This window comes from Xiphophorus couchianus, chromosome 5 (genome assembly GCF_001444195.1).
Source record: "Xiphophorus couchianus chromosome 5, X_couchianus-1.0, whole genome shotgun sequence".
Classification (NCBI taxonomy): Eukaryota; Metazoa; Chordata; class Actinopteri; order Cyprinodontiformes; family Poeciliidae; genus Xiphophorus; species Xiphophorus couchianus.
The window spans coordinates 30724930-30837728 of NC_040232.1; the positions used below are offsets into that span (position 1 = coordinate 30724930).

Genomic DNA, 112799 nt, shown 5'->3' on the forward strand with positions numbered 1-112799 from the left:
GGAAAAAAATCCTGACATAAAGCATCATAATTCCTGCATGAAAGGGTTAACATATAAATCAATTAACTGCAAAAGAGTCCTTAGTTTTAGTTTGTCTCTCTAACAGACAAACACTATAAAAAGGCACTATATAAAGTGCCTTTTTATTAGTGATCATTACTTGCTTCACCATTTGAAAAATTACAAAAGTCCCACTGCGTAAGCTGATTAGCTGTCTTTCAATTGGACAAAGTAAAAGAGGCAGGAAGAGGATGCTGCTGCCTGGAGATAAAAGACAGGCTCGCCAGCGATCCGAAGCCACAGCAGAGATGGGATCAATGATGGGAATCTCTGCTCTCCAGCTCCTGCTGGTGGCTTTTTCTTGTTTGACTTCTCAGTCGAGTGCATTTCCTTTGTAAGTATATCTGGAAAACTTTTTCTTTTCTTTTTTTTTTTTTTAATTGACACTTGTTCCAAGTTGCTTTTAGATTGAATGAGCCAACGTCTCTTTCTCATTCAACTCTTGATTTGATTCTTTGCTGCAGTTAACAATGCATTAATTGTCTCAGAACCTGTTTATTTTAGAATTTGTTTATTTTAGAAACTAATTTTGCTTTTAGTTCATGGAAAAACATAGTTGATGTGTGCTTTTACCAAATGCAATGTCTTATCCCAACAGTGTTACGTCTGCATAATTTTTATTGTATTGTCATTGCGATTGCATTGAAACAAACATGCTTTAAAAACAGCAAAATTGAAACATTTCCTACAGTTACCAGATAAAAACTTTACATAAAACAGAAAAGGTGATTTGTAATTATTTAATATTAAAAGTACTGCTTAAACTTTGATTCCATCGTCGTGTCACTCAGATCAAAGTACTGTTTGCGCTAAAATGCCAGTAAATTATCTGCCTATCTCAGGCTTTATTTAAAGCAAATAAAGCAACGAACTAAGTCCAGAACTATGATGAAACTTTTTATCGTTCTACCACTAGATGTAAGTCCAGATGATGTTCATCCCTGAAGTGTTGAAGGTTAAACATTTCACTCTGTTATTTTACCTTTCATTTGGAGTAAAACTCAATTTAGATTTGGTTTTAGCCTCTTATGCTTTCTTCTAAATTGTAAAATAGCTGCTGGATCTGTTCAACAGGAATGAAAGAATTGATATACATATTTTAAAAAGTTGTTCTTTACATGTAGTTTATTGGACAACTTCTACCTTTTTTTTTTCCTCAACAGGAAAGTTTTGTCCGCCCCCAACTTGTTGCGAGTCGGCGCGACAGAAAACATATTTGTGGAAATTCAAGACTGCGAATCCGAAGGAGAGGTTCCTGTTGAAATTGCTGCGTGGAGTTTCCCAACAAAAGCAAAAAAATTAGCATCGACACCTGTGAGGCTTACAAAAAAAGGAAACTTCCAGGGTCTGGGAAGAATAACGGTAAAATTATGTCAAGACCCATTACTAATGCTTAATCTAATATAAAATTTTAAGTACTTTTTTGTTACATAATTGTTACAAAGTGTTTCACGGCTAACATTCATGTTAGTGTAAAAAATAGTTACATCTATTTTCTTTTTATATATACTAATGTATATATTTCAGAATTTTGCACTACTCGTATTATACTTGCCCTGTGTAAAGTGTAACATTTTAAACAACGTAATCTCAGAAACACACTGTAGATTGAAATGAGCTGATTTTTTAAAATGATCTAACTTTTAATTAACCGGGTTACTGTTCCTCAGATCCCTGCCGATGAGTTTGAAATTGACTCGAAAAGAAAGCAGTACGTTTACCTTCAAGCAGACTTTGGCGACCATTTGCTGGAGAGAGTTGTGTTGGTTTCTTTTGAGCCTGGCTATATTTTTATCCAGACTGACAAAACTATCTACACCCCTAATAGCAATGGTAAGTATGACTTGTGCGTTATGTCTTTTATCCGCATCCTTCCAGAAATGATCATATATTACCGGTTGAGTTCTTTAAAACAAGAATGACGTAATAGGTCCATGTCTCTGTCTCTATTCTCCATGTGCATCACTCTTGCAAGGAACAAATATAGCGCTGTTTGGAGTGGTTGTTTTGTTGTTGTTTTTTGGGGGGGTTTTATCGTTCTGTGTTAGAGCGTCACTGGTTAGCACAGCATTCATCGTTTTCAGTGTCGCTGCATCCTGTAGTGTGAACAGGACGCAGGACTTAATGTTGCCTAGCATGCAAATGAAGGCGTGTAATATTATGATATTGCCAAGAAAACTACAAACTATCACACACAAGGGAAGTTAAAAAGACTTGCGTTCAAAAACCAGTTATTATTGTTAGAAATAAAGACAGTTATTCTCACAGGGAAATGCTTTTTGCTTTTTCAGCAAACTGAAACGTTGTGTAATTGTGATGAGACATATAAACAAGTGTCTGCCCTCTGCTTGTTTGACAGTCAACTACAGATTGTTTGCAATCAGGCCTGGCATGGAACCGGTGGAGAGAGCGTCCCAATCCGAAGCTGATGCTTTAATTAACATTCAGATTGTGGTATTGTACTATATGCAAAACTAAATATATGAAACCATATCAAAGTTTAAGAAATTTAACATAATACGTATACATACTAATTTTGCAAGAAGTACTTCTGTCACATATTTAACTGGAAGAGCATTTTAGTTTTAAGTACAAGTCAGACATATAATCCTACCCATTGAACTACAATATTATTTAAAAAATGTCATTTGTTTCAGTAATTTAATTCACCGAGTGAAACACATGATGCATATGAATTATACAGACTGACATTTAAGTCTTTATTACTGTTAATAATGATGTCTTTCTCCTAACATCTACTAAAACCTCAACATTTAGAATTAGAATGTTACATTAGGTTATTAAAAAAGTTTTTATACAGAAATTTGGCCTGTTGAAAAGCATGTTTAATACCTGCTTGAAGGTTATTTGTTTCAAGAAGCACTTTTAATTTGATAAATTACGTTTATCATAACTCATATTCTAGCTTATTGAATGGCTTTATTGTGTAACAGTAATGGATAAAATAACAGTTTCCTTCAGAAATGCTTCTGAAGGAAAGAGTTTTTTACACTGATGGTTCCTACAAAGGATTACTAATGCTTATTTAATGTTTCTGTTTAGACCCCTGATGGCGCCACTTTACAGTCTAACTTTTTTGTTATGAATTCACAAATACACTCTGGAATGTACCAACTTGGTGAACTTGTAAGGTAAGTTACATTACGATGCAAGATGAAAATAATCTACTCTGCCTATTGATGTGCATCTTCTCCTAAAGCCCAGGAATTTGGAAGGTAATTGCAAAGTTCAGCACCAGCACACAGAGCTTTGTGTCAGAGTTTGAGGTTAAAGAATATGGTAAGTGTAGGATTGCTACACTTGTGGCCATCAAATGGAGAAGATGATCAAATGTGCAACGATCATTTCACAGTGCTTCCAAGTTTTGAGGTGGAAGTGAATCCTTTGCAGCCCTGCTTCTATGTGGACAGCAAAGAACTCAAATTCAACATTGAAGCTACGTATGAAAAATTGATTGATGCACAAAAGGAACTTCTTACTCTGTAACTGAAAATAAGTTGTTTAATTCACGGTTTCAGGTACACATTTGGTAAAAAAGTGGATGGGTCAGCCTATGTTGTTTTTGGAGTTATGCATGAAAATCAGAAAAAAAGCATTTCTGATTCTCTCCAGAGAATTCCGGTAAGTTGTTTTAGACTTTTCTGGACAAATATTAATTAGGATACAATTCAAATGTTGCTGTGATTTTTTAACAGTTAGTGGTTTTCCAACATGGTTTATTATTTGGTATTATGTTTTATGGTAAAATATGTTTCATTCCATTTTAGATTACTGAAGGCCATGGAGAGGCCAAAATAACAAAGGAGAACATCAACACAATCAAAGATGTGAACAGCCTGGTTGGGGAAACTATATTTATAAAAGCCAGTGTACTGACAGAGAATGGTAAGCATGACAAGAGGAAATGAAAGCTTTTTTAAAATAATTTTTGCTATGCATGATCAATATTTGGAGGTATAAGTGATTCACTAATAATGAAACATTAAAAATAGGTGGTGAATTGGTGGAAGTTGAGTTGGGAGGCATCAAGATTGTCACATCGCCTTACACCATCAGCTTTAAGAAAACGTCCAAATATTTCAAACCAGGAGTATCGTTTGATGTAACAGTAAGTAAAATCTTTATGTCTCATCAGAAAAATGTGTAGCCCCTCCTCCCCCATGACAAAAAAACAACTTTGTTGGTTTTACTTAATCAGTGGAAGCATTTCTGACACAATAGTAGTAATACCAGTGATAAGCTTGGCCTAAAGGGTTTGCAGGACTGTAAAAGGATTTTTGCATGTTACTTAGAGAGTTGGACTGTGTTGAACATTAAAAAAAACATAATTGTAAAAGTTAAAACAATGCTTTCAAGCATTTGTTTTCTTTAACAGATCGAAGTTTTAAATCCTGATGAGAGTCCAGCGAAAGGTGTGGATGTGGTAGTTGATCCTGGGTCAGTTCATGGTTTAACTGGAGCCAGTGGATTAGCGAGGCTTACCATCAATACAGTGGCAAGCTCCGATCCCCTACTTATTACAGTAAGTCATTTGGACCCTTCATGTCTAATAGCTCTTCTGTAGTGTAAAGGTGAAATTGACCTACTTGGCTTTTGGCTTTTTTTGTGAAATAATTTCCTGATTTCCGTGTATTTTTCCTTTTTTTTAAACAAATTCTTAGTCAACTCTTTCATGTATTTTTAACTACTTGAAAAAATACAACCAAACTTCTTCTCTTTTTTTGTTTTTAAGACAGCAGCTGCTGTGAAGTCTTTTCAGAATCTATAGGTGAATGCTAAAAAATGTTGTTCTTTTAGGACATGATGTTACTCCTATCGAGTTTAATCGAGGCTTAACGCAGTTCTTGGTTTCAACAGCCATTTATTGTGGACACGTCTTACAAAGTCCCCAAAAATGCCATCAGAACTAAAAACAAAAGGTAACACAAACCCAAATCAGTTCACAATAAATGGAGTATTTACATAAATAAAAGATACAAATAAACAAAACCGTACATCATTAGCCGCATTGACTCCAGAGGAATAAAGTTTAATTTGCTTCTTGAGCTTGAATGCCCCATGTGGCTCTAAGTGCGCCAGCCAATGCTTCCCCGGGCAACACATGGTCCGTGGAACAAAATAAAAGTTCCCCCCACATTTGAATGTACACTTAACCAAACTTAATGAGCATCAACACAAATTTACTAAAACTACCACACATATTAAACTTAATACTGTCTAATATTAACTTTAACTACTGCCACCTTAAACCAAACATCAAAAAACAATAAACCAGATGCAGTTGTCTTGACAGGTGCTACACATGAGCCAACTGAAGGTATGCCAGTGACTTAAAGTGCATTGATGTGGTGATAGTTGCTTTAAATTCCTCCATGACCCGAAGCAGTAGGACAGACACGGGCTATTTCTGCCTTGCTGCATTTGGGTCCATGGTCACTACTTCATCATGATAGTCACGCATTTATTTTATATTTTTGTGGGACAAAAGCTGCAATAAATGTAGTTTTCTCTTTGGTTTTTTTTTTTTTTTTTTTTTTTTTTTCTGCGGGTGAGAGGGGTGCCAGGTTTGGGGTATTAGGTGTAAATGAGGAAGGATGCAACAGAATCAAATGTAAATCCTGTCTATGAACAATCAATATCAATTGACTCAACTAGAGTCAACTAGAGAGAGCTGAGATGAGTGCACATTCAAATTTTCATGTGCATAAATGGAGGGTTTTTGGCTGGTCAAACACCCCTCACTTAAGACGTAAAAGACTTGTAGTAAATCAATCAATCAATCAATCAATCAATCAATCAAATTTTATTTGTATAGCACATTTCAGCAGCAAGGCATTTTAATGTGCTTTACATCATATCAAACACAGAAACACAATGCAACATAGAATCAACAATCAAAACACATTAAGTCAAGTTCCATCAATAAATTTGTAATTGATTACATTTCAAGTACAATCCTATACAGGTGGGTTTTTAGTCGAGGTTTAAAAGAAGTCAGTGTTTCAGCTGTTTTACAGTTTTCTGGAAGTTTGTTCCAAATTTGTGGTGCATAGATGCTGAAAGCTGCTTCTCCTCGTTTCTGCTCTGCATCCCCAGAACCAGAACCAGAAGACCTGAGAGGTCTGGAAGGTTGATACAACAACAGCAGATCTTTAATGTATTGTGGTGCTAAGCCGTTCAGTGATTTGTAAACTAACAACAGTATTTTAAAGTCTATTCTTTGAGCTACAGGGAGCCAGTGTAGGGACTTTAAAACTGGTGTTATGTGCTCTATCTTCTTGGTTTTAGTGAGAACGCGAGCAGCAGCGTTCTGGATCAGCTGCAGCTGTTTGATTGATTTGTTGGACAGACCTGTGAAGAAGCTGTTGCAATAATCAATACGACTGAAGATGAACTTATGGATGAGTTTTTCTAGATCTGGCTGAGACATTAGTCCTTTAATCCTGGAAATGTTCTTCAGGTGATAGCAGGCCGACTTTTTGTAAAGACAGCGAAACAAGTATATAACAAGCATAACTGTGCCCATATTCACAGAAACCAGTTTCTTCTGCCCTATTTCATAATATCACAGATTTAGTCTGTCAATTACTTTTTTTTTTTCCTTTCTTTAAATGCTTGTCTGATTTTAGGCAAGGACAAATGTTCCTCAAATCCCTTATGAAAGACAAGCATCAGTCAACATGACAGCCTACCCATATCAACATGAAAGCAGCAATTACATCCACATAGGTAAGTGATTTCTAGACATATTTTAATAAACTCTGACCATGGTAATATCAGTAACATACAAAATACATGGGTTTCTACTTCTGTTGATTGTCCCACTTTAACAGCTGAAATCTATGACTACAGGTCTGGACACGACACTCCTGAAATTGGGGACAAACATGAAGATTAATCTTTATTTTAAAGGCCAGGATAAACATTGTGACATCACATGCCTCGTGAGAAACACTCTTTAAATTTACGTCTTGTTAATGGGCATCCTTTCAGAGTCTGATTTCCTTTGTTGCATAGTTAAACTAACCCTTCCCACAGGTCTTCAGCAGAGGCCAGTTGGTCCAGTATAAACGATACAGGAGAGAAAGTCAGTCACTGATCACCATGATACTTCCAATTACCAAAGAAATGCTGCCATCCTTTCGCCTCGTTGCCTACTACCATCCAACTCCCCAGGAAGTGGTATCTGACTCTGTTTGGGTCGACGTGGAAGACACCTGCATGGGATCGGTGAGAGAAATGTTACATTGCAAGTAAAGTCCAGGATTTAATGAATCACAGCTCTAATGGGGTTTTTTTCTCTTACTTTTTTAGTTGACGTTAAGCTCAAACAAGAAATCATACTTGCCTCGAGAAAAAGGCATGCTTGAGCTTAAAGTCACAGGAGATCCAGGGGCAAAAGTGGGTCTGGTTGCAGTCGACAAAGGGGTCTATATTCTAAACAATAAGTACCGTCTGACACAGAAAAAGGCAATTTTTAATTTTTTTTTCTTCTCCATGTTTAACATGTTAGATTTCTGTCCTATGCTTTGAAAAAAAAAAGAAAATGACATTCAATGTGATTCTATAAGTTTGTATAGACACAGTATTTCCCAACCCTGGTCCTCAAGGCACACTGCCCTGCATGTTTTAGACGTTTCCCTCCTTTAATGCACCTGATTCAGATCATTGCAGCTCAGCAAACGTCATCAATTGAAATCAGCCGGGCTGAAGCAAGGACACGCATAAAACATGCAGGACCATGTGTTTTCAGGACCATAGTTGGGAAACACTTATTATCACAATACCATTCAAATTTGAAAACTTACCACAAACGGTTTCAAATCCATAGCAATTTCCCACATTGAAATACATCTGTTCCACGTGATGATCATGTAGAGATGATTAATTTTTAACTTCACATGGAAAAAAAAAACAAGCAAAAAAAATGTATATATACAGTATATATACTGTATATATGAGTAGTTATATATAACTACTCACAAAAAGATATGGATATTTAACTTTCAAATGGAATTTATGGAAAATGTAAAGTTCATGTTGCAATGATATATTATGAAAGTAGAAGCGTGGAATACAGATTTTTCTCTGCTGAAAATGATAGGCCAACTCATCTCCCATGCAACACATTTATTTTTGCAAACACTGCAAAAAACTGCCACAAAAAAACAACACATTACAGAAGCTACTCAGTGTGTTTTCTGTACATTGCTCCATAAAGTACTGACCAGGTTCTTCCGTTTTACAATGATAATAACACAACACACTTGTACTGTAAAACCCAGTAATGAAACAGTTGAGCTTAAATCAGTTCCTATTATAACCAATTACCGTACATACTTTTAAAGAAGACAATCCAAAATGTTCGACTTCACAACAAATCAACTGCTTTGTGATGTAAAACAGGGTCACAACTTAGTGTTCCCACAAAACATTGATCCTGAACACACTTTAAAATGTTTTTTTCAAAATTTATAGAAGAAGCTGGCTTGTTTAAGAAAAGGGCATCATCACTAGACTAACAGCCAAACATGTTGTGAAATCATTAAGTGTAAATATTTGAATAACCTCTCCTTTGCTCAGATTTGGGATGTGGTTGAGCAGTATGACACAGGCTGCAGTCCAGGTGGTGGGAACAATAGCAGGAATGTGTTCAATGATGCTGGGCTGTTATTTAAGACCAACACAGCTTTTGAGACACCCTACAGAACAGGTAAGTCCTGATCCTAAGGTGTTAGAGTACAAACTAAAAACCTAACCTGGCAACTTATTAGACTTATTTTGTTCCTCAGTCTATATGTACTCATGTTTTTATTTTTTACTACAGACTCAGACTTTATATAACTGTTTCTCTCATAGATGAAGCACTTAAAGGAGCTTCGAACAACATAACATCTGAAAAAAACATTTATTTTTTAAAAGCAGTGTTTCAACTGTTAAAATGAGAAAGTAGATTTTTTAAAACAATGTACTGAAAATAATTTACAAGCAACTTGTTTAAAACAACTGTGCTTAGACATAAGTTAGATAAATCAGACACAGAGCAAGATGTAGTTTTAAAGATGCCTTATTACTAACTCCTTATTTAAAATATATTCATACACTATGGAGAATAGTTTTGTCCTTTGTTTGTTTAACAGCAAATTTTTTCTTGCAATTACAGATTTAAAATGTGAGTCTCATCACCGGCAGAAACGAGCTGCCGCCATTTCAGAAGTCATAACCAAATTGGGTAAGTTGTAGCTATTATTCCCTCCTCATTTTAGGTCAGTTGAAATTATGCTCTGCAGATGTTGCTTTTGGTTTAAAACAACAGACAAACAGAAGAAAAAAGTATAAAATGTTGAAACTACACAGATAATGGCAACAAGTTCCTCATCAAATGTGTAGACTTGAAGACTTGAGGACAGGATTGTGCATGGTGCTTCTGCCATGCCTGTAAGGTCCATTCTCCCATCAAGACCATACCGATGTGTGGTGATGTTAGGCAAGAGAGAGTGGGAGGCCCAATGGGGGCAGCTCCACAACTGGTCCCCTCTTGTCCAGGAACAAGGGACTCACAACAGAGTGGCTGCCGCGCTGGGTGAGGGTAGCAGTCCTTCTGACAAAAGCTTAAGGCACAGAGACTTGCGGAACCAGCCAGGATTGTAGGCACCATGCGAGCCCCAGCAGAGCAGCCAATCTCCAAACCCCAAACCTCCCATGTCTACCTGGGCAAAATCTAAGTTCCTCAACCCAATCACATCCATACATACCTACTTACCTACCCACCTATCTAACTGTCTGCCTATCGAAAGATGAATCGATCGCTTAAAATTTCAAGTAATCTTTTGCTCATTTTATTCTCCATCTACATCTTTTGTAAATGGAGTGTGTTCAGGATCAATGTTTTGTAGGAACACTAAGATGTAAGGATTGTGTGTTATTGCGTAATAGCCAGCCCCGCCCATTCCTCACAACTCTCCTGGGCTGACTACCGACCAGTTCTCTGTCTAACAGGTCCGGAAAAATCTCTAAGACCCGGGTATTACCCTATTAGCGATCTATAAGAGATAATCTATTCAAACTGGTGGCGAAAGCGATTCGTCTAGCTCTAACTACCTCCAATCCAGAAGCTACGACCCTTTTCAGTTAAGAAACAATCAGCTGAGTAGCCCTCGCAGCTGCATAATTCCAATAACCACTTCTGTTAACGGTAGCTCGCCTTCTAAAATATAACTCGCTCTTGGATCAACTTTAGTAACTTGGATATAAGTCCCAAGGTCATTATTTACTCTCACCAAAGGAAATTATGAAGCCACCTATTCACTAGAATCATGTACATTAATTTTACCTAAATTAAAAGAACTGGAAATTAATTAAAGGACACAATTAATTCCCAATGTCCACCAACCTCATTAGAATTTTATAACATAAATTTATTGAGCAAGCTTAAGCAGGGATATGTGACATACAAATCAATAATTAATTGTATATAATTCCAGAGCAGTATAATAAAATCAACATGTATAATCATACTATCCTGTCTCTTTTCCCTAACCTATGTCGCAAGTACTGTGATGAACGTTTAGCGAGCAGACTCAACTCACGCCCAGTTGATGGTGGATCTTGGCAACAGAAAAATCCCGAATCCTTGGTCAGAGTTTTTGTCCTTTTACGGAAAAATCCTCCTTAGAATAGATGCAAAGCAGAACGGGTCCAAAGCCTTTGAAAACCCAGCTCTTTATCCCTCGGGGACCTTTGTCTTTCCTCCAAGTCTGCTGCAGAGTTAGAGATCGTTGGGTTGAGGCAGGGCCGTCGGTCGGATCAGGAACCAGGGCTGGGGCGGTAGGATCTTGTCCCTTCTATGCGGCGCGAAGTCTCGTCTTTCCCGTGGCTCCGAAGTGCGGTCCGCTGCTGTTTCCTCAATCTGCTGCTCCGTGTTGAATCTTCTCCGACGCCGCGGACTAAAGAACGACTGCTTCCTCATTTCAGTCCCTTTTTATACTTTTTTCCACCATGTGTGTGTATGGAGAGCTTGGTCTACGTGACTTCCTGAACATCTGCTGATTCTGGTGGAAAACCCCAACGGCCCCCACCCTGTTTGCTGAGGTTTATGGAAAGTCCCGTCCTTCCCCAACTTGCGACATATCCTGTCAGCAGGGCCTTTACTCATCATGCATACTCTAACATTATAACTTCCTCTCTTTTCTATAACTCTCTATTTTATCTGTTACAAATCATCAACCATTGTATTAAAATCATGTTGAACCACTTTTAAATCATCACATCTTTCTCGTACTATAAATCATCAAGCATAATCATTACATTGACTATAAATCATCAACCATACTCATTACATTATTGTTGCCATTACAGATCATTCTTCAGAAATCCTGAAAGTTATTTAGTGATTACTGTTACACATATTACCAATTGTATTCATACATATTCAACTTAATTATTATTTTAAATCATTTTAATCAAACCACAAGATTGCTTTATTTTTCCCAGGCCTTCATGCACCTTTTCTGCATGTACCTGGAAAGATCTCACAACCCCATGTCAGATTTCTTGACAGGATACCTTTTAAAAGATATCTGTCCCTTTTCTTCAATAAACAAACTTCTTGTTTGAATTAAAACTATTACAATTTTAAACTTGCCAATGGTTTGAATAGTTTTGGATTTCACTTTACGCAATATCTTATCTATGATGATATAATGCATTAGAGTGTCTGATTTAGTTTCTATTTGGGATGATGGATCAGATGATTAACTAGTAGAAGAAATGAGAGTCAAAAATGAGAGTCAATGAGTCAGTTTTTTGTCTCATTTGTGAACATCCGGTTAAAGTTTGATCTGAAGAACAGTCTATATTTTAAATGATGGTGCCCATCAGGTTGATCATGACACAGAGATTGTCCTGGGATCATGAAAGACACAAAGCATTCTTTGTGTATTGTTGTGTTTCATTGTTTCGTTTTGGAAATTTTATTATGTTTTCTCCATATTTTCTTCTCATTAAATCTCACTTTCCCAACAGCAAACACATATAATGCAACTGAAAAGTTGAAAAGAGAGTGCTGTCTGGATGGTATGAAGGACATCCCTGTTGCATACACATGTGAGAGGCGGAGCAATTACATTTCGGACGGCCCAGATTGTGTTACAGCTTTCTTGCACTGTTGTAATGAGATGCAAAAAGAGCAAGCTAAGCGAAGAGAAGAAATACTTCATTTGGCCCGTAGTAAGTGGGAAAGGGTTTAGGTGGTTTTGTTTTAGTCATAACATTGTTATGTCATCCCCACAGCTGCTCAATAAAAGTTTTACCAGTGCTTATTTTTGTGTTTAGGTGAGGTGGATGATTATCACATGAGCAACATAATAACAACACGAAGCAAATTCCCTGAAAGCTGGCTTTGGTATGATATCACATTACCTGGATGCCCTCGGGACGATCCAGACTGGTGAGAGTAGCACCAAAGAAATGTACGCAAGAACAGAAAGTTCCACATTTATTAAAGGGATTTATGGTTTCTTTATGCCAGTGTCAGCACAACCTTTCGGAAAAAATATGCATTGCCTGACTCTATCACCACATGGCAACTGACTGGAATTAGTTTGTCAAACACTCATGGTGAGTACTTAAGCTGTGTGTTGTTTTTTTTATCAATATATATATTTCTCCCTTTTGCTTTCTTTTTTCACAACCTTAGTTCATTTAAATATTTATTTATATGACTGAACTGCCTTTTATCTATTTCAGTACCTTGTTTGTTTCATCCAGGTTCATTATCAACAAAACAAGCCAAATTCTAGATGTTTTATTCTTGTCACTGGATGCTGTAAATCTCCACGTTTAATTTTTCCTTGCTTTACTTGGCTTTGGATCAGTTTGAATATTTTAATACTAATTTCAGTGTGCATGTTGGTCTGTGGAATAATTCTGTGGTCAGTATAGAACCAAATTCAGGTTTGAGCCTTAAAAAGTTTAGTTACAAATTTGTTTTCCAAGGAATGATAAAATCCTCCACATGTTCGGCACTTGAGGCTTAGAAAAAACCTTTTTGAATTATAATGACACAAAAAAGGGATAGAAAAAAAAAACATGTAGGCAATGCTAATACATTAACACACATAGCTGGAATCTACTAAAGCTTTAAAAGTTGTTAAGGTTTACCACTTAAAGCAATAGTATGTAACTTTTGTTACATACTATTGCATTTTTATATGTTTCACTATGTTGTGACAGTAAAGTATGAGACAGAAAATCTGAAAAAAATGCACTCCTCTGCCAAGTTATGTCAGAAACAGCTAATTAGTGCCATGAGGAGGGTCTTACTGCTGTCAATCACTCTAGTAACCCTCCCCCTTGCTCTCTGATATGCTACAGCTGGCTCACCTCAACAGAGCCTGACTGGTCAGGCTAGTTAGCATGGCCACTGATGACGGCGGATAAACAGTTTTCCTGTAATTACAAGTTGTTTCTTCACCATTGGCACATTAAGCAGTAAATACGCAATCCTGATTGAAAGCTCTAAGAGACTCCTCCTGGCTTCTGGTTGTTTCTGACCAGGAGCAGGGCATTTCTGCAGATGGCTGTAGGATCATTGGGAGGCAGAGAAGCTTGATTTTTATTTTTTATTATTCACAGATTATCTGTCTCATACTATACTGTCACGACATTAGGAGATATGTAATAAATATGAAAAAAACATAGTCGTTATTAAAGTTACATAATGAAGCTTTAACTAAATATTTTTTTCACGTGCTACATTAATTCTTCAATATACAGGTTGCTGTACAATTTTCCATTCATATATTGTTTTTATCATGTTTTCCAAATTTGTCCTCCCTTCTGTTTTTAAGGTATCTGTGTGGCAGAGCCATTAGAGGTCATTGTTAAAAAAACTTTCTTCATTGACCTCAGGCTACCGTACTCTGCTGTCCATGGAGAACAACTTGAAATTAAAGCAATTTTACATAACTACAATGACGACCCCGTCAGTGTGAGTCTGTCTTGAACTTTACAGCCTGAACACCTCTATTTTAGTCAGTGCTACAAGGGACACAGTGAAAAGATGTACGAACTGAACATCAAATATGTCATCAGAATATCTATTTGACAGGATAATTTTAGTGTATTTCAACAATTATTTGCAGTATATGAGCAACAAAACCATTGCAAATGCAATATACTGGACTGAAAACAGCATTACATTTTTGTTAATTTTGTTAATAACCTATTTGCTGATGCCTCTCACTTATCATTGGCTTCTTGTTGTCTCGTTTAAGGTACGTGTGGACCTCCTTGAAGAAAAAGATGTGTGTAGCGCAGCCTTTAAGCGGCGAAGGTTTCAGCAGATGGTTAGAGTCGGGGCCCAAACTACACGTGCTGTACCATTCATTATTATTCCAATGAAGGAAGGGGAAGTCAAAATTACGGTTAAAGCAGCTATTACAGATTCAGAGACTGGCCTCTCAGATGGAATTGAGAGAAAATTACGGGTTGTGGTAAGTGGGAAAGACTAATGTGGTTTCTGAGTTTAGGATGCCATATTAGAACTGTTTTTTTCAAATCTTGAAGATGTTCTGTCTCTTAATAGTTTTGCTTTTTATTAATGTTGTTGTTTGGACTACTTTACTGTTTTTGCAGCCTAGAGGTGTATTGAAAAAATCCATTAGAAATGTACTACTTGCCCCTGCTGAAAAAGGTGTTAGTAAGTGTGCCCTCAAAATGAAAGCCATTTAAGAAATCTACCAATTTCCTCTAATTGAATACATTTTTCTTTTGTTAGGTGGTAGACAAGACGAAACTATAAATAGTGAGATTCCTCAAACAGAGTTTGCTCCAAACACACCTTTGAATACACAAATCTTTGTCACAGGTAAGACGCAGTAAACAGGGAAAAAATACAAAGAAAGTTACACAGTATTTGAAATCAATATTTAAGCACAAAGTGATCCACATGGGATGACAACAGTATTTTTACAATGAAATATTAGCAAAACATTTTTATTAGTGGTTTACCTGCAAAGCTCATGCTCCACCTTTGTCTGAGCCACCTGCAGTGGGTGCTTAAAGCTTTTAGGAGGTCTGGTCAGATTAATTTTGTTTTATTTCTAAATAATCTAAGAATGTTTGTGTACCTCTCCTGCTCACAAAGGACGGGAACAGATGAGTTCACTATTGGAGAATGCTATTAGTGGAAAATCCATGGGAACACTGATCAGAGCACCGGGAGGCTGTGGAGAGCAGAACATGATCTCCATGACCCTGCCGGTCATTGCTACATTATATCTGGACAGAACCAACCAATGGGAAGATGTGGGCTTTCAGAAACGAGCGGAAGCTCTCCAACACATCAACACCGGTACGCTCATGCTAATTATTTATTTCTGAAAACATCAGAATGAAGAAATATACAGACATTTACAGAGCCTTCACTTACCCACTAAGAGTGACTTTGTATTACTTATCCTTTGTTAGATTTATGAAGATTTAATACCTGCCATCAAATGTTGAACATTTTTGTTTCATGCAGGTTACAAAAATGAATTTGCTTACCGTAAAAATGATGGCGGATTTGCTGTATTTCCTGATCGCCCAAGTGGCACTTGGTAAGGAACCTGTTTTTATAACTCTCAAATGTTTGCACACCACTAAGTTTCGCAATTATTGGTTTTGAACATAAAAGAAACCTGCTGTGTTCTTGGCCCTATTTAGGTTGACTGCCTATGTTGCCAAGGTCTTTGCTATTGCCCATGGGCTTGTGAAAGTGGACAGCAATGTCATCTGCAAGGCTATTCAATTTCTTATTCTCAAAGCAAAGAACCCTGCTGGAATGTATAAGGAGGTTGGAGATATGATCCATTTTGAAATGATTGTAAGTTTTTTGATTTAGTTAAAGTAGTCCTTAAATCTTTTTTGAAGCAAAAACCTGAGAAATCAACCAAAGTAATGCATATCTATATTATGCCTGTACACACATCTGTAGGGTGATGTGGCTGGTAGAGATTCAGATGTCTCCATGACGGCTTTTTGCCTGATTGCCATGCAAGAGTCACGATCAATATGTTCTGACATTCCAGTAGGTACCTCACCACAATTATTTATAGCACAATATGTGGTATAGTAATCAAGAAACTAAGGCTAAAAGTACAACAACACATTTTTTTCTGTCTTTTTTGCAGCATCTGAATTACACTATTTACCAATCAGTAACTTACCTGCAAAGTCGTCTTCCCCAACTAACCAACCCCTATGCTGTTGCTATAACGTCATATGCTTTGGCGAATGAAAATAAGCTGAACAAAGATATTCTCTACCAGTTTGCTGCTCCAGGTAGTGCTGACTAAGCATCTGTTTATTTTATGATCATTATTTATCAAGTATGGTGTAATGACAAAACTTTGGCTTTTTTGGGGTATTTCTTTCATAGACAAATCCCACTGGCCTTCATCCACAACCCATGAAAACACATTGGAAGCGACTGCGTATGCTCTTCTTGCCCTTGTCAACAACAGGGTGAGCACATCTTTAGAAAGTGTCATGTTCTGTGTTTTCTGTGTGTTAATTTCGAGTTTTCGGTGTCTCTGTGTCTCCGTGTTGTCCTGTTCTCCCCTCGATTACTCCCAGGTGTTTCTCGTTCCCTAATTACCCTGTGTGTATTTAGTGTCACCTGTGTCTCTGCGTCTCTGTCGGGTCCTTGTCTAATGTGCGTTCTGTCTTTCGTGTTCCAGTCGTGTTTACGGTTGCTACCGGCATCGAGCCCTGGCTTCCGCTCGGCCGTGCTGCCCGTTGCTGGACTGTGTTGTTTTATTATTAAAATCTACTATTCATCTTACCTGGGTCTGCTGCGTCTGCCTCACCACCTCTCACCACCGCATTTCATGACAGAAAGACATACGCCAGAGTGTTTGCAGAAAAGTTATGACCGACGTGACTCGTGAGAAAACTCTCAGGAGAGGGGTTTATGAAACAGGAAACAGTGAAGATGTCTTGGTCCAGCAGGTTTCTTTATTAGGGAGTGGAATAACTGCAAGGGAATAGCGAAAGGGGAGCAAAGTCAATTATATTAATGAATATTGCAGATTAGTGGATGATATTGCTGGCTGAAGATTAGTGTTTTAAGCCAGGGAAGAGTGTGCAGGGTGTTGCTCCATGCGGTGTTGCATATGGGAGAGCGATGGAGGCTGAACAGATTAAGTTGAAGGATTTGAGGAAGTGATGAGCCTTGAAGGTGCCAGTTGTGGAGGAAGTAGTAGTGGTAGAGGTTACTGCACAAGGAGGCTTGAATAGTGAATCATGGAGAGGTCACAGAAGATTGAAACCGGGAGTGAACTCTGGAGTTGTAACGCTTGGTTTGTGTTGAATGGAGAAGAGGAGGCGGCAGACTCTTTAGGACAGTCAAAAACTCACAACCACACTGGTACACTAGATTACAGTGTTTGTCCTTTAGTCAACACACTCTTCACCAACGTTACAACGCCCGGTTGAACGGCTGATATATTATCAAACATGAAAATAAGCAGAGTATACATAGAACATACATAGAATATAAAAGAATGAATATAAAAAATATATATAAATACATTATAAATACATTATATTATATACATAAAATATAAAAGAAACGTAGAATCCATAACAAAATTAAAGCTAAAAGGTGACTTTACTGCCCTTATTTCTATAAAGGTGGACAATTGAAGTTTTTTATTTATCGGTTAGTAATTTTGTGTGTGGGGCCTGGGGGTGATAAACTTGAGTTGCTAATACTATTTGCTTATCATGTTCCTGTGTGACCCTAGAGCTTTAGTTTGTTTATTACTGAGGCCGCTGCTCATTCGGTTATGTAGTGGTTGTTATATGCAATACAGTAAAATAGAGTTATTTTAAGGTAAGCTGTCAAAAGACACAGATTTTGTTTTCCATTTTTAAAAACATTAATGGCTTTTGTCTTTTATTCAAAGTCCTTTACACAGGCAAAACCTATCGTAAGATGGCTCAGCCAACAGCAAAAGTCTGAAGGAGGCTATGGATCAACGCAGGTAACACTGAAGTTTTCTACATTCAACATAAAAATCTGGTTTGTTAGCATGGTGGTCATCTGTTGGTAACATGGTCCTGGTTCTTCATGTCACTGTCTCCAGGCTACCATTATGGTATACCAGGCTGTAGCAGAGTACTGGGCAAACGCTGAAGAATCTAAATATGATCTGAATGTGGACATTTCCTTACCAGGCAGGTCAAATCTTCTTAAGTATCATTTCCTCAAGGAAAGTCACTATTCAACAAAATCCGACAAGGTAGGAATATATTCATATTTTCAAGTTTATGTTTGTGTATCACAGCTGGGGAGAAATCTTGGCCCATTCCTTTTGACAACATTGTTTCAGTTCATTTTGTTTTACAAACATATGTTTATGCACAACTGATTTGCTCCCTTTCTATGAGATTATGTCCCTTCTATGATTTTTAGAATCTCTAACAGTGTTTGGATTTCTTGGTGTTTAGTAAATGAACGGTTTATGTATCACCTGAAAATGGCCCCTTGACTCAATTCATTTGCTTGTTACATGGAATAAGCAAGAAGTGCAGCAGTAAACAGTCACTCAATTAATTGTGCTTCAGCAGCTAAAACCAAATCTCCAATTATGACATGTATTTCAGTCTAAAGCTGTTACTTTCTAAATGTGTTAATGCTTATGTTGCACCCTTAAAAAGAACTAAAAAAACTCAAAGGTTTTCGCTTTTGTACAACTTTATTAAACAAAATCCACGGTTCGAGCATACAGCGTGTGTAGTTTTCTCTCTTTTTTGTATATATCCACAGGTCATGAAGTTTTTACTCCCATCATGCATTGTGTCTTTCTTAAAGGGGTATTATCATAACAGAAATCTATGAAATAAAAAATAATAAAGTAGTTTGAGCACATATTTAGTCATAAACCAAATGAATTGTTCTAATTAAATACTAAATCAAATGAATGCTTGCCCAATAAGATAATTATACCTATTAATTTAACATTATCACGTTCTTAACATATTTCCAGGGCTCTACACCTACCAGCATTGTAATTGGATGTATTTAATGTTAACTATTATTTACCCATTTTACAGTTTACAGGCGTTAACAAGGATGTAAACATTACAGCCACCGGAACAGGGGAAGCTACTTTGAAGGTAAACATGAAGTTGGTCCAGTTTTATTTTTAATTATTCAAAAGTTTTGCTGAATGCGTAGACAGCATGAGAGGGTGTTTTAAGAGGAAAACAGATCTGACCTTCTAATGGTGTCTGGGATATTTTCTTTGCACACTTTTTGCCCCTTAATCAAATAATAGCTCTTGCTGACCATGCACAATCCTTTTTGGTCACAGAATACATATCTCCTGATGGCTGTACTTTCTTGAACAAGAAAATGGGTTCACTCTTTCTCAGCAGGCTCTCCAGTTCTTAATTCAACAGAGCACATTAAGGGATGTGGGATGGAAATCAGCAGCAAATGCATGATTAGTTTCAACGCAAACCAAAATACCTGAGTGATACTTCTGAAACGTTGTTGAATTTATGTCAGGAGGAACTGGGGCAGTTCTGAAGACAAAAAGAAGTCTAACTCTGCATGAGAACGTTGTAACTCAGAAAGTTATCAGTGAGTGTCCCGAGTTATGTTATATAAAGTTTAATTATTTGGATTAAAGTAGTGAAAAATAACATCTTCGGTGATACTCTATTTTTAACATTTCTATTGAGATACAACTGTATTCACATCTAAGGGAATATGTAAACAATTTTTGCTTGAAGGCTTTGAAATGCCATCACATCTTATTCAATAGCTTTTCTAAACACAGGCACCCACGCATCAGTCGACCAGTTTTACAGTGCCCGAGATAAAACATAGCACCAAACGGGATATTGTTGTTGCTGAATCAAAACCATGGAGGAATTCACCAACTTGGACTCATTCGAATAATAAAACATTTATATTGTTCTGCTTTTAAAGAGCTTTTTGAGTTGTGAAGCTTATGATACATTACATATCTACAGTATGTAACAATATAACAATATGTCAAGAAAACAGACATTACCTCATGACAAATATTTATCATTTACCTAAACCTATTTTTAAAATAATTTGTCCTATAGATGGTATCATTCTATTACGCAATCCCTAAAGAAGAGGCAAATGACTGCACAATGTTCAACCTGACTGTGGAGCTTGCAGCAGGTAAATTATTTACGTTTGATTTTCTGGTTTTGGGGTGAGAGGCGTTTTGTTGAGTAGTCTATCTTGTTTTGAGAGCAAACAAATATTTACTCCACATTTACTCTTTCAGAAGTGAACAATGATGAGCAGAGCACATACAAGCTGACGCTAAAATTTCTGTGAGTAGAACCTGAGACCGCTGCTAACCAGGGTTAAAATCATGCTTATGTCATAAACACTGAAGTTGCGATTATTCGTTGTCTCTTTTCCCTAAAAGCACTTTGTTTCAATGTCTCTGGATGGATATTTTACAAGAGTAGTGAACACTGTTTGATTTCTAGAATCATGTTCATTTCAGGATGATATCCAGAGACCTAGATGTTATTAGACCCCTGAGTTTAAAATAGTATGAAGATTTTCATTATTTCCTCCCTTCAAATTTTCAGAAAAAAAGTTTAAAGTGGTAACTTTTTTTTTTTTTTCATTTATGCAGTTTTAAGAGCAGAGAACGCAATGCAACAATGTCCATTTTGGATATCGGTTTGCCAACTGGGTTCAGTTTTGATAAAGAAGACCTGGACAAAGTATGAGCTTTATGGCATACAAACATAGAAACAGTATTTTACAGTTCATTTTTCTTTTCGTGGTGTAATCTTTGGTGATTCTTTGTGTGTAGATGTCAAAAGGACCCTCACGCCTTTTTTCAAAGTATGAGTTTGACAAACTTCTGTCAGATAAAGGCTCACTCATCATCTACCTGGATAGGGTAAGTTGAACTTTTGTCTTTTACTTTGTGCAAGAGAGTGGATAAACTAAATGTTGAAGCTCAAACTAGAACACTAATTAGTTGTCTATAATCTCACCTAACTTATCACATACAAGCAAATAATGAAGTGACTTTTCTGTTAGAAACTCATGCTGGATCCAGTTAAACTTTAACAAGTTTTTGGCTGGATTTTTTTTGTGTAATCATGTAAAGAGTGTTGACCTTCCTGAGATCTGTGAAAATATTTCTGATTTGATTTCTGATTTGGGTTCACTTGAATAAAAATATCCATGCTAAGACTCCAGGTGCTGTCACACACTTTCTTATGGTTTCCTGAATCTTGACATGCCAAAGAAAACACATTTTATCTGGGCATAAACTTGAGGAAGAGAATAACATTTTCAGAAGGCATCAAGTCTTGTCACATCTGACATATTTGTTTCTACAGCTACGATTCACCCTTGTTTTGCTTTGTTCATGTGTTGTTGGGAAAGAAGGGGGTATAATTAACAGAATTGCACTGCATCAGGACAGAAAGAGTCACTATTGTGGATTTTTTTCTTCTGTAATTTCTGTCTGATCATTAGGGGATGATAGTTGACAATGCTTTATACTTAATCTATGAGTACCAGCAAGTGGTCAAAAAACATATATAAATTGTACAGACTAATAGCCACTAAAGGGAACTGGGATGGGTGAATCTAACTGGATAAAACATCTGCATATCACAGCATTGCATAAAAGTGATATTATTATTATTCAATTCAAATGTGTAGTACTGTATCTCCAATCCTTATTGTTTGTGACATGGAACGTTTTAGCATGCAACCAAAAATGTGAAGCTGTCTGCCTTATTTAACTATTTCAATCTGGAGAGACTCACACAGAGAAGAAAATAGCAGTTAAAAAGATTTAATGGTACAATTTCTTTGGCGCTCGGACCCGGCAGAAGACCGTGAGCCGAGGATCGCCGTGAGCAGGCGGTCTGCTCGGCGAGCTCGGGATAGTCTTCCCCCCCGGGACCGAAACTGGTGGTGGAGCGGAGCTTGGAGAGGAAGAGCACAAGGGATCCTGGAGGACGACCCTCATGGTGAAGGTGGAGATGGGGAGGAGGTGGGTCGAAGCACGGCTGACGAGCAGGAAGACCCCAGGGTAGCTTGGACTTTTGAAGGTGTCTTTGGACGACGATTGGCTGGAGCGGCGTGAAGCTCCGGTCCGGATTGGCTGCGGTCGGGCGTAGTGATTAGATGATGTGGTGAAGCTGGTCGAGTCTCCCAGTTTGAATTTTCGCCAAGGCTCCATTATTACCTACGCTTTCCAGTTTGGCAAATGTAGCTCAAAGGTTTTTTCTAACATTGTTATCTATTTTACAGAGCTTTTAATAAAGATGCCTGCACAGAGTTTAAGATGTTTGCAGTGGAGTCTGTTGAAAGTAGTTCTGAAAGAGACTTAGTCATTCACATTAAGGAAAAATTTTCAGCAAAACTTTAATTCCCCAAAATGGGATTCTTGTTGGACAAAAGGGCAAATTCTACATGATTTTATTAATTCCTCTTGCACTTACCATGAATCTAACTCTACAGCTTTACCTTTGTTGGCTAATCCTCCACAGGTTTCTAACAACCAGCCGGAGATGATCTCTTTCAGGATCCATCAGGAGATCAAAGTGGGTGTGTTGCAGCCAGCCGCTGTGTCGCTCTATGAATACTATGACAGTGAGTCCCCGAGACATAAAGACATATGTAGGCACTCATGTCTGTGTGCCTTTTTTTAACAGCAGTTCAATGGTGTTTCAGTATCATAATAAATTAGCTAAGTTTCTCTTTGCCATTGCTAATCCAACAATAGAGCCTGCATCTGTTATGTTAACTTTTCTTTATATAATTTTTATTTATTTATTTATTTCATTTTTTTTCTCTAGCACCCACTATGGAAATGATCTTTGTATAACAATTTGTTCTTTAGTTTTAACGGAAGGTAAGACAGGTTCAGTGTGAAGCTTCTGTCATTCAGACAAAAAATTATTCATTATTGTGCAACATGTTTTCTTTTTTCTTTAAAACCTGAAAAGTGAATTTAAGAAAAATGGGTATTTTTGATAGAAAAATAAATCCCGGTCATACAGGTAAACTTTAACTTCAACATGGCCTCTCCAAAGATATTAATTTGCTCACAGAACCAGAGGAATATTCAACTCAGAAATATTTTTGTTATCCCAAATTAAAATTAAATGTAACTCATCCCATCCAAATGTTCTCAAAGAGTTGTTGTGGACAGGAAGGATCTCAATTACCAGTCAGTCTTGCAAAGAATCTGAAGAGATTCCTTGCAAGACTCTCTTGCAAGGAATCTATAGACTGTCCTATAGTCTAATAGTCATTAATCCAGTGGTTCCCAAAGTGTGGGGCGCGCCCCCTAGGGGCGGCGCAGTGCCATTGCAGGGGAGGCGCGGGAAGAGGTGTGGATGAATGAAAAATAAAAAGCCAGTTACACAAAAGTGTTTCACTGTAAAGATGGTTTGTAGTTTGTTTTGTTGCAACCTGAAGTGTGAAATAAACTTCAACGGCGTTTGAAAACAAAATATGTGTTTAGGTTTATGTCTGGTTGAATGATGTGTTTGTCCAGTTGATTTTTTTTTTTTCTTTTTTGGGGGCGATTTTATTGTAATCCATAGTGGGGCCAGAAAATCTTTGGGAACCACTGATTTAGACTACTAGTTTGAAGTCTAATGACTATAGTCTAATAATCATTAGACTACAGGACAGTCTAATTATTGTCTTGACATGCTGACAACTCAATGTGTGTGTGTTTGATATTTTTTTATAATTGTTTTTTTAGGGAAACCTTGTAAGAAATTCTACCGTCCTGGGAGAGAAAGTGGAGAGCTCCTGAGGCTTTGTCAGGGTCATGTGTGTACATGCGCTGAAGGTAACCAAGCTACAAGTTGAAAGATTCTTCTGTGTTTCTTTACTTTGAGACAGAAAAGCAACATTAACACAGACAGACAGACAGACAGAAATCACAAACACAGAAATCTAAATATAATTCTCCATTTAATTGAAGGGTGTTAGGGTTGATGATAAACTTCTCTTTAAACATCTTTTATGGGGGCTAAATTTCAACAAGATTGCACTTTATAAATGGAAAAAACAAGAAAATCAATATTGATGAAATACATACTGTAGTTTTTAATTTCCTATACTGTCTCTCTTGTGCGTAAAAGAAAAAACAATCCTTTTAGTTTTTTCTGATTGTCTTTCTTCAAAGTAAAGGTGCAGTATATTAGGAACTGCACTTCCATAAAAAATAACCACTTTCTACTTTTTATTCACTATATTTTCCATTGTGTCGAAAATAAAGAAAGATGCTTATTTATGTCCTTTTCTTCCATGGCAGGTAATTGTTTATGAGTTTGTTTTAAACCATAAAAAACAACACCTTCTTAAAAATAAAAAAATAAAACATAGAGTTTCCTAGCCCAAAATAGAAGTATATGTTTTTTTATGCATTATATTTAAAGAGTTGATATAGATATATATATATATATATATATATATATATATATATATATATATATATACATACTTATACTGTATGTATATATATTGTATATGTGACTGGCAATGGCAAAACCAGGATAACTGTTACCTTCAAGTGTTGTGAAAATGTTTTATATAACTAATACAACTTAAATGAAACTTGACTTCGTATCATAGCCTAATCTGGTTACTTGCAAAATGTAAAGCTAAACAAGGAAGGTTTCTGCGCCACACACTTTAAAGAACTACTAGTTTAAACCACGAAAGCCCTCTGGCTTTTAAATAGGAAGATCTTAATCATTTCAGACTAGCTAAAGCTTTTTCAAAAGTGTCAAATATACAGTGCGTAATGAAAAGAAAGCATCAAGAATAACAGATACTCAAATACCTATGCAATACTGAAGGGTTTTTATTATTCAAGATGTGTGATCATTTTAGGTTCTCTTCCCACACAGAGAACTGCAGCATGCAGAGAAAGGAGAAAATCAACAATCATGAGCGTACTGCAAAGGCTTGTGAAGTTTCATCAACCCACAAAATAGACTTTGGTAAGAGTTTGATGTTTGAGTGAGATAAGAGAGAGCGAGAAAACAAGATAAGTTAACAGTTTTCCCAATTTTTCCCCAGTGTATAAAGCAAGAGTGGAAGGCTTTAATGATTCTTGGTCCACTGACATTTTTACTGTACGAATAGTGGAAGTAATCAAGCAAGGTAGGTGAATGAAGCTGATCTTTGTGTGGCCATTTTTATTATATTTAGAATCTCATTAAACATGTATTGTACGTAGTTTCTTCTTCACATTGTTGGCCACTCAAAGTCCTTTCATAAGCACAGCAATAACACTTCTAATTTATACTTTCCTTTCTTTGTTGATTAAAGTGTCTTTTTGAATAAGTAGTCCATGACTATTCAGTGTTTTCCCACGGTTTACATTTGGAAGAAGGACCCCTTTCTCTTGGCAACTCTAGGAAACATAACATTCAGTAAGCCAGATACGTTTTCATCTTAACTGAAAAAATAGCTGCAAAAAAAACAGAAAATCATCTAAACTTTTGCATATGTACAGTCAGAGTAATAAATCACTGATTGATTTCTTACTCAGAAATCAATTTGAAATCTTTACAAATTGTAAATTCTTACAATTTGTAACAGTTCAAATTGTAACAATTTGAACTGTTACAAGTTTACCAAAGTTTAGCTCATTCCTACATCCTGAGCAGAGCTAAACCAGAGATGGTGAAAGTGTCTAAATACTCAGAATAAAGTACAATATCCATGGATTTTGGACTGTAATATTAAAAGATTTAAAAAGAACAGTTTGCAGGCCATTTTGACAACAAAATTAATGATGATCGATTTTTTTTTTTTTTAAATACAATCTCGGACTTGTTGACACGATCCAGGCGCTGATGAACGCAGGGACTGAGCTGTGAATACAGAACAGGTGTTTATTAAGGGGTCGGCTTTTTCACAGTCAGACAGGCCAGGGTCAGAGCCAGGGAATCCAAATCCAGGTCAGGCGGTTCCAGATCTCAGGGTCAGACAGATGGAGGGTCAAAAGCCAGGAGGTCCAAATCCAGTGGAGTAGGTCAGGATTGGGGACAGGAAGGGCAACTGGACAGAAGGGAGGAGACAGACAGGTTAGTAACTGGGCAAATCGCTCAAGTAGCTACAGCAAGCCTGAAGGTGTTACCGCTGAGGGTTTCACAAATATGGCAGCAGCTGGAGATCAGGGAGATGATGATTCCAGCACATCACGGGATTAAGGGTAATGGCAGACAGGATGGCTAAGGAAAGTGCCAATCAGGCAAGGATAGATATTAATGTTATAACAGAAAAAAAGGGCATAATTAAACAAAAAACAAGAGAGAGGTGGCAACAGTTATGTGTAGAAGAAAAGAAAGGAAGGTGGTTTTATAAAATCCAAAAGAGAATTGGACAAATGAGAAGAACAGAAAGAAACAGGAGAGAAGAAATAATTATTTCACAACTTAGAATCGGACACACTGGAGTAAATAGATCACTATTTTTGATAGGGAAACATCAGACAGGGAAATGTGACTGCGGGGAAGATGAGACAGTGGAACATGTTATTTTGAGTTGTAGGAGTTATCTGATTCAGAGAAACAAGTTTATTAGGAACCTTAGTATTATGAAAATGAAATTTGATATTGTTGGTTTACTGCAAAAGGACTCGGGAAGCAGAGGATATCAGGCTACATTTGATTTTTTGAAACAGAGTAAGTTGTACAATAGGATATACAGTAGTTTGTTAGTTTTTTGTCATGTGGTCTACACTCCTTACCAGTTGGTGGCGGTAATGCTCACCTAACGTTTTTTGCCAACCACCAATAAATTTCAAGAAGAAGAAGAAGTGAGATGATCAGGTGTCAGTGGTAAGGCAAATAGGAGAATGCAGGTGTTGAGAATCAATCATCGGAATGAGAATAATCTTGTATTTTAACAAGTTCTTCATTTTATCATTATCCTTTTAATATCCATTGTCATCTTGGACAATATTTTTTTTTTCCTGCAGGAACAGATAAGAAGTCAGAAGGTGAGCTTCGTCAGTTCCTCAGCTATCATCACTGCAGAGAAGCTCTTGATCTGATTGTAGGCCAAACCTACCTGATCATGGGCTCATCCAGAGACATTCACATCGATGACCAAAACCAGCAGTGAGTTTGTTCTCTTGCATATCTCTGTGAACCTGGGCCATGCAAATTTAAAGATAAATTTCAGATTTACTTCACTTCCAGTCCATTTACTCAGTAAATGTCAGCGTTGTGTTTAAATCTATTCATCCTGAAATTCTGTTTTTGCACCAATCAATATCGTTTAAAAATCTGTCTCACTGCATTTGCTGAGTTACTTTAATAAACCTTTCTTCTAATAATGGCAGTGTAATTTTGGCTTTGCTCTGCTCAGGTTTCAGTATGTGCTTGGTGAGAACACCTGGATTGAGTACTGGCCCAGTGCAGAAGAGTGCCAGATGGAGAAATACCAGTCTACCTGCTCGGGTTTAAACACACTGGTTCAGCAACTTCAAACATCTAGATGTAGGATGAAATGATACAGTTTAAAAAAATTATCATTTCATACTGCTGTGATTTTTTTTTCTTTTTTTAAAGTGAGTGAGGGTATGACTACAATACAATTTCATGATATTTTGCTTTATGAGAAAGTTGATTTCAGCTACTGCATTTCATATAAAATGCCATGAGGAGGAGGCTTCTTAATTTCTGGTTTTGTGTCAAACCCATGATTCCCATGTCACTCTGCTACCCTTTCCTGTGCCAAACATGAAAATGTATTTTAAGATATTTGTCTTATAACTTTGCAAAGCATCATTTCTCTGGTGTTAAATTAAATATATTGAATATATTTGACAATTAACTGCTGTAAATCAAATTAGTGGCTGAGTGTGCTTTAAAAATGGGATTTACTGTATCTACAAACAGACATTGACCATTGATAGGCAGAATGAGCCTTAGTAAATGTTTCTGAATAAATAAATGAATACATCAGTAAATTATTTTTTTTTAAAAGCTGCATTTTGAAACATGCTTTTATCTGAAATTGAAATGGCTTACATCACCCATTTGTACACATGTTTTGAAAGAAAAAGAATGATTTGGAATGCCGTTGAACTATCCGATGCACATTGCTTGACAAAGAAAGCTGGAATAAATGACCAACTAAAAGATGCGTGTCTGTCAAGATGATTGAAAAGTGTGAACCAGCTGCTGTGGGAGTGTTTGTGAATGGACACACAGCACAACAAATTAGCCACACAGTCACAGTGATAAGGCCTCAATCTTTGTTGTATTCTTAACTTCCTTATGACATCTTTGGTATTCACCATGGAGGCATATGTTGCAGTAAAACCTGTAGAAAATTCAGTTGTATGACCTTCAAATATTTGTAAAACGGGTGCACAGGTGGGTGTGTGTGTGTGAGTGTGGAGAGGTAAGTCTGTTTGTGTTGAGTGGGTGGATGTGTGTGGCAGTTTGTCACCAGGTCCTTGTTTCAGACAGCAGGATTAACAAACTGAGTAAAACGCCTATACTCTGAGTAGACCTACTCGGCTCTCTGATACTCAGATTTTTTCTTTTCAGAACACATCAGAGATTAAAAAGCCTGACACAGGTTTATATATAATTAAAAGATTATTCTTATTTCATAATTTAACTATTTTTAAGATTATCCAAACTAAAACTATCACCAAATATGACACAAAAGGCATAAATACTATGAGATGCCACAAATTTAGCAATGTTTTTTCTGTTATTGGAGCATCAATAGCTCTGCAGTAACTTTTCGTATTGAGCGATCAGCTACTGTGAGCCCATCCTACTTCCTAATCATTTAGACTCGCGTGATCATCCTGCTGCAAACTGCCTGCAGCCAGAGCAGAGACGAGACCGATTCCTCCCCGGGCCCAGATTTCAAATTGGAAAAAAAAAAAACATGATTGATTTATACAGCTTATCATCTGTGAAAAAAGTGGATGTGTGGTATAGTTATTCTTTAAGTAGCTGCCACGTGGACATTTTGAATGTTTTGTTTTTTTTATTCGTGCCTTTAAAGTAGTTTTGTTGTTGATGAGGTTCTTTGCCAGGAATTGACTGAGTAAAGAATCTTTCCTAAAAGTAAATCAGCACATGAGTCTGAATCACAATCATGTGAAAAATTAGGGTGGAAAGTGATAGAAATATGACCAGATGTAATGTCAGAAATGTCAAATATATATTATTATTGTTTTTAAGGAATTTTGAGACAAAAGATTTACATGAAAGTTGGTAATGAGAGAGGGAGAAGACATGGAGGGAGAATGTCAACGGACTGGGACTCGAACCTGTGACTGACTACAGGACTGAGGCCTCTGTACCTCTGCGCCGCCGCCGTGCCCTTAATTGCTTTTTTTTATATATCTTAAAAATTTAGTTGGCATTAATCCCATTTTTTTTCTCACACTAAGTTTCCAGCCAGAACCTTCCTATTTCTGTATCGCTGATATATATAAAATGTGTTTACAGTCATGATTTTAAACTGTGGCAGGAAAGTTCTTACTAAAACTTTGTATGTCTAAGAGGCTTGAGAGCATTTTGTCCTTACAGAGAGTCTGATGATGAATCTTGTTTCTAAAGCTGTGACAAAACAATCAACAATGACAATCTATTAGCATTTGTATATCAAGTTCAACATATCTACAGGAGTACGCAGTTGTTTCCTCAGTTAAATTTACTTGCTAGATTCATAGTTTTGTGCTATTTTAATAAAATATTATAGCCTTTATCTACCCATATTCTTTCATACATCAACATAAGTAGAAAGCTCCATTACAATGCCCATAAAAGCAACAAGCATTTGGCCAGTAACTTAAACATAAACTGACTTTATAGTAAAAATATATTGATCAGATCCAGGTAAGAGAGTAAACTCCTTGGATGTACTGGTTTGAAAAGGGTTTAGCAGGTTAGTTTTTAGATTATAATGTATTTTAAGGAAAAAATAAAAATAAAAAAAGATTAGTCCATGATTGAGACATGTGACAGGTGAAATGAAAGTCCACAGAGAGGGAAGCAGCTGCATGACAGAAACCTGCAGTTCAATGCTGCACCAACAGTGAATATGGGATCGGGGTGCAGGATGAAGAGGACACAGCCGTGGTGGTTGTTTACCTCAGTGGCTTTTATTTCTGTGATTTCTAGGACAGCAGCATCTCCAATGTAAGTCTGATTTTCCTCTGTCCTCTAGTTTTCTAGAACATCAAGATCCACTGCATGCCTGCCTGTCTTCAGTCCTGTGTTAGAGAATCTTGTCATTTTCATCCAGTTGCTGTTGTAGATAATCCCAAGTCAAAGAAAGTGAATGAATAGAAAAAGAAAAAATGCTTCTATTCCCAGGCTGGTAGCCAAATGTAATGTTTTGAGGAGAAATTATTTGTAAGATGTATTAAATCACATTAATAAATTTAGTAAAAAATAAAGTTTTGGATGTGCATGTTAATTTTCATTTTGAAAGAGTAAATTAGCATTTGAAGCCTTGGAGTCAAGCTCTGATATTGTGTATAAGAAGACAACTGAAAAGAGATCAATGAATATAGTATTCACGCACTGGACTGATACTGGACAAAAACTAAAGACTAGAACAAAATATTTAAAACCTTTTGGTTTTAAAGTCCCACGACTGCTGGACAGGTTTAATGTGTCCGTAAATCAAGGAGAGAAAAAAAATTCTATAAATCACAAATTGAACATCTGGGAAATGTTTTTGGACATGCAGGGTAAACAGAAACTTTAATAGACTCAAACAAATGTTGTGAAACGAAAAAGTAAATGATTTGTCTGCGATAAGATGTCACTGACCTGTATTTGGGTCCAGTCTGGCCAGACAAAACTTTGAGTTGAGCTTTTCCTCCTGTCCTATTCTGCTCTGTAGGAAGGTGATGTCTGCCCCCAATCTGCTGCGGCTGGGAAGACCACAAAACATCTTTGTGGAGTGCCAAGATTGCCCCAGTGAGAACAACTTCTCTGTCAGCATCAGTGTGATGAACTGGCCAACCAAATCTAAGAGGCTTGCACACGCCTCTGTGAACCTCAACCCTGCAAACAGATTTCAAGCCTTTGCGGAAGTTGAGGTGATGTTTAAACTGGGTTTTACCTCAAACATTTGCAGATTTAATTCATGAAAATTTGCAAATGAAACCTTTTCAGCCATCTTCAAATGTCCTATTGAAACATTGCTCACTCATTACAAACATTTCTTTTAAATACGCATTCCTTCACATCTTTGACAGATTCCTGCTGACGACTTCATTCGCAGTCCAAACTTAAAGCACTATGTGTATCTGCAAGCTCAGTTCCCAGATGTAAAGCTGGAGAAAGTCGTCCTTTTGTCATTGCATGCCGGCTACATCTTTATCCAGACGGACAAAGCGCTCTACACACCCAACAGCAAAGGTGAGTCCGACAGCTCCACACTGCTCAAACACACCTTTCCTGTTAGGTTGTTTAAATGAGACGACATTAACATCAGTGACAGTCATCAAATCAGTCAGGAAGTTCAAATTACAAATGAAGATTGGCTTGATTTATTCCACTTCAGCAGCTCAGATTGATTTCTGAGACAGATTGTGTGACTTTGCACATCACTCTTCCAACTCTTTTTCCTCATCCAGTTGAATTTCAAGGTATAAAAGGTTCTTTCAAAGAAGACCATAGAAAAAACAGACACAAAGGGATATAAGGGGGCAAATATTTTTTAGTCTTGTGGTATTTACCAAAGTGTAGGTCCTAGCCAGAACATATCAAATCAAAAAGATAATTGGATGTGTATTATTTCTGCTTGCTATCATCTTTGTTGCAGTTCATTACAGGATATTTGCGATGACGCCTGACATGAAGCCTGTAGAGAGGAATAACATGACCCAGATGGACGCTTCTGTTGCCATTGAGTTTGTGGTAATTTATTTAATATTGAATATCACTGTTGTATGTTATGTTATTAAAAAAAAACGTAGATGGTAATTCCATGTTCACCAAACATTTGTAGAAGTGATTTCTCACAATATGTGTCAATATGTGCAGCTTATGTGCCGTATTTAAACAAATTGACTGATATTTATTAATGCAGATATAGCCTTTCAGTTTAACATCACATCTGAAGAGGGACGCTTATCATAGAACCAGAGGCCTTTGGGAGATTTTCAATTTTCTAGGAAAAATTGGAAAAAAGCACACAGTGTTTATGATGTTCGATTAATTGGGGAGCAAAACAACACCACTGGTCAGTTCTATGAAAATGTTTTGATGGGAAAGAAATAATAAAGCGATTAAGTACAGCACAAGCACAAATCATCAAAAAAAATGGATTTTAAATAACATTTGATTCATCATGAACCTCCCAGAAGAGATGTGCCTGGCAGAAAAGCTCCCAAACTAAAGTAAATATTCAACTAAAAACTGGAACTGGTAGCCACATGTGTAATTACATTGACCTCTAAATTCAAAATTTGGATCAGAGAATGGCAATTTTTCATTTAAGGATTTACTAAAGGCATTTTAGTTACCAGTTTTAATAATAATAATAATACATATTGATTTCAATCCTTTAGACCCCTGAAGGTGTCATTCTACCACTGGATCCAGTCGCTCTGAGGTCAGGAATTCATTCTGGAGATTTTCAACTTGCTGAAGTTGTCAGGTGAATATATGGCACTTTAATATGGTCTGGAAAAAAAATTAAGAGTTCACTTAAAATGATCAGTTTCTCTGATTTTACTCTTTGTAGATATATGTTTGAGTAAAACAAACGTTGTTCTTTTTTTCTACAAACTACTGACAACATGTCTCTGAAATTCCAAGCAAAAATTTAGTATTTATTTGCAGAAAATGAGAAATGGTGAAAATAACGAAAAAGATGCAGCGCTTTCGGACCTCAAATAATGCCAAGAAAACAAGTTTATATTCATTTAGGATGAACGATACTAATGTTTTAACTCGTAATTTTTAAACACATAATTTTATTGCTACAGTTTTACTGGCTACAGTAAAGGATGGTGAAGAAATTTGTCAATTTGTGTCATATTAACTTGAGCTATCAGTAAACTGGTACATTATGGTCACAGCCTAAGGAATTCAGGACAGCAATATAACAAACATAGCTACCTATTCACTCTATCTTAACTTTCTTACTAACTAGCAGCTATTGAATGGATATGACAGTCAAAGATGGAGGATTGTTTAAACAGGCCATACATCCTGATGCTCTTCCTGTGTGCTTTGTGTCAAGTGTTGGACTTTGGAAAATTGTGGCAAGGTTTCCAAGTATACCACAGATGAGCTACTCTGCAGAGTTTGAAATCAAAGAATATGGTGAGTTGCATCAGAGTTTTCCTGATGTGCTGGTTATGATTGCTCTGATGTCAGGGCTCACTCACATCTTAACCTTTCAGTGCTGCCCAGTTTTGACGTTAAACTGATACGCCGAAATTCGTTCTTCTTTTCGGACAGCAAAGAACTCCACGTAGACGTCAAAGCCACGTACGTTACGTTTTTCTTTGTTGGAGAAAAGTATTTATTACCAGATTGATCTAGGTTTTCTGAAGTACTTTGATCTACAGCAGTAGAAACTAGTGTTAACAATAAATAAAAGTGTCTTCCTGCTGATTTCAGGTACATGTTTGGTGAAGATGTTCAAGGTTCCGCATATGGAGCTTTTGGAGTTGTGCTTCAAAATCAAAAGAAGAGTTTTCCCAGCTCACTTCAGAGAGTGCCGGTAGACATTTACCTTCAGTTATTTTTCTGTTTAGTTTGCCTTCACGTCTGTCTCGAACATTGACCTCCACATGCATAAGAAACGGTTTGAAGCCCTGACAGAAGGGTGAGATTCTACCAGTACAAGCATAATACGGAAAATCATCATGAAAATGCTTTTTCTAATCAAACCCACAGATACTAACCTGTAACTAAATATCAAATGTAGGTTTTGAAAGAGCTCATTAGGAGGCAGTGTTTGTCGTTTAAACTTTTGGCCATCTTCAGGCAGACGAATAATGTTGTTAGCAATGCTGACCATTAGGCGTGAGCGATATGGATTTAAAGTTTTATATCACAATTCTGGGGTACGATTCTGATAATGGTAAAAGTGACAATAAAAGGTATTTATTGTTGCTTTTTTTAGGTAACTGTATTTCTGCAGAGCAGAGCAATCATCCCCCCACAAACACAAATGCTGCTTCTGAAAATCATTCCCGTTTGCAATCCGCTTCTTTAGGACATCACTTGCATAGAAAAATGTTATTTGTTTTACTAAACTGCACACAGTAAATGCACTTAATCATATTTACAAATTTGTTGATATTTATTAGGACTATTATTGTACAAACAGTGGACAATCCAAACAAATTGGACAGTTTTGGGGGATTTCAAAACATTATTTATTGGAATTTATTGTGACAACAATAACTGTAATTCTTATCATGAAAGAAATAATAACCACAATAAACAATGTGATAAATGCCCACCCCTACTAACAATGTTTTTTTTTATGCAAATATTGATTGAATAGTCATTGATCCCAACGTAGATACCAAACACAGTGTGCTGCTGCTATGTGATTAGGAACATCACTATTTTTGTTAAAAGTCTGTAGAAAAGGTGAACCTGGTCGAGTCGCCTGTGAGTGTAAATGATATGTAAATGTGTGACAACACCAAACTCTTCAGATAACTTGCATTGTGTGACATTAGATTGAGAAAGGAGAAGGAGTGGTGACCCTGAAGAGAGAACACATCACTCAGGCCTTTGAAAACTTCACAGATCTTATGGGGAGCTCCATATTTGTGGCGGTCAGCGTGCTGACAAGCGACGGTAAGAGACGCAGGGGTTGGTGGGGATCAGTGTCACTACTCCAGGAAAAACTGTGGTAGTCTATATACAGTTTGTCAGGGTGTATATCCTAATGAAATGGGTAATCTTGATTTTTGTTATAGCTTTTATATGAAATGTGTTACGTTGGAGTCCTGAAAGTGCAACAATGCGATTAATAACTAAACTCGTACAACATGATGTTTCTAAACTGCTAAAATCTTGAACAGAATGTAAATTAGTATGTTATAGAACATGTATATAAATGTGTCCTTTGTCCTTCAGTATTCAGTTTAACATTTTTTCATTTATGTCATGTCGTTTGTTTTTTGTTTGAAATATTTAGAAATTTCCATTGATCAAATACTGAAAAGCAATTGTTCCATATGATTTTTTTTTTTTTTTTTAAGCCTCAGCTTTATTTGGTTTATCAATCTTTTTGGATGAAATTATGACTGATGTGCCATATGATTTGACTTTAAAACCCATTGAGGATTATATCATGTCACCATCTTTTCAAGTTACATTCAACAGTTTTAAAATGTTAGAAGTACCGAAATATTCTTCCTACATAAATTACTATATTGGAAAATGTTCAGACTGATCACTTTGTGTAAAAAGAGCTGACATTATCCTGAAGTGCATAGTTTCAGCGTTAGAGACTGGTTTCAGAGTTATTCCCTGAAGGAACTGGACTCACTGCTTCCAACAATGGAAGCCTTAAAGGACATTTTTATTATTATTATTATGACTACACAACATTTTATCTGTAAAGTGGTGTACTGTGACATCCAGAGCTTGTGAAACAACAAACTGAAAGCCTGACACTTTATTCTTATCTGCACAGGTAGTGAGATGGTGGAGGCAGAGCTGAGAGATATTTATATTGTCATATCACCGTATATCGTCCAGTTCACCAAAACACCCAAATATTTCAAACCAGGATTATCTTTTGATTTTGCGGTAAGATTTATTTTTGTCTTGTTTTGATTCACATGCAGACTTTTCTTGCCTCATGGCAGGGGGCGCTCATGATCCCAGACATTGTGACTCCACAGCTGCAGAGTAAGAGACAGTAACAGCGAGCTAGCCATGGAGCTAGCCATGGAGCTAGCCATGGAGCTAGCCATGGAGCTAGCCATGGAGCTAGCCATGGAGCTAGCCATGGAGCTAGCCAGCCATGGAGCTAGCCATGGAGCTAGCTAGCCATGGAGCTAGCCATACAGTCCAGTGCAGCGATATATTTATGGTTTTCTCCTCTGACCACAACAATCACTTATTAATAAACGCAAAATAAACATTAAGCCTAAAGCCATACTGCTGCAACAGACTGAATGTTCTGCTCTATCTGTGGGAAATATCTGAGTGGTTTTTTTTGTTTTGTTGTTGTCAGTTGCTATGGGAACGAGTCTGCGCGTAGCTGCGCTGATACAGAGAGAAAGACGTGGTTTTTAGTTGTACTTTAACGGTTTTTCTCTTTGTTGTGGAGAACAGCACGAAATTAATAATATCTACATGTCCAAGTTTGATTGAGTTAACGGAATTATTCTACGGCGGCAGCGCGGCTTTGCATGGCATGTTAAAAAACAGTCTTTTTGCTCTCCAGCGTTGTCCGCATGCGCGAAATTTCCTTACGTAAACAATAACATGCAGGGGGTTTATATTTGTAAATATGATTATGATTAAGTCAGTGCAACTAGGGCAGATAAGATCTCAGTTTCTGTGAAGCAGAGTGAGTTATAAAAATGTTTAAAGTACCGAAATATTCTTCCTACATAAAATACTATATTCTGTGTTATTTTATGGATAATTATATTTTTTTAAAAACTGCACGACTTGAATAAATACAACAATTACATCAAAGGAAACGTGTTTACTGAACCAGCAACCTCCTCCACATGGTCTGTTTTCATTTACTGATGCTGGCAATAAGTTGCACTGAATGTACAGTAGCTATTTTAATAAATTGTTGGTCCAAAGATCAGACTTTCAGGTTCTTCAAACATCCTCTTTCTTCTCTTTTCCATGCGAATGTATGACTATGTCCATTTCTGTCAGATATGATTGACCTTTGTCTGATTGTTTCTTGAAAGGTTGAGGTTCTGAATCCCGACGGCACTTCAGCACAAGGAGTTCCTGTTGCGATCGATGAAGCTGAGGTTGAAGGCGTTACTTCCGCCAACGGCATGGCGAGACTTTCAATCAATACCTTGGAAAACGCTGGACCACTAAAAATCACAGTAAGTCCTGAGAATTGATAGAAATCTGCTGTTTCACATTTTTATCTAGACGCCTATTCAGCATGCTGATCTCATGTTTAAAGTAAGCATCGAAGCCTGCATGAACGCTCTTGTACGTTTCTCACATTTCTGACAATAGTGTGATTCAAAAACACGAGGTATCAAATAACATTTTCTTCCTCTAAAAAATAACATTTAATTGTACTTACGGTAGTCATACCTGTAAGAGCTCTATAGCTGCATTTACTAATTGCAGAGTGCATCTCTGTTGGTCAAGCATATTTCTTTATTTTAATATTTATATTTTTGCTTAACTGTGTAGGTAAGGACCAAAAATCCTCGAATTTCAGCTGAACGACAAGCATCGGCAAGCATGACTGCTCTCCCTTATCGCTCAACAAGCAAAAACTATGTCCACATTGGTAAATACTAAATTTATGTCCATCAGTTTTCTACGCATAAGTACACTTTTTGGTAAATGACTGAAACCGTCTCTGCAGGAGTGACAACAGCAGAAGTAAAACCGGGAGATAACCTGAAAGTGAACATCAACCTCAACAAACAGGACAATCCAGAAAATGACGTGACATACTTGGTGCGAGAGCAAATATTTTTTGTTTGTTTCTAAAAACGTTTGAAGCAGAGCTTTGTGTGCAGTCATTTTCTCTTTCTTCCTGTTTTCAGATCCAGAGCAGAAGTCAGTTAATAAAGCATGGACGCTTTAGAGTGAAAGGTCAAGTGATGGTATCCATGACCCTCACTGTTACCAAGGAGATGCTGCCATCATTCCGCATCCTGGCCTTCTACCATCCAAATGACAACGAGGTGGTGTCAGACTCAGTCTGGGTGGATGTGAAGGACTCCTGCCTCGGCTCGGTGAGGCGCGATGCAGCAGCAGGGTTCAAGGGTGAAAATTAAACAAATCCACCGCTCTATTTTGTTTTTTATTTATTTAATTAACATTTTATTTTTGACCAATAGAATTCTTTTTTTTTTTTTTTTTACATTTAAGCAGCTTCTAAATTTAGATTTTTGGATTGCTCTAATATTTTTTTTTTATTATAAGTTTCAGTTCAGACATTTCTTAAAGACCTTCTGGCATCTTATGGATTTACATCCACCAAGATATCGAGATAGGAAAATTGAAAATTAAATCCAACTTCTAACTGAATCTCTGTTTAGCTGTTCGGTATTATTGATCATGGTAAATAATTTGGACACGCTTTGAAACATAAAGGTCCACAAATGGATTTTTGTGTCGAAACCATATTGACATGTAAAGGAAAACCCCTTTCAAAGATATGAACATGAAGAAATCAAGTCGAAATTGTGATATAATGGGTCGGTAACTTATAATACGACTTCAGTTTAATATTGTGTGTATTGAGATGAATGGAGTAAAATGGCTCATGTATATAGACAGTGTCATGAAACTCTGGTGTGAGGTGGTGAGGCTGATGCAGAAGACCCAGGTTGAAGTGAATAAAATCACCATTAAACCATATTTAATGGTTTAATGGTGAAATGCAATTCCAAAATCCAGGCAGCACAGATAAGCATACACTAAACGTTCAGAGCTGGTAGCAACTGGCAGCAACTATAACCGAACGACAGACTGGACAGCTTGACAAGACAGATTAGACAGAAACGACAAGGAGCCGACAAAGACACAGAAACACAGGTGACATCAAATACACAGAGGGTAATTAGAGGACAGCGACACACCTGGGAACAATCAAGGGGAAGACAGGACAACACGGAGACTCGAAAGACACAGAAACCTAAAACGAACACACAGAAAAACTCAAATCACTACAGACAGTTTAAATTCTGCTTTAAGTGATCTGCTTTTTTGTTTTTGATGATAATGTTTGTGTCTCCCAGCACTCGCGTTCTCTAAGCATCATCCTCATCTCTTTGTCGACGCGCCTTCCACTATTATTCACAGTTCTTACACTTTTGATCGTATTATGCATGGAAATAAGGAACGGTCTCATCTATTTTCAACAGTTGAAACTAGAGCCACTGAAACTCTCCGCCTCCTATGAGCCTCGGAAGAAGTTTAACCTGAAAATCACAGGAGATCCTGAGGCCACAGTGGGGCTGGTGGCTGTGGACAAAGGCGTCATCGCTCTCAACAAGAAGTACCGTCTGACACAGAAAAAGGTGATCTTCTTTCCTGATCATGTTCTGCACTTAAAGCCAAAGCGTCTTTGCATGTCAAAGGCTCATCTTAGAGTTGCTTTTTTTTTTTACACATTTTATCTTGAGGAGCTCTTTTGGTTCCTCAGGTGTGGGACACAGTTGAGAATCACGACATCGGCTGCACACACGGCGGAGGAAAGGACAGTATGAGTGTGTTCTACGATGCCGGGCTGTTGTTTCAGTCCAACTTACAATCCGAGACGCCGTCCAGACAGGGTAGCCAAACAAAACAAAAATACAATGTTGTAAATGTTGTATGAAAGAAGAGAGCTGGTGGCTTGTTGTCCTGTTCTGGTTAAAATAGGTGGCCTTTCTTTTTTTTTTTTTTGCATAAGGCTAAAATAAAAAAACAATCTAATTTCTTCTACTGTTTGTCTTCTTAACTCGACCTGGAGTAAATCTGAAATAACTTTGTCGCGACATGTGCGTCCATGTTTTAGAGCCGACGTGCTCAGCTCTCCGGAGGAGGAAACGGGACACTGCCCTGATGAACGCCACCACCGAATTATGTAAGAGCCGTCAGCTTTTTGCACAACACTCCCTCTTTAAGAGTGTAATAGCATTTCTTAAACCTGCTTCATGAAGTCTTAATCTTATGTTCTATTTTTGTACGTTTTTATTTAGTTTGTACTTAAATCAATTCGTGATGTCTTTATTGTCTGTTCCTTTTAATTACTGTTTTGTAAACTGTACACCTGTGTGCCTCTTGGCCAGCACTCCCTCAAACATCTCTTTAGACTTTCTGGTAAAAAATAACGGCAAATACATTTAACCATAAATACCCATGACTTTAACTGAATCTCACCAATAAAACTTCAGTAGAAGATAAATATAAACAAAATAAGCTGATTTTATTTTTAAACGCTTGGTTTTTAAATTATGCTCCCAACATGTTTATTTTGTGAGTTAGATTTGTTTTTTTTTGTAGCTTATCTTTACGCTTATCCTTATCAAACTGTTTTTATGCTTTCAATTAGCTTCTTGTGCTAATTTTTTTTCGCACAACCTTCTGTGTAACCAGTGAGTCAATATGACAACCACCTGCAGCGTGACTGTTGTTTGGACGGCACGCGGGAGACCACAGTTTCGTATTCCTGTGAGCGTCGCAGCGAGTACATTTTGGACGGTGAGCCCTGCGTCGAGGCTTTCCTGCACTGCTGCCAGGAGATGGAAAGAAAACGAGCCGAGAGGAGAGAGGAAAACCTTAAACTAGCTCGCAGTAAGAGCCTGGAACAAGAGATGAGAGGCGACAGCATCGCTGTTTTTCCAGTTTTGTTGTTTGAAAGAAATAAAATGTCATTATTTTTGTCAAACTCGAGGTGAGAGTGACGACAGCAGCTACATGGACACCAATGATATTGTCTCTCGCACCAAATTCCCTGAAAGCTGGCTGTGGTCCGATGTCAAATTGCCAGCATGTCCTGCAGACAAGCCTAACTGGTGGGTTCACTGAAACTTTTACAAATGAACAAACAGAATCACGCTATCAGTTTAGCTTTAATCTTAAATGCTTCTTTGTTTCAGTGAAGCAACCTCCTTCGTAAAGAATATGGCTCTGCAAGATACGATCACAACATGGCGGTTCGCAGGAATTGGTCTCTCCAAAACTGGTGGTGAGAATCCAGCAATTAAAAACGAGGCTTCAGTGTTTAGTTGTGTTTCAAACTCAACATCAGCTGATCCATAGATTTTAGTCCCTCATTGTTTCACTGTTCCTTTGTTTTCTGTGTCATTTGTGTTGTTTGAAGGCCTCTGTGTGGCCGACCCTTTGGACATTGTTGTCCGAAAGGACATCTTCATTGATCTCAGACTGCCCTACACAAGTGTTCGAGGAGAGCAGATAGAAATTAAAGCTGTTCTGCACAACCATAATCCTGAGCCTGCCACTGTAAGTAATGCAACATGGATTACCCACTGATAATCCTAATCTACTTAAATGGGGATTGAACAGTGTATGACTATAAGATGGGGTTGTACTGGAATAAATGTAATTGATTTGAAGCTTTAGATCAAATTACATTTTATATAACATGAACCAGGCCTGTTTGTAATGTGATGAGGTATATCAGTTGTAAAGTTGTTTAGCTAAACTAAACTCAGTGTTGGCTCCTGCAAAGCCCCTCCATGATTCCCAAATCTGAAATTTTGAGGTGGGATAATTGCCGTGCCGTCTTTCACAAAACACGCAACTTAGTTTTCCTAATGTCAGCATCAAGCAGGCTGAACCAACAATCCAGCCTGCATGTGCATGCATGTAAGCAATAAAAACTATGTTTATACAGACATAGATTTATGCAGTTCTTTGTTTTAAATAATTGAACTACAATAAACATACATGTTGTTTAATTCAGACTTTGGCACGACTCATTTGGTGATTACAGATAAACAGAAACACATTTCAAACATTAACTCCGTAAAGAAAAGCTAGCATTTGGTAACAACGTCAATAAACATGTAAATCCGCCAGGGGATTACATGTTGACATGGCGAAAATAAAATAAAATAAAAAAACTAAGTGGTAATAGTAATAATAATAATAACAGTACAAAATAAACTGTAAAAATATACCCACAAGTAAACAGAGTTATCAGGATCCATTATGATTGTAATCTTTGTTTTCCACTTAGATTCAAACGTCTCCATCTTAAATTATAGTCTTGATGTTGTTTTTTCCATAATGTAAACTTTTTTAATTCCGTCTCTCCATTGCATAATACTGGGAGATTGTCATTTTATCCAAGCAGATGTAATTCTCAATCAGAAGCAAGACTCTAAGTATTTACTGTCTTTGCCTGTCATGTCCCTGGAAACTATTCCCAAAATCTGTGTACAGATGGGTCCATATCTGAATAAATGGCTAAAATACGTTTTATCTTGTGCTTGTTTGACCATCTTTCTAATGCTGCGTTTGGCATCTGCCTACATTGACCAAATCAAAACCATCTGAACTGAATTGAACTGAGTAACCACGTTGTACCTTTTCACCTGTTGTTGTTTTTAAGGTGCGCGTGCATCTACTTGAGACAGAACATGTGTGCAGTGCAGCTTCTAAGCGTGGAAATTATCAACTGGAGGTCAAAGTTGGAGCCTCAAGTACACGAGCAGTTCCCTTTGTTATTATTCCAATGAGAGAAGGAGATTTCAACATCGAGGTCAAAGTGGCTGTGAAGGACTCTGAACAGGGTGACGGATTTAGAAAAACGCTGCATGTTGTGGTAAGAGAAACAATCAGTTCATTAATTCAAGTACATAAAATCCAACCATTCTGTGTTTTGGTTGTCTTTCACTCCCATTGGGTCGTGAGTTCATTTTAAAATGATTGAATTAACAAAACCCGATATAACAAAAAGAAAAAGCTAAATTCCAGATGTTTCCTCGCTGTTGTTTCTTCTAGCCTGAAGGCATTCTGATAAAATCTCCTCTAACTATAACGTTGGACCCTGAAAACGAAGGAAAAGGTAGGACTCTAGTAAACATTTTTATTTACTCATCTCTAAGCACACGGATCAATCTCAATAAATTATGTGATTGAAAAAACGTACTTATTTCCATCATTTAATTTAAAGTGCTTTACTGGGCCTGGCTTTTAAGAACAAACTATTTTGCTAAATTGAGAGATGTCTCGTTCAAGAGGAAAGGAACACTTGAAATGAAAACAGGAAAAGGCTTCAGGCGAAGCAAGAGGGAAATGTAATGAGCGATGAGTAAACAAAGTGGGATGGCGATGAAGTTATGATGAGTGGATGAAGCAGACAAAGAGCATTGAGTTTAGAGCAACGCCATAGACACTTCTAAAGTAGTGACAATTAATAAATCTTTTTTTTAAAATCCAGATGGCAAACAAGTGCAGCTGCTCCGCAGTAACATTCCTCTGATAGACATCATACCGGACTCAACTACCAGCACGCAAATAGCAGTTACAGGTGATACGCAAATAAACCAGATATAAAACTGCAAGATGCAAGGAAGACTGCATGATGTCAGCTTATCGTTCTTGCTCGTGGGAATGTTGCCAGGAAAAAAGCCTAAAGAAGAGCTGAAGAACGCCGTCACTGGAGAGTCGATGAGCAGTCTGATCTACCAACCGTCTGGTTGTGGAGAGGAAAACATGATCCACTTGACAATGCCCGTCATTGCAACCACGTATTTGGACATGACCTACCAGTGGGAAGCCGTGGGGGTCGAGAGACGGGATGAAGCCCTGCAACACATCATAACTGGTGGGACTAATAAATATATACTTCTCTGACGATTTATATCATAGGTCAGGGATCTTCAACTCCAGTCCTCAAGGGTTGGCGAGCTGAAACTTAATCAAATTACCTCCTCAGTAAGCAGTCAAGTTCTCCAGAGTCCTGCTAATCATCTGATTATATTCTCATTTGTGTCGAAGCATCTAAACATTTCGGGACAGCGCCCCTTGAGGACTGGAGTTGACGACCCTTTCCTAGGTTTATGTTGATCTAGGAAGTGGTTGCAGGTACAATCATGTCACAGAATGTCTATAACAGATTGAAGATGATTCTATTTAATTATGTGTATTAAAGTGAATAAAAACTGTTGCGTGTTGCTCCATGGGATCTTATTCAAATTCAATTTGAACTTTATAAAGAAATAAAATGTTAACCTTGTGCACAACCCCAATGAAAGATGTGCTGTGTACTTGTTTCAGTGTGCAACAGCGTCAGAGCACATGATTTCACAAAAAGTGAACTTCAATCAGTGAATCTTGTTTGTTTTGTTGGGCTTAGGTTATCGTAATCAGCTAAGCTACCGTAAAGGAGATGGATCTTTTGCTGGATATCCTGATCATGACAGCAGCACCTGGTGAGCCCTGAAAACCTTCACACTTAATTATGTAGCTATGATAATATAAACACTCCTATTGACTGATCAATAGCTGGTCCTTTTTCAGTCGTCGTATTGGCTTTCTGTAGCTTTCACATTCACTATGTTTAGTGAATTTGGGAATTTGAAGCCCAGGGGAAGGGAGAAGAGACGATCCATCAGGACTTCAACCTGGGGTTCTAAAGATAAATATCAGATTATTTTGCAGTTGTTATACTCTGAAAAAGAATTTAAATATTTTCAAAGTCAGAAGAAGCTAGCAATATTTGCAGATCTTTTGTAATTAAGGCTTGGCTGATCTGGGAACACCTTGGGATTCCCCCGGAGGAGCTGGCCCAAGTGGCTGGGCAGAGCGAAGTCTGGCCCTCTGTGGTTAGGCTGCTACCTCCGTGAGCAAAGCCCGAATAAGTGCAAGAAAATCAATGGATGGATAATTTATAGGCCAAAGTTAATTCTTGATTTGTTGAGCAACTCCTATTTGCTCAACAAATAGGAATTCTCTGTAAATTAGAAGCCACAGCAAAAACCTGAACATTTTAGAAAGATCTACTGGAATCCTGGGAAAGTATTGCTCCATGCCACTTTAAAAGATTCCAAGTACAACTCCTAAAACAAGCATATCATGACTAAACAAAATGGTTGACTGAAGGCTTTAAGTACCTCTACGTAGACGAACTTACAATCTGATTTATGTTCGGTCTGATGTTTCAGAAGTGACCAACCTTTCTGCATCCTCTATTTTCCCCCAAAAGGCTGACGGCGTATGTTGTCAAGGTGTTCTCCCTGGCCCACAGACTGGTGGCCATTGAAAGCAAAGTCATCTGTGATGCCGTCAACTTTTTGATTCACAATGCGCAGCAGTCTGATGGGATGTTCAGAGAAGTTGGAAAAATGTCCCACGTAGAGATGATTGTGGGCACCATGAAATCATCCAGACCTATTATTCATTGTTTTAAAAAGCGAAGTATTTGTAAACCAATATCAATGTGAGAATAGGTTGTGTGTCCGTAGGGTGATGTCGGCGGCACAGATTCGGACGTCTCCCTGACAGCCTTTTGCCTCATTGCCATGCAGGAGTCAAGCGGATTATGTAGTGCCAATGTGAGGATCTTTGTTTTCTCTCACAATACAGTGTATTGTAATGCTATGTTTCCACTTTCAATATTCTAATATTGCTCACCTTTTTTTGATTTCTCCTCTGTTTTGTCCAGAGTTTACAAGACAGCATAAACAAAGCAGTGAGCTACCTCCAAAAGCGCCTTCTGACCTTAATCAACCCATATGCCGTTGCCATGGCGTCATATGCCCTGGCCAATGAAAACAAACTGAACCTGGAGATCCTGCACAGATTTGCCTCTCCAGGTGCGATCACACAGCAACACACACTATGGAGCAATTCCAATGAAACAATTTAGATCACTTAACCTCACAACTACAGCACAAAGAGAAGATGAGAGAGTTGCATTCAAGACCCCCAAGAAATTTTAATAGAGGCAGGAATAAGGTCAAGTCCAAGCAAATCTAAGATCATCACACAGTAACACAGATCATGTAACCTCACTACAGCACAAAGAGAAGTCGTTAGCGTTGTCTTGGTCTTTACCACAGGCCAAGACAAGACCCAGAATAAGGCCAAGCAAATCAGAGACTATTTATAAAACATCTACATTGTACAAATCTCTGTTCATTAGTGAACTAACCTGTAGCAAGTATTCGGACTTACTGGTTCCACTGATGCAACCAACTTCTTTCTGCAACAGGCAGTGAGAGACATTCTTCCCTTCTGAATGTTTCTGAAAAAAACCCATTTATATATATACTGGAAAATGTTTTCCATCCGTTTTTAAATTTTCTTACCTTCAACGTGTGAGGAGCAAAGCGGCAACTTTGAACTTTCCAAAGTAAAAATAAGGTTTGGGTTTAAATTGAATTGAATGCAGATAAACGTTTGCCACTTAGTTGCAGCTAAAATAAAGTATGTTTCATGTTGCGTCAACTGATCTTAAAGAAAAAACCTCCAGCACCTCTGAGACAAGATTATGACTCTTTGCCATTTTGTACGTTTGCGATTTTAGTCATATTGCACCCGAGTTTTGCAGTATTAAAAAGTACAGTCCATCACAGACTGAACGCGTGTCAATTCATACTCATCTTATTATAGGCCTGGCGGCCGCCATGCTTTACAAGCCCCACCGCCAGGCCAAGCCTTTCTTGTTTATGTTTTTAGGAAAATAATAATAAATTTTTAAAAAACACTTTTTTTAAGCCGGATTGCAAGCGTCTCTGTTGCTCTGAGCGTTTCACTGGCGGAGCAGATTTATTCCTAAAAGATATGTTTATAGAAGATAGGTTTATAGTTTATGCATTTAAAGCCGGACCAATAACACCGCTGGCGCCTCTGCACGTTGCCTCTGCGCGCTGCAGCAGCTGAATGTCTTAAGTTTACCTCAGTGCGGATCCCGCTCGCCTCCTTTCACTCAAACTGGACACAGGCTATGACGGGGTTGATATTTACATCAACCCTGTGAGGAATTATGTTTCTTTCCAGAGTTTTTGAAGGTAGTGGTGACAAGGTTGTGGACAAAGAATTTTGTGCGGCTTTTCCATCTCAACACGCTGCCCAGCGCCCAGCTCTGTCTGCGCTGATAAAGTTTATGTCTATGGTCCCGGTTGGTCGGTCCGTTAGTGGTTAACGAACCAGCGCTAACCTCATCATGCAGGTTCAGCCCGTTGAGGAGCTTTCGCGCTCGCCTCATAGTCACGCAACATGCTGGTTTTATATTATTTTATTATTATTTTTAGTATTATTTTTCTGGTTACGAAGCATCAATCCATATCAAATGCTTTGTCCACTTAGTCAGACAGAGTTAATGCGCGGAGACCTGAGAAACTCGTCCCATAACTGGACCAACCAAAATAGTTTCTGTGTCCCCTTGTTAAAAACTCAACAGACACGAAATGGAAGAGCTACTAGAGCCACATTAGCAGCAATAAATTGAATCTCCTGTTTGTTGCGCATCTCTGCGCAGTGCAGCGGATTTAGCTCATCATGCAGGGCCGGTCCAAGGCTGTATGAGGCCTGGAGCAGAACTTGACTTAGGGGCCCCTCTTACTGCTAAAAACATCAGCACCTCTAACAGCTTCTGTGTTAGATTTAGTTAAATCTAGGACAGGGGGAGTAGTTTAATTGGCCAACCTAAAAAGCAATAAATTATAATTGCAGTTTACTAATTTGTATTTGTGAACAAACAGAGCTCAAACTCAAAGATTAAACTCACAGCATCAGATTGTTGCTATGGTAACAAAGCAATTTAACTATGAATATTGTTCTTTGAACTTTTACAAAGTAAACTTGCCAGCTCCTTAAAATCTTTCATATAAATGTTAAACAATTTAAAATTGTTTAATTTATATATGCTGAAACCATTAAATCAAATTTAGCAGCATTGATGATCTGAATAAACAAATGTTACATTTATGTATCTGTGGTCTGTGTTAAAATATTAGCATTTATGGGGCCCCTGAAGCCCTGGGGGCCTTATGGAGCCGCTGGCTAAATTTGGATTAAACAGAAGTGCAAATAATTGATATTCATTTTGTGTTTTTTGATTTGTTGTTTTTAAGACTAGTTCAGAGTTTAGATAGCATTTCACTGGCGATGTTTTCCAGTAACATATAATTACCCAGTAATACTTTTACATTTCCTGTCTACTTAACATCTTTAATACAAAAACACGGTGGACCGCCAATGGACCAACTCGGCGCCCCGACCACCAGGCTTAGCAAGTTTTTTGGGGGAAACCCTGAAGTCATTTTGCTTAAAGTCTCCAGTTATTAATATCCACAAGCAAGAGCTAACTAATTGTTGTCTTAGTTTGATTAGGCCCTAATTTTTTATATTTCACGATAGTAAAATTGCTCCTACTGGAATCAGAATCACAGTCTATTGCAATAGGGTTTCATGTAAAGTCTTCAGTAAATAATATATTAATAAAGTATATCAAAGTGAGATGTGAGGATTTCTATAATTATTTATCTTTATATCAAATAACTGAACTATCTAAAGAAGAAAACTGCAAAACAGATGAAGTGGGAGTAAATTTGTACAATTTACAAATTGGTATTAGGGAAATTTTGCTCAAATTATTGCTGAAGTCACTAAATTTAGCAAAGCAATATGCAACTTATAGAGCAATGTCAGCAGAAACAAATGTTGAAGTATTTCACAAAAGAGTTGCTGTTGTTCAAAGATCGAATAGCAGAAAGGTTCATCTGACAGAGTAGGATTATGACAGCCAGTAGCAACCTCACTAGGTTTGTGAGTAGATAACATTATTTAGAGTCGTAAAGGTCATGAAAGGTCATGGGTTTTTCTCAGGTTGTAAACAGGTCGGGTTGTCCCTTCAGTGGAAAACTCACTTAAGTCTGGATTAATTGTCTTCCTCTCATCTATGGTATCTCTTTCTTGCACAGTTTAATTTCAAGTGTTACCCTGGACAACAGCTGTTCTTTTCCACTGAGATGCAGAACAAGCTGCACTGCATTTTGAAATCATTGTTCAAATCTGCATATAATGTCTAGGTTCACACTGTATTTCTTGATTTTTCTCAGTAAATGTGTTGGTTCCCGTGGTGTTTTTGGGAGGCTTCTTGAGATTGTTGTTGTCCTCAGATCTGTCCCACTGGCCTGTACCAATGGGTCGTGTTTACACACTGGAAGCCACAGCATACGCCCTTCTGGCTCTGGTCAAAGTCAAGGTCAGGATGTCTTACTTACTGCTGTGACAACATAGACGATCATTCTGGTTAACAGCTTTAACTTGGTCTGTTTTTATCGTAAAGGCCTTTAATGAAGCTTGGCCGATTGCGAGGTGGTTCAACAAGCAGCAAAGAGAAAACGGAGGCTTTGGATCAATTCAGGTAACGTAAAACTTGGCTTTTTCTTTCAAACCTTTATGAAACTGTTTCCCAATCTCTGCGTATCTAAGTACCATGATACTGACAGTTTTAAACCGTTGCACAATCACTCTTGGACTTTGTCAGATTGTTGAGAAGATGAAGATCTTGTCCAGAGGAACTGCAGGGCTGTACCTCCTCTGCTGAACTTGTTTTTATTGTAATTGAAAAAAAATGCAGAGAAAGACATTTTTGTTACCACCTATACATCAATATGTAAGCAAATGATTTCTCGTCATATTTTTTTTAGCTGTAACCTGAAACACGGTTATGTTTAGTCTGAAAGGAGGCCAAAAGATGCTACGTATGAAATACTTCCGAGGTAATCTATAGGCAGCCATCACTGTCAATGTTCGCCCAGCTTATATATCTCATGTCAAACTCGAGGCCCGTGGGCCAAATCTGGCCCATCATAGCTTTTTATGTGGCCCTCTAGATTCTAGATTAAACACTAGGAGTGCTGAAATATTATGTTATCAATCAAATCAATGCAGTTTTTATCCGTTTACTGCCAAATTATATCAATCAGTCCCTCTAGTTTCATGGGAATTATAATGGAAATTCACATACTTTTTTGCGCTAATAATTGGGAGTTTATTGCAGATATTTCTCAAAAATTGTGAAAAACTTTCTTACTTGTACTAAACAGCTGCCTCACTCTTAATTGATGTCACATTAAAGTTCATGCTCTATACAGTGAATAATAAAAAGTCCCATTTACCGTCATAAATAAGCACAAATATCACAAATACTTCCCAATTGGTGCCACAAAGATTTTGGTTTTTATTGCAAAAGATCACAAAAAGAATCACGAAATCCTGCAGGAGGGACTGAAAAGATCTTGTTGCCTTGCCTCCCCTCCTTTCAACACAGTGCCGCCGTTGGAAAGTGACATGTTCAGAAATAATATGTAATTTTAAGAATTCATTGATATTTTAACAGTTTGTGAACAGGTTTTATCAATACATTCTGGCAGAACCGGCCCTTTAAGAGCCTTCATGATCTTGATTTGGCCCAAAACAAAAATGAGTTTGACACCCACCTTAGGTAAAGTAAGTTCTCAAAATGTTCTCGACAACAGATTTCTTTTTTAAAGAAAGTTTGCTTGAAACAAAGATAGCTGCGCTCAAACTACTCATCTTTTTTGGCTGTTGGTGCTTATTAGCTTGGTAGGTACCACAGAAACATCATGGGTCTCATTTCTAAAACTTTGCCCAGGATCTATACTAAAACTATGCATTTGCCCAAAAGGAAAAAATGGCATACCTCCGGAATAATCCAGATTGATAAAACTATAACCAGAAAGCAATTTCTCCTTCAGAAATTAAAGCTTCACCTCACCATTTTCCTACATTGCTCATATATTCATATCCTCTACATTCAACCATAAATAGTCGATGCAAAGTGCCTCATAAATATAAGGTCAGCTGATCAATGTTATTTATGGCCAACAGTGGCAATCACAAAGAACAGAGTAATGAAAAACAATTTCACAGATATTCAGTGAGATGGGGGAACAAAATCCCATTTTTGTTAGCCACTGTAGTGACTTGAGAAATAAAAGTTACACACCAACATTGGCATTTTAGTAGAAGGCCGATGGACGCTCCCTATGAGTAATATTAAAGCTCACCTCCTCTGCGCTCTGTGGGGTTGGACAGGAAGTGAGGAGCCAGCGTTTAGGGGGGGCAGTCACTGCCCTCTGCAGGTCACAGCGGAGGAGTGCATCAGGACGAAAGACTCAAAGTTAGAATTTACTTCCGCGTTCTCCCATTTGCCCAAGGTCTTCCGGCAGTGGCAATGCCTCTTCTGTCAGGTTTGTTTTTTGTAGGTCACAACTTTAACGTGAAAAGTGCGCACTAGTTTGAGGCCCTTTTATTGTCTACGCCACGTTTATAAGTGAGACCCCAGACCTCCTCTGACTCATGTCACTCACTCTCACACAGACTTTTTGAATGAGAATGATTATTTATGTATATCAAAACTGTTTAATAACATATTAGTACTGAGAGTTAATTAATCCAGATACCACCTGTAGTACCTTTGTCACACTTTAAAACCGCAACTTTGTGAAATTGCGTTGATTGGTGTGTTTCTTTAAGGTCAGAACTCGTTTTGTAATGTCTGTCTTGACTCTGCAGGCCACTGTGACAGTGTACCAGGCCGTGGCAGAGTTCTGGACCAGTGAACAGAACCCAGGCTATGATCTAAATGTGGACATCTTGTTGCCGGGCAGATCAAAACCTGTAAAATACAACTTCAACAGGAGGAACCACTTTGCCACAAGAACATCTAAAGTTCGAACAAGCATTTTATAACAATTAGTGGCTCAAACTATTATGAAATAAATCTACTTTATGTGTTTTTGCTGATCTGTTTATTTGATATTAAATCACTATAGATCAATAATATAAACCAAGATGTGACTGTCGTTGCTACAGGCCTAGGAGAAGCCACAGTGACGGTAAGTGAAATGTTGTTTTGGGGTCAGTTGTAGTCATGGAAAGTCAAACATATTTTTAATTTTAAATACTCAAGAATGACTTCCTATTTGTTTATTATATGCTAACTTAGAACCTGCATTTTTTTATGACAGATGGTGTCGTTGTTTTATGCTTTACCTAAAGAAAAGCATAGTGATTGTCAGAAGTTCAATATGACAGTACAACTCCTCCCAGGTTCGTCTACTTGTGTTTTGTGTCTCTGTGTGTTTGCATGAGCTTGTTTTATACCTAACCGCTGTGACTTTCCACCAAACAAACAGAGGCGTACAAACAATTTTGTCTGTTGTGTTTCCAGAAAAAACAAGTGAGGCTGAGAAGATATACAACATGAGAATACTGCTTTTGTAAGATCTATAAGGCTATTTCATGAAAGTTGTCCATTTAACCCTCAAATGTAATCTTAATCAGGAAAAATTAATTCTGGTAGTGATTGCCTCAGTAATTGAGACGATCATCTGGTAAGATATAAACATTTTGAAATCTGTGAGTTCCTTCTTTTTACAGCAGGCTTTACAAAGATCTAATAAAATGAAAAGAAAAAAAACAAAAAAAAAGTATGTTCATTTAGCACCAAATTATATTAATTATCATAACTTTGTATTTATATCTATTCCTTCTTTGCTCATTTTTATTCTGAACAGATATAAGAACAAATATCGAGATGCCGCCATGACAGTTTTGGATATTGGTTTGCTAACCGGCTTCACTGTTAACACCAAAGACCTAAACCTTGTAAGACACACACAGACCTTCAAGCTTAGACTGATCAAATGTCTTGGTCTAAAATCTTTAAAGTAAAGAGTTGTTTTTGTGCTCACAGATGAGAATCACAGTTGTTTTTTGCATTTAGTTATCTAAAGGTCGTGCCCGCACTATCTCAAAATACAAGGAGATTATCAGTGACTCAGAAAGAAGCTCAATCATCATCTACATGGACAAAGTAAGTCTTTAGTATTACATCCATTCAACGCTTTGGCATCCATATTCTCCTCTTTCATTTGTCTTATTAATATTTCTCCAAAGGTTTCACACACAAAACCAGAGGAGATCATTTTTAGGATTCACCAGAAGCAGGTAGTGGGAGTACTGCAGCCAGCAGCTGTGTCTGTTTATGAGCACGACAGCCCTCAGTATGGTAATTACAACACATCGAAAATGTCTTTAATATATATAGATATACATTTTAAATCTGCTTGTGTTTAATACACCATGCAGAGACACGCTGTGTGAGGTTCTACCATCCAGAAAGGGAGGCTGGAAAGCTGCTGCGGCTCTGCAAAAATGATGAATGTATTTGTGCTGAAGGTGAATAAAACTTATCTTAATAGTCGGTGGAAATTAGTATAAATTAGTTTACAAATAAATATTACTTCTTTGGGTCAGACAAGATCATGACCAGTGATGCATTCAGCTAAATTTACGACCTCGAACTTGTTTGTAAAGAAATAAAACAATACATGTTCAAAAATTGCAAGACGCACTAATAACCGTTGTCATTTGAAATGTGAAACACTGATATTCGGATTTTGTCTCTAGTAGGTTCATGCTGCATAAAGAAATTCTGAATTATTTGCAAAACTAGAAGAAAAAAAATGATCCAATGTTTTTTTTAGCAGAGTCTGACTTCTTACTGACCCCTGCTGGTCTTTCTAAGTAGTAGCATGAGGCTGGTACTCACCATGACTTTTGAGTCGATCTAGTACAAACATTTAACGAGGTAATCTTCATCTAAAATAACCATGAAACATGAACTAAAATCTACATGACAATCATAAAATTATTCGGTTTCTAGGATAGTGTACAATTTTCTTAGCTACAACTTAAGCAACAATGTAAAAACAGGATTTCCAAGTTACCCTTCTTATGAGGACAATGTTGTTCCCTTTCTGTCAGAAGAGGGATTTATACTTTTAAAATCCAGATCTATTGCTGTCGGGGTGTGTAGTAGTGGAAGTAGGACCCTGATCCTAAGGTAATCATATTGATGTACTTTTGGGTTCATAAATTAAGCCTATTATATCTCTGAGTGCAGCGGCTAAGAAATTAGATAGGTTTTACTGATATTTTTTGCTTTTGGTGATGAGGGAGGTTATATTCATTCACTCTGAGTTCCTGACTGTTTTATGAAGGAAGATCTTGGGTTATTTGTCACATTGCACCTGCTGTGTGATTGCAGAGAACTGCAGTATGCAGAAGAAGGGCAAAATTGACGACGACGACCGGACAGAGAAGATTTGTGAGACTGAACTGAACAGCAAAATAGACTTTGGTAAATGTGTATTTGTATACATTTCCCAATGAGTGGTGTAAATGTGCTGATGATGTACAACTTGCATATTCTCAGCTTACAAAGTGACAGTGGAAGAGTTTGCAGACGGTTTGTCCACCGATATTTATACAGCGCTTGTGCTTGATGTCATCAAAGAAGGTGGGTTTGTTTCCATCACACTTACAGCTTTTGAAAGTTATAAAAATTTACTGTTGGATCTTTATTTATCTTATTAATAGAGTAATGTATTAATAAGTGGAGCATCAGCAAGAATTTAATATTAATATAACACTTTGTCATGTTTCTAAATGGCTTTTCAAGAGTATTCAAACTTCTTGAACTTTGAACTTGAAACTTCTTATGGTTTGTTATTCACAAACCACAAGCTTCACTTTATTTTATTGATATTTTATGTAACAGACCGGCACAAATTAACAGTGCAAGGACTGCTGAGTTATCCACTATTTATTGGTTTTGTCCTGATTAAGAAATTTAAAATATCTATATGCAATTAATCAAAACTATTTTTAACCTTGAGAAAAAGATCCTGTTTTGAAAAGATGTTGCTTTGGTATCACATTTGAAATATAGATTATAGTGTATTTGTATGTTCGAATGGCCCAGTCAAAGTCCAGTTCTTACTTTAAGTAAGACATGAGAATTGTTGTTGATGCTCTCCATTGAAACAGACTGAAGATGAGCATCTTTGCTAAGGAGATTAAGGGAAGGAAAACATCCAAAGTTATCATCTTGAGGGCCCATATATGAAGGCACAACACTGTTTCACTTTAACGTTTTCTCCCTCTTCACTATTATGGGTTGCTTTGCGGCTTATCAAAATAAAATTGCCAAAAAAATACCTTCCAGTTCGTTGCTGTATTTGTTTTTTACACTGTCATATTTGCTTCCCAAACAAAATAAAAAAATCATTAATCAAAGTCCCATTAAAATGGGACCAAAGGGACAAAAGTTTTTGAAATACAATTTATTAGTAACACTGATGGTAACGTTATTATGATATAAATGTATTGCTGAAAATATGTGCAGTGATTTCAGAAAGACGGGGTGGTGATGATTATAACGATGGTGCAGTTTCTCTCTCTGCAGAGTCACTATATCCGATTAAATTGCAATATAAAAAACGGTGTTTTTAATCATAGGAAGTTCAGATGTGGGTCTTCAGAATAAAAGGCGCACATTCCTCAGTTTCCGGCACTGCAGAGAAGCTTTGGACATAAAAATAGGTCAAAATTATCTCATCATGGGCACCGCCAAAGATATTCACGCTGATGAACCCAATCATTCGTAAGTTTACTCTGGTTGTCATTGATCATCACTTTGTTAGTTTAGTTTTGTCAGGATTTTAAACATGAATTTTCTCTCGGTTTTCCATTTTTCTATCAGGTACCAATATGTACTCGGTGAGCGGACCTGGATTGAGTACTGGCCCACCGAAGCAGAGTGTGGAAATAAGAAATACAACGCCACATGTGCTGGCATGGAGGCAATGGTCAATCAGTACACTCTCTTTGGGTGTCGACAGTAATAAAACAAGTGAATGCTTGAATAAGATTTCTGCTTTTCAAAGTTTACTGACACATAAGAGTCTATGTTGTGCCATTTCAATGAAATATGAAAGCTTCAGTGTAAAAAGAGTCAATTTTGTTAAATCAAATAAACATCTTTCAAGTAGGATCTGAAATGCTTTTATTTTGATCAAAATAATGTATGTATTTCTTGAGAAATGTGGGCGTCTTTTCACTAAGAAAAAACAGCTAACATTTAAGTTGGTACTGTAACATTTTCTTAGACCCTGTTTGGAAGAAATGTCAAAGTCTTGGTCAAACAACACATTATTAACAAGAAAATTAGAATTCTTAAAAAATAAAATTAGTAGATAGTAATATTTTCAAGTATATTTATATAAAAAAACAACTAAAAACATCGTTAGAGTGAGTGGGTGCTGGTTTTGTCTGAGATTTTTAGCTGCTGTTTGCCAAATGAACACAAGGGGGCTGCCGCACATTCTTCATAAATGCGTCATCAGCGGAGAAGAAGAAAAAAAGTGACGCACTTCCTCTTGCCAGGACACCGACGGGTTGTGTAGGTGTTCTCTGAGCGTAAAGGCTTGAACTTTGACTTCACGACCCGACAGCCGGCTGTAGAGCTGCGACAGATCAGTGCTGAGTAATAGTTTAGGATTATTTGCAGCCAAATTAATCTTCGAGGGTGAAGTGCGTCTTAATTTTCTGTCATGGCAAAGGTACAAGTGTTAAATGTTGCTGTTTTGGACAACCCGAGCCCATTTGGAAACCCGTTTCAGTTTGAGATAACGTTTGAATGCATGGAGGATTTGCCTGAAGGTGGGTTTTCTTTTATTGTCCGTAAAACCACACTATCTCTGTTAGCTGTTGAGTTCGGGCGCTCTTAGGTTTATATGAAGTGTTGGCGTCACCGTGAGAAAGCGTAATACATCAGTACGTCGCGTTAATGCGTTTTAGTTTACCTGAAAATAACTGTTACCTTATGCTTTATACGGATTATATGCGTTTCTTTATGCGAACTGTTAAAAATTGGCGCTGGCGCGTTTGTGCCGACAAGCCCGCCTTCTGCTGTAGCTGATTGGCTATTTTACCAGCGCGTCAGTGTTTTCCGACAAGATGATTGGCTGGCGGCATTACATTGGTATGTCAAGGAATTGCCGCGAAATATAAATTCCTGCTGTGGATTAAAATACCCAGAAATAAACTGTGCCTTCTTTTAGAAGTAACCCCTCGTTTGTTTTTGTTAATTTGTTTCATTTTTTGAGAATTTTTTTCAGTCGTTTCTTTCCACCACTGTGTTGCTGCGGCTGTAGCGATTGCATTATTAAATGTGGAAAACGTAGCCGCGAAAACCAACCGTAACAAGGTTTGCTATCAACAAACTGTTATAAACCTGCCTTGTTTTGGGCGCATTTTGCCTTCAGCATTAGACTTGAGTTTTCACTTAAAAATATCATTTGTCTTAATTCAGTCTGTAAACTGAAATTTATTACAGTTGGAAATGCATTGTTTGAAAAAAATAAATAAATACGTGAGTTGAAATCAAGTCAAAGATGTTTTGAATCATAATCAATAACTATGAATACATGCTGCATGTCAGTAGCTGGTGTCTTTTTTTAGATGGAAAGCTGTTTGTAAATGTAATCAATGTTTTGTTTTTTTGGAAATGTTTAAGTCTTTTCCATTATATATAAGAAAGATAAATTGCTGCTCTAAAACTAATTCTAAATGTAGTGGATTTTTCTTTGGTTCAAAGGTTTGGTTCACAACATATTTTTCACAAAAATAGATATATTGTGAAGATAACTTCATTAAAACAGCAACATGTAATGTTATGTGGCAACAGTTGCTTTGTTTTTATAAATGGATCATTTAGGACAAGTTACACATTTTTGTGCAAGCACTGAGTACAGAGCTGAAATTTGAATTTTTAACTCTGTTTTAATTTTTGTGGAAAATATCCTAACCCTTCACCTCCTCCCTTCCTCTATTAGATCTGGAGTGGAAGATCATCTATGTTGGTTCTGCTGAGAGTGAAGAGTACGACCAGGTTCTAGATTCTGTGTTGGTCGGTCCAGTTCCAGCTGGAAGACACATGTTTGTGTTTCAGGTGAGTTCCTGATAAGACTGTTTCTTGTCAAATTTTATATTACAAACCAGTGAAACAGGGCATCATCTGGCTGCCATACAACTGACCTGCATTTTGGAAACTGGTTAAGCTTTACTAAACACGAAATAAGTGCAGCCCTCAGCACTTTTCAAAGTTATTTTCAGCATTAGCAAGGTTTTTAAAGTTAAAAGAAGTACAAGTGTAAGAAACCATTTAAAATGAAACTAGGTGAGATGTCTAGAGATACCTGCTCTTCGTTTAGGCTGCAAGACAGTGAGAGAGAGCAAGGCTTTTAAACAGATATCACGAAAGCTAAACATTGTACATAAAATTGCTCAGTTTTATCTTCAAGAAAATATATATGTTAAGGTTTTTGTAATTTGAGCCCAGCTAAGAGAGCCAAATGGTGAATAATTTGTAATTTCATAATTTTATCTAAAAAAAAAAAATGGAAAGACCCTGCTCTACAGCTGCTGATTACTTGTACATGGCTTTACCACTGGTTCTAAAATAAATAACTGCTGAGTACTTTCAACAGGAAGAGTGAAAAGCAACACGTTTTCATACTTTAATGTTCAGAAGAGAAATCAGAATTCCTCACTGGCAAGTCAAAGCTCATCTACAAAACTCTGATTAAGGCTTCAATGTAATCTGCCCCTGTTTTTATTCCCAAGTACCTGATTTTACATTATGGAACAATAAACTCTGAGTTGATGTTTTTGTTTGCTATGTTTCAACCCAACAGGCTGACGCTCCTAATACAGGTCTGATTCCAGAGACCGACGCTGTGGGAGTGACGGTAGTCCTCATAACCTGCACCTACCGCGGACAGGAGTTCATTCGCATTGGTTATTATGTTAACAATGAATACACAGATCCAGAGCTGCGGGAAAACCCGCCTCTAAAACCAGACTACTCTCAGGTAACTAACAGAGGTTATATTGTATTTAAATGGGCCTTTCTTCTGAGAAGATTTTAGTAAAGTGTAGCTTTCTGCTGCCCTCCAGTGTCTCCAGCAGGAATTTTTTTGTGTGAAACAGTTCCTAACTCCCATTGTGTAATAATTTAATTTTCTTACTCCTGAAAACGTCTGTTTTTACGCAGGTGTTACCAAGTTTAGATTTTGATAGAATTTGTATTTTAGATGATCTTTACTTGGATATGCGTCTAAAAAGGTTAAATCTCACTCTAGTTCTGTTAATTTAGTTGCCTTTGACATTCCAGACCAAATATCAAATACCCTGAAAAATCCACTTTGGTTGATTTGATTTTAGCAAACCGTTCCCACAAATACACAACTGTTTTTGCTAATATTATTAGTTATTACTGTGTCAACAGTACAAAATACAAAAATAGGTATAACTAAACATTACACGGTTACCAACAGTGATATGCAACATTTTCAAAACAGGATTTCTGTCACTTGCACCACTTTGAGTATAGGAAAACCTTCCTGACACCAGAGGCATGACTGCACTGGAATTTATAATGGTTATACTGAAATTGTAGATAAATATGCTCCTTTCAAAAATTGCTGGGTGAAAGACAAAAATAATCCATGGTCAGACGCCAGAGAGTCTATAGAATAACAGTGATTTCATCAAAGAAAATACTCAGCAGCATTGTTGTTTTTTAGTAGCTCACTTAATATATTACAGAAGACGATGTTTAGAGGCAGATGGTGTCACTTTTATTCTTAGGACCCCTCTTTTTATGTCTGTCAATCAAGCTTGTGAATGTTCTGCTCAGAACCTTACTCATGCTCTCTACTGCGCTATAGCCAGTTTTCCACACCGGAGCTTTTCGTGACGGCGTAGGCTAGTCAGCATGGCTATCGATGATGGGACAGTAAGTTAGTTTTCCACCATTAACACATAGGGCAGCACATAGTGGAGGGTGATTGACGGTTATAAGACCTGTCAGTCTTATCTGTATCTGATTGATTGTTTTTGACCGGGAGCGGTGTATTTCGCAAGATGACAATCGAGGAGCTCGATTGTCTTTACAGATTATCTGTCTCGTATTACACTGTCACGATATTGTCAGTTGTAACAAATGCGTAAAAAATATATCTTTACAAAAGTTAAATACTGCAGCCTTAATAGGAAATATTTTGGGCTATGATTATTTAAGCACTTTTACAATATGAAGACACTGCGAACTTGAACAATGTGAACTTGATTTGCATCATTATTCAAAGATATTGCTTTTTTTTTTTTTTGCATTAAGGGAATTGTTTGGTGTATCGTTATTTTTGTAAGCAAAAAGTCTTTGTTATAATTCATACTTTTTTTAATACTGTTTGCTTTGAAACAAATATTGCGATACTTTATTTGTCAGTGTTACCCAGACCTATCAGTTACCTTAAATTGTGTACTTAAAAGGCACAAGCATACCAAGCCCTGATCTTTCTTTCCTCCCTGTAGCTTCAGAGGAATATCTTGGCCTCCAACCCACGCGTCACCCGCTTCCACATCAACTGGGAGGGCTCGGCAGACAAGATGGAAGACAGCGAAAACGTGGACCCGTCCCCGAACGTCAGCGGGATGCTGCCCCCGTCCTGCATACCAGGAAAGATGCCAGCTCTTGGGCAGATGCCGGACAACTCCATGGACTGTATGTAGCGGTTCGGATGATGAACAAGGAGCTCTTCTTACCTTTACATCACTAACTTTTCTAATAAGACCACGGACGTCCCGTGTGGACATTTGAAGGACAAAACGACATGGGACATTTTTTTTCTCTTGTGTGGCCCATTTAATGGGATGGGTGTGACCAGCATCAGTTCTTCTCTTGTATTCTTTTCTTTCTCATACTCGTAGATCTGCACAGCCAGAAATGCCTTAATTTATTATTTCTTTGTCATACTTCAATATTCTCCCTGAGAAACCCTGATTCTTCTCCAGCTATGTTTTTTTTCTTTTTTTCTTTGTCCTTTTGAGCATTGGACATCGATCTCTGCATCACTGTACATATAGCACAAGCTTTATACAGTTCAGGCTTTTCATTATACAAAAACATGATCTGATCTGGTGCTTCTCACGAGACAAAAAATATTCAGTCTTCTCCTGAGAGGTCGCACAACCCCGTTGGTTTTGACTAGCAATGGAAAACCCACACATTTGAGCAAACCCCAGTTAGTCCACCACTTGTTTAAAATTCACTAGACTTGATGTTCATAGGAGAAACGGATCCCATGTTAATGTCAAGTTCTGCGGTTTAAAAGGCTCTTTGTAAATAATGTTAACGCTTGTTTTGCCTGCTAGAGAGGGCATTGTTTAATTTTGCATAACCATATATTATATACCTCCATGTTTTGTTTTTTTAATTATTTTTATCAACGGCGAGGTTAAATAAAGTTGGGGGGGTTTCTGATTATCCCTGTGCCTTCAAGCTCCTTTCTGCTGAGACTCGTGGAGAATAGAAAGCACAGCAACAGCAGTGGAGGAAGAAAAAAGAAAAGGAAAAAAAAACCCGACCCCGTCTTCTCCCCTCCCCACTCTGGCTCGTTCCTTTTTCCAGTTTCATTCATAAAATGCAGCAGCATCACTTCACCATTTCCACTCCAGCCTCATGTTGCTAGGAAACTGCAGCACAAAATAGGAGGGGGAGGAGAAGAAAGGAGAGGGGGTGACTGCTCTTGCTCATTTTATCTTCGTCGCATCGAGTAACTCCCCCATCCATCCATCTGTTCCCTCCACTTCTGATGTCTGCTATGTTTAAGGTGATGAAAAGCATTAGTTACGCATTCATAATACATTAGGGGGAAAAAGAATTGCTGAAAAAGACTAAATGCCATTTATCAGGTAAAAATCCTGTCTGCTTACTGCAGCTTGAATGTTTACTGCATTCCTGTTTAGTTGCTATTTATGTTTACGTCTTAGGTTTCAATAGTAGAAATGCACATGCAGCTGAAGGCTCGTGTTGAAACCAGGTGGACCAGCTTGACGTCTTGTCAACGCCCAGCAGATTTCACATAAAAGCAGAACTTCACATGTAGGGAAACGGGTTGTAAGGCATTAACCATCCGGTCGGTTTGGTCCCAGGCATATAGGAACGAATGATACCGACGTGATGGGTATTAACTGCTTGTTCATGTTTTTTGTTACCGACGTACTATTGCAATATGAACTGGTTCAAAAGGATATTCAAATGCAAATCTGTGAGAAATTAGCCTTTTGATGATGCTGGATGTAAAGGGCGCTCGGTGCTCTCCCAGTAGGTAATCCAGGTGCAGATGGAGGGAGTGGTGGGGTTTGACTGACCGCCTGGCTGTAGAAACACCTGCTGTAACAATCAAAGTAAAAAGGAGGGGGGAGAAAAATCCTGTTTATTCAGATTAGGGTTTTTTTCTTTACTAAAAATCCCTCCAAAATGTGTAAACGTCCTTGCTTTCACAGTGCTTTGTGAAAATGGCAAGCCAACTTATCATATAATGTAAATTCTTAAAAGCAAGCATAATTATTTTCCTCAGTATATTGGTGAATATTTATATATGGAGAAGGACACTAAGCTGTCCATAATGGACATTTGAGATATGTCATTATTGTGTGACAAGTTTTTCAATTTGCGAGTGTTGCGCTGGCATATATATATATATATATATATATATATATATATATATATATATTTAAATATCTTCATAACTTAAACATTGTCCTGGAAAAAGAGTTTATGTGTGTGAGCGAAGTTGAAATCTGGAATTCAAAAGGAGGAAAATAAAATTCAGACATTTCGGATGCTGCTTTATATAGAAAAAAACAGAACAAGTAAAAATACATTTGAGGATCTCAGCATTCATATTTTGATTTACCTGTACAAGTTATTTACCTGTAAATAACTTTGGTCAGTTCTGTTAACTTGACCAAACGCCTGTTGTCATATCAGCTTAATTAAAAAAAGATTGTTTATTTCAACCAAATCAACCTTCTTAAATTTTTTAAAGGCACAGAAAGTGAAAGTAGTTCTCACAATCCATGGGTAATTAGGCAAATATTAGTTCAGTGAAAAATAGGAAATGTATATTTTTAAGCATTTTCAGTTTATACAATAAATGTTTGTTCTTTTCTTCTGTAATTATTATGCTTAGTCTGTAGCATAATTAATTTAATGAGTTTGTTATTAAATTTAAGTGTTATTTAATTTAAGTCTGTTATTAAATTTAAGACTCAAAGAGGTTGTGGATACAAGCGGCCAAAATGGGTTTTCTCCGTAGGGTGGCTGGGCTCTCCCTTAGAGATAGGGTGAGAAGCTCAGTCATCCGGGACTCAGAGTAGAGCTGCTGCTCCTTCACATCGAGAGGAGCCAGTTGAGGTGGCTCGGGCATCTGGTCAGGACGCCTCCTGGACTCCTCCCTGGTGAGGTGTTCCGGGTACGTCCCACCGGGAGGAGGAACCGGGGAAGACCCAGGACACGCTGGAGGGACTATGTCTCTCGGCTGGCCTGGGAACGCCTCGGGATTCCCCCGGAGGAGCTGGAACAAGTGGCCCGGGAGAGGGAAGTCTGGGCCTCCCTTCTGAAGCTGCTACCCCCGCGACCCGACCTCGGATAAGCGGAAGAAGATGGATGGATGGATGGATGGATGTTATTAAAGTTTTGATTTAGAGTAGAATGTGTTCCTTATAATTTTAAGCACAAGTAAATAAAAACTGTTACAAAAAATGTTAGCTTTAATATTCACTTAAAAAAAAACCATTTTTTTTAACTCCACTTTGCATATCTTTAGTTATAGTTCTGACTAGTTGCCATTATTAATACAAACAAAATGAAGTGCAGTTTGATTATGTGGTACGATGTCCTGCCATACAGGCGTGCGTTAAATTCTGACCAACATATCTAAAAATAGCTCGCCGTTGACGTCACTCAGCCAAACGCGTATCAGTCGCTGGAAGCTGGAGGGGACGGGGGTGGGGTAAATGAGTTTTCCTTTTTTTTAAGAGGGGTGGAGGTGGGCGGGCCTTCCTGTCAATCACTGCTCACAGCCAATGGGCAACATCGCGCTCACTGAGATTCCCACGGTCCCTAAGCGTCAAGCCAATGGAGGACGGAGACCAGAGACAGTGGGCGCGCGCGTTGTTGGGAGGAAAATAATCGATGACGCTTCTCTCACTCGCTTTTCTGATAGGGCTATCAGACGCGCTGTCCGTTTGAGGGATAGAACAAGATATCCAATCAGAGGACTCCCGACCTTACCGCTGCAAGGACGCAGCCAATCATCGAGCGGCTCTCAGCTGTCAATTAACGGATGATTCGGCGAGTGGGCGGAGCCTTCGCCAGCCTGTAGTTCCGTCATCTCGCTCGTCTCCGAGGCTACGGGGGGGGCCGATGTTGATTTGGATGAATACCTGCAGTTGCCGGACCCAGCCTAGGTTGATTTGTTTTTTTAAAGCTGGGTTCGCCACCGGAAATCGGGACGCTTCGGACTGAGAGTATCGTTCGCTCGCGCCGGGAACCGTTGTTTTTCTGGACTGAGGAGGAGAGGTGGGGAGCCGGGGTGGGGAGGGGGGCTCAATCCGCGGGGGCTGCAAGGAGGGTCAGGCGGAGACTGGATCCTCCGAGCTCGGGCCATCTGCGCCGAGCTCGGTCTGATGGTTCCACTGAAGCCCTAACCAGGGGGCCGGGGGTCCACGGAGAGGATCTGAAACCCGGCGTCGGCTGCGGATGACCGTGGAGGGAGTGGAGCCGCTTATCCCAGCCTTTCCTCGCCGTGGCGCCGCATTAGCAGCATCTGTCGGGGGATTTTTCTTCTTCTTCTTTTTTATTTATCTTTTTTATTTTCTCGTCTTCTTCTTCTAAACGGGTTAACGCTCCGTTTCTGCTGGGTAGAGGAAACACAGAGAAGATCTAAGAGAGATTACACCGGCTTGAGGAGGCTGCAGGGCGGCCCAAAGCCACGGATTGCTCCGTTGACAGGTTGTCATCATGGGCAACGCGCCCACGGCCAGAAAGGGCAGCGAGATGGAAAGCGGTGGGTATGCTCTCTCTCTCTCTCTCTCTCTCTCTCTCACCCCTCCGATCTGTACCTGCTCTGTTACATCCTCATGAAACGATGAGAAACAACGTGACACAGCGTCCCGTTAAAGCTTCACACCACCTGCCATACGCTGCAAGCAGCAGGCCTTCTCGCTCCCTCCATTCATTACGACTCGCTAATCGGGCTTTAAACTGTATGCGTGCAGAAATTGCTCGGCAGCGCTTCACTCCAATGTCCGTGTGAAACATCTTGATCAGGAATCGATTTTAGGCTCCGTTTTGTGGTATGTTAGTGGGGCGTGGGATTTTTACACTTGACGTACAGCAAGTTTTAGTCTACAGTCATCATTTTCTGCAAGCCAGCCGAGAGCGAGTGCAAGCTGCGGCTGTGTTAAGCGTCTTCATTTGTCTTTTTGCTCCGATCTTGGCGAGATCGCAAACGAGCTCGGTGTCAGATGTTTCCCGAACACTCTGTGCCTGTTGCTTTATGGAAATAGATATTGCTGATCTGCTCCCGGGCAAAGCATCGGCAAAAACCGCGAAGCTTTTTGGAAGCTCGGAATTGGTTTTTCTGGGTGGGGGGATGCTTCCTTCAACAAAAACTTGAACTCACATTGATAAATTCACCACTGTCTGCACACATACAGTACAGACCAAAGGTTTGGACACACCTTTTAATTCAATGAGTTTCCTTTATTTTCATGACTATTGACATTGTAGATTCACACTGAAGGCATCAAAACTATGAATAACACATGTGGAAATATGCACTAAACAAAAAAGTGTAAAACAACTGAAAATACCCCTTTTATTCTAGTTTCTTCAAAGTAGCAACCTTTTGCTGTGATTACTGCTTTGCTCACACTCTGCATTTTCTTGATGAGCTTCAAGAGGTCGTCACCTGAAATGGTTTTCACTTCATAGGTCAACCTGCCCTGTCAGGTTAATAAGTGGGATTTCTTGCCTTATAAATAGTCATGAAAATAAAGAAAACCCATTGAATTAGAAAGGTGTGTCCAAACTTTTGGTCTGTACTGTACGTAGAGGGATATGTATAGGTATGTTTAGCATGTTTGGAGTTTTGTTAAAACCTTTTATGCTACTTGAGCTGGGGGGGAAAAATTCAGGAATATTTAAACTTTTTGCAAATAAGTCATAAGTATTTATTATCTATGTTTTGTTACACGAAGAACAAACTATTCAGACTTCCCTGAGTAAAAATAAAACATATATTGCAATGTACAATGTGCATTTCTATTTTTTGCAAAATAATAGGTTTCTTGTGAGGCTTTTGGTTCTAGATATTATTCAAATAAACTATTAATTATTCTCAGGTTCATGCACTTTTCTTCTCAACTTTGCTGTAGAAGTTATGTAAAACTATTCAAAGCTATTTCACAGAATAATATAGAAATTCCTTTATTGTCCCACACTGGGGAAATTTTGGTGCAGCAGCAGCAAAGTGACAGATAATCAAAACAAGTATGTTCACACACACACACACACATATATATATATATATATATATATATATATATATATATATATATATATATATATATATAAATTAAATAAACTAAATGGAAAACGCTGTGCATTTATTAAAAATTGCATACATTGGACCAAAGGAATCCGCAACTGGAAATATTCAAATTAATCAACACCCAGCTGAATCTTAATCACATTTAATGTGTGGTTTTTGGCTGTGTGTGGTTTTTATTTCCTTTTTATTTATTGCTTTTGGTTGTTGTGTTTTTTCAAAATGTCTTTTAGATTCAACTGTTCTGTACAAAATTCAAATTGATTCGTCTTTGGGAGGGCAAACTTGCACTAGTGTTTGATTGTCACTATCTCAGTTGAAAATGGTCTCAAAATGACAATATTATCATCTAGCGCAATTATTTCTGGGCCAAGTTATCGCCCAGCAAAATGTGATTTGTAACCGCGACAGGCCTGGTTGGGAGGCGCCGCAAAAAATGTTCCACACATCCTTGGCCTGGACCTGCACTCACAGCACCTGCGCTGTCAACTCAATGCAAATTTATTGTTGAGCAGAAAATGAAAGCCTTCCCTCTTTGCATTGTAAAACAACATGAAACATCAGAAAGTGGTTTGCATGTCAAAACATTAGCGGGACATGTGCTACAAGCACTTCCACCAACAACATATCCCACTGTGTAATGCTTAAACACGGTTGCTGTGCAACAAGGATTAGTTAGACTCTCCTCTGCTGTGTCTTCTACGTTCAGGCGGTTTGTCTTTGCAGAGCAGATGCTTGCTCAGCCCGTTCTTATTTATTTATGTATTTCATTTTTGAGAATCGAAGATTATTTGCCATGCCGACTGGAAAGCTCTTGCTCCGCTTTCAGTTTCAAGAATCGGCACTTAGAGTTTCCAGAAAGCATAACATGTTTTGTACTTTCTTTCTGTTTTAATATAAAAATATCTCTCTAAATAAAAAACTCCCCAAAAAAAACAACACATATCATATTTCTTACCACAGCCGGAGCACTGAAACATCTAATTATGCTGTCTTTTTGAGGTGTGCTGCATTTTCATGAGTATAGTTTTGAGCACTGTGACTGGAGGGGTGTGTGTGTGTGTGTGTACGAGAGTGTTGGATGCAAATTATTGTTTGGAACTGCTTTGCATGTTAGTCAAAGTTGTGAAGTAATGTCACAAATAACAGTGCAGCAGGATGTAGGTTTAGTCATGCGTTGTGCAGTTGACCTCTAAAAATATCAGCAGACTCTTAAGTATTTCTGAAGCATCTCTCATTATCTGTAACAACAAACCACTAACACATGTTTCTCCCATCCTCCTACAGTCAAGGAGTTCCTTGCTAAAGCCAAAGAGGACTTCCTCAAGAAATGGGAGAATCCTTCACAGGTTTGCAATCAATCAGTAAAATTTATTTTTTTGGTAGCACATTTTAGCAACGAGGCATTTCAAACATGATAAAAAGACGAAAATGCAAAGTCATAGAACACACGGTGAACATTTGAAACACTGCATTTTGCCGTCATTACACATCAGATTGTTGATTCGTGTTTCATGATTATGTTTCAAAAGCAGCTCTAAACAGGTGGGTTTGTAGTCCAGATTTTACGGCACTCGGTGTTTCAGCTGTTTTGCAGTTTTCTGGAAGTTTGTTCCAGATTTGTGGTGCACAGAAGCTGAATGCTGCTTCTCCGTGTTTGGTTCTGGTTCTGGGGATGCAGAGCAGAAACAGAATCAGAAGACCTGACAGGTCTGGAAGGCTGATAAAACAACAAAGATGTTTTTATAAAAAATAATGGATGTTTTTTTTTTTTGCTGTAGCACAACCACACAAAACACTACAGAAAATCCCAACATTTCATTGAAATATTTTCACAGATGTGGGAGAAAATCCCAAGTCAAGAAATGTTTTAACAAAATCACTGAAACCACCCTTAACACTGTCTGCTCATTTAAATGTAATTGAAGCATTTTGGTATCTTAAACTCTGCTGTTTGAGGAAGTTTTAGTCTAGAATCCACGACCTTATCAGTTCCCCTGAGGGATAACTATTTTGTGACTCACTTTTTCACTTAGCGCCCCTACAAACTGGGAAAGACCAACAATTGATCCCTGTGTAAGTCAGGAAATGGCGATTAAAAACCTCACAGTAAGATTAACAGCATCACTTAGTGACATTTTGGGGCCACTAATTGATGTGACCTCAAGACCAAATAAACCAAAAAGACCAAACTGAACAATCTCAATGCCCAGCCCTGAAGCCGACAGATGCTGCAATTGTAACCATTACCGTTTCTGGTTGCAGCAGTTGTTGCAGCGGTGAGTAAAGACGGACTGGTTCTAAATTTCTGGCCAATTCTAGTTTTCTCTCCAGAGACTGCAACCATCCCTGTTTCCAACAAATACAGCATCCTGTTTACTTTCCCGCAGGCAGTTCTTTATGCATGTTTTCATAGTCTTGTAAAAAACCTGTTTTTGCATAAATGTATACCAGCACAGTTTGGGCAGTTCTCCTATCACACATTACTTCGAATGTGAATCTGCTATTTTTTCCTTAGGTTGTATGTTAGACCTTACTTTACAGTACTTATCTTATTTTTCTTGTTATTATGAATATTTTTATGCCTGTCTGTGGGCATCCGTTGCATGTGTTTATGAAAATGGCTTTGCAATGGCGCCTCCGCCGTCCTTGTCCAGAAAAATGGGCTAACCCTTTCTGTTTTTCACGTGTCCAGAACACTGCTAGCCTGGAGCAGTTTGAGAGGTTGAAAACCTTGGGCACGGGCTCGTTTGGCCGCGTTATGCTGGTGAAACACAGAGAAACGGGACAGCATTACGCCATGAAGATCCTCAACAAGCAGAAGGTCAGTCTCGGCAGACCGGGGGTCATCGAGGTCGCAGGAGGGCGGGCGGAGTTAGGAGGGTTTAGAAATGTTATTGTCATTGAGATGCTCATGTTCAGTGTTGCCGCTTGTTACTCGTGGGAAACACTGACCTGTTTTTTATGGGTGTTGGGGGAAAAAAAGGTCCTGCTGCTTCGTTCAGGGAGCATCAAATCCAGGTGTAAGCTTCGTCTCAATCCACAAGTAAAATTGACATATTTGAAGAAATTAATACCTGCTCATGTTAGTTTTCTAACAGACTGGTGGGGAAAAAAATGTAAATAATCTGATTTCCCATCCAGTTCTACTGATCTGGATCACAGGCCTAACGGGTTTTGTTTAAATGTCTGAACTGTTGATGTTCACTTGTTGATGATTATGATGGTAAGTCTTCTTTTACGTTGACAGAGTAATTAATTAGTTTTCATATACCTTAAAATATAACAAAAATTGTGTAATTAGGGTATATATTAGGTTAAATGACTGTTAGCTACTATTCTTGGCCCTGGATAGAACAGTGAGTACTTTGAGCAGCCTGCTAATAGTAATGAGAATATTATTGTGGGATAAGACAGAAGGTAGTTGTTGAGTTGTGCTGGTAGTTGTTGAAAGCTTTTAAGCTGCTTATTTGACAATCTTTTGTGGATTTTTGTTGTTGTAGAAGACACAAACGGATCATAAGAACTGAAAGGATTTTGGAGTATACCGCATCTGGTTCATGACGCTGAAGTTAGCATCTGAGTTTTAGCTTCCCTTCAGAAGTGGAAGCCGATTTCATGTTTTATTTAGGGAATCTGGACTGCATTTGATCATTTCTGGTTAAAAGTTTTTTTTTAAAATCGCTCTGCTCTTTATAAAAGAGAGACAGCATTTCCAATGTCTGAATTGGTGTTACGGTCGCTTTAGAGTGAGTTCAACAGGTCAACGATAATGTATGTGCTGGTCAAACCCGGCTCGAGTTGTTCTGCAGATGGTGTGTAGTACTGATGCAGTGAAGGCCAGTCATGCTGTTCTCACAGTGATCACAATGAAAGCGTCAGCAATTCGAACACAACTTCTTTGTTGCTTCAAAACACGAGTCTTAAACTTGGAAATAGTCTGTCGAGCCTGAAGAGCTTGCCTTCATTTCCAGAACTAATAGGTGACGTTTTGTTCGACATGCTGCACTTTGATAAGAAATGCAATGGGGTGTTTAAATTTTTAAACTTGAATTTTTACGCCCAGAGATCTCAGTGAACTCTTGTTTTGACTACTTCAGAGTCCTTAAAGTGCAGTTTCTGATCAACTGTGAAAACAAAAAATCTCACTGTCTTGTTTTCCAAAACCCAGTATCAAGAGACGAATCTAGTCAGCTGAATACACAGTAACATCTCTACTTGGCTTAGTATTGAACTGTTTAGTGAAAGTAAAGTTGTATTTCAAATAGCTTATTTAACTCTCAGATGATGTTTGGGTGCTCTTGTAAGAGAGTTTTATTTATTTTTTTTATTACCTAATTCAAATTTCACAAGTCTTTTCTGTGATCAATCTGAGTTCCTTTTCTTCCTCTGAGTTTGCTTGTGTGTGTGTGTGTTTTGCTTGTGTGTGACCTCCAGGTGGTGAAGCTTAAGCAAATAGAGCACACTCTAAACGAGAAGAGGATCCTCCAGGCTGTCAGCTTTCCCTTTCTCGTGCGCTTAGAGTATTCATTCAAGGTACGGAGAACGTCTGACGGCGTCCATGTTTGTATCCTTGGGTGGTCGCGAGTTGGACGTTTTGCCGTTCAGACCGACTGTCCAGAGCTTCTCCTCAAAACGGTCTCCGAAAACATGTCAACATGACAGAATAAAAGCGTTTCAGACAATGAAAATAAAAGACAATGAGCTAAAAAAAAACAAAAACCAAGATGGGCGCTCGCCGTTATCCACTTCTCTGCTGTGCTTAATTGAATCAAACTGGCTGCGGCTGCTGTTGTGAAGTCCCGCGCTGTTTCTGCACGGCGCTGCTCCGTCCTGTCTGTTTATGTCGCGTCAGTCGCCTCTTTGGATGCAGAGGCAGCATCGGGCGTGAACTTGTTTGTCGCTGCATAAGGAAATGATTGTGTGACATGTGGAGAAGTGCGAGCTCCACACGCTAAGAGCTCTGATGACCCAGCCGCTGACCTCTCCGTTTAGACCCAGCCTTGTTTTGGCGTTCACCTCGCAACCTTTACTCATCTTTATCTATGTACTGCAAGATTTTATGAGAATGACTCTGTCATAGTCACTGTTTAATCACGTAAGTAGTGAGATGCACCAACCAGTTAAATGTGGCCCGTTTCAGATCATCGCTTTTGTTAACAGTCTGACCTGCTGAGCTTCGATTAAACAGAGTTTAAAATAAATTGTAGCTTTCCCAGTGTGATTATTAAAATGTTTACTGGGAACGAATGTGATATTCTGCCATGTCCGTGAGAAAACAATCACAGTAAATCAGGTTAATACTGATCGTAAACAAAGACAAAATGTTTTGAAGTTTTAGTTTGGAAATGTCTTCATCATCCTCTGAACCAGGGAGACATCTAAGAGTTGCAGGACACCGGCCCTCGAGGACCAGGATTGCCCACCCCTGCTCTATTAGCTGTTAGCATTGTTAGCATTGCTGAACGTCAGTGTTTCTGTGTATTTCCTAGAAATTACAGACCTAAAGCAAAAAAAGTAGGAAATGATAAAGGGGCAAAATTATTAAGGCCCATTTATGTCGTTGTTTTATCAGTTCCCAAGTCTGACTGCGTTTATTGAAAAATGTCGGATTTCTCCAGATAGAAATCAAGATTTCTGGTAAAATTGGGGCTTTTTTTTTTTTAACATTACCTCAGTTTCAGATTATTTCCCCCAGTTTGGATTTAGGACATCATTCACCAGAAAAACGTACATTTAAAAATCTAAACATGCCATCGATTCACTGCTTTTTTTATGCCTTTTTCAGAACCTGTAGTTTCTAAACTTGATCCGATTTAGATGTAATTCACTCCTTCTTGTACAATCAGAACACGTGTAGCCAATCACAAGCTGTGATCTCCCATTCGTAAACTTTTTAAGAGCCTATCCGATCAAGAGTCTTTAATAAATTTGGATAAACCAATCCAGATTAGATTCATTATTGTAGATGTCAGAAACAGAGCTTAACACAGCTTGTTCTGGAGCCAAAAAGCAGAAAAGTAAACACTCGTGTTGTTTCAAGATTTGTGGAAATTATAAACACCAAATAGCTTAGCATTTTTAATTTTATGTCCTTAATTGAAGTAAAACTATTGGGAAAAATCTAGAACTGTGAATCTGGAAAAGAACTGAATTTAGAAATGGAACATTTGTGGGAATCCCGCCTCCGTCTCATCAGTTGTTTCCTCTGCGCTGCCCTTGTTGATTTTCTGACCTCTGTTGTGTCGTCGCCTCTTCCGAGACCGTAAACCCCCGTCTCAGCAGAACAAAATCAGGCCGGCCACGTGAAGAGGAGTCAGCAGCACTCTTGCGCCTACACAGACTAACCCAGATGAGGGCCGTACTCCAATTTTGTCCTCGCTCAGGTTAAGCTGTTTAGACGCACCTGGTTGGGCAGGCATTCAGTATCCTTGAGGCCTTAAATAAACCTATTAATGGCCCATGTGTGCTGCTCTGCACACGGATTGAAGTGGCACCAATGAACACAAATCTATGCCACCAGTCATTTTGAGAGGTCCAGTATAATTTTTATATATTAAAAAAGCTTTCAATGGAGTAAAATTACAGGTAAATGTATTTTATTCTTAAGAGAAAGCTTTTCTCAGCTCTTATGTTGCTGAGCTGTTGTGCTGCAGCCCAAAAGAGACAAAATGACTCTTGAGTCAGTTTGTCTGACTCCAGACAAACTGTCACTTTATTTGTGTTATAGTCTTTCATTTAAGGTTTATTTCACCAGAGCCTAAAAGCAGTCAGGGAATAACACACATTAGCAAGAAGGCAACAAGCTTTATGCTCAGATTCCCATGTGTTTTTCCAGTTTATTGTGTGTTTGTATATTTGTACGTATTCCTAATCTCCATCCTTTTATTTGTGTATCCAGGACAACACCAACCTTTACATGGTTATGGAATATGTACCAGGTGGAGAAATGTTTTCCCACCTACGAAGAATTGGCAGATTCAGGTCAGTGTCTTTGAAGCATCTAACAGTCCCTCCGAAATGTTGCCATGTTTTTGTTGCTGTGATTGTTGCAGCCTAAAATAACAGATTTTGCAGCACCGTTTTCAAAAAGTTGTGGTCAAAGTTGCATTTTTTTTAAGCTTCATTTTGCCAAAACACAGTCTTATAAAAACCTCACAATAAAGGATTAAAGGATTAAAGGATTTTAACAGGGTTAAAACTGAAAATGCAGAGAACATTTTCAAGTGCCTTCTTAAGATAGCATACTTAATGCAAATAAAGTCATGTCCTGAGGAGTTGTCAAAGTGCAAAAGAAATAATCCTCATTGGTCAATCAAGTTAACATGAGCTGTATGCTGTACAAGCAAATCCTACAGAATGTCTCGCGAGGGTTTTTGCAGAAAAAAAAAAAAAAGAGGACGTTACCGTTTAACGTCACACATGCTTTCATCTTCCAGGCGCAAGCTTCTGGAGATGTCGTAAAACAGGAAGTTAAATTATTAACAGGAGGCTGAGGAGATTGGTCAAAATTCAGCCAAGTTCCAGTGATTGGTCAGAAAAGAACGAAATACAAAAAAACGTTAAGGTGATTCGTCGGATTTGCAGAAAAGTTGCGACGACTGCTGAAAAGTCTGAGAAAAAAATTGCAAATAATGAGTGAATTTGCATTAATAGTTGCTGCCGCAACTTCCTGGAGTTACTGATTGAAGTGTGCTTTCATGAAGCGTTCAGTAGTTTCTGATGATGGTCATGAAGATGTTTTGGTATTTTTTGCTGTGTCTTAGTTCTCCAAAGTTTTATACCAAACCGTTCACTGTCGGTTCCTGCTGTGCTTCTGTTCGTGCAGTGAGCCGCACGCTCGGTTCTACGCTGCTCAGATCGTGCTGACCTTTGAGTACCTGCACGCTCTGGACCTGATCTACAGAGACTTGAAACCTGAAAACCTGCTCATAGACCAACAGGGCTACATACAGGTCAGAGATTCTGTTTCTTCCCTCACGATCTTTTGGTGTTTGTGTCCTGGTTTTCATTTTTGTTTATGTTGTTTTATTTGTCCTGTAGGTTTTACCACATGAAATTTATTTTTCTGTGTTGATTATTATCACAAGGGTGTTCTCATATTCTCATTTCTTTGTATTTAGTTCCTCAGCTCATTCTTGTGTTTGTGCATTTGGATTTATTTCCCTGATATCAGTTTTTGTGTTTTTCCCCTATTATTTTGAAATCGTTTGAAATAAAATTAATTTTTTATCACAAACTGGGATTTAAAGGTATTAAAGTCAACCATTCCACACTGTAAAAAAAAGTCTATAATTTATGGTAAAATACCGGCAGCTGTGCTTGCCAGAATTTTAAATTAATTCATAAATACGGTAAACTTCTGGAAACCACAGAAGATCAAACTTGGAAGTGTACATGTTCATAATTTCCTAAAAATATGAAAAAGGAAAAAAAACTCTAGAAAACTGTCTGGAAATGAAATTTATATTTATATCATTGTAGTAAAACTGGAAGAGTCTTGAATGGTTGTGTCGCCCCCTTGTGGTTTAATGTGAAATAACAGAAAATATTTCTGCTCCAAGATGTTTTCTCTTCCCTCTGTCTCTGTCTATTTTATTTTCAGTTATTTCTGATTAAAATAAACGTCTGTCAGCTATTTTTTTTCTCTCTCTCATTGCTACTCAGGTTACAGATTTTGGCTTTGCCAAACGGGTAAAGGGCCGGACCTGGACACTGTGTGGCACCCCAGAATATCTGGCTCCAGAGATCATCCTCAGCAAGGTGATCCATCTTCCCTTGACCTTTTCGTCTGTTTGTTTTCGATTGTGTTTTTTAGTCGAAACCTGAAGTGAGGCAATCTGAAAACGCATTAAACAACATTTTGTTTTAACATCACAACAACATATATATATAAAAACTGTTAGAGTTATGGTAAATGTTGATCTGTCCTGATTTGTAAAAGGAGCCAAAATATGGTCCTAGCTGCGATGAATAACACAAATATTTCACAAAAGAGCAAATATATTAAGGAAATTGTTGATATTTAATATCGTGCTTTAAAGTGAACTTTCTCCACATGTTTACACCGGCAGGGATACAACAAGGCAGTGGACTGGTGGGCGCTGGGTGTTCTCGTCTATGAGATGGCAGCAGGGTATCCTCCTTTCTTTGCCGATCAGCCAATTCAAATCTATGAAAAGATTGTATCAGGGAAGGTGAGTTTGGCTGTTTTCATTTTGCTCTGACACTTAAAATGTTTGGTGTTTTTGACTGAAAACTGACTTCACTCTATTTTTCTGTTTTGTCTTGCGCTTTTGAGAATTTTTTTTTATTAATTTCCGATACTTTTCTTTTGTTGTTTAAAAACTCAGTGATTTCTGTAGACTTCTTCTACAGTACGTAAATCCAGATGTTTCGTGGTACATCATTTAATTTTAGGATTTATGGTCTTGTATAAATAAATCTCACCAAGACTGCGTAGTTTCAGTTCTTGTACGTAATCCAACTAATAATCCAAGAGTTTGATGTTTTTATAAGATGTGAACCAATCTGCAAGGCAAAATGTAAGAATTAACATTAACGATGAAAGTTTCCCTTCTTATTAGAGAAATCAGAATTTTTGGTAACTAGTTTGTTACACATTTTAAAAGCCTTTTAGAGCTATACGTTAATATATTGAATTGCAATATCATATTCACAAAGGACTGCTCAGATGCAATATTTGACAGGATATATTTTTTATGCAATCCAAGCAAATTCTGCATGCCAGGAATGATTCTGGTCTGTTGAGATACGTGTTCACTGTATGGATGCCTTCTGATTGTAAAATAGTGGTGGGAACGTGATGACAATGGAAGCAGAAAAGAAAAGAAATTAAATTGTGCGTAAAGTAGTATCCCAGCTACGTTTCCCTGGTATCATGCAACTCTATTTTAAATGCAGTAACCTTCTTGCACCTGTGTCAGATTTCACAACTCGAGAGCTGGTGTCATGCAGCTTTTAGACGTGTCTCAGCTTCAGCATACCCGAATCAAATATTTAGGTTATTAGCAGGACTCTGGAGAACTTGACTGCATACTGAGGAGATAATTCAACCTTTTGACTCAAGTGTCGGTGAACTAGAGACATATAAAAGTTTCAGGACACCGCCCCTCGAGGACTGGAGTTTGACACCATTAGAGTGAATCATTTAAAGGCAAGTTCAGAATTGTTTTCATTTTGTAAAAATCAACAATCAGTTGGAAGTTGACACTAACATTCACTATTGGTGCAAAAACCAAAGTGGATTTCTCCCTTTCTTGTTTGTGTAGGTGATGGACTGACTAACAGATGAGGATTAGGATAGGCAGGAGTCCTCCAAGGAGTTTGCAGACGACATTGTGATCTGCAGTAAGAGCAGGGCGCACGTAGAGAAAAAAGAAGACAGGTGGAGGTGTGTACTGGAAAAGAGAGGAATGAAGATCAGTCGCAGCAAGACAGAAGGGGTGTGTGTGTGTGTGTGTGTGTGGGTGAATGAGAGGGGCACAAATGTAACGGTGATGTCACAGGAAGTAAAGGTAAAGAAGGTAGAGGCCTGGGGTCAATCTTCCAGAGCAGTGGAAGAAGTGTGTTCAAGTGGGGTGGAATGGATGGAGAGAAGCGTAGAGTTGGATGTGTGATAAAAGTGTATCAACAAGAATATGAGGAAAAGTGTACAAGACAGTAGTGAAACCGGTGATGGTGTGTGGTTTAGAGGCAGTGGCGATGGAGAAAAGACGTGAGGCAGAACTGGAGATGTCGAGGTTCTCTTTGGCAGTGACAGGATTAGCAGTGGGAGCACCAGAGAGGCCAGGCTGAGATAGTTTGGACATGTGCAGACGTGTCAGTAGGTTGGAAGCCACCGGGCAGGAGGCTGAGAGAAAGACCAAACCCAAGATTTATGGATGGACATGAAGTTAGGTGGTGTGAGCGGAGAGGATGCAGAGGATAGCACAAAAAGGAGTTAGATGATTTGCTGTGGCGACAGCTGAAGGGTAAAACCAAAAGAGAAAACAGAGATGTGAAGGATTCCCAATTCACCTGCTTTTTTTTTTTTTTGAAGACTTGTGGTGGAAAACTCTTTTTGTCACTGTAACTGTGTGTTCACACAACTGCTTCTTCCATTTTCTTGTCCTCAGGTTCGTTTCCCATCTCACTTCAGTTCAGACCTGAAGGACCTACTGAGGAACCTCTTACAGGTGAAGGCAAAAGTCTAGGAAATACTCAACTTACAGTAAGGTGTGGTTTATTTTCCCATGATCTCCAAGATGAGGCGAACGTTCTTCTCTCGTTTTCAGGTGGATCTCACAAAACGCTTTGGGAACCTCAAAAATGGAGTCAACGACATCAAAGGACATAAGTGGTTCGCAACAACTGACTGGATTGCCATCTACCAGAAAAAGGTGTGTTGATATTTCCACATTGCACACACTTGCGCCTCTGTTTGCACTGCATTTGATTGGGATTCGGAGCATTTTATGTTTTTGATTGTTTCTAGGTGGAAGCTCCCTTTGTTCCAAAGTTCAAAGGACCAGGCGATACCAGCAACTTTGACGACTATGAAGAGGAGGAGATCCGTGTCTCCTTCACCGAGAAATGTGCCAAGGAGTTTGCTGAATTCTAGAGTTAGAGGAGAAGAAATAAGGAAAATAGGGAAAGTCTAAGGTAGGCTGGTCAAACGGGAGACACAAGAAAAGTCTACTGTCTTCTGTCCAAATATAAGCACCAGCTACAAAAAAGAAAAGGGAAAAAATCGAATAGAGGTGTGCGAAAAAGAGAGCGGAGACTGATAACCAGCAGTGTTGCCTTTTCTGTTGCGTTTCTGTTGTGTTTTATTTATTGTCGTCTTATTTATGAATCCCTTTACAACGACGCTGTGTTTCATGGGTGTCGGGAGCCCCACTAACTTAGAGTTGCCTCTACGCATTTTCACCCGAGATCTTCCCGTTTCTGCATTCATTTCTGTTCTGTTCATTTCTGCCACAGCCAAAAGACAAGTCAACCAGTCAATCTGCCGGTCATTACATGAGCGTGCACGTAAGATATCGTCAGTTTACATCGATGAGGTGAATTGAGCAAAACACAACACACGTTAAGATAAATGCCCATGGGATATATATTTTGTCTTGAGTTCACCTGACCCATTTCATAGATATAATACTTCAAAGGCACGAGAGGCCAAAAGAAAGACGAAACAAAAAGTCAGGTACGTCTGTTGTGTAACTCCATCTATGGCTCTTATTATTGTTAATATATACAGACTTTGTACATATCTGCAGTACTCCATTTTTAAATGTTAGTAGGTACTTAGTGGCTCCAGTGAAACCATATCACGCTAATGTACAGTACAATGACATACGAATAAAAAGAACGGATTTCTCCCAGTTTCAATGGTGTTGTGAGAAAAACACCAACCGCATAATGGAAACTCAGGTTTGAACATATCACTTAACAGACATTTATCTCCATAAAACCTATGGATCAGCAGGCAAATCTCGGAGTATAGATTTGGGAATTTGAAGTTCTGGTTTTAAACGAGTTTAAAAGGAACACACACAAAAAAAGGGACTATTTAGAGTTTTAGTTGGCGTCTTCCACACTTTATCCCTTCCAGAATATTTGGTCAGTCTTGATAAAAGTACTTCCTGTTTCAGCTCAGAGCTAATTTACTAGATGAGATTATTCTACTTGTTGAAACAACCGCTTGGCCCCCTGGTTTTGACTTTTAGACACCGTGTGAGGCAGAAGACCTCCGACTGCTTCTGGCTGAGGGTCATCAGTGCTCCAGTCTGTACGGATGGCGATCAGGATCGTGTGCTTTACCTTGGTTGTTGCTGTTTGCTCATATCACAAAAGAGAACCATGCAACTCTGTTATCATTTCCTTTGTGTGTGTGTTCAGGACATGCACTAGTTTTGCTAAGTTTCATTTTATGTGTATGTATTGATGATCTGAAAATGATTGGTACTCTATTTGTCGAGTTACAGATGGGTGAACCACCAGGGGGTGAATATGCATCGGGGAATTTTGTATTGAACATGTGTTTCCTCAGTGAATTTGTTTCCAATGAGGCTATTGGTATAACATTCACACCAGATGTTGCTAGCAACCCAAATAATCTGTACATACAAAGAAATAAAAACAACTAAGTCCATAAATCAGGTTGTATAAAGTTGAATTCTCGTATTTGAAAGAGAAGTTTAAGACGTCTCCCGTATGTAGAAACTACTCAAAGTTCTCAGTTGTCATTTTGAATTGTTCTTTGATAAAAACTGTCTTCAAATTTCATCCGGCCTCTCCGCCGCTCTCTGATAACCAGTTATTTCTGTAGTGTTTCCAATTATATTCAAGTCAGGTGATTGACTATGTTTTTGGGATCATTGTCTTTCTGAAACGTGCTGTTGCACTCCGTCCTATCTTGCCACGTATGCTGGCATTTTAAAAGATACCTGTTACGAGTCTGAACATGAGGAAATTAAGGACATTTTGCAAAACCTCAAATTCTGTCATGTTTTTCAAGTATTTGTCCTACTTTTGATCAGCTTTGTCTGTTTATACCAGCGACAAATAGGACCAATTTTAAAATGTTCTGCAGTTATGACCAGTCATGTATTGCTTTTTCATAACCACACCATCTTTTAATTTCTCCTTAGAAAGATAAAAAACAGACCCTATGGGTATTAAATTTCTATGCTCTGAGAGTGCCCCCTAGTGGTTCAAACAATTACTAACCAGATTAATCAAAACACAACAGCTACAGCTAAAATAATTTTGTGGCAGCTGCTGCATGTATACCTGACGTATGAGAGCAACCACTCTCATGTGGCAAGATTTGGTTTATATTATAATTAAAGTTGAATATGCTACAGTGTTGAATGTGTAGTGATGCGATATGCATTATTTTCCAATCACATAATTTCCTGAGGCAAAAAAACTGATACAAAATATTGTAACAAGGGCATTACTAAGAATATCTTGGTACATTTCTTCCTATAAATGCTGCCAGTACCATATCCTGTAAGACAGGCCCACACTATAATGTTCCCACCTCCAAACGTCACTATCACTATGGTGTTTTTGGGGTTGTTGGCCAGTGCCATTTCTTCTCCAAACATTGTGTGTGTAGTGACATTCAAAGAGTTTAATGTTGGTCTCATCTAAAGATGATAAGCCAGTATTCCACTGACTTGACCAAAATGTTCTATAGCAGACTTAAAGCAAGCTAGAGCAAACTTTATGGTCAATAAGGGAGTCTTGTATAGTGAGGCCATTGTGGTTGAGTTCATTATTTATTTCCATGATAAAAAAAAAAATTGGATTACAAAAGCTCAGTGAGACCAATCCTTTGCTTTTGGAGACCTGATCTGATTACTCTTTTTTTGTCAGAAATTTTACAAAAAAACACTGTGTTCTTTCCTCCTCGGATAATGGCTGTAATGGTTCTCATTCAGAAGCTTAGAAATATGTCTCTAACCAGTGCTATTTGTATTTTTGCAATAATAGGGGTGAGGAGGTCGTAAAATTGCTTCTTACGTTTTTCTTGCGGTAGCATAAAAGAGAAATTGTTTACGCTCGCGCCTAAATCAACTGTCATGAATTATTGATAACTGAACTAATATAAGGCAGGATTGCTTACTACATACAGTAGTTACAGATTTCAGTTATGTTCAGTTGCCTTTTTCTTTCAAGTTTATTACATATGTTATGTTGATCTTGCTGTGAATGGGAGTTTCTTGGGTTGTTACAGACATCTAGTGTGAATTTTATGTCAGTTGGACTGATAGAAATTTATTTACTGAGAAGAACTATGTTTGATCATTGTTTTCCTGCTATAGCTTGTTGAAATATCCTTTTACATGTACAGTAAACAACCTGGTGATTTGAAGTTTATGACAAAGGCCACCTCAGGTGTTCGGGGGTCTCTGTGCTTGACACAGTTTGACAGCAGGGCATTATAACAATGTCCTGAGAGGATTACATTTTTGTTTCAGGCATTAAATTATAATTTGATCTTTTACCTTAATAGGGATGTGAAATATTATAGTTCAGATAGGCACAAGGAATTCCTTTCATCATGTTTTTTGTCAAGAGTCTCAACTTTGTGAAAAATCTCAGATATGAGAAAAATATGATCAGCCTTTTGTTTGAAATACACATCTGTAATATTACTAGTCTGTGTGCATCATTTGTAAATTAGAGTGGTGTTTGAAACGGCTTAACATGAAGGAATTATCCAGGTGAGCGACTTGGGTTCACAGTATCCTTTACCCCATGTGTCTCTTAGGAGAGACCATTCCCATCCATGTATCTACTGTCTTCCACTTATCCAAGATCTGGTCCAAGAGGGATCCCCAGACATCCCACCCCCCCATAAGCATCATCCAGCTCATGCTGGGGGATCCCAAAGGGTTCCCATGCCAGATGGGACATATAATGGGATGTGGCCAGAAAACCTCCAAAGGGAGGTGTCCAGGGAGCATTCTGATCAGATGCCCTAACCACTTCAACTGACTGTTTCGATGTGGAGAATCAGTGACTCTACTTTCAGCAACCTCCCAGAGATTCTCACCCTGTCTTTAAGGCAGAGTCCAGCCATCTTCCAGAGGACGCTCATTTCGGTCGCTTGTATCTGGGATCTCATACTTTCAGCCTTTTTTCTTATCTTATTACCATAGGTGAGGGCCAGAATCTAGGTCAATAATTTGAGAGCTTAGCTCTTTTTTCAGCACAACACATCACAACTGCATACAAAGCCCCAGTCCATCTGTTGATCTAGCATTCTATCCTACTATCACTTGGGAACAAGACACCTAGATACTTAAACTCCTCCACTTGAGGCGGAGACTGACCCCAGACTGAGAGCGGAGCAGTCTTCCTTTCTCTGGCCAGGAACCTTGGCCTCAGACTTAAAGGAGCTGACTCTCATCCTGGCTGCTTCACACTCTGCATTGAACCGCTCCAGTGCCCAATGGAGGTCATGAGCTGAAAAAGCCAACAGAACCCCCAACTTAAGTAAAAAATGTAAAAATGAGATCCTGAGGTTTCCAAACCAGACGCCCTCTCCTACAGGACTATTCCTTGAGATCCTGACCATGAATACCGGTGGAGTCCAAAGCACACTGGGAACAGGCTTGACTTTGTGCCGAGAATACAGACCCCAGCTCTTGCTTTGGGAATACATAAATTGGATACCCAACCAGACACCCCATACTTGTGAAGAACAGCCCCCAAAATACCTGGGATGGACCTGGTCATAAGCCTACTCCAGAACCATAAAACACATGTAGAACTGACAAGCATACGCCCTCAGCAGTTCCGCAAATTAAAAGATGTAGCCCACTGCTCTATGAGCATGACAAAAGCCACATTACACTTTCTGTATCCAAGGTTCAACTATCAGTCAGATCCTCCTCTCTGACACCCCAGACTAAGCTCTCCCAGGGTGTTTGAGAAGTGTGATTCCTTGATAATTGGAACACACTGTCAGCCACCCTTTCTTGAAAATGAGGACCACCAGATCAGTCTGCCACTCCAGTGGTGTTGTTCCAGTCCTCCATGTGACATTGAAAAGGTGTGTTAACCATGACAGGCCCACGGTGTCCAGAGTCTTTAGAATATCAGATTGAATTTTCTAAACACCTGACACTCTACCACCAGTGAGCATGTCAACTACCGTGGTGACCTCTGCCGCTTATCTGAGATTGGGTCCAGGAGGAAACCCCAGACATTCCTCCCTCCACAGTGACATGATCCGCTTGTTCCAAGTCTTCAGGCTCAGCCTCCTCCGTGGAGGACATGGGTGACCGGATTAAGGAGCTCTTAAAAGTCCTCCTTCCATCATTCAACAATGTCCTCAGTCCTCTCTGAGTAGCCAAAAGGTTTCCCAGAACTTCCCGGAGTCCAATTGAAAGTCTCTTTCCACAGCCTCTCTGAATTCCTCCAATGCCCGATTTGTTGCTTATGCAACTACAGAAGCCTCTGTCCTTTTGGCTACCCAGGACTTGTCAGCTGCTTTAGAAGTTCCCAGGAATATCCAACCCCAGAAGGACTCCTTCTACAGTCCTGATGCCTTCCATCACTACTAGTGTCCACCAATGGGCCCTCTGGTTGCCATCAAGATAGACATCGATGCTATTAATGCCACAACATTGACCATGTTCACAATGGAGATTCTGAATATGGTTCATTCAGATTCCATGTCCCCAGCCTCCTTTGGGACATGAGAGAAATTCTCCTGGAGATGGGAATTGATCATCACTGGGACAAGTTCCTCCGCCGAACATTTCAGGTCACCCTTACCAGGTCTCCCCTGTCACTGGATCTAATTCACTACCAGGTGGTGATTAGTTGACAACTCTGCCCTTCTTTTCAACTGAGTCTCCAAGATGCAAAGTTATTGGTCTGATGATATGATTACAAAATTGATCATCAAATTTTGGCCCAAGGATTCATGGTGCCAAGTACAATTATGATTCACCTTGTGTTCAAACATGGTATTTATGAACATTTTGTGCCTCACACAGATGTTCAACAACAAAACACCAGTCAGGTTCAGATTGGCAAGGCCAAATCATCCCAATCACACCCTTCCAGGTAACCCGAACATTGCCTGCATAAGGGATGAAATTCCCCAGGTGCATCACTACATCCCCAGATAACACTGTCAGGAACTCCAAGAGGGTTGGATAGCTATTTTTCTGTGCACAGGGGACTATTCCCTTTTACCACATAGGGCCCCAGATTTACACTGTGCTGACATAGCTTGAACACAGATAAATGATATGAAGAGGCAGAGTGTCAGGCTGATACAGTGAAGGTCTGATTTGGCTTTATCAATAAACATCAAATAAGAGAACTTGCAGGAAGCGACATATACACAATATCTTATCACGTCTGGTAAAAATGTTAATTACAGAAATATTTTATTGTAGTACCATAATATCAAATTTTTAAAATATTCCAACTTGTTATTGAAGTAAATTTACTCAGTGATGAATGAAATACCATGTTAGGAAATAATTGTTTTCAACAATGTAATCAATGACACAGTTACTGGGCGCCCTGTGTTAAGACTTCGAACAGCCACCTTTTTACAATAGTACAGCACAACAGCATTTACAGAGATGGACTTTTGGCCGTTTTCCTTTACATAATCTCTCTAGATTGTCCAGGGCCTTGGATCTTGAGACTATTTTCAGTTTACTGGTAAAGGCCACTAGGCTATTCTCTAAATCATCAAGTATTTCAAAGAATTTATGATGCCATAATTAACAGACTCAGAGGGTTATAGATCCTCCATCGTACTTCAGTGAACATGACATTTACACCTTCATACTTTGTTTCAAACCCACTTACAGTGTTTGTTGCTGAAAAGCTTAATCTCTGTTTCATCTGACCAATGCTCATACCGCTGTTCAGGGTCTCAGTAGAGTTTTGTAAGCTGTCCATGTTTCTGTTAATGAAGGAGGGACTGAAAAGGCTTCGTGCCTCACATACAGCTGGATGGCTTGTAGATGGGGTCTCATGATCGTTATGGAGACTTGGCGTCCCCAAGATGTCATTATTTGCTGTTGTTGTTCTCAGTTCAGCTCTGTTCTCTGAATTAAAATGTTTCTATTACATCTATTTTAAAGGGATTGTTGGGACTACCAAAAAGAATGGCTCTGGTAACTTTATTTTAAAAATCTATTACATTCTATTATTCAATTATTTTCCCCACTGAATAAAGTGAAAGTTTGGACTTTCTATTTTTTCTAGTGGGAGATTAGCTCGCTGCAGTAAATTCTGAATTCGTTATATGTTGTTTGTTTTGTACACTTCTTTGCAAAAATAGGTATGTTTTGTCGGTACCCTTATTACAAATGCAGAGTGGGTTAAGATCTAAAAACACTCAGTTCACATCTCTCACATCATTTAACACATAAATGGTACATTTGCTGCAGTATAAGCTGCTGGTTTTATTATGAAACTCTAAGGCAAAAGTGTGTTCACCGACTATATTATTATTATTACTGTGTGAACAGAGACAGAATGCGAGTTTGGTCGAATTTACAGTGGACCTGAAACACTTAATTGCAGAATAAAAACACGTACTACATCTGAAACAATGGTCCACTGTAAGATTATTTATTTTACCTTGTGATTCACATTCAACTTTTAGGCCCCTTCGTAAAATGACCTAATGTTATGCTTCACATTTGTTTTTTCTTGTATGTTAAACGGTAGGAAATGAATTGCCACAATAAATCTGGGGCTTGTTTATTTTCTTTATGCCATGTAAGGCCACTAGTTTGAATTTAAAAATGTCTCTCTTGAGTTGTTACGTTCGGTGTTCTGTCAAATCTTTTCCTGATGAATCTGGAGGTATGTTAGCAGACAGATGGCAGCCTTCTGGTCGTCATCCGCCTGCTCACTGATTATAATAGCCTAATTTATAGACTATTAATATCATCATGATATTGTTTGCATCTATGGTTGGGAAATCACCTCCCCAACATTTCCTTCATGTCAGGTTCAGTATGCAGCATCCTGGAGACACTTTTGCAGAGACACAACTTCTTCTCAGTGCAGGCACAATGCTGGTACATAAGAGCCTACAGTCGCACTTTTTAGGGAAATGAGACCTCCCTCCTCCCCAGCCAGTGTAAACCATATCGACCCATGCCACACACACACACACACACACACGCACACACACACACACGCGCACACACACACACACGCACACACACACACACACACACCCCTACACACACACACAAAACACTCTTGTGAAGGGAAGCATCTAAAGTCACGGGAACAGTGACATAAAAACAAGTGTAATATTTTGCAACATGAGTATCATTCCAATAAAGTTTTACTTGTAAAATTTCCCCTGAATTTGTGTGTCCTTACTGAGCAATGTGTGTGTGTGTGTGGGCGTGGGTTTGTGCGTGGGGGTGTGTGTGTGTGTGTGTGTGTGTGTGTGTGTGCGTGTGTGTGTGTGTGTGTGTGTGTGTGGTGGCTTGGATCCAACATTAAGCTTGGCTCATCAATGAAAAACAAATAGAGAACACTTTTAATCATAACATTCTCGTGGGTAATCTTCACATTGTAAACAATGTGAAGACAAATGTTGTTGTCTCATATATGCAATTTTGCTGAAGAACTTTATCATAAAAGTTAAGACAAACATGTCGAAATTGGGTCAACACCCAGATCTTGAGATTTCCCAAATTAACCATTTATTTAAAGAACAAGCAGGAATTCAAAACACAATCCAGTCTGAGTCATTTTTAAGCCTGTGTTTTGTACATATCTTTTGAGGAAACTTAAATTAATAAGATAATTAATTTAAGGAATGGGGACGTGGAGGCTGGTCCCCTAATGAAGTTCTCCCTTGGGTCTCAAAAAACCTCGGAGCGGCTCTGTTTCTTAAAGTCTATATCCTTAACTCACAAAAAACTGTTTAACTACAAGAATGGTTCCTTTACTCTTACGAAATACTGAAGGAACAAATGGACCAATAGTTTTTGTTTTGGACTTTTTTGGGGGGAGGTCAGCCATTCATCCGGAATGGAGTCGCCCTCTATCTTTATGGAAATGCTCAGTTGGATTCATAAAAAAAAAACAAAAAAACAAAGACGATGGTAAAATTCAGAGAGCTTCTATGTTTCTTTGTGCTGTGATGGATGGGTTTTGCTGTAAACCTTCAACAAAGAGTACAGACACAAGGCGAGATAGTTCCGCCTTAAAATCTGTGTGCATCTGTTTTGTTGGACGGAGGCGCCATCTTCAGTCCACCTTAAGCGCACAATGTGGCCAACGAACGCTGGAGTTCCTACAGGGCTACGGCAAGCAGTTTGTGTAAATATTTCACATCCCTAAGACATAGTTATTGTCTGCTAATTTGCAACAGCTGTAGTTCAACGTGTCCTCATACTAATTAATTATTTTTGCTTCATTTGTCCCTAATTGAAAAAAAATTATCTAAAGCACACCGTTAGTGATATATAACAATATATACACCAAAAATGATTTTAGATTTGTCAAATCCCAGAGAATCTAAAAATATTCTCTGGGATTTGAGACTTTTGAGAAGTTAGAAGTAAGCTTCTAACTTCTCAAGTTAGAAGCTTACTAACTTGAGAATGTTAACCCAAATGTTAACTCCCAACACTTGGGTTATGCAGAGAAACATCTGCGGATGCAATTTAAGGTAGCACTTAAAACAGTTTGTGTCCTTGAGTGACATCACAGGAAAATCTTAAGCAATCATACATGGTATTAGAGAATTGCGGATCTACAGGAATCCACAATGTGAATGTGCGACTGTGGCGCAGGAAGTCTAACATGTGGTGGAAGACCTTGGAGTCAGAAGACCTGCAGTGCAGGAGCTTGGACTCTGCAGGCTGGTGGTGCAAAAGTGTGAAGGGCTGCGGCTGCTGTGACATGGCCAATTAGGTGGCCAGCACCGATGGCAGAGCAACCTGAGGTGGTTGACATATATGCCTTGAAAAGCCCTGACGATGGCCATTGATGAAGGCAGAGGAACCTTGGGGACCCATTGGCATCAGCTGAGGAACTTGGTTGGTGGTGGTTGAGGAACAACCAATGAGCTGGTGGAAGAACAGCTGAGTGTCTGGAGAGGCGGATGGTATCCAGGTGCTTAGAGGCTGCAGGCTTGCAGTGGCAGGTGTCTGGAAGCTGGTGGCGGTGAAGAGGCTGGACCTGAGGCCGGATACGATAAAGTCTGGAAGCTGCAGATCTGTGATGCAGGAGCTGGGAATCCGGAAGCCTGCAGTGCTGAAGGTCCGGAGGATTGTGATGTGGTTGGTGACCCTGAAGAGGAAAAAGTGCCCATCCTCACACACCTAGGCCTGGAGCACTAAGCAATTAAATGCACGATGAATTAAAACAAGCTCAATAATTGCCATCTGCGTGATTTATCATTTTTCTCTTTTCTCTCTCTCTTTTTCTACCAAAAACTGGATGACAAAAATCTTCAGTCTGGTGCTGTGGTCTCAATCAGCCCTTTTTGAAGAACAAATTTGCTTACAGAGACGTCATAATTCATTTTACTTGTTGTTTTGTTTATTTATGTTAGATATTTAAAATGCCTTTCGATCTCCCTGTTAAATGTTTATTAGAATCTTTAAGAATGTGTTCTTGCACTGTATGCCATCGTTACCACGGTATTACTTGAAAATAGTCTCAAAAGAACAATATTATCGTTTATCGCAATGACCTCTGGGACAATTTATTTGTCACCGTGACAGGCACACCTGAATTTCCCCACTTTGAGGCAAATAAAGAGTAAGTCTATTCTATTCTTCGTCAAAGATACGGAATATTTACAGCAACGGCTTGCCATAGCCTTCCGTCCTCAGTTCTCCAGCCAGAGAGGGGGGCGGGGGGGCACCGCCGCACTTTGGCTTCCCAGCTCTGACACAGCGTCACCGGTGAAACAAGAAGACGCACTCTCGGGCCGAGCCCCGTCCGCACCCACAAAGGAGAGAAGATGTCCGAGCCCAACAAGTACCGAGAGTGGATCCTGGAAACTATCGACTCTCTGCGTTCGAGGAAAGCCCGTCCGGATCTAGAAAGGATTTGTCGAATGGTCCGGAGGCGACACGGGTCAGACCCAGACCGAACCAGGACGGAGCTGGAAAAACTCATCCAGGAGCAGACGGTGCTCAAAGTTAGCTACAAGGGATCGATATCGTACCGAAACGCGGCCAAGGTGCAGAGGAAAAGCAGAAAACGGAGCGAGTTCGGCGGCGACGCGGATGCACCGAGGGAGCGGACCAAACCCGATCGTCCGAACAACAACAACGGCGACAGCGCGCACAGCTTCACCGACCCGGAGGAGGGCGAGACGGAGCCGGATCCCCACGTCGAAACATCAGTCAGCAGTCGAAACAAAAAGCTCCAGCCTGCCTCCAGCCCGGGTAGCGGAAACGCGTGCCTCAGTTGTGGCGCAACAACGAGCTGCGCTGTCGGGAGCGGCTGTGAAGAGGAGAAAGCAAGTGCACCGAGAGACAAGGGATTAGGACAGCAGGGAACGGGGGGCTGCCTGCCGCTCGGCGCGGGCACCGGAGACCGGAGTGAGGATGTTCCATCCGGCGGAGGAAAGAAGTCCGGTCTGTCTGGAGCTGACACCCGAAGCCAAACTTACTCTGGGAGCGACAGCCAAGCCCAGACACAGAGGCAGACCGAGTCTGGCCAGCCCAAACTTCGACTCGGAGGAGGAACCACCAAAGCAGCGCACCGCCACGCCAACTCCGAGCTGCGCGAACTGGCAGCTCTGTCCGAGAAGCCCCTCCGAGCGGCAGGAGGTGGAGGTGGAGGTGGGGGTTCCGCCGCCGCGACCCGAGGCCACGTGAAGCCGCTGGGCTTGAAGGAGATCCTGGGCTACCTGAGCAGCCAGGAGCGGCTGTCGGAGGAGAAGCTGACCCGTGGCAAAGTCAAAGTGGTGATGGAGAGAGAGGTGGAGAGGGGCAGGCTGCGCAGGACGCGCTGCGGGAACATCACTCTTCCTCTGCGGGGGATGGAGCCGGACGAGCCCGAGCCGAGTGATTCGTCCGCCGACAGACTTGCGAGAAGCGCACTGCAGGACAAACGCGCAGCGAAAAAGGTGGGCAACTTATTATTTCTAACACGTCTGTCCCGTCTGTCGCCACGAAGCGAACTGAGTGGATCTGCCGCGATGGGCTTCGCTCATAAATTAATGATCGGTGTTTTTAAAACAGCACGCGTGGCACCGAGGCGCGCTGGGCTCGATAAATAATTACATTACTGTTCAATTAACCTTGTTTTTATTACATTGTTCTTCTCAGTCGGGATTATTTTTTTTCGGTTCCCAGTCTCGGTTCATTGTTACTTCGATGCGTCTTTTCTTTTCTCTCTCTCGCACTTTTTTTTTTTTTTTTTTTTTTTTTTTTTTGCGCTGCATCTGCGGGATCATGTGCGTGTAGGTCGGCTTTCTGCACAAAAGGTGCGGGCTTGCACGACGCTGAAGTTGGCGTCCGATTCAGTGGTCGACTAAAAGCCTACGCCGCTGCATTCAACAACTTGGAGCTATAATACCTGTAATGTTTTCATGCTCATTATGTTTCCCTTAAAACGCGGTTTGTGAATCTTTTAACTAACTTGTGAAAATTGAACAGGAAATGCGACGATAGGTGGATTCCTAGCCTGAGATATGGAGAGGAACATCTTAAAAACCTGACCTGTTAGATGTAGGTCAAGCCTAGATAGGATTATAATATCAAATTATAGAAAACAACTTGGGGTACGTGAATCTCTTAACTAATTCAAATAGAAGTTGAAAATTACAAAAGGCTTTCAGCTGAAACGAAAATGAGCCTTTTAGGGGATTATTGGGCTGTGGACCTTAGTGAATCCTTTTTGTTTCTTCTCAATTATTAAAAAGTTTTAAAAAATTAAAGGACAAAAAGAACCAAAAAATGTGTGACTTTTTTAGGCAAGACAGACTAAGGTTGCGTAAAAAAAAAAAAAGAAGGCTTCATCTAATTTACCCAAATACACTGAGGGCAGATTATACAAATACTATTTATTTGTGAATTCATCGTTTCTTTTTGCATCACTTAATATTTTATCCATCTTTAAAAACGGCGCCTGGGGAGAACTTGGACAAATTTTCTATATTAATAATAAAAAAAATGTATTAAAGTTGTAGACGGGTTAGCAGTTTTTAAGATGCGTTTCGTGTAGTTTCAATCTTAATAAAAGCTTTCCAAATCACCTTTGACCTTTATGTATCATCCTCTGCATTTCTTGTGCTTTGTTTAGCAAAATGCTAAACAACAATGCAATTTTTAGTTTAATGAAAGTGAGGCTTTACAACTTGGATTCCATTTTAACGTTATCTTATTAATGCATCTAACCATTAGAACAGCTGAAAACAAGTCATCCCACATCACGACACTACCACCGCCATGCTTCATAATGGGAGCGCTGTGTTCACATTGGATTTCCTGATGTTGTAGATTTTGAAATGGGCGCAATTTTAAATTGTGTCAAGCAACTAAACATCTTTAATTATTGTTTTTTTTTTCAGTTTTTGCATATGTTGGAAAAAAAAGTTAAAATATGATGTACTGTTTTAGATAATCTGTCTAGGTGCTGTAGGTTTTAAGGTGGAACTGTTATAAAATGCTCTTAAACCCAACAAAGTTTTAAAGTAACATTTGTTTTTCTTTTTTACGTCACACAAATTGACTAAATGTTTTCTAGACGATAAACCTGGAATAATAACTACGGCATAATACTCCCACCTCTGTCCTCTCATTAATCTGGTATCATTGTAGAATAATTCACTCCAGGTTTGGATTATAAAGGTTGTTTAGTTATTAAGCTCCACCCTCTGTGACGTAGTTGAGAAACCAACCCTTTTATTCAGGTTTTGCAAACTGGATAAAGATTTCACAAGTTACAAATGTAGACTGCATTGTATTTAGTTCCATGCAACTTCCCATCAAACCTGGCCACTTGTCCTGTAGCATTCCCACAGCATGATGTTACCATCGCCGTGTTTCACGATGGATGTAGTGTATTTAATAGTGTATAATGTGACATTTCAGTACAATAATCCTGTAGGTTTGCCTTGTTAAGGTGGTGTAGTTAAGATGGACTCAATCTTGACTGGTCTAGTGGAGAAGAAGGAAAAAAAACACAAGTTTTTGCTAATCCTCTGTGTTTTTCGTAAACAGCAAACTGTTTTTGACAATAAGCAGCGGGGTGCAAAGAATAATCCAGCTCAAGGTTGGCCATTTGAAATGTTTTTGAATTTTCAGCTAGCTAAATGTAATTTTATTTATATATGTATACAGCAACAAGGCAATGCAAAGTGCTTTACAGGAATTAAAAGAAAATACAAACAAAATAACAAACCAAAGTAAAGAGTAAAAGAAGAAAAATAATCTAATGTTAATCCAAAGTATGTAAGCGAGGCTAGAGCCTATCGCGGTAGCTCACAGTCATTAAATGCAGCGGAATAGCCCTTTAGTCGAGCACCGAATCAGATGCTGGCTTCAGCGTTGTGCATCTTGCACGCGCAGACGAGCGGGCGGCTCCCAGAACGAGCAGCGCGAGGAGCGCCGCCCGCCTGCCGCGTGCGGCCCGCCGTCCCGCGCTCCCAGGCCGCCTCCAGGAGGTGTCCGGCACCCCGTCCTTCTGGTTTCCCTTTGCTGGAAGTTAATGTGGAAAGGAGCGCGCCTCGCGTCCGGGCAAGGCCGCACGGCAGGCGGCGACTGTGAGGGAAAAAACAACAACAAAAACTTGAGCCGTGCCGCTGCCGCGCGTTGAGCCGGGCGGAGGGACTCGGCATCGACTTTATTGGTGTGTTTTTTACCCCTCTTCCCCTCGGTGCCTCATTAAAATCTTTCTACGGTCCCTCTCAGCGCTCTCTGCTCCCCGCTTCTTCTCTCTCCCCGTAGGCGAAAACTTGACTAGACTACAGTGGGCGGCTCGTTATTTCTGATAGGCTATGCGCCTGTTTCCACCCGACTTTATTTCTTTGAATTTAAAAAGAATAAATAAGAGAGAGGACATGTTCACTTTGTCTCTACAGTCCCCACCTCCAGCCCGTCTGGAGAGCGAGCCCATGGAAACCGGCGAGGAGGAAGAGGAGGGCCGGGGAGGAGAGGAGGAAGAGAAAGACAATGATGATGATCCCAGGAGTTCTGATGAGGATGGAGGACTTTCCCCGGTAGCCATGACAACCGAGGCTGGGCTTGCTGAGAAAATGGGAGAAGATGCGGGCTTTCAGAGGGAGCTGCAGGAGGAGAGCCCTCAGCGGCAGAGGAAGGATGGAAAAGGTCCGTGTCCAGCTATCAGTTTGGGTTCCTTTTACATCTTCAAATGTCTTAAACTTTGAAAAGAGTATTCATACTGGAAAATGTTCACACTTTGCCAAGTCGCAACCACAAACTTCAATGCATTTTGTTGGGATTCCAGGCGATTGGCTAATAGAAATAGTGAAATAAGACCTCTGTCTTCATTCCTGACACTTTTGTATGAAGGGCAAATTTAGCTAATAGTTGTCTGATTAAATGATTATCCCTTCTGAGCTAGGAATGCATACAGTATGTTGGCTGCTTTTCTGAATAACTTTTATGAAATTGTTTCTCATTTTAATTCAACGTTGCAATCTTGCACTGTTCTAAAATACATTGACATAGCTATAATGGGGCAAAATGTGGAAAAAGTCCAAAACAAAACAAACACTTTCTTTAATGTTTGCATATGTATCAAATCTCGCCTTTTTTTTTTAAGAGTGAGGAGAAGTAATATGTTTGTACTTTAAATCCATATCCTGTCTTTCTGTGTCGCCTTTCAGGGATGTGTGAGCTTGATTTTCCTCCAGAGTCCCGGTTTCCACCTACCGACGGAGCCTCGTGGTCTGAGTGTAACGGTGCCTGCTCCGAGGAGGGAGCTTTCTCCTCAGACCACCTGGTGAGATCGTCCAGACAAACATCCGTCCTGTTCACTTCCATCGCCGGTGGATTTGTTTCATGAAAACAAGGTGGCTTTAGTGTTCAGGTTATCTGGCAGCGGATAGTTCTGGCTTGGTGGTCTCAAACCGCATTCCTAGAGGGCCAGAGTCCTGCATCTTTCAGATGCGTTTCTCGTCCTGCACTCTTGAATGAAATTACGAATCGTTTTGCTTATAGGCCAAATATTTCATTTTCACAAGCCATAAATGAACTACTTATACTGAGATGAAATTAAACGCAGCTTCACTCTTATTTACAAATCAGATGACCTCCAGCTGCAATGCATTTTAATTAGACGTTTCAGAATACCAGCGGCTGATTTCCATGGCATGACTCACCTTTCAGAATTAGGAACAGATGGAAAACAACGTTTCGTTTCCATTTCACAGCTTCAGCTACGCTCTAAGTGTTGGTCTTTAACGTGAAGTCTTAATGAGGCCAGTCGAAATGTGGACAAGTGCAATAGGGACGAATACTTTCGCACAGCACTGTAGCTTCACACACACACATCTCACAAGATGGTGCTTTCCTTATTTTGTTTGTTTTAACACGCTAGAATAAAGTGATACTCCAGGTGTTGAGTTTCCCTTTTTGAGGAGTCAAGAACGTTTTAGGTGTTTTGGGAGAGTGCAGTCAGTTGGAACAAGGGTAAAAATATCAAATTGCTATCCTGTCAGTGAGTACGGTTGTATTTTCATCTCCTAGTAGAAGAGTGTTTTATCCATGTTTTAATGTAAACAGAAAGACCCAGTTGAATTAGGGTGCACTCCAGTGCTTGACTGAGGGGTGACTCATCAATCTTGGCAAACTGGGCTCCCCCATACCTGCACTTCATACCCAACACATCGTCGTTCACACACCAACAGCAGATGGTCTTAATGTGCCGCTGCAGTTGTGTCATCATGCAGCCACCTCCTGTTGTCCTTTGTTTCAGAGGACGGTTGTATCGCTCTTGATGCTCGCTTTCTCCTTGGATTCTGTTTGACTTTTTTTTTTTTTATGTTTCCTCCACACACAGGGCTACACACACCACGATGAAATAAACCTCACCGCCTCGAGCTTTCGCAGTAAGCTTCCCCTCTCCGATATATCACTACCTGAGTGTACCTGCGCATATTGGTGTGAATAACACTTGTCCCAAAATTACCCCGGTAGACTTAGAGTATAAAACAGAGATCGGCGCTTCGTCCTGCATGCTCACTCCTACCGCATCCCCGAGGGACTCCAGCCTCCCCGAAGAACGAGGCGCTAGCGACAGCAGTGGAGGGTGAGTAAACAGCCGTTCGTAGGTGAACGGTATCTTACGTCCACAGCCTGCTTCCTGCTGAGAACACAGATTTTCTGTCAGATCTGGATTCTGGACAGAACTACAAAAAATAATTTTTCTGCTTCTGCATCAACAATCAAACTTTTTGGATCAAGACTTCATTTCATCCACGCATAAAACGAGTTTTTCCTAGGTCTTGCTGAGAGATTAGTTCGTTAATCCTTGAGATGTTCTTCAGGTGAAAGAAGGCCGACTTTGTAACGGTCTTCATGTGACACTGAAGGTTCAGGTCAGAGTCCATCACTACACTCGGGTTTCGGCCCTGATCGCTGGTTTCTGGTTTTAATAAGATACATGCTGACTCTAGGTTCTTCCTCTTTGGGTCCAAAGATAATATCTTCAGTTTCTTTTCTGTTTCTGATCAAGTTATGGCACATCCACACGTTGATTTGTTCAGCACTCAAATGGTTTCATAGTTATCTGGTGACATTGTAATGTAGAGCTGTGTATCCTCTTTATGATTATCGTACCTTAATTTATGACATGTAGTAATCTGAGTAAGTGGGAACATGTAGATATTAAATAAGAAGGGTCCCAGGATGGAACCCAAGAGGGGCCCCATATGTGATTTTTGTCCGTTCCGCTGGGAAGTTACCGACTGACACGAAAAAGTCCCTGTTTAGGTAAGATTTGAACCAGTCAAGTACTGGACCAGAAAGTCCAATCCAGCTCTCTCCGATTAGAATGTCAGTGTTTAATGCCACACTGAGGAACAGAACCAGCACTGTGGTATAAAAACATAGTATGTTTTTATGCAGATTGAACAGTTTGACAAGGGCAGTCTCCATATTGTTCCCTTCTCCTGACTTATACCTTTGTACAATGAAATCATTTTAAAACTTCCCTGCAAACCGTGGCTTTAGCTAAAATATTCAAACAAGCAAATATCAGAAAGTTTCTTCTATGATGGCTGAACTTGTTCGCTATATTCACTGAAACTGATGGCAGACTGAAGGAAGACTGACTGCTGAAAATAAATCTGAAGTTGCTTCAACAAAGTGTTAGCTTAAAGGTGTGACCCCTGGGTTATCTGACATTTTTCACACCCCGCTTCCACCCGACATATTTAGTAGTTTTTCAACTGAATTGTGGACAGTATGTGCCACATTAGCTGTGGAAATCTCCTTTTGATGTCGCTTTTAATCCACCCAGTGAGTTTTGTAAAAGTCCGACTTGATTTTTCTGTTTGTTTGTTTGTTTGTTTTTTTACCCAAAGGCACATGAAGTTTGGCAGCACCAGAGTAAGCCCGGTGGACTGGACCGTGTCTGACGTGGTCAGTTATTTCACAGCCGTGGGTTTCCCCGAGCAGGCGGCAGCCTTCAGGACACAGGTGAGGCTGTTTGCGCCTGTTTCTGCCTCTAGAGGGCGCCAGAGACTGCGCCTGTTGAATTGTTGCAAACTCCACGGGCCTGCTACACTCACTGCTTTGCGCTGTTCCACAGGAAATCGACGGGAAGTCTCTCCTCCTCATGCAGCGCAACGACGTTTTGACCGGCCTGTCGATCAAACTCGGACCCGCCCTCAAGATCTACGAGCGTCACGTCAAGGTTCTGCAGAAAACACACTTTGAGGAGAATGACTGCTACGAAGATGCAAAAGATGCACTCAGACTGTTATGTTAACATCTAAATATAGCTCAAGTAGTAAAAAAAAAAAAAAAAAAAGCATGTCTTTACATAAGGTAATATAAGTTTTGAGAAAAGCATCAAGCAAACATGGCTCAGCTTTTGTTTAGTCTGTGTAGGAATTTCGCAGGATTTTCTAGGAGGACTTTTCTACTGAATGAAGCACAAATGATGGCCCCCCCAAAAAAAGTAGAATATGAGAACATTTTTCGTATGAATAGATCAAACACAAAAAGGCATTTTATTTTATTTTTTAAAATTGCAGCATTTTTTTTATTATTATTGTTATTAATCTGTGTAAGATAGTTTGTGTTTTTGTGCTGTGTCTTAAGCTCATCGCCTCAGAATTCATGTTACGTTTACATTTTAGGTCTGTGGTAAAACAACTTCATGCTTCTAGGTCTGATTCTTCTTCATGTGGAAGAAACGTAGTGGAAAAAAAATAGCAGCTTAGATAGAAGATTTTTTTTATACACCCTGAAGCTGAACTGAAGCTGGACTGAAGCGTTACGATTACGTAATTTGTGTTTATGTCGACCCAGAACTCATCAACACAACCAGCCGGTGTTTTCTCTCAGTTTTTTTAAAGGTTATTATTTGAGGGTTGATGTTCTTCATCTGTAGCCTAAAGCGTCACATGAACAGCTGGCAATTAAAGGTCCATAATGTGTCCAGATAGAATTTGCTCTGGTCGATTGGGCCTTTTTGGATTCTGACGTCAGGAATCGTTTTTGCAAATTTACTCTTTTGCCCAAAGCCTTGGTATAACTTTGATATATGACTAGGATCTAAATTAAGTTTCTATATGCAAAAAAAGGAGAAAAAAACTGCTTCAAATTTGTTGTTTTTCTGTTTTTGCTGTTGTGTCTGGGCTGCACAGCACACCGAAAAAACCCATTAGACATGTTAAAACTAAACAACATAAAAAAAAATTACCAAAACCTGCGGTTCATTAAATGTAGCTCCAAAGCAGCACTGCAGGAAACTAAAGCTTGACTTCCAAGTGTAAAAGTTATTGCTTAGTCCAAAACAGATGGAACTGATTTTTTAAACAAATCATCAGAACTGAATGATTTCCATGGAAGCAGTGTTGTCATGTTCCAGTCCTCAAATGTCCGCATGTCTTAAATGCTCAGTTGGCTAAACATTTGATTTAAACAAATGAGTCTTTATTAAGCCTTTGCAGAACTGGATGTAGAGGTAATTAAGCCACATTTCTCTGAGGGCTGGATTTGGACTTATCTAAAGAATCAAGAGCAATAATACAAAGTCTCTGCAGCAGCAAACCGATGTAGAAAAATCCATTTTCAGGGACTGAGCTAATATTTTCTGTTTGTCTCATTTTTTTGAATTTACATGCATGCAAAACTCTTCACGTAGCAAAGAAAACAGCGGTTCCACAGCAGCTAAACGAACTGAAATCTGCTCATGTTCAGCACAATCCTTCGTCTTCATCAGTCGGTTCTTGAAAGCATCACAAAGGAAGATTTTTGCATAAGTATGAGTTACACGTCCAACACACATTTATTTAGTTGTTTATGTTTATTTTGGCTAAAAATAAATAAATAAATAAATAAATAAAAAGAGCCAAATTACGTTATAGTATGTAAGTGTGAGCTTCTTTTGGTCTAACTGAACTCTGATTGCTGGAATTTGAACATGGTGGATATTTATAAGTTTGCATACAGAGAACAGCGATCAGTTTACATGTACCACGAAAATGCACCAAAACCAGCAGAATACTGTATACGTATTTACATTGTAAAATCCTCATTGAACAATAGAATATCAGTGAGGCAATCAAATATTAAAATGCGTTTTTACACTCTTGGTGACGTCATGTGAGCAGAAAACGCATTTCCTCAGCACCCATTCTATGTTTTCCTTTAAAACTTTCTTGCTTTATTTGTCTTTTTTTTACACATTGGTTTGCTTTGGCAATAATTTCTCCTGAGACGTGTTCCTGTTTGTGCATTTGAACTTTCTCTACCTCTTGCTTTATGCGTCGATGTTGTTATGTTTCGATATCAAAACGTTTTCTGTCACTTCACCTTTTTGATGAGAGGAACCCGTTTGGAGAGAACAGCTGCGTTTCAGACTGTAGAAAATGGTTGATTTTCCTGTCATTTGTTACTTGTTACAGAACATTTTTAGTAAATAAAAGCCAAAAAATTAAAATATTAAAGCAAAACATATGCTGCTGTGTAGAAGTTATGTGCCCGGTGCCTTGCAGATTTATTCACACATCATTTTCACATTTCGTCACAATATGACCGCAAACCTCGGCGCATGCTTTTGGGATTTTATGTGACTGAAAACAACACAAAGGAGAGCAAATCTGTACTGGAAGAAATATCAGACGTGGTTTTCACTGATCAGTTTTCCCTGCATTTCTATTCACTCCCCCAATCTAAGTAAACCCATCAACTCCAACCTCCCTGTCCCTGGATGCTGCACTCAGGTTGATGTGCAGGGTTCTGTGATTTCCATCCATCCATTTTCTTACACTCTCATCCCATTGGGGTCGGGAGAGGTTCTGGAGTCCAGCGGCCAACAGGCGAGAGGTGAGCTACACCCTGGACAGGTCGCCACTCCATCGCAGTGTTCTGTGATTTATTGTTTTGTTTTGTTTGTTGCTGTTGTTGGAGGTTAGCCATTAGGCTGAATGTCAAATTTTTGGTCTTTTATCATCGCCTTCTTGAAACAAGCTACAAAACTGGCCTGTAGTGACTTTCTTTCAGCTATGGATTCTTTTTGCCACTCTTCTATAAAGAGTGGCAAGATCTTTGTTGTTAAGATCATGAAGAGCAGCTGCAAACAGATTCTCCCATAGATTCTCTGTCAATGTAATTGGGCGGCCATTTTTTAAATTTACATAGTAATTAAATGACACACCGGTTAACGCTGTCTATTAGCTAGGTGGTATCAAAGGGCTGAATTGCTGCTGCATAAAATCCCAGCCGGTTTTGTCGTTGCAACGTGACAAAGTATGAGAATTTTCAATGAACACGGCCGGATTTAGAAGGATAAGGAACCCTGGGCTGTAGCCACTTTTAGAGCCCTATTCTCATGCAAATTGTGAAATATTATTGGGTAGGTTTACACATTTACTGGTACGACTTGATGGAGGGTCAGTTTAAAACGTGACAGACGGGCCCCCCCATCCGGTCCCCAAAAAGATGATCATTTTTCAAACATTTGAGTGAAGTTTAAATGAATAGAAGTCACACAGTATTTCAATAAAATATACATGAACCCATGATTTTAATATTAGCAGAGACGGTATACACAAAAAACTTTTTTTTTCTTTATTTTTTGCCTCCTGCATCCTCCCCCCACCCTGGGCTACTGCCCCACAGCCCCTTTCCAGCCCCTGACCCAGGCAATGAATACCCAACACAAGCACTCAGCGCGTCAGGAAGGGAGTCGGTGACAGTTCAGAGCAGCTGGGACACAACAGCAGCTCGCGGTTCAACAACAAAAAAATAAAATAAATTTAAAAAAGACGTGGCTGATCCGGGTGACGACACAAAACACAGCTTCCATTTTGAGGAGAAAAGGAAATCTATATGCAGAATTTATTTGGGCGCATGAATATTCAGCAGCTGCTGCGAGCAGCTGAGCTCTCGGTTTTACATTTTTGCAGGCGAGGAGCGAGGGGTAGGAGGAAATCTCACACTGTCTGCGCTCCGCGCTTTGGGACGCTCTCCAAGGTAAAGTGCCTGGGATCCCTGGCGCTCATGTTGGGGTTATAACAGGAGACGCAGACGGACGTGTTTATGCCACACAGGCAGAGTGCGGCTCCTGCAAACATGAAGACTGAAGACAAGTGAGGGGGGGGGGGAAAGGAAAAAGAAATAAATAAAGCAAAAGGCCGGGAGTCTCAGCTGGGAACTTTTTGGCCTCTGAAGAACAAAAGCAGCTCACCAAAGACTAAAAAGATCAGACAGAAAGCTCGAAGCTTTGAAACATAAGGGACCGACTGTTGGATATTCTGCAGCGTAAAATTGAGCTTATCTGAATCTCCAAGACGAAGGAGAGAAGACATGCCAGGCCCGGGAGGAGCAGAGTGAGTAAACAGCTGCATTATTTTAAACATATAAAAACAAAACAAAAAAAGAAATCCGATAAAAGGACTTAGCCATTTACAAAAGAGATCAAATGTTCCATCATACGCTCAAAACCTTTGATAAATTTAGACATTTTTATGTCTATCAAGGCTTTGCGGAGAGCCAGAAAGTTTCTAAATACAGCTCAGAGTCACATGAAGAAATTAGATCTTTGAGTGTGGAGCATGTGGTGCTGCATGCGAACGTGTCAATGCGTCTCCTGTCTGGAAGGCCGAAGGGAGAGGATTTCTCCACCGCCATCCTGAAGGAGAAACACAGACCCAACAGGCTGATTGTGGACGAAGCGCTCAACGAGGACAGCAGCATCGTCAGCCTGTCGCAGGCGAGTTTCTGTGTGAATCCAGACAACAATAACAGATTCACGAAGGTATTGTTTTTGCTCTCAGACCTGTGCGTCTTTACGTTAGAATAAGACGGAGGAGCTGCAGCTCTTCCGCGGCGACACCGTGGTGCTGAGAGGACGGAAGCGACGGCAAACCGTGTGCATCGTCCTGACGGATGACACCTGCGGGCACGAGAGGATTCGGATGAACAGGGTGACGCGCAACAACCTGCGAGTTCGCCTCGGTGATGTCATCAGGTATAGATCTGTGTGGAGGGCACACACACGCACGCACACACACTTTGAATTTGACTTTTTTACCAACAAGATTTTCCATTTTTTGGGAAACTTTAAGTTAAACAAACTCTCATTCTCTCATGTGAGCCAGTCTGGCTCAATATCTTTTACGACATTGCCCAATGTTGCCTGGGAAGTTGCGCAAAAAAAAAAAATAAAATAAAATTGAAATGGGTATGCGACGAATAGGGGCGCTATGCTAGACGGGCGCCAAAACAGTGGTGTAAAAGTTCAATCTAGTAGCATTTTCCTGCATTTAGCAGCTGTTTGTGCGTGTAAACGGTGTGATCTATAACAGACACACCTAATGAGTCCTTTTGCACCTCAGAGTACAAAGAGATTTTAAAGGTTCTACCTTTTTGTAAACAAATAAAACTTTTTATTACTGTCAATAGTTGAAGGTTGAATGGTGAAAAGAACTTTAGTCCTGAGATTATTAGAATGCCTTGTGACCAATTGTTGATATTTTTGGTTCTGAAAAAATATCGCTGACTTGCAAAGACAGAGCTTGGGGTGGGGGGTGAATCGGTTTATTATTTGGCTACTATTTGGATAACATGCCATAGCATGACATGGCTTCTGATTTAAAGACAACTCCTCCTCATTTCATCAGGAGCGAATAACTACTAGTTGAAATAATACATTCGAGTCTTGATTTCATTTATTACCAGCCCTCTTCAATTGAAATGTTAATTGTTTTTGATGGTTTCTAAAAAAAAAATGGGATGCTGTGAAATGCATAAAAATTGCTATGCAATTAATGTATACATTCCTGAGACTGATTTATTATTTTTTTATTTTTTTTGGATTATTACACAGGTGAGAACAAAATAATCAAGTTGGTGTTTTTGGAGGCCATCTCTATTGTCCTTTCCCACAACAATTCATTAATGGATATTAATATACAGTGGGCTCCGGGTATTCATGAAGGTCAGGGGCCACACCCTCTAAACACATCTACAACGGTCTAATGTAATAGCTCAAATACCAAATATAAATTCATCTGCTATAAGACGAAAAGTGGAAACTGTCTTTTTCAGCTAACACCCACTGACTGGCTGAACGTTGGGAGTTCAGTGTCAAAGTAATAGCATGTGAAGTAGCATTGCATCTAAGTGTTTCAGCTTCCCAAGCCGCATTTTCTTTAGAATATTTTATATATGCTCTCTGAAAAAAAATCTGCAAATATGCAAATTTTCTGTGAATGACAGGTGAATCAAATTTAATTCCATCTCAAATTCCAAAGTACTTTGTTGATCCCAAAAGAAAATTTTCAGGAGTCTGCTGTAACTTAACATCATGACAGATATAGATAAAAAAGGTTACCATACGTGATAAAAGTTCATGTTTTTGACATGACAGCATCCATGCCTGCCCTGACATCAAGTATGGGAAAAAGATCCACCTCCTCCCCATTGACGACACTATTGAGGGCCTGACAGGGAACCTCTTTGAAGTTTTCCTCAAGCCGTACTTTCTGGAGGCGTACCGGCCAGTACACAAAGGTTCGAAAACAGGATTGTACCAAAGCAAAAGCTAGCTCCTTGAGGCACAGAAACTTCATCTTCTGAGTGTTTCTGACGGCACTGTGATGTCTTCAGGTGACATTTTCTTGGTGAGGGGAAGCATGAGAGCTGTAGAGTTCAAGGTGGTGGAGACGGACCCGAGCCCTCACTGCATCGTTGCCCCAGACACTGTCATCTACTGCGAAGGAGAGCCGATAAAAAGAGAGGTCTGTATGAAGTCGCTGAGTTCAGGGAGCATGTGATGGGGGATGACAGGAAAAGAAAACGTTCTGCCTCCTGACGGACCGCAGCCAGGAGGCAGAACGTGTTTTCTTTGAGTTGCTGTAGAGAAAATGTAGGAATGTGAGTTAACACCTGAAACCAGTCGTTCTTTTTCTATTTACATATGGTCTCTTTACTCTGACGCCCGCAAATAAAGTCCAGGGCAGCCAGTGCTTTCAATGAGAGCAAAACTGAACTTTCTGACCGGCAAAATGCTGTATTCATTTATGACATAAACTCCTAATAAAATACATACATTTTTATGAATGTGGAGTGACAAAATCTTGGGAAAACCCCCCCAGCTGTTTCCAAGCATTGTGTGTAATATTTAAATGTTTATAAACTGGTTTTAAGCCTTTAGTGAGTCCAGAAAAACCCAACTGGCTGCACCTAAATCCATGGATTTGAGTTGTTCAACAGCGCAACTTAAAAAGTAACAATGTCAAAGCCTGTTATGTTTTAAGAAAACGTCTCCGCCCAATCGTCAGAGCGTCCTGGGTTTCCCTGCTTTCTGTGGCAGGATGAAGAGGAGAATCTGAACGATGTCGGGTATGACGATATCGGAGGCTGTCGGAAGCAACTCGCTCAGATCAAAGAGATGGTGGAGCTTCCTCTCCGGCACCCAGGGCTCTTCAAGGCGATCGGAGTTAAGGTGTCGCGCTCTTAAACTTGTCATTCCGATCCAAACATAAAGCCGCTGACTTCAAATCCTGTCAGTCACTTGTATTTCTTGTTGTCTGTCATCCTTCTCAGCCCCCCAGAGGCATCCTGCTTTATGGCCCTGCAGGTACAGGGAAGACCCTTGTGGCCCGAGCGGTCGCCAATGAAACCGGCGCCTTCTTCTTTCTAATCAACGGTGATTAGAAAGACTTCATTTAGTCGTATTACACTGCAAAGGGCTGGAAAAGCGTCGCCTTACAAGTAGGGCTGGGACAATATGGACTTTAAAGTTTTCTCAAGAAAATTTGTGATGGTATTGTAACAATAAAAATGATAATATGAACTATTTATTACTTTCATTTTAGATAACTACTGGTGTGACTGCATAACATAGCAATCATAGCTCCACAACTGCAAACACTGCTCTTGATAAACATACCCATTGGCACTACGCTTCACTGTGACACCAGTCACATAAAGAAATTTATTGATACTTTTATTGAACATAATGGAAAAGAAATAGTAAAATTAGCAATCCCAACAATACGTACAGTTTGGAGGGTTTTAAAGACTATTAATTGGAGATTATCGTAACAGCGATAAATTGAAATTGTTATCATGACAGGAAATTATCACAATAAGTGATAAACGATACGATAAATGCCCATCCGTACTAACAAGTTTTGTCTTTCTTTCTTTCTCACTTACTTGCCTACTTGCTTCCTGCTTATTCTATCACAAGGTCCTGAGATTATGAGTAAGTTGGCAGGGGAGTCTGAAAGCAACCTAAGAAAGGCGTTTGAGGAAGCAGAGAGCAATGCTCCGGCCATCATCTTCATCGATGAGCTGGACGCCATCGCTCCCAAGAGAGAGAAGGTTAGCACGTCCAGGTATTTAATTAGAAACCGACACGCCCGCGCCCGTCTTCACCATCCTCTGCCATGTGTTGTGTGATGGTGTTTGCGCAGACTCACGGCGAGGTGGAGAGGCGCATCGTGTCCCAGCTCCTGACCCTGATGGATGGGCTGAAGCAAAGGGCTCACGTGGTTGTGATGGCGGCGACGAACCGGCCGAACAGCATCGACTCCGCTCTGAGACGCTTCGGTCAGGACAGAGACGCACACACACATGTCGCAGAAACACACACTGACATTCAGATGCATTCACGGAAACCCCGATGCTCTCCAGGCAGGTTTGATCGAGAGATTGACATTGGGATCCCAGACTCCACCGGCAGGCTGGAGATCCTGCAGATCCACACCAAGAATATGAAGCTGGCAGACGATGTCGACCTGGAAAAGGTGAGCTGCTACGGCAAAAAAATATTAAAAATCACAATAATTTCAGGAAAAATGTAACATTTCATGCTAAAATCAAGAGAGCGTAAGCTACTAAGTTACAGTCTTGGTTTTTAAACCATTTTGTCACATCACAACTAAAAGCTTCAGTATATGTTATTTATGATTTTATGACACAGATCAACAAAAAACAGAACATAATTGAATAGTGGAATAAAATGATTCATGATTAAAAGTAAAACATTGAAAAGGATTTTATCATTTCTATTTCTCCTCCACTGTGTTTTTATGTGCAAGCAGCATTGACTCCTTCAGGCAGATTTCATAAGCATTTTGTAATAACACGAGTTTATACCTCAGTTTGTTCGATAATTTTATCCTCAAATCTCTTACAAAATAAAATAAGCTCCTTCCCAGGAAATAGCACTGCGACTACACGCAAGTGATGCATTACTTAATAATCGTGAGGCCTAAAATTTTAAAATTCATTTTTAAATGTTACTCTTGCAAGTTCATAGAGAAGCTAACGGGATGTAGACAGAAATGATTAAGGCAGCCAGAAAAACTCTGCACTTAAAAGTTAGTGAAACTTGCTGAGATGTTTACAGATGTGAATAAGAAACAGTCCTGCTCACTCCACATCGGATGTTAGCCGGTAGAACCTTCTGCCGTTACTCTGACTTTCTACATACGTACGTGTTCTAATTTGATGCCAGATCGCCACGGAAACACACGGACACGTGGGCGCCGACCTCGCCGCTCTGTGCTCAGAAGCTGCTCTGCAGGCAATCCGCAAGAAGATGACGCTCATCGACCTGGAGGACGAGACTATCGATGCTGACCTGCTCAACTCTCTGGCCGTCACCATGGATGATTTTCAGGTTAATATGCGACACTCACTCAGGCTGTGTGTTCACATGCAAAGCTAACCCCGCGAATCCCCAATTCTGCTACCCGTGCGACAAGAATTGTTTTTTTCTTTTAAAATTTCCTTAAAACTGCAGTGTGTATCTTTTATATAAAAATGTTTTTGTTTTTTTCACATATTTGTTAAGACTGTCACTATGTCATGACAGCATAACATGAGAGAGATCATTTATGAGCTTCTCCGCCTTACCAGCGCTAATTACAGAAATACAAACAACCAATCAGAGGCAGGAGGAGAGTCTTAGAGCTGTCAATCATCCTCACGTATGAAATGCTCACACCCTCACCCATGCTCTCTGGTACTCTGAAGCACAGCCTGCCGTGAACGCTCAGGCTAGTTAACATGGCCACCGATTACGAACAGTCAATTTTTTCTCGGTTGTTAGCTCATTGAGCAACGTGTACAGGAGCATGATTGGCAGCGCCAAGACCCTCCTCCTAGCACTGAGTGGCTGGAGGAACTCAATCTATTCACAGGTTATCTGTCTCACATCGTGCTGTCAGGACATAGTGACAGTTTAAATAAATATATAAAAAGCATATTTATATTTTTTTTGTAAGAGTGACACAACATTTCTTCAGCCCTCCTGTGAGTTTGTTTTTTTTTAGTTCAAATGCCATTTTAAGCTACTTTTCACCTAGTAACTGAACATTTTCATATAATTGCCTACATGTTCAGCAACTCAAATGACCAATGAAAAAATTAAAATTTTGGATATTTAGACATTTGTAATCATTTCTCTAAGTGAATCCATGAATAACACCAAGTTCTGTGGTCAGGTATAAAAACTGGTAAAAATGGGGGAGACTTGGTTTGGTAGACCTCAGTCAAAATATGAAATAATAATATGGAGTAATTTAGAAGATCACAGGAAAGTATAACTTCTTGTAAGCAAAATATGAAGACATGTAAAGACAATTCAACCTCATGCTGTGTATAAGAATACTTCTGCACTGTATTGTTTTTAGTGGGCCCTGAGTCAAAGCAACCCATCAGCTCTGAGGGAGACCGTAGCAGAGGTCCCTCAGGTCAACTGGGAGGACATCGGTGGTCTGGACGAGGTCAAACGAGAACTCCAAGAGCTTGTTCAGGTGGAGGAAACGCTCACAGCACACTCTGCACTGCAGCTACAGTCAAAGCTCCCTTAGACAATCTACACATGTTCTTACTGATTCCCCCAGTATCCAGTGGAGTATCCTGACAAGTTCCTGAAGTTTGGGATGACGCCGTCCCGTGGGGTGCTGTTCTACGGCCCGCCGGGCTGCGGAAAAACGCTCCTGGCGAAGGCCATCGCCAACGAGTGCCAGGCGAACTTTGTGTCCATCAAAGGGCCTGAGATGCTCACCATGTGGTTCGGAGAGTCGGAGGCCAATGTCAGAGATGTGTTTGACAAGGTGGGGGGGTCTCTGGTGGTGAAAATAGACTCTTGGAGCTTCTACCGTCTGACCTTTTGGTAACTTTTCCTCCGCGCCTCAGGCCAGGCAGGCGGCCCCCTGCATCTTGTTTTTTGACGAGTTGGACTCCATCGCGAAGTCCCGAGGAGGCGGGGCGGGGGACGCCGGCGGAGCCGCGGACAGAGTCATCAACCAGATCCTCACCGAGATGGACGGCATGTCGGACAAGAAGAACGTCTTCATCATCGGCGCCACAAACAGGTGCCGCCTCTCTGCATGTCTGCTGTGAATAATGGGTGAACAGATGTAAGTCCATGCTGAGCTCCGCTCCTCCCATCAAACCAGACCTGACATCATAGACCCGGCCATCCTGCGGCCGGGCCGTTTGGACCAGCTCATCTACATCCCGCTTCCAGACAAACCTTCTCGCACAGCAATTCTGAAAGCCAACCTGCGCAAATCACCCATTGCCCGGGTAAGACCCGCAAAAACACATTTCTCAGTTGATCCGTCTGGCATGTAGCTGTACGTAATGGACCAGAAGAGGTAAATTATGAATTAAAATGTTAAATAATTCCTGTTAATGCAGTGGTTCCCAGATTTACTTCAGGGCCTCCCCGGTGGTTCCCAAAGATTTTCTGGGGCCCTCTATGGATTACAATAAAATCTCCCCCCCAAAAAGAAAAAAATAATAAATTGTGCACACACATTGTTCAACCAGACATAAACCTATACACATATTTTGTTTTCAAACTCCACTGAAGTTTATTTCACACTTCAGGTTGCAACAAAACAAACTACAAACCGTCTGTACAGTGAAACACTTTAGTGTAAGTGTTTTTTTAATCTGATCAGATTAGAACAAAATATAATCTTTTGGCTTACAGGCTAAAGACTGTGTTGGGTTGAAGACCAACATTGCAAAACACAAATGGGTGGAGATAAATACATGGAAACAATAGATGGAGCGCCAGAAGACCTCGGTTTCTCTCTGAAGTATTGACTCATGCTGTCTGAATACTAATGTTGGTCTTTCATACAATCCTCTTTAAATACAATAAACATTGTGGCTACAATCAAGTTCATTTTTGCAACAAGGCAGAAAAACATCAGAAAACATCAGAAAAACTGAATACTGCGACCAATTGTGAAACAAGAAATAAACATTATATTTTGTCAAATGCCATCAAAATCATCAAGCAGACATGCATGAAGTATACTGATCAATGTTCCCGTATGTCATTAATCAAAGGCAACTCTAAACAGGAGGGCTTCTGATTGAAAAGAACTCCGTTTTTGGCTGTTTGCTCCAGATTCGTGGTGTAAAGAAACCAGAATGAGACAAATGTGAGAAGGTTAAAGGGGTTCGGTTGTACTATCCTGACCCATAATGTCATGATGAAAAACATTAACATTTACTTCCCAAGAAAAGTAGCATTTTGATTACTGTTTCGTTTCTCTGCTGCTTCGTTTTGGGTGGGATTCTTTACCTGTAGGACGTGGACCTGGACTTCCTCTCTGGGATCACTGAGGGTTTCTCCGGAGCCGACCTGACGGAGATCTGCCAGCGCGCTTGTAAGCTGGCCATCCGGGAGGCCATCGAAGCCGAGATCAAGGCTGAGCGTCAGAGGCAGAGCAGACCGGGAATCCCCATGGTGAGTCGTCACTGCTGCTCTTCCATTTGCCCTCTATATTTCACTGAACTGTACTCACTCATTTAGCGTCTTAGACTTTCTTGACATTTAAAAGGAAAAGTCACATCTCAAACCAGTTTTGGGCTTTGTGTTTGGTGATGTGCGTCCTGGGACCTTCAGCGTTTCTGGGCTGAACGTCCGTCTAGCTGGTCCGTGTTTATCTTTTCACAGGACGAGGACTTCGACCCAGTCCCAGAGATCAGAAAGGACCACTTTGAAGAGGCCATGCGCTTCGCTCGTCGCTCTGTCAGCGACAACGACATCCGCAAATACGAGATGTTTGCTCAGACTCTGCAGCAGAGCCGAGGTTTCGGGAACTTCAGGTGCGCCACACGGGTGGCAGAAAAGCAGCCGCAGATCACCGGACTCTGTTTTCATTTTGCTCCAGAGTTCTTACGTTAGATGTTTCCTCCAGGTTTCCGTCTGCTACGGGAACCCGGTCTGGAGGTCAGGGGTCGGGGCCAGGTTCTGGATCGGAGAGGCCGGGTCTGTACAGAGAGGAAGGGGATGACGACCTCTACCAGTGATGATGATGGTTTGATACCAGAAGAGAAGCAAGAGGTCAAATGAAAAGTGTTTGACTAAATCTCTCTCTGTGACTGATAGAAACTATAAAATTTTTACAATGAAATGTAAAAGCATAAAGATACAGTGACTGTTTTGAGTAATGGTAAATAAATGTCGATTTGTTTTTTGTTTTATTTGCATTACATTACTTATTAACTGTTTAGGACGTTATGAAGAGAAGATAAACTGGCCTCTTGTCCAGTCATCCAGTCTTTTGCATTAATATTAATTTTTCATGTCATGTCGGATGTCGAGACATTTTGAAAAAAATACTATGTATGTATGAAAATACTTTGTGCTGAAATAATAAAGATAAATATGATGGCCTACCTCCAAACAGATGGTAATTTCTCTGCTTTAGTACATTAGTGATACTTGTTTACATTAGACATATTCATTATCCTTTAAAATGTGTTTCAGTGATCTCAGTGATTTAACACAAAACTTAAAACCGAAGATTTGATTTTTTGTGTCCAGAGATTATTATAAAAATATTTTAAGTAAGTGAAACAGAAAACGAGTCACCAATAAACCCATCATACCTCGTAAAACATTCTGAACAACCTCTTTACCTTGTTTTATGTCACTATTTGTTTGAAATGCTGCTGTTTCTGAATTGATTGATATTTCATTTAGTCATTTCTCAAAAACAAAAAACTGTCTTTCACTGTGGCCTCAAATAAAAACTCCAAGCATGATCCACTTGTCTTTACAATGACATCTTCAAGCCAAAGAGAGCGAAAGATAAGCATAAAACATAAACAGATCAAACGAAGCTCTGTTTTCAGAGCAGACTGGTCATTTTAAAACACAAAAAGAGCCTTGTGGAGCCAAATCTCTCCGAAGCAGAAAGGCTCTGCCGTCTGTTGTGCATCAATGATGTCATGTTGTCTGAAATCCCACAGAAAACAGATAGGCCTTTACTAACTTTCAGCTGCTTCCACTCACTACTTCTGTTTTACTGCTTGGCTAATGTGACATATCCTGGCGACACAGTGATGGGGAACACCTGTTTCCTAACTCTGCAGGGCAGAATTTACAACACCTCTCTGCCAGATTAATGTAGCTTTTTTAAAATTTACTATTTTGTTACAAATGGTCATTTACCACCGCAGTGAAATACATGCAGACCTGCACTTCCCTTCTTTCTGTATGGGTGGTATACATACAGTATATCAACCTATTGTTTGAGTTGCCATCTACCCTTTATTTTTGTTTTTTGCGGATTCATGAACTGTGCTAATGTTGATAAATGTAACAGTTTTAAGAAACAAGCAATGGCAAAGCTTGTCCAAGTACAAATCTAGTGAGCCTCCTTGTCATCAAAAAGGAGAATAGCTGATGGTCTAGAAATATGACTATTGTGAAGGTCAAAAAACAAATAAGTCTGTGGCTGGATTAGGTTAAACGGCATGTATCATAATTTGTACAACTTATCCAATAGTGCTTGAATTTGTTGCTTTGATTAGTTGTTGTTTTTTTTTTATTAAAAAAGATCTTTGTTTACAAATATAAAGATAGAACAAAGAATATAACACAGGATATGTAAAAAAGTACGGAGCCCTCTAGGGGACATGGGGAATTTTTTTTCTTTTGCGTTACCTCGCAATACTTTTGCGTTACCTCGCAAAACTTTTGCGTTCCCTCGCAATACTTTTGCGTTACCTCGCAAAACTTTTGCGTTACCTCGCAATACTTTTGCGTTACCTCGCAAAACTTTTGCGTTCCCTCGCAATACTGTACTGGTCAGTTATGCAGCATAATTGAATACTGCCAGCCTTTCCTACGGTGGGCGCCGTACTTTATGCTTTAATATAAGGTTATGTGAGGTTTTTCCATGAATGTTAGTATCTTTTTGTGAAATATCTGAAGTTTTATATCTTTCTTTAGGATAGAAAGGCACCACAAACCTACGATATAAACAGAAACCTTCCGTAAGTAGGAAAGAAATAAAAATACATTATAATTTGGACTATTTCTGAGTTATTATCGCGGGTAATAAATCATCTGACAGTTCTGATTGTGTCTCTGTTGTGTTCGTAGTCTGAATGGTTTAAAGAGCTGCTTTCAGTGCCGCTCCATCTTCGCCTTAACAGACATAAACATGCAGGAAAAAATAAATCGATTTTCAATCAGTGTTTTGCACCAAACAGTTAATAATAATAAACAAGTTTTCACTGAGGCTCTGTAAGAGCCATATGAATGAAATAAGTAATTATTGATATGACAGGAGCACGAGGCTTTGACACTTAGGTGTGGTGGGTGTGTCGATGTGGGCGTGACGTCACCAGGTATGAATGGGAAGGATACTGGCTTTGTGTGTATTAGGAAGCAGATGAGCGGGGCGGTCAGTCCTTGCAAAGTTTGGAACCTGATCATCAAAATGGAATAAATCGATAATTGTGACAGAACAAAGAAAAGGTTTGGAGTTGATTGATAAACGGACAGATGAGATTCCCAGAGTTAACCCAGTGCGGTCCTTTACCATCATTAGTTTGTCGTGTTTTTAATAATAAAAACTTGTTAACAGTAAAAACTGTTTGGTGCAAAACACTGATTGAAAATCGATTTATTACTGCTTGTTTATGTCTGTTAAGGCGAAGATGGAGCGGCACTGAAAGCAGCTCTTTAAACCATTCAGACTACGAACACAACAGAGACACAATCAAAACTGTCAGATGATTTATTACCCGCGATAATAACTCAGAAATAGTCCAAATTATAATGTATTTTTATTTCTTTCCTACTTACGGAAGGTTTCTGTTTATATCGTAGGTTTGTGGTGCCTTTCTATCCTAAAGAAAGATATAAAACTTCAGATATTTCACAAAAAGATACTAACATTCATGGAAAAACCTCACATAACCTTATATTAAAGCATAAAGTACGGCGCCCACCGTAAGAAAGGCTGGCAGTGTTCAATTATGCTGCATAACTGACCAGTACAGTTTTGCGAGGTAACGCAAAAGTATTGCGAGGTAACGCAAAAGTTTTGCGAGGTAACGCAAAAGTATTGCGAGGGAACGCAAAAGTTTTGCGAGGTAACGCAAAAGTATTGCGAGGTTACGCAAATGTTTTGCGAGGGAACGCAAAAGAAAAAAAATTCCCCATGTCCCCTAGAGGGCTCCGTAAAAA

General features: G+C 39.4%; 6 protein-coding genes and 2 long non-coding RNA genes across 12 annotated transcripts; 6 read left to right on the forward strand and 2 right to left on the reverse strand.

Annotated features, from left to right (window-relative positions):
- Positions 1-244: 244 nt before the first annotated feature.
- LOC114144598 (complement C3-like) lies at positions 245-28281 on the forward strand. 2 transcript variants are annotated; one of them, XM_028017616.1, is made up of 43 exons: positions 245-394; positions 1224-1422; positions 1731-1893; positions 2420-2514; positions 3124-3212; positions 3281-3360; positions 3434-3521; positions 3600-3702; positions 3849-3966; positions 4074-4189; positions 4457-4603; positions 6711-6810; positions 6934-7025; positions 7120-7311; positions 7396-7551; positions 8665-8794; positions 9245-9313; positions 12106-12309; positions 12415-12529; positions 12611-12699; positions 13932-14071; positions 14358-14576; positions 14719-14782; positions 14861-14950; positions 15230-15436; positions 15608-15683; positions 15790-15949; positions 16061-16153; positions 16257-16407; positions 16505-16590; positions 18036-18113; positions 18216-18371; positions 19186-19248; positions 20212-20293; positions 20403-20451; positions 20766-20856; positions 20949-21038; positions 22651-22753; positions 23877-23966; positions 25033-25125; positions 25205-25288; positions 27114-27255; positions 27506-28281. In XM_028017616.1, the coding sequence occupies exons 1-43, from the start codon at positions 252-254 to the stop codon at positions 27648-27650; spliced, it is 5040 nt and encodes a 1679-aa protein (XP_027873417.1). In that variant the 5' UTR covers positions 245-251; the 3' UTR covers positions 27651-28281. The 2 variants fall into 2 exon arrangements, with proteins under 2 accessions (XP_027873417.1, XP_027873418.1); XM_028017617.1 differs by having other exon boundaries at positions 14719-14776.
- Positions 25686-31037, reverse strand: LOC114144688 (uncharacterized). The gene is made up of 3 exons (XR_003595519.1): positions 30949-31037; positions 30262-30383; positions 25686-26191 (listed from the first exon to the last, which is right to left on the reverse strand). It is a non-coding gene; the product is annotated as an uncharacterized LOC114144688 (long non-coding RNA).
- LOC114144599 (complement C3-like) lies at positions 30159-55666 on the forward strand. Of its 3 annotated transcripts, XM_028017618.1 has the most exons (43): positions 30159-30309; positions 31022-31220; positions 31380-31542; positions 31949-32043; positions 32697-32785; positions 33374-33456; positions 33537-33624; positions 33757-33859; positions 34833-34953; positions 35798-35913; positions 37044-37190; positions 37513-37612; positions 37691-37785; positions 37875-38066; positions 39201-39356; positions 39482-39611; positions 39836-39904; positions 40417-40614; positions 40715-40835; positions 40920-41008; positions 41144-41283; positions 42398-42610; positions 42790-42853; positions 43229-43318; positions 43412-43615; positions 44147-44222; positions 44996-45155; positions 45255-45344; positions 45455-45605; positions 48915-49000; positions 49085-49162; positions 51340-51495; positions 51600-51662; positions 51795-51876; positions 51998-52046; positions 52344-52434; positions 52553-52642; positions 52726-52837; positions 52918-53007; positions 53879-53971; positions 54047-54130; positions 55132-55276; positions 55376-55666. In XM_028017618.1, the coding sequence occupies exons 1-43, from the start codon at positions 30212-30214 to the stop codon at positions 55515-55517; spliced, it is 5001 nt and encodes a 1666-aa protein (XP_027873419.1). In that variant the 5' UTR covers positions 30159-30211; the 3' UTR covers positions 55518-55666. The 3 variants fall into 3 exon arrangements, with proteins under 3 accessions (XP_027873419.1, XP_027873420.1, XP_027873421.1); XM_028017619.1 differs by lacking the exons at positions 34833-34953; positions 35798-35913; XM_028017620.1 differs by lacking the exons at positions 30159-30309; positions 31022-31220; positions 31380-31542; ... (2 more) ...; positions 33374-33456; positions 33537-33624 and having other exon boundaries at positions 34903-34953.
- A 359-nt stretch (positions 55667-56025) lies between these two features.
- Positions 56026-61003, forward strand: LOC114144676 (histone chaperone asf1b-B-like). The gene is made up of 4 exons (XM_028017753.1): positions 56026-56334; positions 57510-57625; positions 58371-58547; positions 60052-61003. The coding sequence occupies exons 1-4, from the start codon at positions 56226-56228 to the stop codon at positions 60247-60249; spliced, it is 600 nt and encodes a 199-aa protein (XP_027873554.1). The 5' UTR covers positions 56026-56225; the 3' UTR covers positions 60250-61003.
- LOC114144694 (uncharacterized) lies at positions 60566-63928 on the reverse strand. The gene is made up of 2 exons (XR_003595525.1): positions 63818-63928; positions 60566-61909 (listed from the first exon to the last, which is right to left on the reverse strand). It is a non-coding gene; the product is annotated as an uncharacterized LOC114144694 (long non-coding RNA).
- Positions 63929-64144: 216 nt separating this feature from the next.
- LOC114144649 (cAMP-dependent protein kinase catalytic subunit alpha) lies at positions 64145-81304 on the forward strand. 2 transcript variants are annotated; one of them, XM_028017709.1, is made up of 11 exons: positions 64148-64592; positions 67425-67486; positions 68833-68961; positions 70575-70673; positions 73039-73121; positions 73966-74092; positions 74805-74900; positions 75212-75334; positions 77276-77335; positions 77435-77539; positions 77635-81304. In XM_028017709.1, the coding sequence occupies exons 1-11, from the start codon at positions 64547-64549 to the stop codon at positions 77758-77760; spliced, it is 1056 nt and encodes a 351-aa protein (XP_027873510.1). In that variant the 5' UTR covers positions 64148-64546; the 3' UTR covers positions 77761-81304. The 2 variants fall into 2 exon arrangements, with proteins under 2 accessions (XP_027873511.1, XP_027873510.1); XM_028017710.1 differs by lacking the exons at positions 77276-77335; positions 77435-77539; positions 77635-81304 and adding an exon at positions 76430-76596 and having other exon boundaries at positions 64145-64592.
- Positions 81305-86273: 4969 nt separating this feature from the next.
- Positions 86274-100425, forward strand: samd1b (sterile alpha motif domain containing 1b). The gene is made up of 7 exons (XM_028017647.1): positions 86274-89751; positions 92710-92956; positions 93478-93593; positions 94653-94701; positions 94790-94901; positions 96178-96292; positions 96405-100425. Exons 1-7 carry the CDS (start codon positions 88636-88638, stop codon positions 96582-96584), a joined length of 1935 nt encoding a protein of 644 aa, XP_027873448.1. The 5' UTR covers positions 86274-88635; the 3' UTR covers positions 96585-100425.
- On the forward strand, positions 100365-109798 carry LOC114144610 (transitional endoplasmic reticulum ATPase-like). Its single transcript, XM_028017641.1, has 18 exons — positions 100365-100656; positions 100928-101039; positions 101125-101297; positions 102699-102841; positions 102938-103068; positions 103644-103775; positions 103877-103979; positions 104526-104659; positions 104752-104887; positions 104972-105084; positions 105798-105962; positions 106978-107100; positions 107191-107403; positions 107486-107664; positions 107749-107878; positions 108900-109058; positions 109269-109420; positions 109513-109798. Exons 1-18 carry the CDS (start codon positions 100634-100636, stop codon positions 109622-109624), a joined length of 2433 nt encoding a protein of 810 aa, XP_027873442.1. The 5' UTR covers positions 100365-100633; the 3' UTR covers positions 109625-109798.
- Positions 109799-112799: the final 3001 nt, after the last annotated feature.

Bases quoted from the DNA above. Each gene is read 5' to 3' on its own strand.
- samd1b (XM_028017647.1), top strand. From the start codon at position 88,636: ATGTCCGAGCCCAACAAGTACCGAGAGTGGATCCTGGAAACTATCGAC. The intron at 92,957-93,477 runs GTCCGTGTCCAG...GTCGCCTTTCAG, and splicing joins GCAGAGGAAGGATGGAAAAG to GGATGTGTGAGCTTGATTTT. The intron at 96,293-96,404 runs GTGAGGCTGTTT...GCTGTTCCACAG, and splicing joins CGGCAGCCTTCAGGACACAG to GAAATCGACGGGAAGTCTCT.
- LOC114144676 (XM_028017753.1), top strand. From the start codon at position 56,226: ATGGCAAAGGTACAAGTGTTAAATGTTGCTGTTTTGGACAACCCGAGC. The intron at 56,335-57,509 runs GTGGGTTTTCTT...TTCCTCTATTAG, and splicing joins CATGGAGGATTTGCCTGAAG to ATCTGGAGTGGAAGATCATC. The intron at 57,626-58,370 runs GTGAGTTCCTGA...TCAACCCAACAG, and splicing joins GACACATGTTTGTGTTTCAG to GCTGACGCTCCTAATACAGG.
- LOC114144598 (XM_028017616.1), top strand. From the start codon at position 252: ATGCTGCTGCCTGGAGATAAAAGACAGGCTCGCCAGCGATCCGAAGCC. The intron at 8,795-9,244 runs GTAAGTCCTGAT...TTGCAATTACAG, and splicing joins TGAGACACCCTACAGAACAG to ATTTAAAATGTGAGTCTCAT. The intron at 23,967-25,032 runs GTAACCAAGCTA...CTTCCCACACAG, and splicing joins TGTGTGTACATGCGCTGAAG to AGAACTGCAGCATGCAGAGA.
- LOC114144599 (XM_028017618.1), top strand. From the start codon at position 30,212: ATGGGATCGGGGTGCAGGATGAAGAGGACACAGCCGTGGTGGTTGTTT. The intron at 33,860-34,832 runs GTAGACATTTAC...GTGTGACATTAG, and splicing joins GCTCACTTCAGAGAGTGCCG to ATTGAGAAAGGAGAAGGAGT. The intron at 39,612-39,835 runs GTAGCCAAACAA...TCCATGTTTTAG, and splicing joins CGAGACGCCGTCCAGACAGG to AGCCGACGTGCTCAGCTCTC.
- LOC114144610 (XM_028017641.1), top strand. From the start codon at position 100,634: ATGCCAGGCCCGGGAGGAGCAGA. The intron at 101,298-102,698 runs GTATAGATCTGT...TTGACATGACAG, and splicing joins CGCCTCGGTGATGTCATCAG to CATCCATGCCTGCCCTGACA. The intron at 104,888-104,971 runs GTCAGGACAGAG...GATGCTCTCCAG, and splicing joins CTCCGCTCTGAGACGCTTCG to GCAGGTTTGATCGAGAGATT.
- LOC114144649 (XM_028017709.1), top strand. From the start codon at position 64,547: ATGGGCAACGCGCCCACGGCCAGAAAGGGCAGCGAGATGGAAAGCG. The intron at 74,093-74,804 runs GTCAGAGATTCT...ATTGCTACTCAG, and splicing joins ACCAACAGGGCTACATACAG to GTTACAGATTTTGGCTTTGC. The intron at 75,335-77,275 runs GTGAGTTTGGCT...TCTTGTCCTCAG, and splicing joins AAAAGATTGTATCAGGGAAG to GTTCGTTTCCCATCTCACTT.